The 130,246-nt window shown below is 35.1% G+C and overlaps 2 protein-coding genes across 6 annotated transcripts; both read left to right on the top strand.

The window, feature by feature from the left end:
- The first annotated feature begins 12,901 nt into the window (after positions 1-12,901).
- Positions 12,902-48,364, top strand: LOC142343160 (sodium-dependent lysophosphatidylcholine symporter 1-like). The gene is made up of 10 exons (XM_075394855.1): positions 12,902-13,068; positions 13,543-13,603; positions 13,678-13,943; positions 14,020-14,146; positions 14,221-14,299; positions 14,364-14,627; positions 31,376-31,623; positions 42,101-42,245; positions 42,579-42,990; positions 46,199-48,364. Exons 2-10 carry the CDS (start codon positions 13,586-13,588, stop codon positions 46,422-46,424), a joined length of 1,785 nt encoding a protein of 594 aa, XP_075250970.1. The 5' UTR covers positions 12,902-13,068; positions 13,543-13,585; the 3' UTR covers positions 46,425-48,364.
- Positions 48,365-48,558: 194 nt separating this feature from the next.
- On the top strand, positions 48,559-118,421 carry LOC142342368 (uncharacterized). Of its 5 annotated transcripts, none has more exons than XM_075393669.1 (8): positions 48,559-48,663; positions 88,770-88,913; positions 89,124-89,169; positions 93,134-93,240; positions 96,046-96,144; positions 111,207-111,469; positions 111,809-112,075; positions 118,133-118,421. In XM_075393669.1, exons 1-8 carry the CDS (start codon positions 48,607-48,609, stop codon positions 118,155-118,157), a joined length of 1,008 nt encoding a protein of 335 aa, XP_075249784.1. In that variant the 5' UTR covers positions 48,559-48,606; the 3' UTR covers positions 118,158-118,421. The 5 variants fall into 5 exon arrangements, with proteins under 5 accessions (XP_075249784.1, XP_075249785.1, XP_075249787.1 ...); XM_075393670.1 differs by lacking the exon at positions 48,559-48,663 and adding an exon at positions 73,913-74,046; XM_075393672.1 differs by lacking the exon at positions 48,559-48,663 and adding an exon at positions 74,793-74,897.
- Positions 118,422-130,246: the final 11,825 nt, after the last annotated feature.

Raw genomic sequence — 130,246 nt, 5'->3', positions numbered from 1 at the left:
AAAAGCTAAATGGTTCTCAATTGTGGAATGCATCATTTGAAGATTACTGAAGATGGTTCTCATGCGTCATCTTCAGTAATCTTCAGTAAAACACTCAGCAAAGTTTTTCGATTAATAATTTAGTGCGGACATTGAAGACCATTAACCAACCTAACAAGCAAGATAATCAAAAGCTTTCATCGCAAGTTGCGAGGCCAAAAGTGTTTTTGCGCGCAAGTTAGCAAAGTTCAATAGAAACCAGAGATAGAAATAGAAACTATAATAGTTATAACAGAAGCAGCGCTGATAATAGATCAACCAATTGAGACAAAAGAGCAGGATCTCCAACACCAGGAGGCGAGAAGAGAAACCTAGATCAATCGCACGAGAGTCGCACTGAGCACTCAAGGAGAGCGGTGAGTTTTGAGAGAGAAAAACGTCGCCGTTGAGGTCAGCGAAACCATGCATCTAAGGAAAACAAAAATTGTTTTGAATGTAGGAGGTCAAATAATTTCAAACAAAATTGCCCGTTTTTAAACGACAACTAGCTGAAAATGGTAGATCTTCATTTTCAGCTAGCTACGTAAAAACTTTGCTTGGCAAAAACAGCCGATTCGAGGTTATGTTTGTCAAAATAATGACACAAGACAAAATGATAATGGCCTTAATTAATAGTGGGAGTAGTGTTCATCTTTTAATAACACACTCTGCCAGCAACTGAGAGAACCGAGCCAGATCAGAGTGTGCAAAAAACTATAATAGCTGCCAACAATCGAAAAACCCCTGTAAAGGGGTCAACAGATATTAAAGTCCAAATTTAAAAATTTTACCTGAGATAACATTTGAGTTTCTAGAGACAAAAATTGAGATAACGCTTTGTTTATTGGGCATGGAATTCCTATATAATTTTTCCCGGGAAAAACGATTTCTCTTGCGAGAAAATCGGGAAAACACTACAATTTTCTCCATCACAACGAAGTAATAAGAATCGGATTTTAATTATTGCAGAGGATCACAGTTTACTTTACCGCTGCGAAGGTTTCATTAAACGCAAAATTGATGATGAGAAGGTAAAAATACATGACAAACAGAAATTATAGTTGATCCCATGAAAGAGTTTGAAGACAAATCACATTTATTGCGCTCAAACTCTGAACCCTTCATTAGAACGAAAGAAAGTTTACAAAAATAGGAGTATATCATGTGCGGAAAACATTGAAAAAAATTCAAGAATACAACAAATTAACTCTGACAATATTACAAAATATAGAGATGAGTTTGATTTTGAGAAGCATGTAAACGCAAATTCAGTGAGTTTGCCTTGTGAGGAAATGACAAAAATGAGGCGACTTTTTACAAAATATGATGTACTATTTTTGTGAAACTCAAATTATGTGGGATTTTCGACCGAGTTTATTATAAAATAAAGTATAACAAGTATGCTGTGCTCTTCAGATGTACATCTGGCAGCATCAGTCATGAGAAAAGGAAAGCCATGAAAAAAGTTGTTGAAGATTTAGAACCAGACGACTTAGTCAAATAAACACATTCCAATTGGGCAGCACCATCCTTACTGTACTAAAAAAAAAATAAGAACCTATCGCTTGGTTGTAGACTATTGTGGTCTGAACAAACAAATAGAGAAAACATGCTGGTCTTTACCACGAACTATTGAGGTTATTGATTCACTGAAGGACGACATGTGCTTCATCTCGAACATAGACCTCTTGTCGGGATACTTTCAGATGGCATTCGAGGAAGATAGTCAGAATTTGACAGCTTTTATATTGCTATGGGCCTGTATAGGTGGGAAAGATTTCACATGAGACTACTGGGAGCTTTCAAAACCATAGTGAGTTAATTCTTGCGAGTTTTGAGAGAGAATATTGTCGCCGATATGGTCAGCGAATTCATGCATCTAAGGAATGCAAAAATGTAGGAGTCCATATAATTTCAAACAAAATTGCCCATTTTTAAACAAGAATTAGCTGAAAATTGCAGAGCTTCATATTCAGCTAGCTACGTAAAAACTTTACGTGACGAAAACAGCCCAGTGGAGACCATGTTTGCCAAAATAATTAAACAAGACAAACTGATAATGGCCCTAACTGATAGTAGGAGTAGTGTTAATCATTTAAGCGACACGCTCTACCAGCAACTGGGAGAAACAAGCCAGATCAGAGTGTGCAAAAAAATATAACAGCTGCCAACAATGGAAAAATGCCTGTAAAGGGGGTCAATTGATATCCATGTCCAAATTCATAATTTTTCATCTGAGATAACAGTTGAGTTTCTAGTGACTAATATTGAGATAAAGCTTTGATTTTTGGGCATAGAATTCTGTATAAATTTGACTGCAATTTAAAACCCAGAAAAAGCCAACTATTTTGCGAGAAAATTAACAAAACATTATTATTGTCTCCACCGCAACAAATTCATAAGAGCCTGTTTTTAATTGCTGCAGAGGATCACACTTTACCTCGTCGTTGCTTTTTAGGTTTCATTAAATGCGAAATTGTTGATGAAGAAGGTAATAAAGCACAACAAACAGAAATTATATTCGAGCCCATGAAAAAATTTGAAGACAAATCACATTTTATAAAAGCGAGACCGCTGAGTGGCATGGTTGACTTTGTTGTATGGTACATTAGAAGGAAAGAAAGTTTACAAAAATGCGAGAATCGCATATGCGGAATATATAGAAAAAAATTTCAAGAATACAACAAAATAACCCTGGCATTAATACAAAATATAGAGATGAATTTGATTAGGAGAATCATGTGAACGCAAGTTCAGTGAATTTGCCTTATGGGGAAATGACAAAAGTGAGGCCGCTTTTCAAAAAAAATGCTGTACTTTTTTTTGGGAAATTCAATTGATATAGGAATTTGCGACCGAATTTATCATTAAAAAACATTTGAAAAGTATGAGTTGCCATTCAGACATACATTCGGCAGCATGAGCTTTGAGAAATTAAAAGCCATGAAAAAACTTTTTTGAAGACTTGGAACGAGACAACTTAGTCAAATAAACACGTTCCAATTGGGTTGCACCATCATTACTTGTACTAAAAAAGATGAAACCTATCGCTTGGTTGTAGACTATCGTGGTGTGAACGAACAAATAGAGAAAACATGCTGGTCTTTACCACGAACTATTGAGGTTATTGACTCACTGAAGGAAAACATGTACTTCTCGAACATAGATCTCTTTTCGGTATACTTTCAGATGGCGTTCGAGGAAGAGAGTCAGAAGTTAACAACTTTTATAACGCCTTTGGGCCTGTATAAGTGAGAGAGACATTCTATGGGACTAGCGTCTGCACTGGGAGCTTTACAAAACCAAATGAAGTTAATTTTTGCTGACCATTCTTACGAAAAGTCTCTATTGTGTCTAGAACACGTTATCGTTTTCGGAAGAAATTTCGAAGAACATCTGAAACGATCAGAACTGGTTTTCCAACTCTTAGCAGAGAATGGATTAAAGATTGGGGGATCAGAATGCAACTTTTACCAAAAAAAATAGCAGCTTCTTGGGGCACATTATATCCGAGAGTGGAGTCAAGATCAAGCCAGAGAAAGTAAGAGCGGTAGAATGAATGAAAGAACCACCTTCCCTGAGAGACATCAGGGTCTTTCTACGCCTTGTGGGCTATTATCGTAAGTTTCTTCCTGGTTCTGGAAAAACAGCAGAACCTTTTTACAATTCAATGAATGAGCCAAATAAGTTTTAATGGAGAACAGAGCGCAAAAGTGCAGTGACCAAGTTAAAGAAGAAGCTTTTGGAAGCCCCAGTTTTAGGATATCCAAACAATAGTGATACGTATACATTCAGTAAGGATGCTTCGTTGACAGGAATTGGAGCATTTTTTACCCAAAAACAAGGAACGGAGGATAGAAATAGTGCATATGCTAGCAAACTCTGAGTAAAAGTCAGCGAAATTATTCAGCAACTACGCGGGAATAATTTGCAATCGTTCATTTTACGCAAAATTCTAAAAGCTATTTTTTTCAGCACTTTTCAATTATAACGGAACACCTGGCTCTTGTCTGGATCTATAGTTTTAAGGAATCAGACGGTATGGTTGCATGATGGATAGAGAAACTGGGGCAACCTAATTTTGACATAAGGCATCGAGCAGAAAAAAATCCCATGGGCCGACTGTCTGTCGCGCATGCACACACAGAAGATGATGAACAAACAACTGTTGTTAACGCTATTGCGATGGACACAGAGCAAGACAATACCAATTACGGTAGTCGAGGTTTGCAGTTAGACAAACTGCAGAAAGTAAAACTGCGAGTTTCGAAGCAAAATGAAAAGCCACTCAAAGAAGTATACGACTGGGTAAAAGACCGGAACCACGATAAAGAAAAATGGAGCATCGAAGGAGTTATGGAAATACTGGGTTCAGTAAACAAATCTTTGTCTCATGGAAGAGAATTTGTATTGTAAACACCAAACAGAACCTAACTCTGACACTGTTTACCAAATGCTCGTACCATAGGAGAGAGTGTCTAACGTGCTTCAGCTCTTGAATGGTTCTCATAGCGCAGGTCACATTGGGATTGAGAAAACATACCAAAGGGCTTGTGAAAAAGTTTTTTTGGCCGTGCATGAGAAGGGACGTAAGAAACTAGGTATAAAGCTGTGATGCGTGCCTTAAAAGGAAAAGCACTAAGCAGAAACATCGTCATTCACTCACAAAACGGAAACCTAGTCACCTATTTTAGCAAGTGTCTCTTGATATCATGGGTCCACTTCCCAAGTGTCAGGGAGAAAAGTACATTTTGCCTATCATTTTGTTATCTATTCAGTAAGTGGTACGAAGCCGTAGCTTTAACCAATCAGGAGGCAAAAACCGTGTCAAGAGTGTTTGTTGAACACTGGATACTATGATTCGGCTGTCCAGTCAACCTACGCAAAGACCAAGGGTCGAACTTTTTGTCAAAATTAATTCGTAATTTTTTGCAGTGAACTGGGAATTCAGAGGACATCAACAACGTCTTACCACCCACAAGGGAACTCGTTGATTGAAAGAACAAATGGGACAAAAAGAGAAAGTCTCTCAAAAAACATAGGTCAATATCAACATGAGTGGACCAAATTTCTACCCTTAGCGATGACGGCCTATCGAGCATCAATCCACAGTTGAACAAAATACAGCCCAGTGCATGTGTTATTGGGTTTTCCACTGTCGCTACTTATAGACTGCATCTATAGCACACCACAGACCGCAATACGCAAAATATGCAACACCAACTGACTATGTGTTCCTAATGAAACAAAAACTACAGGAAACGCATCAGTTGATGCGAAAATATACCGTTGTCGAACAGGAACGCCAGAAGACCTATTATGATCGCAGTATGTATGGAACAAGCTATAAAATTAGCGAAGAAGTGTAAGGTTTCAAAACAACGGTAGAAAAAAAGGAAACAAAAAAAATTGATTCTATAGAGGACCTACACAATAGTTGAAATTATTAACGATTTGAATTTCACCGTAGAAGATAAAAGTCGAGGAAAGCTATTAAGGTCCATTATGACCGATTGAAAAATATAAAACACGAGAAAAACCATTCACGCCTGAGCCTCAAGCGAAACAAAAAAACAGATAAGGAGCCGAAGAATATCAATTGGAACAGCTCAGATGATAATGATTTAATTGGAATAGACTCATCCACAGACAGCAAACGTAATCTAAACACAGAAAATCAATCTGAAACGGAGGATGCTAACGATTCCATAAACGTTTCAATTGACACGTCTGAGAATGAAGCTAAAAAACCAGAACAAGGAAGCCCTAAAAGCAGGAGAAGGCAAGCAAAGCTCACAGAAAATTCAAGACTAATTATACCAAAATACCCCTTAGGTCAGGGAAATTTTAAGAACATTTGGCAGAAAAATTTTTGCCATACCAGGTTTTGGAGATAAGTCACCCACCAGTTACCGACCTTTAAAGTCAACAGGTTGGTAACTGGAGAATTTTTACGACAGAACAGTGAAACCACTAATGTCGAAGAGCATAGTCAAGCTTCATGGCAAAAAATGGGCGCCAAAGCGCTATGTGTGTGGAGTCTGTAGAGTGAGTTTACCCTACAGGAGAAAAACTTATCCGAAATCAGGTAATAATGCAAAAATTTAAATCGGATTAATATGGCGAAAGCTGCTACAAAAAAACCTATTAGATCTTACGGATCACCAAGGTTTCTCGAAAACTGTTTTCATCAAAACCACACATTTTGAAGACGACTAAGTGAACTATTTTTTTTGTTGAAAACCAAGGTGAGCAGACATGTCAAACGATCAAACACTTTCAAAAAGAGGACATTGAAAAAGTTTTTGGTAACAACAAGACCACTTTTATCATCGGAAAAATTTTACACGAAAACAAAAATATGAAGATTTTGCATTCGAATTCATAGAGGAGGAAGCAATCAGTTTGTGTGGACAGCAGGTGAACGTAACTGGAGTCCCAGTTGTTTTTTACTCCGAGGAAAGTTCAGTACTGAAAACAGGTGATCTTGAAATAACCATGGAAACAGTTCTTTCAAGCGTTATTGACATTTTTAATTTCGAACTTCTCAAAGAGAGGAAAATATTTTTCTGTCATATGATTTTTCTAGCAAACAAAATAACAATTCTTTGAATTTCAAAACCGAAATATTATCAATTTGGTTAAAAGCGAAGGACGTTGCTGTGTCAGTCTGAACATTCTACTTCATTTTTCAAATTGTAAAAAATTTTCTTAAATTGTTCATCCATTTAGGATTAGTTATTAATGGAGCGTCTCGGCAACAACTATTGCGGAATTTTGACACCTAAATGGGAACACGTAATGTATAATCCTTTACTCAAATTAATAAATGAACGCCGAGAAAAAAGAAAAAGATTGAAGAAAAAGAGTCCTTGAAATAGTCCGTTTTTAAAAAAAAACGTAGTCTTCAGTTCAAGACCAGAAAAAGAAAGAAAAAAGAAAGAAAGAGAAATAAATTTGTCTTGAGTACATGACCAAAAAAGAAGGCATGTTTCAATTTCGTGACCAAAAAAATTGTCTTGTGTTCTAGAACAAAAAAAAAGAAGAAAGGAAACGTCTCGAGTTCGAGAACACAAACAAAAAGGAAACAAAAAAATTTTTGTCTGGAGTTCAAGGCCCGAACAAACGGGACGTCTCAACTCAAGTTCCAGACCAAAGAAAAGGAAACAAAGGGAAAATCTTCTGTTCAAGTTTGAAAATATCGAGAAACATTGGAAGCAAAAAGAGTTTTTATTCAATGTAGCTCTCAACGAGAATCCACAGATTGGTAAATATGTGTACTACATGCCAGAATTGTGGAAAATTATTTCCAAGATTTCCCCTGGAGGGTACCGAGTGGAATCATGTCTGTCGCACACTCGGGAAGTATCTACACTAGAAGTTCTGTCATCCGCCAGTATTGGGTCGCGTGCTCAGTGATGACTGATGTGTAACTGCAAAACCAGTCCTCGCAGTTACAGAAGTTGAAGAGTATGAAATCTTAAATTGAAAAACACCTCGTTGAGCTTCGGCAAGAGCTGTATAACCATTGCAACAAGGCTAAGGAGGCAAACAAAAAGAAGTTTTGGGAAATGGAGCGCCGAGTGGGAGGGGTTACGAGATAATTTAAAGGCAACAGCAGCCAGATATACTGAACAGGAGCAATACATCAAGGTACTGAAACAAGAATTAGCCGATTTGAAAGTCAATGATGCTAAAAAGATGCAAGCTATCAAAAAATGCAGAAAGTGAATGACCAATTGCTGTCAAAGCGCGAGCAGCTGGACCACTACACACAGTATTTTGCAAACAAAAGCCAAAAAAATTCTGTTACTGATCGACAAGAGATTTCTCTGAGAAACGAAAAGGCAAAAACAAAGGCCACGGAGAAGTGCTGATTCGAAACATTATGAACTGGGCTGCTACGCTATATGAAATTTTGATGGTAAAAAAATCTGCTTCAAAAAATCGGATCACGAAACATTAACACAAATTGAGCCTGTTGACTCACCCTGACGCTGGTGGAGACAAAAAGATCCTCAAGACCTTCGACCGGGCATTTCAAATTTTGACAACTGATGCGGCTTGAGAAGCGTATAACATTTTTGGACTTAGTGAAGCAGAAAAAGTTATGAACAACAAAAACTGAGAAATAAGCTTTCCATATGAGACTACAAACTTTTCGTATAGTAAGACGTTCGTATAACAAGATCTGAGAATGAAAATTTCGTTTGTCTTTAAGTGATTGGTGCACTCTATTCGTGTTAAGAGGGCGCAGTGTGAGTGTCACAAGTATATAAAAAAGATGTACTAAAAACATTGTGCTTCAATGTTAAAGTTTTAGTTTTAAACTTGATTTATTGACTGATTTATGGCTGACACAAGGTGGATAGGTAGCCATAAAGAAAATAGAGCTTAGGAGAAGAAGCTATAGAGAAGGCTTCTGGAATACATTCACGGGTGTTGCACGCCCTTCTTCGTCAGTCAGATGAGCTTCGCGTCGATACTACAGTTCGTACATAAGCAGCAAAATCTCCAGTTACAGGGGTCGTTCTCCATAAATTGTTTCCTAAGGAATTGTGTGTAGTTATTGGTTATCCTTTCTTTTCTCTTTGATTTGCTTCTTAGATCTGTCAATCTACAAAAACTTATACAGGATTGCTGTTCTTATCCAAAAATTTTTATTGCTTTTACATGTTCTTGTTTTTGCAACAATAACTTCATATGTGCCTTGTCCTGTTCTTTGATTTCTTGTACTTAGTAAACTGATTCATATTTATGTTGTATTTGCCGTCGGCAATATTACAGTAAAGTAAGAGACTGTGGAGTTCCAAGTACATCGCAAGAGGTGGAATATTCAGGGTTAGAAGCCTGTTTTTGATATCGATGGAGTCTCCAAAGATCCATTTTGTTGCATTTTTCTGTAATTTCTCTAACAAGACTAAATCTCCTTTGTTAGAGTGCCATACCTTGACCCATATAATATAATGGGGACAACATAGCCTTTATACGCGTTTAGATTGTTAATGACTGACATTTTGTTTGATACGTTTCTTTTTAGGTACCAGAGTGCTCGCATTGCTTTGGAAAAACGTCTTTTTAAGTTCGCTGTCCAGGTGAGGTTTTCTGTGACTACATCACCTAAATCTATTTGACTGTTCACGGATTTAACGATTTGGTCACACATTTTCACTTGTCCTTTTTTCTTGATAAAATTATGCTACATTTGTCTTCGTGGAGGAACATTTCGTTTTCTCGTTTTCTAAGCACAATAAATGTAGTTTGACCAAACTTTTTTCGAGCGAATTATAGTTGTTACTGATCAGTTTGAAGTCGTCGGCATACCCATATGTAAGACTGTTATCTATCGATTCTAGGAGGTTATTTATATAGGCAAGAAGCAGTAGTGGCCCAAGCAGGGATCCTTGAGGGACTCCGCTCGTAACCATTAAAAAACTAGAAAACTTTGTTTGATTCGCACTTGTTGTTTTCTGTCAGTAAGATAGTCTGCAATGATGTCAAATGCTTTGTCGCCTAATCCCAGGGTAAAGAGTTTTTTCAAATGCTTATCGTGGGATTCTTTGTCGAACGCTTCTTGGAAATCTTGGTGGAAAACCGAGTCAAGTTTCAGTTAAGTTAAGTCCTCAGTCAACTTTTGATCATTGAAAGTGTAGATTTTATGAAAGAAACAAAGAAGTTGAACAGTAGCTAAACGTTTCGACAGGAAACCGTATTGTGAGTCGTGAATCTGATCGTTAATGCAATTGAAAAGGTCGTCAAAAATTAATTTTTCAAAGACTTTTTATGGTCATGAGAGACAGTTTATTGGTTTGTAGTTATGCATGGCAGTCTTGTTCTGGTCTTTATGAATTGGTGTAATAACAATTTTCTTCCATTGTGAGAAATATTTTCCTTTATTGAGGCGGGTTTTAAAAATAGATTGTAATGAGACACTCAGACTAGTTGAAAGTTGTTTCTTTGGATCAGGTTTCCTATTCCGTCCAGACGTTTGCTTTTACTGATGTCTATTTTATGTAAATTAAAGCTAATCTGATCGCTTGTGCACGGTATTATGTTATGAAATTTTTTAGGGAGTTGTTGGTGGGAATTTTTGGTTTTTGAGCTACACAAGTTATGGAAAAACTGGTTGAGAAGTTTGGGTTTGTTCAAGTCGTCTGTTGCTCTGTTTTGACAGTGAAACATTTTGCTTGGATACGGCGGTGCTTTTTTAACTGATCTTAAAAATCATTTTTTGCTGAATCTTTTGGAGTTGAACACTTCTGTTTCAAAATCCAGTTGATCTTTTGTCGTTCTTTTAGACATTTCATCATTCAATATTATGATTTTGGATAGTGTTGCTTGGTTGTTGTTTATTCTGTTTTTTCGTTGCATTGTGTCTAATTTATTGATTAGATTTGACGTTTCTTTAGAGATCCAGGGAGGCAGGTTTGCTCTGTGAGTTGTCACTTTAGGGAGGTTTTCGTTCAATAGTTTGTTGAACCAGCGGAACCACTGAATCAGGAGCTCGTCAAAACTACTATAGCTGTACGGTTGGAAGGGCCTCTCTAAGAATATATCATTTAGTTTTTGCCAATCAACTTTGTTTAGAGCAAATTTCGCCAATCTTTTTTTTCTGATTTGTCGACAGAGAAAAAGAATTTCGTTTGGAATGGGTAATGGTCTTAGCGTTGCCTATTTTGTATGGGTTGTCTAGATTTTTATCAATGTTAGACTCTATCCAGAGCTGGGGCTTGTTTACCAAAAACGTATCTAGTTGCTTAACATTACCCGTTAAGTTTCTGAAATCAAATACCTGTTCAAAGTTAAATTCAGTTAAAAGATTTAGACAGTCATTCTTGTACTCATCGCCTGAAAGCATTGTTTTCAGGTCAATGCTTACAAAATTAATATCACTTGCAACAATTATTGAATTACCTTATACAGATTTTTGTTTGTCACAAGATTAAAAAAAGTGCTGGAATGTGTCGAGATTCTATGTGAAGGGGCTTGATTTTGGATGATTAAAAATACATGCAATTATAAAGGAAGAGTTACTTGAAGATATGTTAATAACAATTGTGTCTACGAATTTGGGACTAGGTGAGATGTCTTTTGCATTCAAGGGTTCCTTGACAGCAACAAGGACGCCTCCGCGTTTTGTTTTCCCGTCATCAGATAATCGATCTTGCCAAAAAATTTAACCTTTTAAAAATAGAGCTTCTTTTGGGACTGCGCTAGTGATACAGGTTTCCGTGAGGTGTATAACGTCATAGTTTTTACATAGTAAAGAGTTCGCGAGACAACATTTTCGCGTGAGCTCCAGAACGCTTCGGACATTGAAAGTAACAATTGTAAACTAAGCTTTGTCCAGGTGATTTGGTCAATGCTCCCCATCTTCAACCCAGTCATTGTTGACTTTCCTAAAGAGCTTAAGATAATGGATCTTTATTCCATTTCTGTTGATACTGCCCGTTCGGAGCAGTTCGAGTATTCTCTTCAGTAGTTTGTTTTCAATTTGTACTCCTTGTGGTGTGAGTTCTTTGCTTATGTACGCTTTTTTATTATAGTTCTGCAGTTTTGATTAAGACAATAGTAAGGTCCGTTTCTCCCAGCGTTAGCGAGTTTGATAAGGATTGGTCTACATCTGTTTTCTTTGTATGTACTGAGTCGAAGGCAGTCATTGATTTGTTAGTTTATGTTTAAGAAGGTCATTATTGCATTTACTTCTGATCTGTTTGACACTGTCTTTTTTCTCGGGTCCTCATTTTTGCCTTCTTCAATTCCTCGGATCTTTATACCATTGTCTTCAACTAACCGCTCGTTTGGGCTCTTTTTTTTCGGTTGGAGGCTCCTGTGGTCCTCCCGTTGGTACCGACCGACAATATTTTAAGCTTTTCATTTATCTTTCCCTCAATTCTTTCATTGACCACACTTGTGAGAACTTTTTAATTGTCAGCGCTTTTTTTGTTGCTTTGGCGATTTTTCAATGCCTCAATAACGATATCTCCTTTCTTCCGAGTGACGCATTGGTTGCAGAGAAGGAAGATATTAACATTTACTTCTTGTAGAGCAGCTATGACTTAATCACTTATTTTTATACATTTCGATGTCATATGCATGGTCTTCTGACAAGATATGCACCTAAAGACGGCTTGATTTTTATTTATTTTGTATGCGCTTGTTTCGCATTTGATTGTGAGTGTTTCTGATCGTTCTTTCTGTATTTTTCCAGTAAGTGGGCCTATCGTTTGTATTTATGCTTTTCCCCAAATTTAATTTTAAAAATACAAACAAATTCCTGTAGAACCCAAATGCGCACTCTCGGACTTTTTTTTACCTAGATTGAGACTGGGGGTAGCGTTTTTAGCCAATTCACCGCTGGAACCTTAAAAGACAACCTTGGATCACTGTCTGAAACTGCCGCACTTGCACGTATCTGCACACTTTATTTGCTCGGGTGGCCTCTGCTGTCAGTTGCGATTGAATAGTTTTCGTGTAGTATTTTAATTTTTATGATTTTCTTTACTCCGATAAGGCCGAAATCGTTCAGGTGCACCCCGTTGTCGTCAATATGATGTACGTTGCTGTATATTTCGTGCGATGTTCCGCGGTATCGCCACTTGGCGCTGCGACTCGGAATGAATCAAATTGTTTGTAGCGACTTTGTAGACTCGCCTCGTTGTGTTATTCCAATAACAAATATTCTGCTACTAGCACTAATTCGTTTGCAAGCTTTCCAAGTTCTTCGGCAACGTCGATTTGCCCCTTGACAGTAAATCGGCGGCCGTAGACTAAATCGTTTCGACCGATGAATAAAAAGATTGTATTGTAAACGCTTTTTTGATGAATATAATGGGATGCGTGTCGTATTTGTGCTCCGGGGAGTAAAAAATCGTTGAAATTTGGAAAGAATAGGTTTCTTGCTTGTGAGTCTGCGATTAATAAATTCCTCTGGGGCGATGTTTTGAATGTGTGGAATCTCATCGGATTTCACCCGTCCAAACTAGGAACGGACGGGACTTGGAAAATATCGGAATGTCCGGTAGAACGCAATCGGGCACTCTTGGACAGGTTCGTGTTCCTAGCTACAGTTAAAATAATTACTCGATTTGAAAAGGGGAAATGACTATTTATTAAGTTTATCACAAGACGCTTCGATTAGACAAAGCTCGGGCTTCGAGCCAAATGAACAAAACTAACATCTTTTGACTTGGTTAATTTACCACAATGATAGAACTGATATTGGGTACCGACCAAAGCGAGGATTTAATTCATTCATTGAACACCAAACCTACCATCAGAGCTCACCACTCTAATAAATCTTAATTTATTCAAACCAACGTTTCTTCGCATTGATCTACTTAAAAATTTAACTTCTAACTTTGCATTTTTAACAAGTACCACGCTCAATTAGCCAAAGACATTGAGTATTGCGCACGGGCGGCTACTATACAATTATATTATCGTTCTCACTTTCCATTTCTTTAAATTGCGGACAATTAAGTACATCCAGGAGTGATCAATATGAGCTACACGCTATTTTAGAGTTCATGAGTAGAGTACATTGATAGAAATTCCAAGTTCAACAATGACTGAACGAGAGCAGGTAAACTTTTCCCAAGTTTTTAAAATTTGTTAAAGATGTGCACAAACATAAAATTTATTTGTTATTGTGTGTAGGAGGACAACGTAGAAGTTCAGAATGGCGAAAAACGAATGACAATACGTAACAAGATTTCTTTTTCATTTTGTGGACCTCCGTACCAGTTAACCAGTACAGCAATTGGGTTTTTCTATTTGGTCTTTCTTCTTGAAGTTGCGCGATTATCACCTGTACTAGTGTCGATCATAGTTCTGACTGGAAGATTCTGGGATGCAATAACTGATCCGATTGTTGGTCATTTAGTCAATGTCACCCAGAATAGAGCTCCCTCCTTGAAAAAATGGTAATTGAATTAAGGTGATCTCGAAAGTTATAAAGTATGTCATTACATACTCGAGTTCCACCCAACTGCTTTCTAGGTGCATGTGCAATACTCCAGTGCTTGGAATCTCATATATGTTGTTATGGATTGTGCCACCTGTACCCCTCATGATGAAATTTGGATACTATCTTGTCATTTACATGGTTTTCCAGACCTCATTAACAGTACGTAATTTTGACGTTGATACCAATTTTTTTTTCGCTAACAGAAGCATTAGTTGATAATTGTTTTTCTTCAGTGTCTGAACGTGCCCTCGAACGTTATGATAATGTACATAACGAAGAATCCACAGGATAGAAACAGTGCTACTGCTCTGAGTAAGCCGCCTTTTTTAAGTTGCAGTTAAAAACGATTTTAAATCCAAAACCCATTTGTTTTTAGAAATGACAGTCGAATTGTTTTCAATTGTCGTATCAGTACTTGTTCAAAACCTGACGATCTTATTCTTAAGTAAAAGTGAAGGAGATGACTGTGGAAAGGCAATCGAAATGGCCTTGAATATAAGTTCTACGGGACCGCCGGAGTATATTAGCAGCGAGGTGCTCAATTCTTGGAAGACAAGCTATTTGGTTGCAGCATCAATCATTACAGCGTTGATTATTGTGGGACTCACCATTTTCGTTCTTGGAAACGATGAAACTATAAGTGAGTTAACATCTTTTCAATTTTTAATCGCTCTCAAACAAAATTTGCAGCAATTATATTAGTCTTGTGGTATCTTTTAATGCGTTTTCTTCGCTTGAGCCATTTTTCGTTTGACTCTTTTGACTTTTCGTCTACGAAAACGAGATAAACAAATAACTCCTGGGGGCATTGTTCTCCTAAAGCCTTTCGGCGTACGAGACTAAGGATGCGATTCAGCTAAACTGTTTTGAAGACATAAATTCATTATGTGAAGGGCGGCTGCCATCCTTTATGTATCCCATAGATTTAACGAAAATTGCAACTTAAATGGCGATGGTTTTGAGCTTTGAAGTTGAAACTGTTCACCTTGTTACTGGCTTTTCTACGAGTTTTGAAACAATTAAATATTTTCGGGGTTAGCCTATATTTTCGGCTGTATAAGATAGTGTATTTATGCTCCTGCATTTAATATAAGCGTGACCGGTTTCAATCCCAGAGGAGAAACTTAAGCTGCTGGAATCTAGTACTCATTTTAATAATTTTTTTAATAACCGCCAAGCTGTTCATGAGGCTGATATTGATATTGTTCTGGCTTTTTGCAATTCAAAGAATATAGATTGTTTTAGTTCTGTATTTACAACTCGATTAGTACGGGGAGGCTATTTTCACGATCCGGAGAGGTGTTATTAATTGCTCTCAAACGAAGTGTTACGCACTGATTTTTAATATGATTCTCATGGTGTTATTGAGATCTATATTTGAGATAAACGGAATGAATTATTGTCATTTTTCCAAGGACTTATTTTGGTGTTTCACAGTGCGGTTTTTAGCGGATATATTTTGAATGAATTTAGCTAGTGATAGCCTTTTATTGAGTGGTTCGGATGTGCGGTATATTCACTAGTTGCCTTGGCTTCTGGAGGTTTTCTTAGCCAGAACTTAACTCTAAAGAAGTCTATTCTAACTTAAAGTTTTAGAAAGAATTTCCAGTTCAATCTTTAATTATAACATAAATTATAACATAACAAAGTTTTCAGAGATAGAATAAGAAGTTTCGAGATTATTGTTGAGTTCGAATAGCAACTGATAGTCAGGCTGTTTCTCCGGTGTTCTGGTGATTGTGGGTTCCGCAGGGCTGTGCCTTGAGTTGTATTGGTCCTTCGTTAATATTTACTGATCTACAAGTTGGGCAATTTCCGGCTTTTGTACGTCTCTTGATGTTTGTTAAGTACATATACAAGTTCTGTATTAGCACCTACTTTATCAGAATAATTTATTCACCAAGTACATAATCTCTCATGAAGTTATTTACTAATTATGCGAATTTATCTTCAAGAAACTCAAAAAAGTAAATATTGAGGCTTTTAGGCACTTGATATTTTTATCAATAAACTGTCAATCTGCGGTTGTTTTTCATAAACATAAACAAATTAAAAAGGGTAGAAGTGTAATGGATGAATGAATGGTTTGAAGCACTGGTTAATTTGTGGGATTGAAGCACTGGTTTGTTTATTTAAAGCACTTAGAAGGAAAACTTAATGGATGAAGGGATACTTGATCAGTTAAAGGATTAATGCTCGTCGAACTATATAAGACTTTCATGGACTCAAAGCATACTTTGCTCTCGGGGTGAAGCTGGGTTATCTAGTTCGTCTTCTGTGTTGAATCGGTCCATGGTGTTGAGTGACATGGTAGAAGTTGCATGTATGGAGTTTCGTCTGTGATGTTGTTTGAGAGTTCCCATGTCTTCTGGCGATATGACTGTTGGTGGTGTCTTGAGTTGTATCGCAAGGTTTGAGACTACATCTGCTTTCAGATGTTTCGGTACGGAAACTACTGGATTAAGCGGTACATTTGTTCTATTAAGCTTCATGAAGTTTGGCACCATTCGTCGTACAAAGGCTACTTTATGGTATAAATACATGAAGAGGATATGTAAGGCTAAGTTTCCAATAAAGACAAGGATTGTCAAAGAGAGAGAATGCTTGATTGGGACATAGGATTTGAGTTTGTCAATTAGTGCTGGCTTGAATGATTTCATTTCAGTGGTAATGGGCTTTGCTATGTCGTCTAATGATTCGGTGGATAACTTTCTATTTGAATAAATAAATTCTGTTTTAACTTTCTTGTGTAAATTGAGGTTTGCTTCAGTACTTGATTCGTATTTCGGTAGCTCGTTGATTTTGGGTACTGAGTCAATTAAATATGCTAGAGGGTCAGGCATTTTTACATTAATTCTCTTTGCTGGAAGGTACTGACAACTTTGTAAATCAGCTCTGATTTTAATGTGATCACTGAACATTGTGTGTCCACATTTTAATGTGATTAAACAGATGTTACAACCTTTATGAGGAATGTTGGTCTGTCGGCCGGTCTCGTCCGTGCCAATCTCACTAAGTGTAAAATCACTTGAAGCTGATGTGAGTAACCAAATTCCGTATTCAAGATTCTGTGCTCGTTCCCGGTTAGGTAACACAACCTTCTCTGTGTCACATACTTTCAATGCTGTAATGGCATGATGAAACTTGAGGGTTGCTAGGACGGAGGAGAATCCAAGGTGGGTTTCCATTGTCTCGTGACAGATTCGGTATCGTGGCGATCCAAGGCAGTTGTCGTACTGGGATCTCGTCAGTACTGTTGTCTCCATCTGTACTTCTGAGATTGCTAAGTATTCTCCCTCAATCACCCATTGTAAGGCATCGACTGAGTCCTTCTGGGGCATAGGGATTACGTTTGCACGATAAACTTCAAACACTTTCTGGCTAGAGGCTAGGGGAATGGCTAGTGTCAGTAAAAGTCCATCTTCTACTGTTGAAATCTCTTGTACAAGTTTCGCGTCGTAATAAGAAAGTATGTCAGTCATGGGTATTGCCAAAGTTAGACGATCTGGGGCGTTCTTTTGGCTATCATGGACTGCATCAAGGATCTTTATCAAAGATTTACGAGGTACTAAAGAGATTGGAAGGCGTTTATCAAGCAAAGTAGGAATAGCGTTTATAACATTAATTCGAAAAGAATATAAGGCTGCTCGATAACTTTTTATGTCTGCATAAAGTGTAAGAAGTAAGGATGCTGCTGTGTCAACGTTGAAGTTAAGTTGTTGTTGCGTTGCTTGAATTTCCATACAGATTGCTATTGCATTGAGATTGTGATCTACAATTGCGAATTGTTCCTCGACTAGTTTCCAGTTTCTGTTCTGGTTGTCTTGCATTTCGTTTTGAACTTTATAAACCTTTGCAAGTTCGTCAGCAACTTGAAAGGATTTCTCATCTGTTTTTGCGCCGACTTCCATGACATAGTCGTTAAGGCTATTAAAACTGTTAGCTAGTCTATCGATGTTTTCAGCATTTTGAGACGTTCGTTGGCAAGAGCCGAAATTGCCTGTGATTCCACCGCATCCTCCGCTGCTCATTGCTATTCCTGGACCGAAGAGTCCAATTCCAGCGACTGCGGCTGCTATAGCAAGCGGGGCGGCTCTCTGTCGATCTCGGGGGTCCTCTTCGACTCGGGCGGGTAAGGAGTTTTCAGTCTCATTCCGCAGTTTGAAGACTTCAATTGTTTCATCGAGTATTTTTGCGTAAAGCCAATCAACATTGAAAACATCTGTCTGATTTCTGTACGTAGTACTGTACGTAGTTTTACAAAACTCTGACTGAGTAGTCCATTTCATTAAGAGTTCGTGAAGTAGGGTCTCTACTTGGCTTCGTACTGTAAAATTGTAGCGGGGAAACGGGACTAAAAACTCCGCATTTATGAACTTCTGTGATTAGGATCTTTCCTTCCCTGTGAAAAATTATTTCTTGAGCCAACGCTTCTTCTGTGTTGATTGGAGTCTCAAAAGTGGGGCCGAAAAGTACGAGATTTATCACAATTGTAAGTAACATTTTCGTGTTTCAATAATAACAACTGTTTCAGGACAATCTTTTGCTGATGTGGCTCTTCTGGATGTTCAACTGAGTTCTATTTGGCTTTCCGGTGTTTATTTGCTCATTTGTTTAATGTACTCAGGCTTCTGGTTCTAATTTTCTCAATATGGCACTTATTTATATGGTATTTATTTGTGTCAGGTGTACTCTACTTTTGTATCATGTGTGTTTATTGATATTACTACTAAGTATGGTGTTTAAATATGTTGAAGTGTAGTTATTTGGTTGAATGATGGGTGTGTGGTTATGGGGATAGTGGTTGGGGGTTCGAATTATGCAGTCTTTACATGTTTTTTCGAGTTTTTCAGATTATTTGTTGTCAAATATGTGTTTTAATATCACTGTCGGTCCAAGTAATATCACTCTGGGATGCTGCAGCAACAGGACCAGGTATGTGTCGAGGTACTGGGTTCACTGATCCCGTCTCGTGCATCCAGAGTGTAATATTCGTACAACATCAAGTACAGTAATGGCTAATAGTATAGAAGATGGAGGAGATGGTTGGGACTGGGACGTTATATTATTATTAGTATTCATATTATTATTATTCATGTTATTCGGGATTATTGGGATGTGGAGAAGAAGAAGGAGGGGAAGATGTATGGGAAGAAGGGAGGAAAGGGAAGAGATGGATGATGAGGAAGGAGTTGTAATGATGGAGACAGCAGTGTAACTAGTTATTTATATTTATTTATTTAACTTATTGACTGACTTTAGTTGTATATACTTAGTTATAGTTTAGGGTAGTTTGTTGTAATATACCGACTAATAAACTTGGTGCTATTAATATTTAATAAGGTGATACTAGTATCATAGTAGTTAGTATCTATCAAACTTGTTTTGTGGGGGGGATTGAGGACATATTGCTTGACTTTTTGTTACTCAATTTTTCAAACCTTCAGATATTTGTTGTTAATCATGGATGTTGCTCAGAATGAAGATTTTTTGTCTTTCTTGCGAAGTACATCGTTTCCTCAGGCTGAATGGGCGTATCCAGCGTTTGTGAAGACATTTGAGGACCGAAAAGCTTATCGAGCAAGGGCAGAACACTTTAGACTGAGGACAAAGAGTTTGGGGACATCTGAATTGACTGCTAATCGGGAGGTGTTGATGTATAGAGTGGAAGTGAAGGTGGACGGTGTTATGCAGATTCAGGAGAAGGAAATTCCAACTCAGCAGATGGTGACTCAGGAATTGGCTCCTCTTCATGTCGGGTTCAGTGCTTCAGCAGAGCACACGACTCGTGTGAGGACTCAAGTCGATCGCCTGAAAGCTGCTGGGTTCTTCTTTCCGCGTTCCCAGGGTGGACTGCAGGCCGTTGTTGAGAGGTAAATGCTTATGTGTATAATATTTATGTGTTTGTGTATTTTCTGGAGCTTTTGTTTTTTTATTAGATGTCGAGGTGTTTTTATTTGTTATATAGATCCATTCCTGAGTGTGTGCCATGTTTCGTGAAGAAGATGGGCGGCAAAGAATTGCATTGTACCTTTTTCCGTGCGATTCTTCGCGCAAATGTGTGTACGGAGTTGGGGTACGAGTTTTGTAATGACATTTACGCTGAGTTTATGGACGTGGTGTCATTTAAACTCCAAAACGGCTTAGTGTGGCTGGTGTAAAGGCCGAAGTTGGTGGTCTTTGTTCTCTCAGTGCTCTGTTCTACTCTTTAACTGGTAGGAAGTCAGCTAAAAGTTTTGTTTTATCGCAATTTTTCATTACATTTGGGCGCTAATTCACATTTATTCGTTTCATTGCAGATAAGAAGGTACCCAAGCATAATGTGCGTGCTTTGGGCTTGGCTATTGTGGCCAAGATGCGTTCGCCTGTGTTCTCTGAGCTTGTGAAAAACCAGTTAGGGTACTTTGTGTCTGAGTATGAGATAGCTGAGAGTGAAGATAATGGGTCGTTGGCCGAGTTTTGGGTAAGTTGGACTTTTAATACGGTGTGATTTCGGTATATTCATGTGTAGCTAGATTTCCTCTGAGGTTTTGTTGCTTACTTTGTTTGTATGGCGTATTTTGTCGGATGAAATGTCAACATCTATTGGCAGTACAATGAGGAAATGGGGGGGGGCGGCTGGGTATGCAACAAGCGTTCTGTAAATGCTAAGGCCACCGCTCCTGCTGTACTGATTCAGTGCATTGGGAAATTCATCGATAATGAGTATCGGTACCATTGTGAGCCGATTGTGGACTTTCCAAAGTAAGTATTTAACTGTTTTTGTGCAAAATTAATCGAGTTTTAGTGCGATTTTGAGGCAATTTATTCATTTCTATGGCATTTAATCAGGTTGGATGAAGCTGAGGGTTACGTGGCTCGTTCTAGTAGGACAAGGAGTTGTGCCGCTCAGAGTACTAGTGTTGGTGGTACTCTGGCTGAGGATAGCGCCGATGAGAAATGACTAGTGTCGGTGCAATTGTATTCATCATGTAGCTTAGTTTTATTCATAGGTGAGTTTTTACCTTTTATTTGTCAGTTGGAACATTGATAATTGGTTTTTACTGGTAGGTTTAGTAACTGATGCATGTGAGCATGTGGTAATGTTTTTTTGGAAGTTTGTAGCTATATAATGACATATTTGTGATAGTGCAAAAATGGTGATATAATGACTTTTTTCGTTTTTGAGCATTAACTTTATTTTACTTGTGAAATACTGGCTAAAAACTGGTTCTAATGGTTCTAGACACTTGCCCTGTTTGTTAGCAAAAGCTGTGTGATATGAACTGGTTTGGAAGAGTATTTGGTACTAATTTTTACATGTAATTTTTTCGTAATTTAGGTCATTTTTCCGCATCAGGACTAGTGGTACATATGTGAATTTTTCAATTTTTATTGAGCTTTGGGCAAATTTTTTGGCTTGGCCCACTCGGTAGACATCGGCGGAGAACAACTATGCTATAAAAGAGGGTAGCAATTGTTCAAAATTTGTTACTGCATTTCCAATATCATCCATAAACTGGGTACATTTTCCTGAGGCTAAGCATGGGTCCAAGTAATGTCTAATAAATGAGCTAAATCCAGTTTCTGATTTATTCAATCCTTGTGCAAGACATTTATAAACATGAGTTCTCGAAGCAAATTTAAAGGCTAGCAGTTGCACTGATACATCATCTGCCATTTGCACACAGTGGTATGCTTGAGAACAGTCAAGTTTCGTAAACAACTTTTTCCCGGCGAAATAATTTATTGCGTTGCTAATGTTCGAGATTGGAAGATTCGTGTTCACATAGTCGTTTTTCAGCAAATGGTTTACTTTTCTCAAGTCAATTAACAGTCTAAGTCTTCCTGAATTCTTTCGTACAAACAGAGGGCTTTTATATCGTGATTGAGACAAAATTGTTATCAGTCCGTAGTAATGCATTAATGCGAGTTCTACTTGCAGCTCATTTCTCAGATGGATAGGCGTTGGAGGGCCTTGTTCATAAATTGGTATGCTTCTTTCTGGAGTTAATTTTATTTTTAAGTCTGTGTTATATCCGACGTCAAATCTGTGTTTCGCAAAGATATCACTAAATTCAACTAGTAATTCACCTACAGCTTTTTGCTCATCATTGAGGGCCGATTTCTCCCACAGAAATTTGCTCAAGAAAGTGATTTTGTGTTGATGATTTCCCTTTGGGTCTAGTTTTTCCATTTCTTGCAGTTTCAAGCAATTGCTCTCTGCAAGGGCGACAAATTTGTCGGATCAGGGCACGTTTCAGGCGTTGGGAACCACAATTTTTCATATTCTGGAGCTGGCTTTGCTGGTTGGGCTTTTCTTTTTGGAGTATCTGTGACTTGAATTAGTTGATTTATTTCTGTTAAGTATTTTTCACTCATTTTTGCGACATTTATTAACTGTGGGTCTACTTCTAACAACTTTTCAGCTTGATCTGATGTTAAGAACGAGAAGTTGGCTATTTCTTCGCCTTTATTTATAGTGACTGGGTGTTCAGTAATGTTCAGAACGTAGATGTAAAGAATGTTATTTTCAGCAACTTTACTTAAATTACTTCACTATCTTTTTCAAAGATTTCATTTGGAATTATTACCCCACAAAGGTCAGTGAAAGATTCTAATTTGTCGCGAAGCTTGCATTCTAGTACTGCGTGTTGATCTGGTTGTAATACTTGTCTTTTCTGCGTATAAACACCAAGTTTTTTACGTTTTACTACTCTCCTGGGTTGCTTTTCTGGAATTTTTTCGTTTTTTTGCAGAGTTTGGTCAGGGAATTTAATTTAGCTTTGTCCTGGGCAGATGCTAACTTTATGTTTAACAAAGAATGGGTTGCCCAATATTACAGGAGTTGTGACAATTAAAACAAGGAAATCTTCAGTGAACGTTTGTGTGCCCAATTTAAATGTAACTTTAATTGCTTTGTCAATTTTAACTATTTTTCCCTTGCCATTTTTTTATCTAGATCAGGCTTTTCTGTTTCTGTTATTGAATTGATATTTGTGTTAATAAGTTCCTTGTAAAACTCGCGGCTTATCACGTTTGCAAATGCTCCTGTATCAATTAGTGCGCGTCTTTCTAATTGTCCATTAAATTTAACTTTAACATAGGATAATGTTCTGCCTAAAAGTGGGACAATGCTAAATAATTGTTGAACATGTGCTACTGGGTTTGGTATGGGCTGAGGTACTTGTGTTGGGAGTTGCACAGATTTATTCACTTTATTTTTATTACTATTTCTTTTTCGTTTTCTACGCTTTTTGTTACTTTCATTATAAACTGGTTCTATTACTTCATCTAAACTAGGACTGGACGTGCTTTCGTTATAATAATTAACTGAGTTTTTATTATTTTTTATTTTGTTTTTTAAAGTTGTGTGGCTTTATTAGTTGTTTTGTTGATTGAATGGATAATTCATACCTCTCATATTTCTATTTTGAGGAATACTTGCACGATTAAACTGATTTCCTTGTTGACTACCATATCGGTTTTATGCTGGCGCTGGGCTATCATAAACTATTCCCTGTCGAAGAAGATTTGCAGGGGTATTTTTTGTTGGGAACCGATGAACTGGTCTGTTAACATAAGCTGGGTGAACAAATGGGGGGCTATTTGAAGGTTCAGTCCAATAATTCCGAGTTTTTGGCTGTTCATTATTATAAAATGGTCTAGGGGCATTAAATTGTGATCTATACTCTCGGTAATTATTAGCAAGGGGGCATACTGCTGCTGGGGCCGATAGTTTTGCTTAAATTGACGATAATTGGGCTTATATTGAGGGTAATTTGGTTGATAATTTTGGTATTGCCGACGGAAATTTTGTCTATAACTTTGTTTGTAGACTTGTTTCAGGTAATGTGGTGTGAAATTGTTTACTGGGCCTTGTTCCAATGGCTCATTTTTAGGTGCTACTTTCTGTTCAAGTTTCTGTTCAAGTTCTTTCTGATTATTTGAAATGACTGTTTTTGCTTTCAACATTTTATCAGTGTTTGTTTCTGTTATTTCATTAAACCAGTCGTCAAAGTACTCTTCTCTGTTACACATCTCCCTTATTGCAATCTGTTGGCTAGCTAAGGTGCATAATTGATCTATGTTATCTGTATCTGGCCTTTCTAACAGCTTAGGCTTAAGCCAGTTTGGCATGGACTTAATGAAGAAGCGCTTTATTTGTTCGTTTTTTCGATTTTCTGACATCTGAAGGGCAGAATCTTGTGCTGCTGTCTCTTTCGACTCTACGAGCTTCAGGATCGCCTGCTCCTGCTGGCTGTAATACTATTTCGGGTGTTGGATGTGCTTTATTTGCTTCAGTTCTTAACTTTACTAAGAAATTTTTCACTGTCTGTTTTTGGATTAAACTTTTGGTTCAACTTTATTATTCTGATCTCTCTAGTCGTCTTGTGTGAATCTGTTTCTTAGAGCTGTTATACTATCCGCAAAAACTTGTCTGGTAGCCTCTGGTAGGGTTGAGAAGTATCTTAAAGCATCTCCTTTTAAATTTAATTGCAGAAAATTCGCTTGTTGCGCGGCTGCGATTGCTGCAACTCAGATTGCACCTGTTATTGACTGTTCAATTTCGTTGAAATTGTCCGTTTCTGATCCCGAGAAGGGTGTGATGTTGATTTGCGCGTATGCCATTTTGCTTTTTACCCGTTTAAATTATATACTTATCGTTCAATCAGTCTTATTTTCGTTCTAAAGTATTAAATAGCACACTTAACTTAATGGGAGCGATTAATTGGTTAAAAGAGATGAAGTTAAATGAGTAGCACAAGATATCAGAAAAAGAAACTACTGAAACCATTCGGTCAGAAAATAATAAAGATGGGCTGCTTATGAACCTATACCTAAAGCTCCGGTCGAATCGTCAGACTTATATCGTTGAAGCCGTATGGGCCGCCGAAGTCTCACCATTAAAGAGTGCCCCTTAGTCTAGGAAAATTCGTGGGGACCACGACCGCACAGGCCTTGTGGAAGCTGCACTCAGATAGGCTACAGCATAATGACCGAAGTCACTGTTTGATTCATTAACCTTCGGAGCTGGGTGGGGAAATTAAATATAATTGATTTATTATTCTGTTTAAATTTAGGTTTTGCCCTCTTTTAGTTAATATTTAAGTGATGGTTTCAGTAATTTAGCTTATTCTGATGTTATCTGGTAATCAGTGATGATGTTGTTAGGGTTAATATCTCTATCTGATTGAAGTTTGTTACGAATAAAGCCAAATCAGCGAACATTTTGATTTAAACTTTTTGCTGTCCAATAAATTGCAACACGTTTACTGAAGAGGAGAAAGCGGTTACTATCTGAGGTTGTTTTTTTGCTGTTTTGAGTGTAATTAATGTTATGTCCTTCAATATGTTAACAAAATTGGGGGAAGCGCGACAATTATTAATAGCGGGGAGAATTTGTTCTTTATAAATTGACTTAAATAAAGCACCAGAAAGTAATTTTACAAATTCATTTACTCACAATATGCTCGTTTGCAAATACCCTGTGATGTTTTTGTCCGTAGTGGCGGCTGTGGTTGAGTTTGTTCCAGTTGTTGTTCACTCAAGCACTTTTGAATTATTGTTGCATTTAGTCCACAAAGACACACACACAGTTTCCACCCATTCTTTCTTTGGTTACTGCTTTCTGCATTATCGGCTCGCTCGGAAGGGAAGTGCTGGATGCTGGCTGTAGATTCTTGAGGTAATGAAGTGAAAGAAAATAACGAATTTGTCAAAAGAAAAGAAAATGTCAAATTAATCGAAGAATTATTCGGAATTTCGGTCTGTTAAATTGGGAAACTCCTGTCACCATGTTACTGATTTTTAATATGATTCTCATGGTGTTATTGAGATCTATATTTGAGATAAACGGAATGAATTATTGTCATTTTTTCAAGGACTTATTTTGGTGTTTCACAGTGCGGTTTTTAGCGGATATATTTTGAATAAATTTAGCTAGTGATAGCCTTTTATTGAGCTGTTCGGATGTGCGGTATATCCACTGGTTGCCTTGGCTTCTGCAGGTTTTCTTAGCCAGAACTTAACTATCAAGAAATTTATTCTAACTTAGAGTTTTAGAAAGAATTTCCAGTTCAATCTTTAATTATTTTAACATAAATTAAAACAAAGTTTTCAGAGATAGAATAAGAAGTTTCGAGATTATTGTTGAGTTCGAATAGCAACTGATAGTCAGGCTGTTTCTCCGGTGTTCTGGTGATTGTGGGTTCCGCAGGGCTGTGCCTTGAGTTGTATTGGTCCTTCGTTAATATTTACTGATCTACAAGTTGGGCAATTTCCGGCTTTTGTACGTCTCTTGATGTTTGTTAAGTACATATACAAGTTCCGTATTAGCACCTACTTTATCAGAATAATTTATTCACCAAGTACATAATCTTTCATAAAGTTATTTACTAATTATGCGAATTTATCTTCAAGAAACTCAAAAAAGTAAATATTGAGGCTTTTAGGCACTTGATATATTTATCAATAAACTGTCAATCTGCGGTTGTTTTTCATAAACATAAACAAATTAAGGGTTACAGGCCTAGATGGAAATACTAGCTATATATGGCCTTGAAATCTATCTTAATATGAACTAAATTATAGCACTTATTTATGGATGTTTAAAGGAAAATCATCACGTAACTATGAGGAACGAAATAGGGGCGTGACACGAAGTTTAGCTATTATATTAGTCCTGTGGTTTTTCATGCTATTTTTCGCTTGCCGAACTTTTTGTTCTCAAAAACGAGATAACAGATAGCGCTCGGAGGGCATTAAGTGGCCGAGCAGCCCTCTTAGAGCCTAAAGACTTAGTTTCCAGGTATGCGATTCACCGATACTGTTTCGAGGAGACATTTTCAAGGTCTGAAGTGGTTCGTAGTCTTATCAATTTGACGCCCCTCTGTCACCCTCAACCCCCCCCCACACCCCGCACCCATTCTCCCACAACCCTAACCCCATGACCTGACCCCACTCCCTCCGCTCACATCCACCTGATGCATCCCTAAACCCCAGCTGGCTACTACCGATCTCCACCGCTCTCCAGTCGTTTGAGAGCAATTCGCCCGACGTTAGTCGGTTATGTTTTTAATCGATCGAGTGGTTTTTAAGCAGCATGTCTAAGTCACTACTGCACGTGAAATAAGTTAATCTTTTACTCAAGTTTAAAGAGCGAGAGAAAAGTTCAAACCGCTTTTTCAATTTGAGCGAAAAAAGCAGCCGTGATAAATTTTTTTTTGTTATCATCTGTTATCATCCAGCATTTTCAAATCAGTTATTTTAAGTCGTATTCAACCTGTTTTAGACAAATTTGTCCAAAAAGTTTTATTGAGTTTGAATTTTTTTAAAATATTGTTGCACCTTATTAATAGCTTTTTTTGCTCTCTGGCGGTTTAACTTGATTTTAGTCGATATTTGTATAGTTTCCCAGTTTTGTGAATTTGTATGCAGTGTCTGTAAATTTTTTGGTTGCAGTTGTTTATTAATTTCTGTCAAGCGAAGTTTGTAGCATTTATTTTAGTTCTGTTGGTCTTTTTATTTTTGTGATTTTCTGTTCTACCGACTCTTCATCTGATTGTTTCTGGTCTATCCATTTGACTTCGAGAGCAAAAACGGAATCAACCCGTTAAGTCCGGGTGAGATCTAGTCACGTAGCTATTCTAGAGCTTTACTAGTCTTAAGTGAAAAAGTCACCGGAGCTACTGATGAGAAGACGTAATTGGTGTAAAAGGCAGTTCGCTGGTGGTTGGAACCCCCTTACTTCCGCCCCCTCTAATTCCACTAGTCTTCAAAAATTATTTGCAGTTTTTTTCTAATTTCAAATTTTTCAAATCTCTATTAGTGTTCTTAATGACATCTCTTTGCTTTTCTGATGAGTTTTAGACAATTCAAAGTTCTGAATTCATGTATTATGGTTTTAGCGCCTGACTCTATTTACACAAAAAGTACCATTTTTTAGTCTTTGCCTGCTTGTTGTACTGGTTTGCCGTGTTATCTAGTCTCTTATTCTTAATAAAAGTTGTTAGACTTTTTGATTGAACAAAATTAAGCTATTTAATAGTTGCAGTAGCTGTTTTTTTAATCATTTGCTTTCAAAAAATTGTTTTAGAACATTTGCTTTCAAAAAATTTTTTGAACTAGATGTAATCTATTTGGTTTACATTCTCTAAGTCCCAGTTTGGACAGGTCTCATTGGCTTTCTATTAAGACTAAGTTGCGACTATTTAGTGTTTCCAGCTTGTAGCTAATCGGTTTTGACTTGAAACCATTCCTTTCGAATTGAGTGAATTTGTTGCCTCGTTTTTTCGTTTTGCATTGCAATCGCTTTGTGGTATCTACACAAGTGTGTAATATACTGCCTAATGAGTGATTATTTTGTTGTGTGAACATTTTGACTTGTTAGTTACGTTATTAAATAACTGATGGCAGTTCTCTTCGTGAAATCGAATTTGGCTAAATTTCTGTTGTCTTTTTTATCTTGTTTCTAATTTCTGATGAGGTGGTTTTTACTGCCCAAGATCCATAGAAAACGATAGATCCCTTCATATACTGTTTTTAAATTACTTTGATAACACTATTTTTCCAAGAAGTGGGTAGTGAGATTTAATTTTTTCATGTTTGTTTTAGTACACGCTCTGTTGGCTATTAAAGGCTGTTCTTTGTTGTACTTGTTTTGTCGACTTTAGAAGTATATTTTTCTAATAAGATTGATGCTCAGTTCTTGAGTTTTTCTTTCGATTTTAATTCATGGCTTGCAATGTTATTTTTATAATCCTCGTCTTTCCAATGTTACGATCATTTTTGATCACGCGCCGAGAAGTCAAGTTGCAAGTTTTTTGGGTGACTTCTAACACTATTTAACTAATTTTATCTGCGTGACGCCGTTTGTCAATGCTATTTGTATAGAGTTTTATGTCAACGGTGTGATAAATTTTTAATCATACACGAATTGCATCGCTCAATAAAATTACTTCTGAAGTCACCGATTAATTCTAAATGAAGAGTATATTTCTGAACTGAATAGAGGTGACCCAAGCTCTATAGTTATAAAGTTATTCTAATTGAGAAACATTACTTGAAAAACGCCTAAAATTTAAGTTGAAAATAAGAATAATTTGACGTCAATTTTATTTTTCAACCCCAGGTTTTCTCTTTCGTCGTGCTGTCTCTTTCTCTGCTGTCTATTTTGCGGCTATTCTCAGGTAATCTGTCGGCTATGTTTTATTTTTCTCTGATCTTTGTGGTCTCTAGTTTCGGTAGTCAATCGCTCAACAGATGCGCTATCAAAAAGTATCTGGGGTGGGATAAACATGTAGCTCTCTGATGGCATTGTTCTCTTGGAGCCTTACGGCTTACTAGTTTATGTTTGATGCACTGAACCTGTTTAGGAGACATAAATTTACTGTACCCCCCCCCCCGCTCAACCCCGTCAACTCAACCCTCCACCTCACACCACCCCTTATACAACACGCTCGACCCCCTTCCCCCACGCTGCCCTGCGCCCCGTTGCTCTTTTTTCTTGGGGCCACTTTTATTTGAGCTATCGGAATTACTCTATTAATGTGTGCTGCTTTATTTGTTTTTGCCACGATTAGTTTGTTTCGTACATTAAGAGTTCAATAAATTTTTTAATCTTGAAGATGGTTTAATTAATAGATTTTAACAACTGGATAATTTTTATGGACATCAACGCCAAGATGTTTTTGCTAACTTTTGAATCCTTTGCTCTCCAATTTTTTGATATTTTAAGGTGCACTTTAGAGATGAACGCGAATTTTTGGTATTTCTTGTAATTTTTAATTGCTCTTGAACGGAGTTCCTAGCAATTATTGTAAACGTGTTGGTCTTTTATGCAAATTTTGCTTTACCATTTTGCACTTTTCTTCTAGAACATTTTTGACTTTTCAAGTGACTTTTTCTCTCTCCGAAGTAAAGCTTGTTTCTAATATAAACTCGGTTTCAGTATAGCAATAACAACGGCCTGATAGCCCAGTGGTCAGTACAGCTGTTTATGGATCGGTATGTCAGTAGTTCGAATCCCGGCGGGGTCAAATCTTTTTCCACCCGCCTGTCGTTCAAGAGCAATTCCTCCGACATTAGTCGGTTTATGTTTGGTTTTATTTTTGACTTTGGAGTATTATTGGGATTTAATTATTAAAATTTCCGTTTTTGTTAATTGCTTTAGGTTCTAGTTTTGTTCATTTCTTGCGTTTTCTAATTTTATTCTTCATTTTTCTTTAGTTGAGGGGCTACTGATTCCTATTACCACAAAAAGGTCGAGTTTTGGGATCCTGAAAATAGGTGTTTTTTGTCTTTGTTCGTCTGCTTCCTATTTTTTTTGGAGATTGGACTTTGCGTTTGGTTAAATCATGATATTTCAGATGTTCAATTCTTTAGATTTTCTAATGACCTCTCCTCGTATTTTTACAATCTTTTAAGACCTGTCCTGGTTGAATTAAATTTTTTCAAACTACTCTCAAAGTGCTGTGCGAAATTGTTGTTTGTACAAATTCTTGGATTTTGAGAAAGAACGTTTTTGAGTGTGACGATTTTGTTGGCATGGTTTGTTCTTGATTTTTTATAATTTAATATATTTGTCATAATTCTTCAAAATTACCACTATGGTATGAGACTTTCAATGGGCATCTCATGGTTTTAGTTTACATTATTTGTTTTTTAGCAAAATAGTAATTTTTTCTGGTCTCACAAATGGCAGGTCTGATCGGCATTCTAATGACGCATTATTGAATCTCGCTCGCTGGGTACTTCAGATAGATAATTGCTAATATTACTTTGACGCTAGGTTAGTTTTGAAATATGCTTTTCACGTAACTCATTTGAGAAGTGACTACCGAAATCACTCAATTAATTTCCGATGAAGGTCACAGAGGTTTATCGCGACTATTTTTGGGCAATTTGCTGGCCGTGTTCTTTCGTCTGCAAAAACGTTTGTTTGTTTTAGTTTGCAAATGCATCAACTACTGCCCTGTGCAGACTTTTGGTGTTTTTGCTGTTTCGACAGTCGATACAATTCTGTATCGAACCAAGTGGGTTTCCACTAACACAGCCTTGTTCAATCTTATTTCTGAATTAGAAAAGCCCGTTAAATGTTCCGCCTTCAATTGATAATTTTGATGTGATAACTCACTCGCAAATCGTTCCAAAGTAATGCCTAATCCAATTCTTTGACTGAAATTGAGGTGATTGGGAATTTACTCAATTTGTATATTGATGTTGAAAGAGTATGTCAGTGCTTACTTTAGCCGTCCATAGTGCTTATTTTAGTTGTCCATTTGCTATGTGGGTCACTGGAATGAGATCTTTTTAAGGCGTATTAACTAACGAATCGACGAGTGTTGCCTGTACGACGATGAAAAATAGATGATTCAAATTGTCTCAAATCAACTGGATTCTGTTTAGATTACCAAAGCTCCGAAACACGGAGACGACGTGCACCTAGTCTCTCGGGGTCAGCTCCAGACGAAATCAAAGAGTCATTCCGAAGTGCGTTCTGGCTCATCATCAACTACAAACCTTTCCAAATGCTCACTGCTGCTTACCTCTTCCTGGCCCTCTCTCTTCAAATGATACAAACAAATTTCGTGCTCTATTTGAAGATCGTGTTTGGTCTCAAAGACGTATATTACTATCCACTGATAGCGTTATTGGTAAGCTGAAAGATAATACCTTTGCTAATAGCGATGATCTTTTTGTTAAAATTTTTGGTGGCTCAAAGGCATAATTAATTGCTCTTAAACGAAGTTTGTAGCAATTATATTAGTCTTGTCGGTTTTTTATGCGATTTTTCGCTTGACCGATGTCCTCAAAAACGGGATAAACAGGTAGCGCTCAGCGGGCATTAAGTGCTTTTAGAGCCTTTCAGCTCTGTTTCAGCTCAAACTGTTTTGGAGACTTGTACATATGGTGTGAAGGGCGGTTCTTAGAGGTTGAAGACACCCCACTGTTGGCCCCCACTATTGCCCTCACCCCCCCCCCCCCCCGTGGCTACTGACGAACACGAACAACCGATCGCTAAAAAAAGCAATTTTGTACTAATTTTCACAGTTTTTTCAAGCTTTTTGAAAATTTCTGTCATTTTTTAAGTTCTGTCGGCCGTAGGTGTCAAGAAACCTCCTCTAGGGTTTTTTAATCGGTTACTGTATATTTTCTAGTGGTAGTAGAATGGTTTCAACATTTTTTAACGTCACGAATTTTAGCTTTTTTTGACAAAACGTGCAAATTTTTTCAATTTTTTTGAAATTTATTTTGCATTGTTCACGTCTTTCCAGACGCAGGGGCCAGAAAACGTTTTTAAGGATTTGATAATAAGTTACTTAAAAAATTTATTTGCCATGGAATTGCTTTCAATTTTTTAATTTGACAAATTTTAGCAATTTTTTGGTAAAACTTGCATTTTTTTCAAGTTTCTTGAAACTTTTTTGTCAGTTTTTAGTTTCTTCAGCCACAAGAGCCACATAACCTCGAGGGTTTGATTTAAGGTTACTGCATAGCTTCTAGTTGGAATGGAATGTTTTTTCAAGATTTTTATATCAGCAATTTTTAAAAAATATCTGCAATTTTCAAGTTTTTTGAAGCTTGTTGAATTATCATTTTTCCGGCTTCAGGGTCCTAGAGACCTCCTCCAAGGTTTGATGATAAGCTAATGCATAGTTTCTAGAGTTAATGGTCTGGTTGTCAATATTTTAATGGCTCCATCTTTAGAAAATTTTTGATAAAATTATTATCATGATCCAAGTTTTTGGATCTTTATGAGCCAGTGAAACCATTTACAGCTTAAAATTTTGGATATTGGATAGTCTCTTGAGACAATGGACTGGTTTTGAAGATTTTAATATCTTGAATTTTTGCAAGATTTTGTTAAAGTGTGCGATTGTTTTCAAAATTATTGAATATTTGTGTCCTTTTCTGGGTGTAATGATCATTACTGGCCAACGAAGCTTTTCAAGTCTTGCAGATGGGTTACTTGACATAACTCCAGAGACAAAAATTAGTTTTGAACATTTCACTGCGACATCTGGAAGCTTTTCTTAAATTTTGCAATATTTTGCAAATTTTTAAGATATCATTTTTTGTATTAATAGCCGCCCTCATCTTCTCAGCCGGCTATTATAGCGCTCCTATTTTTTAACAATTCAAAGAATTTGAATTGTATTGGTGCGCTGTGTTTTTTTTTAAGATGTGTTCACACATTTTTCAATGACTTTGTTTGTTCAAAACGGTATAAACAGCGGGCATTAAGTTTCATTAGAGGCCCAAAGTGGGCTTTAGTTGTCCTTCAAGTGCTAATAGTGATGCAGCTGCTGGGATTGCCTTAATTCAAGGTTAAAATGTCATTTTTAGGAGTTTTTGGGCTCAAAATGGTGCAATTTTTCATGTTTTTGTGATTTTTTTGTTCGAGTTTTTTTATTAGTCTTAGGTTGAAGTTTTTAAAAGTTGATTAAGGTCGTTCGGGACACAAAATTGCTTGTTATGACCATTTCATGAGCTATAAGTTTTGGTACTACAAACACAAACTCACAAAAAGATACTAATTTTTGCAATTTTTTCAGGTTTTTTGAAAATTTTTGTCATTTTTCGAATTTCTTTTAGCCCTAGGTGCCACGAAACCTCCTCTACAGTTTGATAAAGGGTTTGATGATAGATTACTGCATAGTTTCTAGTAGTAATGGAATGGTTTTCAACTTTTTGCCATCATGATTTTTAGCATTTTTTGACAAAGCTTGCAATTTTTTTTGTATATTTTTTTGACATTTGTTGTCATTATTCAAGTTGTCTGATTCCTAGGGGCCAGAAAACCTTATTAGCGGTTGGTGATAAGCTACTGAAAAATTTTTAGTTGCCAAGGAATGGGTTTCAACTTTTGAATATCACACATTTTGCAATTTTTCTGACAAATTTCGCATTTTTTTCAGGTTCTTGAAAATTTTCATTTTTTTCAATTTTTCCAGCATCAAGGACCATGCAATCTGCTTTAAAATAATAAAGTGTTAATATGGCACTTCATAGTTTCTGGTAACAATGTAATGGTTTTAATCATTTTATTGTCTCGAATTGGAGCATTTTTTGGATAAAATCTGCTATTTTTTGAAGGTTTCCTAAAGTTTATGTCAGTTCGAGAAAACCTAAAGTGCGAGAAAACCTATTCCACGTTCGGATAAAAAGTTACTGCTTGGTTTTTAGTTTCAATAGATTTGTTTTCAACAATTTAACCTTTCGACTTTTGGAAGTTTTTTGATATTTCAAAACATTTGTATTTTATTTTTTCTTGTCTCAGTAGACAAGTAACCTCATCCAGTGTTTGATAGCATGTTATTGAATAATTAATAAATGCTAGGGGGCAGTTGAATGGCTTTCAACATTTTAATAAACGAATTTCTATTTTTTGAAGTTTGAAATTTTTTCTAAACCTAATTGCCTATCGATCTATGTATGAGCCAATGAGTTTTTTAAAGCTCGGAATTGGGTTACTGGATAGCCTCTAGAGACATAGAAATGATTCTGAAGATATTTATATCACGATTTTCAGCAACATTTTCTGATAATTTGCAATTGATTTCTTCGTTTATTTTTAGGTCATTTTCGAGTTAATCATCGATCTTCAAGGGCCAATGAATATTTTTCAGGTCTTGCAGTTATAATACTGGACCGATCTCAGAAACAAGAATTGGTTTTGAACATATTTTTGAAATAGGTATTTTTAAATGGAAAAAATTTTGCCTTAGGTTCGAAAGCTTCGAGTTTTAGCAATGAGTATATTTTGTTTAGTTTTGATTCTTTTAATTTCTCAATTTTTTGATGATTTTGTTTGTGTTCTGGCTGGAATTGTTCAATTGATCTGCTGGTCAGGTAGAGCACGTCTGAGTTTTTCATTCAATTCTTTGAATTGTATTTCATGACTTGTCCTGCTATGTTTTCTTTTTTCGTCGAATAAAAAATTGTTTCGCTTTACCTCATTTTGCCGCTTTTTCAACATTTTGCGTGATATCTTTTTGACTTCTCTAGGCTAGTTTCTCTCTTCTCTCATTCTGCTAAAAGTGATTTTGAACATCAGTTGCTCAGCAAAGCAATTCAAAATGAACAGAGTCAGTATAAAAAATTGAAGTCAGAAGTAGAAACGGGATAAACCCATAAAGCCCAATTTTAGATGCCCGCTATTTGAACGTCGTTTGTATAAGTCTTAGTTACCATCTCTAATGCTTATTGGTATTGATAGTAGCCCCTGTAGCCTCTCTCTCTCTCTCTCTCTAAGAAACAGAAGTATGTTATGTTCAACTACGAAATGCCATCAAAATAAATCGGACTTAAAAAATGTTTTTGTACAAAAATCTTTTTTTTTTCAATATCTTCAATTCTTTCAATTCCAATCTTGCTTATTGGAATCAACGGCGGCTATTTTCCGGCAATCTGCCGGGTATGTTTTACTAACAAGGCTAGAAAACTAAAAGTTGCACAGTTGAATCAAGCTAAAGCTCTTATCACTAAACCGTGGCTAGCTAGTGACGAAGTCAACCGGTCGCGGGTTGTTTGAGAGCAATTCGCCCGACGTTAGTCGGTTATGTTTTGTTTTCAAAATATTCGTAAGCAACACAATCGGCTGTGCTTCTTATCTGCCGAGAGAGTACGGGTATTGTTATTCAAAGTGAAAGTCTTGGCTTTTCGTTTTAGTAGTCAATTTTTCTATTTATGAGTTCCCACTACACTGTTAACAAAACCCACTAATACCAACTCAGTCGAATCTCACTTTCGTCCTCAGAAACGTGGTCAACTGCTAAAGCCATAGGGCATTAATTCGATATGCGGCTGTAGAACTTTACTGGTCTCAATTATCCTGTGCATCGATTTTCAGGAGGATGAAAATTTCTTTGTAATGGTACGGTAAATTTTGGCGGGGTTGCCCATTTTTAATGTCCCCCAATTTAAGTTCAGCTACCTAAACTGGTCAAAAGCAGAGACGCAAATCGTCAAACGTGTCGTGGAAATTATTTTCTAAATAGTAGAGTAATTTTAATAGCCGCCGTCAGCCTCTCAACGAATCATTTGGGAGCTCTTTTTTTACAACCCAAAGTACTGGATTGTACTGGTGCGCTGTCTCTTTTACTACTCGAAGAGGAGTATTGGTAGAGCGTATTTTTATAGCTGAGCGGAGCTATATTGCGATGCTCTTGGTTTATACAGTTCAAAGAATTTAAATTGTATTGGGGCGCTGTCTTTTTTCAAGATCTGTTCACGCATTTTCATGATTAATTGCTGTTTAACGAAGTTCATAGCAATTATTGTAAACGTGTGTCTTTTTTATGCAAAATGTTTGCTTGACAATTTTGACGTTTCGAGTGACTTTTTGCGTTTCGCTTGATCTAAAATTCTCTCAATCACAATTTCAATCGGCTGAACTCAAGTGGCGGCAATTTAATACTTAAAGTCAAATGAAAAGTGCGCCGAAACTGGTGTCATTTTTTACTTTAAATCTTAATAGAGGTATATGTTAACCTCTAATGTGGTTATTTGAACTCCACTATTGAACTTCTTAGTCCCTTTTAGGCCCCCCTCCCCTGCCCCCGACTGAAGCAGGCTGCAATTGATTAGAGCTCCCACTAGTCGTTCGAGAGCAATTCTTCCGACGATTAGTCGGTTATGTTTTTTGAAGTCAAATTGGAGCAGTGATTTTGGTCACGCCGAAACAGGAAGTGGAGCGAAAAAGCGAGTGGTTTTGCGGCGTGAATTTTTTTCGCTCTAATTTTAAGGTAGAGTGAGAAAACGGTGTTTGAACAAAAATTCGCTCGCTCGCTAGTGGTTTTTTGTTCACATGCTGCAATTTCACTGATTTTTACTGATTTCTCGTTTTTTTGGATCGGATTTTTTTTCTAAATGGTTTTCCCTATGCATTCATAGTTCATTCTAGGTCTAGTTTTTTTGTTTGAACCAAATTTTCATTTCTCGCTAGTAGTTTTTGTTCACATGCGGCATTTTGTCATTGATTTCGTTTTGTTAATCTGATTTTCTTCAGAAATGGTTTTTCCAATTCACTCATAGTTTGTTCTGGGTCTAGTTTTACGTTTAGTCAATAACGTTTTTTGAATTGTAAGTAGGACTTGTCCTACTATGTTTTTTATGTTTTTTTGTTTCGTCGTCTGACGCTCTTTTTCGTTTTACATTTGTTCACACAGCAAAGCTGAAAAAGTCAAATTTTCTGAATTACTTCTTCCTCCAACTAACGGAATTTGCGCGCGTGACGTTATTTATCACTCTTTTCAGCCAAAGTTTTCATTTGCGTGATTAGATTTTGATCATAGGTGACTTACCTCACTCAATAAAAAGGACTTTTGCTCTTTAAAACTTAAGTTTAATTTGAATAGGTTTAAGGTCAAAGAAACTCATAGGTGTAATAAAGGTTCTTAAAGAAAAGGTTTCTGCGCATTGAATTTTAACAAGCTTTTTTAATGTATCGCTGAATTTTTTTACATAATTTTTTGAACGGCGTTGATAACTTTTTCATTTAACATTTGTATCTGTTTTTATTTCTATTATACGGCACGCAAGTCTATTTTTTCGCCTTTATTCCGGCAATCTGCCCGCTATGTTCTATAATTTTCTGGAGCGAATTTAAAACAGGATGTAAAAGTCAATGCCGCTGTGAAAGTGTTTAGGTCAAACGGCTGCACGAATTGAAAAGCACAGAGACGAGTAGTTCTTTTCTCTTCATGTTTTTTTGAGAGAGAGCGAGTGAATAAATGAACGAGAAAAGTAAGTGTGAAAAGTGGTTTTTATTTAAACTAGATTTCCGAGTCAAAGTTTCTCAACCATCTTAACTTTGGCCTTCTTGGCAATTTTAGCTATTTTTTTTTACCATTTTGCTGTTTTGAGCTTTGAGTGTTTAATAGCCATTCTCAGCGGGCTATTATGGCTCTCCTATTACAATCCAAAGAATTTGAGTTGTATTGGTGCTGTCTTTTTACTATCCAAAGAATTTGGATTGTATTGGTGATGTCTTTTTTCTGTTTTCACACCTTTTTCCATGACTGAGCTTTTGAAACGGGCTAAACAGGTAAAGCTCGGCAGGCATTGAGTTGCAATAGAGGAAGTCGGCTTGTTCTAGTTAGTCCTTCAAGTTCTTAGTGTGCGGCAGCTGTTGGGAAGAACTTAATTGAATGTTTGTGAAATTTTTGGGCCTAAAATGGAGCAATTTTTGACGTTTTTTCAGTTTTCAAGTTTTTTTATAATTGATTAGTCTTCTTAAATTGACGTTTGTCGAAGTTGATAAATTTGTTCTGCAAGATAATTACTTTTTATGACAATTTTATGAGCTATACGTTTCATTTTTTTCTTTTTTTTTGCCTCAGGGGCCGGGGAACCTCCTCTAGGGTTTGATAATAAGTTACTGCATACTTTCTAGTTGCAGTGGAATTGTTTTAAACTTTTTATTATAATGAATTTCTGCAATTATTTGTTGAAATTTGAAAATTTTTAATTTTGGAAAATCTCTAGCATGTTCCACGTCTAGCAATGATTGTGTGAGTGCAACTTTTTGGGCTTTAGAGTTTCTGGAGACACTCAAAAGGTTCTGAAGATTTTAATATCAAGAATTTGGCAATTTTTCAATAAAATTTGCAATTGTTTTCAAATTTTTTGCATTTTTTTCATTCTGAGTTTATCGGTCTCCGAGGGCTGAAATTTTTTCTGACCTTGAAGAGGGATAACTGTACAGCAAAAAATTGTTTTTCAAATTATTTTCCGAAATTTAGAAACTTTTAATAAATTTTGCAATTTTTAATATTGGCCTTCTCGGTAAAAGCTTCAAGAGTTCTGCGGTTGTTTATATTGATTAGGTGGTTTGATTCTTTTCAGTTTTTAGACTTTTTTGGCTGGCATCGTTCAACTGATATGCTGATCAGATCCACTAGTTTTTAGTTTTTCTTTCAATGATTTGGGTTATATTCTAGGACTTGTCATGCTATGTTTTTTTTGCTTTGTCAAATAAAATTCTTTGCTTTACATCATTTTTCACCTTTTTCGACTTTTGCGTGAAATCTTTTCTAGGATAGTTTTAATCTTCGTTCATTCTGCTCGAAGCGCTTTGAAATAGCAGTTGCTCTGAAATGCAATCTTATGTGCTTTTTGGTTTTCATAATATTCCCCTGTATCATCTGGTTACGGAACAGTATTATGTCTAACTACAAAATAAAATCAAAAGAGTACCCACTTTAAATTTTTTTTAGATCAGCCATTTTTTTGTTTCTGTTCTGTCGAGCATAATCGGGGTTATGGGAATCAATGGTGGCTATTTTCCGGCATTCGGACGTGTATGTTTGTATTTTTCGTCAATTTTTGAACCCTTTGGGGGAGTTATGGTGCTATGAAGTGACACTTGTAGGCAAGACAGCAATTTTCATTGAAAAAATATACACATTTCCATTTAATCTTCTTGTTTTTTTTTGCATTTTCAAATGTTTAATGTTTGTCTGCCGCCTTTTAAGCAGGAAACTGATGTAGTAAAAGATTATATAACACTTTTAAAGCGAAAAGGTTGGTGAGTTTCATTGTAGCATTTTGTAGAGTTTGTTGGAGAATGTTAGAGAATATCATTTTTCGATTGTTCCTGTGTTATTTCCTTTCCCTCTCCTTGGTCTTCTTCATGGACCCATTATTTCTCGTTCGCTATGGATCCATTTTATTAAAATGTTTGTCAACTGCAATTTAATATGGTGCAAACTACCTGTTTCAACAGCTTTTGTTAATAGTTTTTGAGTCAGAACTTGAAGTAATTTTTTTCAATTGTTATGTCATTTTTTTGAGTTACTTTTTGACAGTCACATATTGTTTCAAAGTGTTTATTTCCATTTTTAGGATGTTCTTTAGGTCAGTGAGGATGGTTAATGTTCCATTTCGAGTCAGATCAGGAATTCCTCCGGCTATGTTTAAGGCGTATGTGAAAAGGCACATTCTTTGAGGTAGGTTTTTTTCGACCTAGCTTGGAAGTGGAGAGAGAAATCGGTGTTTGAACATCGGTTTTTGAAAGGGGATATTTTTTCACCAATATCAGTTTGACGCCTGTTTTCAGTGTTTCTTCTTTGATTGCTTTTAAAATGATACATCTTTGTTCTAACTGCGCCTATTTGCAATTGCTTGAATTCATCAACTGACAGCCAACGCTTTTTACGACGTAGACACACCTGTTGTCATAATACTTAAGTGAATATTTGATTTTTGCCCTTTTGTGGTTTTATCAATTATTATCATTAATGATCGATCTCATTTGTTTCTAATAAATATAAATGAACCTAATTATTGTTTGGATTTCAAAGCTAGTGGTTTTCAAAATGTTTTTGAGCTTTGTGAGTGTTTGTTGTACCTTTCGCTCTTTTCCTTTGATCTCATTGGTTACAGGTCTCATAGGTTGTTGATTTTGGTAAAGTTTTATAATTTAATTGTTTTAATTCAAAGCAAAGGCTTTCTCTGGCCTTGACACTTAGTTGTTTTCATGAAATATCGAGTTTTTTACCTCTGCGAGTTTTTATTGCGAGCGTTAGTGCTCACGGTTTTGTGTTATCTCTTAGTCCTATTAATGTACTATTTCACCAGTTGCTAGGGATTCTTAAGTTATTTGAATTATCTTTTCAGATCGTAACTATCGCTTTCTATGGTTTACACACTTTTCTTTTTCATTGTCAGTGATTTGTTTGCTGTGCTAATATTTGTACATATTGGTGTCTTATCACTTAATCTCATTAACTAGAGTTCTCCTCGGTTGCTAATGAGAAGTGTGTTAATCGGTATGATTTTATCCCTCGGAAGTTTCCTTTGTGACTTTTATACTATTTGCTTTAAAAAAATTATGAAGTTTTTGCTAAACTTTCATGTTTTTTGTTTTGTCATTCAGTTTCATTAATGACAAGCTGGCTCGGGTGCTAATGAGGAATAAGTGAATATTATTTGTTGCTTGAGCGCATATTAACCGTTTTTCATAATTTTGACACTTTCATAAAAAAAACTGATTTTATTAGTGTTGCATGTTTTTGTTTTTGTGGTCTCTTGCTGAGTCTCAAAAATAACAGTTATCACTGGCGATCTAGTGCGGCGTAATTTTGTCAATTTGTTAGCTCTCATTTTTGGCTAATGATTTTGTTGACTGAGATACCGCTTCTTTTCAAATTGTTTTGGTGAATTTTTGAAATTGCCTTCCTTTGTTGTTCTAATTTCAGCCTGTTTGACAAATTTATTATGAGACTCAAGTTTTAGACATGCTGTGGTTAAGGATTCTGCATGCAGTTGCATTTTTTACTTTGACGCCGCTGACTTTCATATGTACTCTAATTTCTGCCAGTTTCTTCAGTTCATGTCTGCTTTGTGTGTCATTGATTCTCAGAAGGTCTTTCTATTTTGTACCTTTTCTAAGGATGCATGAATCAAAATTTTCTTTAAGTTATTCTTAATACACCAGGTGTGGAAAACACTTCTCCAATTGTTTTTAGTTTTGATTTGCGAATATAGTGTCATGGGCTTTGAATATCCTAGTTTGATGTTGCTGCAACTGTGTAAATTGTCATGTGATTAGTTAATTCAGTTCTTGGGATTGTAATTATGTCTTGTGCTGCAATGTTTTTAAATTCGCTTTACTTTTCGTTTACATTTATCGTTATACATAAGTCACGACTTTCACGTTTGACTCCTGACTTACCTCGCTCATTGTTTCAACTAAATTGATTTTAATTTCTTGCACTAATTGAATTACGCAATGTTGTGAATGCTGTCAAGGCCAAATTGCAATATCAAAAGAGAAGGGAGAGACGTAGAAAGTGCTGCAGGTTGTCATATTGCAGTAGGTTGTCAAAGAGGATTAAAGCGATTGCTAGCTGGCTTTAGTATTAAGCTTAATAACCCTCATTTTAGAAGGTGAATTATGCATAGTTTTAAAACTTATCTGAAATTTGGCACCAAGTTGCACTGTTGAGACTTAGAAATCAAGTGTCTATTTTTCTTTTTCTGTTTCAATCCCGGTGTGGGTCAACGGCGGCTATTTTCCGGCTATGTTTTACTTATGTTGTAATGTTGACTTAATTTCTTCTTCCCAAAGTTTTCTTGTTTTCCCATATTACGTCACTGTTGAGGCGTATGGTGTGTACGTTTCAGATGTCAGCGTTTTTGACAGTGCCAGGATGGCAGTTCTCCCTCTGCTATCTGTCAAAGAGAAGAGCATTCGCAGTGGGCAATGCATTCCTCATGGTACCAATTGTGGCCATGTTCTTCCTAGCATCCAACACTCCTCTCTGGCAAGGTTATTAAACTCATCTCATTCTGTTCCAGTCATTTGCTTTAATAAGTTTGTAGCTAGTCACCCATACAGATTCAATGTCTGTCTTGGGTTCTATTGATAGTTGCATGCAGCTACCGAAGTTACATAGTTGTCAAATTTCGTTTTGCAGCTGATTTGTAATCTATTGTATTGTTCAGTTTATTGTCACGAAGCGTAATTTCATTTAAAAACTACGCTTCGCTTATTAATTACATTGAGATGGTTTTAAAAATCAGCTTGAGAAAAACTGCTCTAGAATTGGTTTGAGTTTCTTAATTGTCGACACTAATTCAAATCAAGTACTAAAATTTTCAGCCTGTCTGTGGTGCATGTTTGCGGGAATTGGAGTGGCTAACGCTTACCTCCTGCCCTGGTCAATGCTGCCAGACGTAATTGCCGACTATCATCACACGAGAGGTGCCAGGCACGACGGACTCTTCTACGGAGTCTTCGTATTCTTCACTAAATTTGCCGTAGGAGTAGCCCAGGGAATCAGCCAACTGGGATTGTACGTGGCAGGGTATGACAATGGTGCGTGTGAACAGAATGAGGATGTTTCTCTGACACTCAGATGGCTCATAGCACCTGTGCCCTGTTGTTTCACAATAGTGTCACTCTTTCTCTTGTTCTTCTACAGACTGGAGGCTTGGAATGAGAAGAACAGCGAGTCTGAAGATGTGCAGAACTTGCAGGAGACCATGGCTGATCAAAACCAGATCTATCAAGCGTGAGTATTGCGTTAGATTTCTTGATAAGTAGAATAGCAATGTTTCATTTCTAAAGTGCTGAGCCATCGCACTACTTCTTATCAGCGGACAGTAAATGTACAAATTGTTTGAATTTGATTTCAAATCAGTCGAAAATTTGGGTTTTTCCGTCAATTTGCTGAGTTAGTGTTTGCTTGACCATACAACAAAAAATGCATGCTACGCATCCCAACTGACTGCGCAGCACAATAGTCCAGAATCACAACTGACTAATAATGCTAATTGAAGTCTTTTCGAAATTCAGCGTATTCATGTACACTAATGAGTACATCCAATTAGACCACATTTTTGATTGCTTCAAAACTAAATTTTCGACTGTTATTTATTAAGTCTTGATGTGTTTTTCATGTAATTTTTTTGTCTGATAAAAGAATAAACTGGTAGAGCCAAAAGGCAATGGCTTTGTGGAGCTTTGTTAGTGTTTTAACAGTCTGTACATGATATGTTGCTGAAGAGGCGTAATTTAATTGTGTACACGATAATTGCGTATGTTTGGACCATTTTCTGCCCCTCACTTATTGAGGCTAGCCTACCTAAGATTAATTTGGCTACTACCAATGCAGCCTGGCGCACGCCAGAACGCCATGCTTGCTCGTTTCGTCATTACTTCACTTTGTATTAGCTGAGTGCACAATAAAGTTTCTGATCGACGCAATCTATACGATAATAGCTGCTCACTCTTCGTTTTTGCGCCACGCGGAAAAATTCTTTGGGTTTAATCAGATAGCTCAATAAACATACTAAATCAATTGGTGGCAAAAAGATAAATAGGGAAGGGAATAAAAGAAAATTGGAGATTTGACGAACTATCTTATCTTTATGAGACAGAAGTTTGTAGCAATTTAAGTGATTTTAATCTGTCTTTTAAGCGATTTTTTGCTTTACAGATTTTTTGCCAGAGGCTTTTAACTTTCGTCTTCAAAACGGATAAATAGGTAAAGTCCGGAGGGAATTAAGTGACTGAAGAGCTCTCATAGTGCAATACGCCTTGCTAGTCTCTAAGTATGCGATTCTTCGAAACTGTTTTGAGGAGACAACTCATGTTGTTAAGGATGGTTCTTAATTTGAACCCCCCGCTACTCATACACCCTGAACTCAACCCCCGCCACCCTCCCAACCTAACCAACCCCCCCCCCCCCCCCCACACACACACACACACATCGCTTTTGGCCCACTACGCTCACCCCCATCCTTAAGCCCCAGCCGGCTACAACCACTGGCCCGTTCTTTGAGATCAATTCACCCGACGGTAGTCGTTAATGTTTCTTCTAGATTAACAAACCAGCCACAACGCGAACGATTTGACTAACCATAATGACGTAACATCAAACTAAAAAAGTGGAACTGTTTTTTGTTGAAATAGAAATAGTTGATTATTTAATGTTACTGTGTAGCACAATAGATTGTGATAAGGCTGACGCAGTATCCCTGGACGAGATGAGAAATCTAATCTCTAATTTAAAGAAAGACGAAAATGGTGTAGTTAGCGCTACGGCTTTGAAGCGATATCGTTTCGATTAACGACTAGCGACTTTTCCGATGGTATGTATTAATCTTCGCTATTGCTGAGATCCCGTTATTGTGTCTATATTATGCGGGTGTGATGAAAATTTGATACGGTGGGACATTCCCTCCTTTATACAAGGGGTTGTTAGGCACAACTGAGTAACTACAAAATTAGTAACTACAAAATTTTTTCGCAAATATGGCTCATTGTTTCAAGATCAAGCCAATTTTTCAGCCGTTGCATTAATATCAAGTCAAATATCACTGAAGGTGATGCGAAACTAGACACTGGATTTTCAGAATCAAGATTTAGTAAAAAGCTACTTCAATGTGGAAATTTTTAACCCACTGCGAAAACGTTGTCTTGAAATCGCTTGGCCTAAAATTATCACAAAACTATTAAAAAGAATGAATACGAAGAGTATTTGAAATCAATACAGCCGATCTTTGTTTACTAGTCTTTGTATAATCAGGTAGAGCTAAAATTTAAAAAATGGGAATTAGTTATGCTGACGATCTTACTGCGAAGAAAAGGCAGATTTGCCCTTCCAAGGAGCTATCCTTTGCATCCGAGGCTATAGGATGCTATGGTGGCGGAAATAGTTTAGGCTTCAGTAGGAGCTGTTGTCGAAAAAGGGATGTTGTTTGTTTAATTCGTCACCTTGTGCCTTTGTAGTATACTTGCTGTTTAATTGCTCTCAACGAAGTTTGTAGCAATTATATTAGTCCTGTTCTTTTTAATGCAATTTTTTGTTTGACCGATTTTTCGTCCTCGAAAATCGGGATAAACAGGTAGCGCTCGGAGGGCATGAAATGCTTTTAGAGATCTAAGCCCTATTGTAGTCTAAGAATGCGATTCAACAAAACTTGTAGGAGACAATTATGGTGTGAAGGCGGTTCTTAATCTTAAAAGTTTGACACCCCTCAGTCACCCCACTCCCCCTCAGTCAACACCCCTATTGTCCTCCCTCCTCGACCTGTGGATTTGAACTCCCCTCTCATCTAGCCTTTGCAACCCTACCCCCATCGCTTGACTCCCCCCCCCCCCACACACACACACACACACACACACCGGTCACCCCCTAATGCTAGTATCCCTAAGCCCCAGCTGGCTGCTACCGACGCCAACCGCTCGCTGGTCTTTGGAGAGCAGTTCGCCCGACGTTAGTCGGTTATTTTTATCCTTTGCCTCTATAATGTATATTTTTATTCTATTGATAGTTCAAAAATGCTAAATGCTTTTCAAGTCTTAGAGGCGGGAAGAGCACTGTCCAGTCACTGTATTCTTGGTTTTTGGTTTCGTTGTGTGGATCTTTTGTTTTACATTTGTTCACGAGATCAGCTGAGAAAAATTTCCCGTTAACGGCGTTTGTGCTCGAGATAAGATTTTTTATTTATTCATGACTTACATTTCTCAACAAGATGACTTCTGCACTATAAAGACATAAGTTAAAGTGAAATTATTTAGAATATCAAGCAGTCAGTCGCTGCGATGCTACTGATGAAACCAATTATAATTATTTTGGTAATCGAAAACCAGTTGCACAAAAGGTGTTACGTTTTTCACAGTTATGAAGAATCAAATTAGTAGACATTTCACTGCTCTCGAAAAGGGCCGTGTTTCATTTTGAGAGCCATGTAGTGTTGTTTTGTTTTGAACAGGAAGGAAGCGAACGAGGAGAAATTCCAGGAGTCGAGCAGTGAAGACAGCTTGCCAAAGTCGAACAACAGCTCTCTCAAAGGAGAAGTCACTCTTGTCGCTTACAAGCCTAAAAAGGAATCTCCTCCTCGTACCCGTCGAGAGGATTCTTCAGTCATTGGAACTGTTGAGTCTTATGGTGACACGAAGCATGTAAAGCAGGACGCAGTTGAACTGTCTCACGCCTAATCAGGGTCTGTTTCCTCCCTCCACGTTACGTGTACATTCGACGTTTTTAGCTGCCTATAATGAAGCCGAAACTGGGTCGTAGAATCGTGTCAATTCATAAAAATGGGTGTCAAGTAGTATTCAAATGTTGCATAATTAAGATACTTAATGGCACTCCGATTTCCGATTCTTTTTTCTGCAATATAAAGGAAATCCGCATTATGGGCAATATTAATGAACTGTTGACTTAATGGACAGATATGATTGAACAGCTAAAGTTGTAGATACAATGATAAGCAACACTTAAATTAAGCTATAGCAACCGCTTTCTACGGATCAAGTTTGGAGTTCTCTTATTGGCAGACTAAAAAACTGGAGTAGCAGTTACAGATAGAGAAGGAAACAGATTCACCAATCAGTTTGAAAAGAGCTATAATTCTCACTATACAGGGAACTAATGAATCTTGTCAAGTTCTTGAAGCCATGCACGAACTCTGTTGGAGTTTATACGAAATGAGTTACAAAATTATCCTGCATATTTTCATTAGAATGAAAAATTGCTTGTTTAATCAATTTTGGTACATCATCCTATTGTTCTAGTTCGTTTGATTGATGAATTAGTGTGAGCAATAACAATCATCATGAATCGTTGCACTACATTTTAGTATAATAGCCTCTTGTAAGTATGGTCTCTTCACTGCGACATAGATTGTTGTACTTCTGTAGTTTTGTGAAGCTTTGTTTTAGCTGCTTATGATCTGATTTGCAATACTAAGTTTCATCATTTTTCAAGCTTGTTAATAGCATAAATATTAGACACACATTTAGTAGAATGTAGTTTGTTATATCTTGCTGTATGGTCACATTTGTTTTACATTTATGCTGAAGATTCTTTCTATCATGGTGTATTTACAATTTACTTCTGCAGACAATAATTAGAGCCGTCTCTCAGTCATCTAACATTTTGTGCTTTTCATGTTTTCCCATTTCCTGTGAGACAACTTTTCTAACTAGTTATGAACCTTGACCTGTTTGTGAACAAAGTAACCTAAATTGCGAATGTTCTAAACAGTTACGAAGCTAATTTAAGAGTTGTCGGGGGTTAATCTAAGCCAACTAGCTCTGTCCAATTCGACATTGGTTACAGTGGACAAACTATTGCAGTTTCTTTAAAGCACTTTCAAATTAAAATGGGTGTTGCTAAAGTTTTCATTTTCTCATTTTGGTCATGTCTTTAACTTGATAAATTGATAGTGCAGATGACATGTAATTAAAAAGTTCTGCATAATAATTAAATTGAATTATTACCATAGCTCATAACCAACAAATCAAATGATCAGATATGTTCTAAAATTATCGAACAAAAAGATTAACTGCTGTTACATGTGAATCTGAAGTGAGAGGTTGTGACTTTGAAACTATTTGAATGACTTTCAGTGACCCAAATGAAAGCAAATAAACAATTTATACCATGTGCTAGTCTGTGTAAATATGCATTGCGAGTTTTCATGGTCTGAAAATAAACCAATTGCCATGATATTAACTGGTGGTAACTAAGTGCTTAGTTTGCTACCATTTTCAAATCCATGTAATGTTTTGAACGACTTCCTTTGAGAAAAGTTGCCCTTATTGATTTAATTTTGTGCATAATTTAAGCTGTATAGTGAGCATAAGTTTTGTTTGTGTATGAAATATGATGTCCTATTTTTCATGTTCGCCCGTTTTGCTCGATTAATTAATTGGCAGTGCCAAGCCTTGTTCCGATGCGATTTAAGATTCCTGTATTTATATGGCTATGTCTATGAATTCTGTATTTTTATAGGGAGCTATGATAGGTTTAGTATTTGGGAAAGTTGATAATTATTATGATGAATTGTTTCTTTAAATGCAAACTAAAATTTCCGTGAAAATATGAATTATTTTCTGAATGATGAACGATATATTGAATTTTTCTCATATTATTATTAGTTTTTACTAAAACGATTGCAGTAGTGGATAAGGAGACAGGCCGACTATACATACTGTTGCGGACCACGACTAAAAGGTGTTTAATCCGTTTCTTGTGGAATTGTAATATTTGACAGCGTTGACTAAATGCGGTAAACAAATATTAAAAAGATCTCTAAATTTGTCTAATTTGAAAAGAACGCAAATAGTGAGGAAAAGGCCGCCAAATATAGCTGGTCACTGAACGGCGCCGCAAATGTTGTTTCTGAAAGGCGTTCTGCTCCTGTTTCTCTCCAAATTATTCTGTGTAGAGGTAAGATTTATTGTTTATTCAGTTGATTACACGTTGTTTAGGAATTAAGGCTAGCCCAGTTGTTCGAAATGCTGAGTTCTCGTCACTGATTCGTGTTTCGAACCACTGCTTTTCATCAATGATTATAGTTCGATATTACTCTCTTTAAGAATAAAGCAATCATTCTTAAATTTATAAGGTATTAAATGAAGATGAGTCGTGGATTGATTACGATATAGATAGTTAAATGATAAATTTTAATTGGTCTCGGTTGAAGTTCTTAAGAAATTTTTGGAATCTAGTTTTTTTTCTTACCAGCTTAGCTTTGGAACTTCATGATTTAATGTTCAGATGCGTGATTTTTCCCGGTCCAAACATCTAAGTAATGCTCAAGCTTGCCTGAACGGAGTAGAAAGTAATGTGAAGAAAATGTTCTGAAAAATAGCGACAAAAACGGGTGAAGATTGTATTTTATTGAGCTTTGATAAAACACGCGATAAAACAAGTTAAAACACGTGATAAAACAAGTGAAAACAAAAAGATTGACCAGCATATTTGTCCCAATGCCCATATTTCTATGGTGGCTTGGCACTTATTGTACCCTGGCTTTTTAATTGCTCTCAAACGAAGTTTGGAGCTGCTCCATTAGTCCTGATGGTTTTTTGTAATTTTTGCACTACCATTTTTCCTTCTGATCGTTTTGTCTGACCAGGAAGCAAAGAAAACAAGCGCAATTCAGTCGGTTTTGACCTTCACATTTATGTTCTAAAAGCACGCGTTTTTTTAGCAGAAGCCTACAAAAAGAACATCGATTTGAACAATATCCTTAACTAGATTACATCATCATTGCATTTTACAGAATTTAATTGTTTTTTTTCTTCTTACTTATTTGTGGTGCAGATGGACGCAACATCTTCAAACTGCGATGAGGGTCTCGTGAGTAGCAATTCCGAAAAGTTGAGCGAATTAACCAAGGAGGTTCGTTTTTTGCGCTCAAAAACCGAACAACAAGAGCAAGAAATTGCTAAACTGCGGGAAAATAAAAAAAACATGAACGATCGCCTGCGGTGTCAGGAACGGTATTCCAGAAAAGATTGTGCTGATTTCCAATCCCCCATTTGAAGCAAGGAATAGTGCAGACGTCACCCGAGACACTTTGAAATTTTTTCAAAATTTTCTTGGTATGAAAATAGACTATAATCGGATAAAAGCTTGCCACCTATTACCCGGTAACAATGCCAAAACAACTTCCACTGTTATCTGTAAGTTCATATTCTACCAGGACAAAATTGATGTGTACAAAAACGCAGGAGCCTACGAAACAAAAAAAAACTTGATGAACAAGCTAAATATATACATGTACGAATCGCTGCCTGAATGTGAACAGGAAATACGAAACGAGGCACACAAGCGAGACATGATTACGAGCACCAACAATTGTGTTGTCTCAGTTTTGGTTCATGATGGAAACGAAAAAACTAAGTTGGTCAAAGTACAAGAAGTTGAAGAGTTGGACAACTTAGATGCCGTCAAAAAAAGACAAGCAATTGAACGCAACAGCGTCGAAAAACTGTCGCCACATAACAAACGCCACTGCTTCGGTAGAGAGTAAAGGAACTAAGACAAACTTAATGCTTAGCTCAACCTTTTGGTTTTGATTGACTTCAAAGAACTTTCGATTATTTTTCTGTTCAAAAATAAATTGATTTCTCACGGGAAGATAAATACATTTGGTAGGAACAAAGCACAAATAGCTAAATCTAGCTGTATATTGACAAAAAAAACTTTTTTTAGGTTTCTAGGAACCTACCAGTGATCTCCGCTGGTGCCTTTCAACCTAGTTGCGATCTCCGCAACCTGCACAGGTTGGAAGAAGGGGAGTTGAAGCCTACAGAAAAATAAAAACTCTGCGATCTCCGCGGAACTATTAAAGCAACTAGGAACACTCTAAAAACTATCCAAAATTTGTAGTTTTGTTCAAAACTTTTGTTTCACATTTTTTATCTTGCAGTTTTCCAAATTTCCTTTTTTGATTTTTTTTGTTTTGTTATGTTTTTTTGTTTTCTTTTTTTAACAGTCATGCGCTGTTAGGATGAGATGCTGATAAAAACCAGTAAGGCATAATGTCAAAAACGCAGACAAAAGAACATATGGAGGTTTCAGAAAACAAGGACACTTCAGTTAAAACGGCAAAGGAGTGGATACTTCTTCAAAACATTCGTTCCATAAAAAAATTTTTGATGAATTCAAAGTTTTTATTAGTCAGACAGAGGTTGAGCCATTGGCAATCTGCCTAACTGAAACTTGGTTAAAAAATAGCTTTGAAAGCGATTGTTTTTCTCTGCAGAACTACCTCAAGATAGAAATATCCAACAGAAAAAAAGAGGTGGTGTTGGCATTTTTGTACACAAAAAAGCGACAAAGAAAAGAATTGCATCAGTTGATACAAGCAGTCTGCAAGCTATTAGTTTGGAGATTAACTTTTCCGATAAAACACACTTAGTGACTTTTATATACATTCCGCCCAATGCTACAAAAGCAGAAACCTTTGAAAAAGTTTTTTCCTATATTGATCAAATAAGTATGACACCCGACACTCTACATATCGTGTGTGGCGATCTAAATGTTAATTTTTTGAAGAAATCGGCAAAATCGACCCTAATAATAAACCAAATGGAAATGGATGCTTTGGCTCTTGTAGACCCTCAAACAGCAACCAACAAAAAATGTAATGATGTTTTTTCACAAAATTCAAATCAAAAAGTTTTGTTGAAAAAACCAAAATCAGCTATCATTACACGGTGGGACTAGAGCTTGTAAAAAGAGAGAAAAGTTTTGAAAGTGTTCAAGTACTGAGAAGAAACTGGAATAAACTAGACAATGATCATCTCCTCCTTGAGCTCAATTCTTTTCTCCAGAAAAAATTTGAATCAGTGAGCGGCCAATTACTAACAAGTGATACCAACCGGTGCGCAGAAATCGTACATGAGAAACTGGTTGAGGCACTCATTACTTTTTTACCTCTAAAGCCATCAAAACAAGGCGCCAAGAAAGATTGGATTGACAGAGAAGTAAAAAAAATGCTCAGCTAAAAAAAGCCAACTCTGGAAGCGTTACTTAACAACAAAATCCCAAAGTGATATAGAAGTGTTCGAAAAACATTCCAAATTGTTGAGGAAAAAAATAAGAGGAAAATGTCAGAGTTTTATGAAAAGCAAATAATGAAGCTGGAAACAGAAACAGGAAATTTTTTCAGTTTGTTAACGAAGTAGTCAATATCAATGGAGATGAAAAAACAGTAGAAAAGAACGCTGTTGATGATCTTGATAAATTCAATAATTTTTTTGCTACAATAGGAGCTAACTTAGCAAAAAAATTTTCTTCACCAAAACTGACACAGAGAGCAAAACAAATAAATTCTATGTTTTTCAGGACGATTGATGAAAAAGAAGTTACTGCCGCTATCCCTAAGACTAAGAAAAAGTACAGCACAGATTGCTATAATTTGAATTACGTCTATATCAAAGCTGTATCGGCAAGTGTTTCGCCGGTTCTGACGATGCTCTTCAACAAATGTTTTGAGGAGGGAAATTTTCCGAAGCCTTTTAAAATAGCAGCCATAACACCACTCCATAAAGAAGGAGACAAGAGCAAACCAGAGAATTACAGACCGATCTCATTGTTACCTATCATTGGCAAAATATTTGAGTTCTAATTTTTGATAGAATTAAAAACTATATAGAAAAATTCAAGATACTAAAAGCTAATCAATTTGGGTTTTGATCAAACCACAACACTACCGACGCAATTGTTTCATTGTTAGAAGATATCAGAATGAATAAACAAAATAACGCAAATGAAATCAAGGTTACTTTTCTGGACTTGAAAAAAGCATTTGATACTGTCGACCATCACATTCTCCTAGAGAAATGTTCAGATTATGGATTGAGGGGTAAAACTTTAAGCATAATAGCTTCCTTTCTGCACGACAGAACACAGGTAGTAAAACTGAAAGGAAAATCTTCAAAATCTAGACAAGTGTCGTTTGGAGTACCGCAGGGTTCCATCCTTGGACCACTGCTGTTTATTCTTTATATAAACGACATTTCATGTGACAATGAAAACAGTACAGATTATCTTTTTGCTGACGATACCACTATAAAAACCATTGGAACTCCAAAAACAATCGATAGCAAGCATCAATTGGCTCTAAACAATTTTACACACTGGCTAGAGCAAAATAAGCTCACACTAAATATCAAAAAAAAACAAAGACAATGTCTTTCAGGCAAAAGAAAGCCAGTGAAGACGGCTTTTCACTTTACGCGGAAAAAATAGAAAATGTAAACAGCTTCAAGTATTTAGGCATCATTCTAGATCACCGTTCAAGTTTTTCCGAAAATAGCAATATTATCCAGAAGAAGCTGAACCAGTTCACTGCTATGTTTTATCGTCTGAGAAAGTTCCTAAAAGTATCGCATATGATAAGAGTCTATAAGACTTATGTACAGCCAATCATACAATACGGAGTCATGGCTTATGGGTCGACGACAAAAAGCATTCTACAGCCTATTGATATCAAAGTAAACAGATTGCTTAGAATAATCTTTTTTGAGAAAAAATTTGAGTCAACTACAAAAATACGAGAAGAAAACAACATCTACAGCACACAGAGAACTCCATATTTACGAACTGCTAAAGTTGCTGATGAAATGATACGAAAAGAATGCAATGTTGAACAACTGAAAAAAGCAATCGCAGAAAAAGAGCTGATTGAAATTGATGGGATGAGAAAAACAAAAAAAACAACTTAAAGTGAGTTACCCTAAACTAAGTAATTGCTCAATCACAGTAAGGTTAAGAAAACTATGCAACTGCTTGCTTGGTTTAGATCCTACTTTTTTCAAAAGCCTGAGAAAAATGAAAGAAAAACAGGTTAAAATTTTCGCTACAAGTTTCCTTAAAAACTATGTTATTGGTTCTTTAGACATAAAAAACTATATTTTTGGCTGATTGGAACGATCGATATTTGTAAGTTGTATACTGCCGTTTAAATCCAAGAACTGTGTTTTGGTTTTATTCAAAACTTTTTTTCTAGACACATAGTAGTCCTTTTCCCTGCATAAACCCAACAAACTCTTGTTTATCTTCCTCACAAAGGCGCCTGGAAACGATCCATAGGGGTCAATGGTGTCCTTTCGGAGCGCATGCAACATTTGAAAAAAAATAAATTATGTAAATGCCCGTTTGTATCATGCGTAATCCGTAAACAGTTTATTATTATTATTATTTGACTTTTTGTCCCCTAAAACAGGATCAGGTACATCGCAGAGTTCATTAATTTCTTTAAGAGCCTTACGGCTCACTAGTCTCATACGCGGTTCACCGAGTTATGGTATAATCATTTTTAGTTCGGACGCTTTCTCACTAAATTAAAACAGCGGACATCGAACACTACCCTACAAGGAATATTAATTAATAATAAAATGATTGCTTGATTTATAAAGACTTCCAGAACCCATTTTTCAAAAAAAATTTTAATTTTTTGAAAATTTTTTACTTATGTCACATGTCCACCAAATCAGTTATCACCGCAAATGTGCTCGAGGGGTCAGTTGGCAGTTACCCACCGAAAACTTTTTATGGACAGCTATAAAACTGCTTATTATTAAAAATTTCAAAATAAGTTGCAGCATGTTAAAGTCCTCCAAACCTTCAATATTAATTAGCGAAATCTTATAAAAATCATAAGCTAGGCTGTCCAAAGAAGTAGCAAATTTTGAAACATGATTAATTTATAAAGTTCTTTCTGTGGTTTTAGGTTCTCAGGGGACAAACTTTTAAAATTTTGTTAACCATCAATCATAATTGGGAAACTAATATTCCCAAAAAACTATTGTCTCACGTTTTGTGCACGCTTCTAAATAATGTGATCAATCCACTAGAAATGATATAACAAGTTTACTTAAATTCTTGCTAAAAAGTAAACAATAGAAGCTCTGAATCAAAGTTTTAAATGAAAATTGCAAAACAAATCCGTAACTTTGCTAAATATTTTAATCTTTGATGAGGACGTACATGAACAGGATTTGCCTTTTATTTAGCTTAGAATTATGGAAAAAAGCTAAAATAGAAAGGATTAAAATAAAAATTAAGAACTTGATTGACAGCTTTTTGTCTAGTGGTCCAAATTGGACTGCGTATTCAGCATAATTGATGATCTTATTGAAAATACTGACCAGGTATTCAATTATGACTCAATTTATCTCTTTTAGTAATTTGTTTTTAAAACTCAAGGGGTACTCACTGCTTTTTACCAATGAGACGGCTTTAATTTCAAAACTAGTCTGCTTTGTTTTACTCTTAGTAAAATTGAGTTGGTAACGGAATGCACATATTTTCCACCACCCAATCGATTGATATTGATTGTTAGTGACAGCCCAAAATGGAAAAAAATCATAGAGTATTTCCGAACAACTGTTTTTGTTCATCTTTTAAACTGCAGAAAAATTTTTGCTACTAATATACGAAAATCTGAAAAAAATATGTCTTCAAGGGTCATTTTACCTAGAAAAATTTTTATAATCTTTATTCGCGTTCAGTCATTACTTTTCGGCATCTCTTATTGGTTGTATTGTTGTTGTTTTGTTAATTTTGCGTCTACTTTTGTTTGCCAAAATTGATTGTTTTTTCTTTAGTGATCCAAAATCTTTGAGGTTTTTCTCATCATGTTTTATTTAGAAATAGCATCATCAAAATCTCGTCTTTTAAAGTAGCCTTATTAACTTATCTGCTGTATGTCACAAGATTTGAATATCCATGATAAAGATATGTTGATATCTAGTAGTTTATCTCAAGTAGCCAATTATAACTTGTCAAGGCATTCCTTTTTGGCTGTTGTACTAGTCTTCAATCCTAATTTACTATTTCAAATCCCAGACAACGTTTCATTTTTAGAATTTAAACTTAGAGCTCAGTCACTACAAACACATGAATTTTTGTATCGCTACTGAAGTTTGAAAATATAAAGTATAATTTTGTCCTCAGGTCTGTGTAACCCTTTTCTTTTTTGATTGAAGGTCTTTCTGATTGTTTGCTCTTTGGGGAAAAAGTCATCAGCTTCGCTAGGTTTCTTGGAAAAAATGAAGCCTCTACATAAAACAAGTTTGCGTTTATGTTATACAAAAAAAGATGTTGTAGGTGGAATTTCTCAATTGTGAATTTGTCTATTTTAGGTGACTTTTAAACGACTGCAAGAATAACTATCTTGATCTGTTCGATTAAATTTTGTTGTTAGGATTTATTATCGTGGTTTCGCCTTATCCTGAATATTGAAGATTTGTAATCAGTTTTTGGTGGCAAAGCCATAACACCAGCTCATTACCGGACGATTGAAAATTATCAAAATGTTCAAGAATTCACTGGTGAAATCTGTTTTCGAAACTGCTATCGTTACGGACTTGAGAATAATGTGTACAACATTTAATTGTTCTGATAACTTCTCCAACTGTTGTTTCCAATTCCTGAATTCTAAATTGCTGGTATGGTGGTACATAATTTCTTTTTGTTCTTTAAATTTTTTTATGCGCTTTGAAAACTTAAATGCATTACGCATAAGAAAATCTTAAGCTTAAAACGGAAAAAAACGTTCATCAAAAGTTAGATGAGGTTATCTTTTCGTATTTCAAATGACGTGTTATATTAGGTCTGCATTTGTGGAAGAAGTCACCATGCACACAAGTTGTAAATTTGCCGATAATTGAAGATCAAAGTGTTAATTACAAGAATGTTTCTCTGTCTCTCTGAACAAGCTTAAATGGATATATATATATGTTGTGAAGCTATTTTGACAACTTTTACTCGGGTAACTGTTTTCGCGTTTTATCTATAAAACGGACAAGTCTGCTTACTGGGCGTATGTGCAGTCCTTATATAGACAACTACTATGATTTTGTCATTTCAATTGAGTATTTGTGTCTTTTTTGCAAGTTCATATAGCAATGAAGGCGTGTTGTCTTACTTTGTGATAACAATGTCGATGACGGTGTACTCTTATTTCTTATCCTGCAGTTTTCGTTGTTGCCAAAATTTTCAATAGTCCACAGACCACTTTTTTTAAAAGTTGTCTGACAATGCTGTTGATACTTTTTGACTTGCTTAGTGCTCTCTTTTCTTCTCAAGTTGGCTCAATTAATGCTGTTATTGAATGTCTAATGAGAAAATGAGCTGCTGTTATAGCTTGCGTATCATTGACATCACTAGAAGTGGCTGCTAATATGCAAGAAATGAGAGTACTCAAGAGAAAATTTCGTTTTTCACACATTCCTTTGAAAGTGCCTCTCCATGAACTTACCAGCCACTTCCCAATTACTATAAAACGAGGGGTCCGTGGAAGAATTTCTAAACAAGACAGTTAATATGCTGTCCAGCAGTGAAAGCAGTGACAATTTCTTTGAACTCTCTGTCCACCAACAACTTCCGAAATATGAGTTATGAGTTATAATCAAAAAGATTCCGTGAGTTGATGCTGCAAAACATTTCGGCCAAGCTTCTTAGAGCTGAAAAACATTTTACGGTATCCAGAAAACCCTTTTACCCTTTTTAGTTAAGATTGGTAGTGATTACATATGGCCTTTGTGCTGAAATGTACCAAAAAGGTGACGTATGTCTTCTGCAATTTTCCGCTGCTGTCGTACGTGCTCAAAGGTCCACAGCTGTCCAAAAGGGTGTGCGTGAAATGTATCTGTTGGTAGAAGTCCTATTTGTAGCCGAGAACTTGGGCGTTGTATCTAGTGCAATGTTTGCAGTTGTGATTAACTTTCTCACAGGTGGTAGTCTTCAGTGTATGCAATCTGTGATTTATGTCAATCGTGGCGCTACTTGTAGGTTGCTGTCATGAGCTATTATCCGAGGTACTGTGATGGCGGAAGTCCTATTTTTTAATATAAAAAATTTATTGTCTACAATGTATCGCGAGTTCACCTGTCGTCTGCCCAATCAAGCAATTTTTTAGTCTAGATCAGAGAGAGGAAGAAAGTTGAAAATCTGCCCTGTTTCGAAAATAGTTTTATTCAGCGTGATGTGGAATTGCTGATTATGCTACGCTTTTTCTATACATGCACCAATACTTATTCAAATGATTGAAACCTATTGGCTTGTCCAGGCTAGGTGATCAAACTTGCTGATGTTACCTATCTGAAATTTTCCATTCCTACATTACTGAACCTTTCAGCCTTAGCTACCTCAACCTACCGACATTATCCAGCAGAACCCTAAAAAAGTTATCTTCCACGTCTTGAATCTTACCAAAATTACCTAACTTGTCTTTATCTGTTTTTATGTTACCTGATTTCTTCGTGTACATTTGCTTAGTTGCAACTAGTCTAAGGCAATCAAAATTTTGTGAGTTGCTATTGCCTTTTCCTTCTTCCACTGACGGGGACAATTAACTCGGCAAAAAAAGTTGTTGAATGAAACTGTATGAGGCGATACATCCCAGATATAGATCTGAGGAGGTGAATTGATGAGATAACAAATAGGTGCTGTTGTAGCTTCATTCATCTTCTGCTGACCTCCTCTGGAGAGGGTTTCATTTTCTGTGAACCGCATTGGGCGTCGGATTGTTTAGGCTGAGTTCTGATGGCAGTATTTTTTTGTTCCTGTTGTTTAGCCTTCTCAAAGATTTTTTGATTTACGAAAATTGATACCAATTTTCCAAGAAAGAATGTCCGATTAATGCGCTCAACTATTGAATTGCACACCGGAGCCACAGTGATTGTCATTTGCTGTGTCTTTTTGCACTTCGTCTTCCAATGCTGGCTGATGTTCCTCAATTATCTCAGCCTATCACGTCCATATCACCAAAACCTTTGTTGGGCTAAATTTGTGGCTGAGAATTCTCTCGATGTAAAAATAGCAGGATTGTCCTCCGTTCGCCTAAAGTTCCAGTTAATCATGTGAATGATGTCCTGAATTTTTGCAGCACTGTTGGCAACAAACGCTTACTTTTTTGAAATTTCTTGTGTTACCGTTGAATCTGTCTAAGTGTAATCTTTTGCTATTGGGAAACGCTTATCACTCAAAGCTGATGATACCGCTTCTATCAAACTTGCTCCTAGAAATAGTTCGCACGCATAGTTTCAATTGGGATGCGCACAAACTCCTGAGAAGGGCAAACTTGTTCATTGCTGTCAACATATTTTTGTCAACGGAACTGTCGAGACCTTTTTGCCTGTACAAAACTCTGTGTAGGTTGTTATTAATAAATTAGAGAAGACGTGAAGGTTGAGTCTAAATATCTTATTGAAACAAACTTTTTTTTAGGAAATAAGATACTTTCTAGAACGTTCTGTTAAACTCTGACTCGGTGTTACTGCTGTTGAAAAACTTTTGATAAGACCATGCAAGTCAATCTATCCAAAGCAGTCGCACAAAAGACATCAAATGTATTTTTTCTGGCAAAAAGCATTCCAATGGATCAAAAATCTGGACAACTTCCCGTATAGCAATCTAAAAATTAGCCAATAAAGTTTCCTGCTTGTTTGATGTTGTATTGTTGTCCGCAATCACTATAGAGCAAAGATGATCTGGGTTTGGTTTCCACTTGATTCCTAAATCTTTCTTAGTGTATTTTCCACTTTCTGTTGTCATCTAATCAGCTGTTTTTTGATTCTTTGCTTTAGTCGTTCCACGAATTCTGGTATGCTATAATTTCTGTTTCGAATATCAGATTTTGCCTGTGAAAAATCTGCTATATTTCAGTCCTACAGTTTCATGTCATTTTCCAGCTCCTGTCAACAAGGGGTTGTCGTACATATCTGTCATGATTCTCAAGTGTAAAAGTTTGTTAGCATTTGCCTCTGCTAAAGTCTGCAATATGCGAACTGAGGGAACGGCTGATGATGCTATTACTTACGTTGCAATTTGCCCTTGATTCTTTTTTTAAATATGTTGAGTTTGGGCTCTTAAAAGTAATCGTTGCTATCCTTTATCTTTGGTGTCCAATTAAAATAGTTAGTGATTTTTTGCAATGTCCAGGAAGGGGCCACAAGATGGAGAAGAAAACGGTAAAGAATGCTGAATAGATGTTTTTAAAGCCCGGGTCCCACAATCAGGCGGTTGATAAAAGATTTCCGCTCCAGCTCTTTGCTGAACCATCAAGGTCTACACGCAATGTGGCTATTGTAATTGAAAATTTGAAAACAAAAAGATTGTTGTGATATGAGTTTTCCTCTGTTCGTTGTATCAATTCATTAGCGGGTACTTCTTCCTTCTGATTGCGGCCTGTGAGTTCATTGATATATCCGTTTTATCGCGTGCACAGGTCCGCTGATTGTTGAAGTCGGTGTAAAAGACTTCTAGGTCTTCATCGTGCCAGCTTTTCTAAATCCCCTAACTATATATTTTCTTGAATTTTAGTTTTAGTATGAAGTTTTCTTTCGGGGTTTCTTCGTGTTCCACGTGAGGTGATATTTGAACTTCTTTTCTTCACCAGCCGATGTTTAGCTACAATTACTTCGTCTATTTCCCAAAAACACTGCAAACTCATCTCAGAAAAAAAAAGTTTTTCAAACCTGAAGAACTGGAAGTCAGCATTTTTTATGTTCAATTGCTCCTACTGAGAATCGATTAGTAATGGAGATATTTGGTTCTTTGATTCGGCTGTTGCCAAGCATTAGTGTCAAGCTCTGATGACGAGATTTGCGTGAGCAGCTTTATAAAACTTAAAAACGCCCAATAGTATTTTCCAACTGTCTCCAATTTATCTCTGCTGTCTGTGTTCACTTTTGACAAAATTGACTTTTCACTAACGCTGGCTGTTTTGGTTTTTGATGGAAGCTAATTTAATGATTGATTGCTGCTGTTATCTTTCAGCCTTCCGCATTTAATATATTCTGTTCCTTTGCCTGAGACTGCAACTGCTTCTATTCCCGCCGCTAGCTGGAAAGCTGCCCTGACTCTTGTTTCCTCGATGGAACAATCCGTTATTTTTATTGCATCTTAGTGGCATGAATGATCTTTGCAAGTTTCTGCTCGTTGTCTGATTGCGTAATCATTTAAAAGAGTCCTTTTATTTTAATCAGCTACGTTCTCTCTTAGACACGAAATTTTGAATACACCACATTTGAAAAAAATTGATCTTCGTCTTCACAACATTTGCATTGCTAATCCGCGGTGGTCAAATAGTGATGAAGTTGTCACCGTGGTTGGTTCTTTTTGCGAGTGCTTTTTATGGTGTTGGCACTGTTGCTCCGCACAGTTGCTTGGTGCTGCTGACACCAGGGCTGGAATAAGCTGCTGCAAAAGTTTGAGTTTCTTCATATGTTTGCGAATTTTTGCATTTCGATAAAAGTACTCAAAATTCCCGGATTTCCGAGGGCAGTTTTTTGCAATCAGGCAGACAAAAAAGGCAGAATCGTGGTGCTCAACGGGTTGTCCCTTTTCCAAAGAGAAAGTCTGCTTACTTCCATTGTGTCGGCGAGTTTTCATAGATGAATTGCATTTTTCGAATTGTCATCGATGATGGTGATTAAAGTTATCGTTTTTGAAGAACTTCGTTCCACGATTGAATTCAGTTACTGTAATCTTAAGGTGTTTGTCAAGTGGTTTTTTTCTGTTACGGCTATCGGGAAAAGAGTGTAGATCGAGATCAAGTCTATGTAGTTTCCGGAAAAACTGGGCTGTTCGATTGATGATTGGGCAGTTTTGAAAATGGGCAGTTTTGAATGTATGCATATTACTAAAGGTTGAGGTGCTTCAAATTTGGAATGCGTTTTCTCGTGACGAACATCTTGTCGTTTTTTCTCTGAACAAATCGATGAACCAAATTGATGTTTTGGCATGTATTGTCATCATACTCTTTTGTCGCCATTATTTCATTATCCAAGTTAGTGGAGTCCAACGAGACTGAATATTTTAGTTTTGCTGAGATAGGAATGCTTGTTTCGTTTTCTGCTATTCATATTATTGTTTTCTTGAATGATAATTTTAATTTAAAATTCCTTCCAGGGTTTCGTCGTGTTTTACAGGAAATGAAATTTGGTCTTTTTTTCTTCATCAGTATGAAGTTTAGCTACAGTCACATCCTTAATTTCCTGACAACGCTTCGGAATGGTTTTAGAAAAATAAACAAAGCTTTTTAAATCCTGGATAACTGGAAATCTGCACTTTTTCATGGCCAATGGCTTTCACTGAGAGTTGATAAGTAACATAGATATTTGATTCTTTCGTCGGCAGTTACAGTTATCGCAAGAATTTTTAGAACCTGAAACAATCTGAAAAGTTTCCGAAAAATTTGGGCTGTTCGATTGTTCGTTACTCGATTTTGTGCATACTACTCGAAGTTCTGGTGCTTCCAATTACCAATGAGTTTCTTTTGACGATTATCATGTCGTTTTTCTCTGAACAAATCGATGTTTTGGCATGTATTGTCATCATAGTCTTTTGTCGCCTTTATTTCATTATCCAAGTTGATGGAGTCCAACGAGACTGAATGTTTTAGTTTTGCTGAGATAGGAACGCTTGTTTCGTTTTCTGCAATTCATATTATTGTTTTCTTGAATGATAATTTTAATTTGAAATTCCTTCCAGGGTTTCGTCGTGTTTTACAGGGAATGATATTTGGTCATTTTTTTCTTCATCAGTATGAAGTTTAGCTACAGTCACATCCTTAATTTCCTGACAACGCTTCAAAATGGTTTTAGAAAAATAAACAACGAAGCTTGTTAAAACCTGAATAACTGGAAATCGACACTTTTCATGGCCAATAGCTTTCACTGAGAGTCGATAAGTAACATAGATATTTGATTCTTTCGTCGGCTGTTACAGTTATCGGAAGCATTTTTAGAAACTGAAACAATCTGAAAAGTTTCCGAAAAATTTGGGCTGTTCGATTGTTCGTTCTTCGATTTTGTGCATACTACTCGAAGTTCTGGTGCTTCCAATTACCAATGAGTTTCTTGTGGCGATTATCATGTCGTTTTTCTCTGAAAAAATCGATGAACCAAATCGATGTTTTGGCATGTATTGTCATCTTTCTCTTTTGTTGTCATTATTTCATTATCCAATTTGGCGGCCTCCTCGCAAAGAGACTGAATATTTTAGTTGTGCTCAGATAGGAATGCTTGTTTTGTTTTCAGCAATTCAAATTAATATTTTCTTTTAATGTTAGATCTAATTTTGACTTTTCCCTCGGGGTTTCCTCTTGTTTCACGTGAAGTGGTATTTGGACTTCTTTTCTTCATCAATACGATGTTTTGCTAGAGTCACTTCCTCTATTTCCAGAAAACGCTTCCAACTGATTTCAGAAAAAGAAACGAATAAGCTTTTAAAACCTGAATAACTGGAGGTTGGCAGTTTTTCATGTTCAATTGCCTTTACTGAGAGTCTGTTAATAACGGACATTTTTGGTTCCTTCAGTCGGCTGTTATGGCTAGCTGGAAGCAACTTTAGAACTTGATACAATCTATTTAGTTTCTGAAAAAACGGCTTTTCGATTGTTCGTATTTTTAATTTGTGGATAAAACACTAAGTTGTGAGGCTGCCAATTGCCAATGAATTTTCTTGTGACGAATATCTTGTCATAATTCTCCGAACAAATCGATGAACCAAATCGACGTTTTGGCATATCTTGTCATCCTCTTCCTTTTTCTACTTTATTTCGTTCTCCAAATTGGCTAATGTCATGCTATTCTTGCTGTGGTCTTGCTGATGTTTTTTCAGCTGTTTTGTGGCCATTATCTGTAGGTGTTGCCTTGTGTAAAGCGACAGATGACAAATAGAGGATTGTGTTTGTCCCCGTTGCAAAAATGCCACCAAATGTAACGAATTAAAACTTAATTTCAGCAGTGTTTCAGGGAGCTTAATAAGCTTAAAACACAAGTTCTCGGTGAGAACTAGATAGGATTGATTTCCCACGAGGTTTTTGGATGGTTTTTGGAAGCTTGAAAATACACATCTTGTGCTAGATAACTCTCCGGGTTCCCTTGGTTAAGTTAATCTATTTAGTTATAAAAATTGATCAATTGAAAAAAATGTGGACGGATGATATCTAGTGGAGTTTTTGTTTATTGTTTGCTCTTTTCACCTTTTAAGTTGTCAAAGGTTTTGAAAAATTAAATGGTTTGAGTGCTTAATGCTTTGACTATATTCGCCCTAACCTATTTATCAGCAGACCATTAAATGTTGTGGTGCAACACTTATTTTCGTTGATTAGACATGCTATAAACGCTTTAAGGACTTAAATGCTTATGGTTACGAAGAACTCAAGCTTTAAATGAAAAATGTTTTAATTTAAAAGCAGATGAAAACATGATTTCTTATTTCAAATGCGTGGTAATTTATTAATTATTTTTATCTCTAGTTGAAGTTGTAGAGCTCCCCAGACTTGAAGGTGAAATGGTTAATCACAGCAACAGCTGGATTAGGTTAAAATTTGTCCAGGTTTTTGTTGAGTTTTTGGCTATCTTTCAAGAGGAGTTTCTTTTGAATTTAATTTAGAAATTAAGCTACTGTTGATAGGTAAAACTATTTTGGAACGTTATCGTTACAGGCCCATGAGATGTTTTTTTTTGTTTTCTTTTTAAATTGAATCTATCTCAAAAACAAAAAATTTGCCCATAAAATAGTGCGATCAATGTTAGTTTTTGCTCAGTTCTCACTTAACTATCATTTTAATTTAGGGATCGACTGTGTCAAGATAGAAATTACAAAAATTTTCATTTAAATTGCTGGTTATGAACAACTTTTAAATTAAACAATCAAGCAAGTGACTGGAGTATACAATAGAGACTCAAGCGAAAATTGACAAATTCTGCCTGAAACATATAGCCAGGTGTTAGCGCTGTAAGGAAGTAATTATTCAAGGTGGAACTAAAAATAAGATGTGGAGTGAAATTGAACATCATTTTTCAATTCTAGTTTCCAATGTTCTGCCAATGTGATCAGTGAAAACCAACTCTTTTTCTAAACTGATTACAAAGTAGGAGCTTTATAAAATGGTTGGTTTTCGTATCTCAGCGAAATTAATTTTCCCTAACAACGATCTGCGTTTACTTTATCTTGTTTAGGATTAGCTTCGAATCACACAAAGCATTCAAAGTTATCCATTGACAAAACTTAATTTAAGTGGAAATAAAAAACTTAAATTATTTTATGTTATTTAATTACTTAAGTTATTTAATTTTAAACAATCTCGAACTCTATCTTTTCATTTCAAAGGTGTTCAGTTATTTGGATGGATTAAATCCACTGGGCTTCATTTTTTGTTGATACAGTTAATTGTTGATTTGATTTCTAGGGCAATAAATGAAATTATTAAACAAGCTCAACTAAAGATTTGAAAAAATTCTTATCAAAAGTTCTTTCTCGAATTCCCGATAACTGCTGGTCAGTTGCATTGGCGTTTATTTTTTGCTCCGACGTTTCTTCGAACCAGCTTTTCTGAATCTGGGCTTTGTGGAGCAAAAAAATATGGATCAAATTTTCAGAGAAAAATGAAGCTAACAAAAAATTTTTGTTCCCGAAAAACTATGGTTGTTGATAACAAAATGCCTTGGGAAAATGGACACAAACTGTCAAACATCTTTTTAGGTTGCTATTCTGATCGAATGTTTCCAGGTTACGTTCATGTTTAGTCGCTATGTGGTTGCAAAATAACTTTAAAGTAATCAATATTTGACATCATATTGGTCAGTAAAATAATTCTGAGAGTACTCGCCATTCTTGCTAGTTTCGTTATTTCAGTCTTGTAGTGAATGTTTCAAATACATCAAATATGCATTCGACGCCCTGGACCTTTTAAAGCAAAATTCAACGGCAAAGTCGTCTTGATTAAAACATATGTTCTTTCAATGTTTTACTATGGTTCAAATCTTTGCTTTCCTAGCAAATTGAAACTCCACCTCCTAGCGAAAATCCAAAGACGATGAGTTAAATCAATCCATGCCAAAAAGGAACCTCTGAGCACCAAAACACAAATATGACCTAACTGAGAAAAGACTTAACTTTCACAAGAGAGACAATCAAAAGCGCTTATCTTCTTGTCCCAGAGTACAACAATGCACTTTCTTTCTGATGCAGTTTTGAAATCTGGTCAGCCCCTGCGACAATTTAAAAGATAGCTTACAGAGTTTTTCGTAACAAAATAGTTTCAGAATTTTAGATGTTAATGCTGTTTTTTTTAAAGTTAAGATGCCTAAGGTAAAATGAACAAGGATGAGGCCCGGTAATGTGCGTACGGATATAATGTTCCGACCCCGCTCTTGACTAAATTGGCGACCGAAAGATGAACAGATAGACAATTTTCAAAAACATCCATTTCGTTCAGTAAACCACTAATGGCATAACATAAGGCTACGCTAGAGGACCGATAAAACTTGTTGTTAATAGGACTATTGGAAAAGACAATAACAAAAATGAAATAACAAACATTATTTACGACCAAAACTCGATGTCTATGTTTTGAAAAATCATAACAAAATCAAACTCGCATCAGATAAAACCTGAACAAACTAAAATTAACCTATACCTCAATAGAAAAGATATGGGTCCTGTCCTCAATGCGACTCGATAACAGGTTGACAGAAAGAGCAAAAAGGTGTGAAGTTCAGAGATAAGTTTCTATTTTTAAAAAAACAATTGAGTTCAAAGTGATTTATATCATTAGATATTAATTGAAGTCAATAAAATCTTCATTTATATCTCCATTGGAAGCAATTGAGAACTCTAATTAACCAGAATACGTCATATGACTACAAAAAAAAGACAAATATCGGCAAAACTTGCGCAAAAATGACAGTGAAGCCGTTAAAACCAAAAACTTGTCACTACCAGAAATAAAAAAAGTTCAATTGCGCAATATTTCGAAACCAATGGTACCCAAATTTAACGTTACATTTTAGAAAGAGAACATAAGGCCTTTAATATGTACAAGTTAATTAAAAAAAACTCAAACCTTTTCTGACATTTTGTATTAACACTAGTAATAAAGCCGTGAAACAATAGGTTCAAACTAAAACCGTTATTAAATAAATTATAGTTTATTAGAAACGGGTTGTGACCTAACACTTTACAGAGACTACGCTACAAAAAAAAAACCAAAAAACAATTTTAAAAAAGCAAAGATTAAAAATCCAAATATGCTTTTGGAAACAATTTGTTTCAAAAGTCATAACTGACATAAGAATTCAACAAAACGAAACCAATTAAGTTGCAACACCTCAAACTTATTCGGCCTGTCATTAATGAGAATAAGTCAAAATACTACATAATAACAAAAACAGGCAGAAGCCGAAACTTTTACAAACAATTTTATGACACCACAGTATCCAAGGCCGTATGTTTATAAGATGTTATCTACAAAAACTGTCAATCATCACTTGCTCTTCAACTGAACATCAACGGGTTTTCTTTATAAAAAGCACTACGTAGAATAACAACAAAAAACACAAAATTTGAAAAGTAAAGAAATCTTCAGAAAATTTTTTATGAAACGAAATGGGCCAAGCTAACAGTCAAAACAAATAACAAACCGAGAAAACAATATTTGAAACAACAAATGTAATTGACACTTCTTAATAGTGAGAATGTGATATGAATAGCTACATGAAAGTCATTATAACAAATAGCTATTTACTGAAAGGTCTGAATAGGATGTTATTCGTCCGGGGCAAGCAATGGAGATATACCATTATCGGGTATATGTCGTACAATAACCAAAAAAAAGTCAAACATAGGCCAAAAATCACGAAAATTTTGCGAGAGAACTGTGTCTCAGGTCAAGCGCACAAACTATTCTTTAAAAACAACTAACATATTCACATACAATTTTTTTCAACGCTGTTCACTTTCCCAACAATGTGTTCTTTCAAGTGGACTTGTCAATAATGTGATAATTAGAAAACGAAACAAAATGAACTCGAACTCATAAATTCTGCAACTATGCGAAAAAAATTGAAAACCCGTAGTTTCAAAATCAAGAATCCTTTAGCTAAATGTAAAACCGTTATAGACATTAATTTATTATATCGTTTTTGCTGAGAATACGCCTGAAGCTGAGAGAATTAAGGAAAAAAAGTGGCAAGGTCTCAAAAATCACCGACATTTTCATAAAACAATTAAATTCAACGTTAAAAGAGATATTAGATAACAACTGAAAGCCTTGTCTGCGTCATTTGTAGCACCTAAGAAGCCGTTTGGAGCATTGATTGGGGTGAATAAGTCATTGGACAACAAAATTTATAAAAAATAAATACTAAATATAAGAAGTCCACAAAATTTTACGAAAACAATTGGTCTGAGCCATTAAAACCACGAGTTTTGCTATAAGATCGTTAAATATTATTGTTGAGTGTCCATTCTTTTAAATAGAATCTGTCATTAATGGAGTTAATTGCAACCAATTTAGTTGCAACACGTCAGAATTCCGATTGGGCCTGTCATCAACGAGACTGAGTAAAGAGGCTACATAATAAAAAAAGAAGCACAAGCCGAAACTTCACAAACATTATTATGACACCACAGTATTCAAGGCTCTATAATTATAAGATGTTTTCTACATAAACTGTAAATCATCACTTGCTCTTCATCCGAACATCAACGGGTCTTCCTTATAAAAAGAACTACATAGAAATTAAAACAAAAGAAAACACAAAAACTGAACAGTATAGAAATCTCCAATTTTTTTAATGAAACGAAATGGTCCAAGCTAACAGTCAAAACATATAACAAAACGGGAAAATAAAATTTGAAACAACACAAGCAATTGATACTTCTTAATACTGAGAATGTGAAAAGAATAGCTATATGAAAGTCATTAAAAGAAGTAGCTATATGCTGAAAAGTCTGAATAGGATGTTCTTCGTCATGGGGAAGCAATGCAGATCTATCATTATCGGGTCTATGACGTACAATAACCAAAAGAAAGACAAACATACTCCAAAAGAAAAAAAATCACGAAATTTTTGCTCGAGAACTGTGTCACAGGTCAAAATCAAACTTTACATTAAAAACATTTTCACATACGCTTTTTTCAACTCTGTTCGTTTTTGTAATTATATTTCCTTTCAAGTGGACTTGTCAGTAATGTGATAATTAGAAAATGAATCAAAATGAACTCATAAAGTCTGCAACTATACTTAAAAAATTTGAAATCTCATAGTAACCATTAAACACATTAATTTATTGGCTCACTGGAAGTGGTTTTTGATCGTTTTTACTGAGACTACACATGAAACAGAGAGGAGTAAGAGAAAATAATGCCAAAGTTTAAAAAATCACCGATATTTTCTTGAAACATTTAAAATCAATGTCATAAGAGACATTGGATAACAACTGAAAGCCTTGTCTGGTTCACTTGTAGCACCTAAGATTTCGTTTGGAGCTTTGTTTGGGTTAACTAAGTCATTTGACTACAAAAGAATAAAAAATGAACACTAGACATAAGAAATCCACAAATTTTACGAAAGCAATTGGTCAGAGCCATAAAAACCACGAACTTTACTATGAGACCGTTAAATAACGTCGTTGAGCTTCCTTTTTTAAATAGAACCTGTCGAAATTTTAACCATGATTTGAAATTCTTGTCAGTAATTTGCATTAAAAAACTATAAATGCTGAATTATTTTTTATAAAAAGGTCGCGCTCCAAAAATCTAATGTTTTTATAACGTAAGGTCCATGGAGAGATCAAGATATTGCTGAGTGCTTACGAAAACCTTTAATTGTTTAAATGGACCTGAAATAGATCAATTTTTAATCAAAATTTTGCAGTATGTCTAAAATAAGTAATGCATTTCCTTTAATTATCGAGATTAAATTTGCAAAATTCTGGAAACTTATATTTTCAGAAGACTCTTAAAGCCAGCGCGAGTTCAACTAGCTCACTTTTTGAGCTTACGATGATTTTTTCTGCAGTTTTAGGGTATCTACCTCCAGCAAATTCAGAGAAAGAGGGCTAAATAAGCATATTCGACGACGGAAAAAGTCTGAATTTTGAAAAGTTTCAGAAATTTGTGCCAAAAAACTCATATCAAACAATTCAAGAACCCTCTCCATCTTCAAAAATAGGATCATAAACACCTTACCATTAACAATTTCAACATATTTTAGCAAAATGAACAAAAATTTGGTCCAATTTCTGTTATTTTTTATGCACATTTAAGTATTTAAATACTTAAATGTGCATAAAAAATAACAGAATATCGTCGACTATTCACAAAACTTTAACAGCTCGATAGTTCGCTATGAAAATTGAAAAGAAAAAAAAACTTTTTGATTCCATATTCTACGCTAGACGGGCTTTCTAATGATACCACTCACAGCTCTCTACGATGATTACATCGATCGGCCAAAATTCAATGAACAAAAAAACTCATTTGAGTATATAGTTCCTCCCCCTACCACTAAAAGTGGGTTCGGAACAATTATACGTTCCCTTATAGGGTTCAAATCAAGGTGATGCAAACCATATTTATTTTAATTAACGGTTCACTCATTTCTTTGGAAAGCTGTTTTCTAGAAAATTAATCAAATTGTTTAGTTGGTGATCATATTATGCAAGTTGGTGATTTGAAACAGAGGTCAGAAAGATTTTAAAACCAAATTTTACAGCACCAACTTGTCGTATTTTTAGAAAATCATTGCAACATGATTCTTTAATGCGTGAGGAAGCAGAAACTGTTTTTGATCGGCAATAATCAAAGCAACCACAAAAGCTGTACATCTTATAAACTCAATTAACAATTAAAGAGTTAAAGAAAAACCAGATGCCAAAAAACTAAGACGGGTTGATTAACGTGTGTTGGGAATTACTTTGCTGAAGCAATGCGTTTATCTTGTAAAATTTATCATATAATTTGTTGCTCATATACAATTATTTCTAAGTTTTTTTACAAACAGTAAAAGAAACGCTAGATAATTTACTTTTAATCCATATTTGTTTCTAATTGTGTATTCTTTTAATTCCATGTTTATGTCCCATTTATCTTTTTATTCTGCAATTTTAAATAAAAGCAACATCTGTCACCATTGCTAAGATATTTTAGTAGAATGAGTTACAGAAGTTTGACTTCCTGTGTTTGATTTGAAACTCTATTTCTGTTTTTAAATTTGGTAACAAAAAATTGATTGAAAACAATTTTAGTCCAGGACAGTGAATGTAAGTTCTCCTCTGTTAATTGAACAAAAGTTTGTTTTCGGAGCCACTTTTTTCAAAAGAGATTTAGGTAAAAATAGGTTATTAATAGGTGTCTTTCCCATATAAGAGTCGTTTCCGGTATTCTACCGGCTATGTACTTTTAGCTGACGCAAGATTGTTCATGACCCAGGTTGAGGTCCAGACCCAAATTTGTTTATTATCAGACCCAGTCGAGCGCACACCCGTGTGTTCCCAGACAGAAATTACAGGGTCTGGACAGAAGTTCGAGCACACTACAGTCTGGACGATGGTCTGGAGATGGTCTGATCAGAGGTAATTTTGGTCTGAAAAGTCTTATCGTAGGCGGATTCGAGCGCACTTGGGTCTGATCAGAGGCAACTTCGAGCGCACTTGGGTCTGATCAGAAATGTTTTCGGACGCAATTGAGTATGATCAGGCACAATTTCGAGCGCCTTATTCTTTCATTTTTGTTGTTTTTTTACTGAGAGACGTTTGCTCTGCCAAGAGGCAACAAAAAGCAGCGCTCTGATCAGAAACTCATCTGAAGTCCGATAGCTCTGATCAGAAAAAAGGAGTCCAGCTGATAGCAAATGCCGGTCACCTTCAGAGGAAATTTTGGTCAACTGGAGACCACAATGTTTCTTATGGAAAGCTCTCTAAGCTCATACATTGAGTCAGAAATGTACACTAAAAGGTACACTAAATAAAATTTGTTCTCAACAATTGGGTTTCGTTTTCTTTAGCAATACTTTTATAATTGATTTTTCCTTAGATGATTTAAATACTTATGAAATGAATACATTATAACAAAATTAAAAGATTTAATTATAAGTAAAATCTATCTGCGATCAGAATTTTTCGAGCGCACTTGAGTCTAATCATAGCCTCTTCGAGCGCACTTGAGTCTGATGATAGTCTGATTGAGGTCTGAGCAATGGTCTGAATTTGAGTCTGCACCATGGTCTGAAGATGGTCTGATCAGAACGACCTTCGGTCTGAAAAGTCTGATCAAAGAACCTGTGTCTGGAAAGTCTGATCAGGGTTTATTTCCGTCTGGAAAGTCTGATCAGAGATAATTTTGGTCTGGAAAGTCTGATCAGACGAAAATTTGGGTCTGGACCTCAACCTAGGGACTTGAACTTTTGACTTTTTTCGCATTGAGTTCTGTTTTAGAACGTTGACTTCTTTTTGCGAACATTGGATTTTAATAGTGGCGTAGGTACTCATAAATTAGGAAATGCTGGTATACTTAAGTTGAAAAGATCATTCTGAGAAGTTTTTGTCCCATAACAGTCTCTATTCAGACTGCAGACACCACGCACCTACCCCCATCAAACACCACCCCTCGTATCCATCTAACCAGCTTGATGACAAAATTCTTTGAAGGAGTAATTTTAAAAATTAGAAATTAGCTCTGTTCATTAAAGGAGACAAACTTAAATCAAAGAGGTGCTCGGACAAATTCTTTGGGGATTCCTTTTTGGACAAGTAGACCAGATCAAAGAAATTATCAGAGTTTAAATTCACCTTCAAATGCACTTTTTGGCCTGTTTTAGGGCAAGCTCCTGACGAATTCCTTAACTGTTTTCGCAAAATGTCAAAACTTTTCATTTCGCAGCAGTTACAATCACAATTTAACACAAGACAAACTCTTCTTCTCATCCGAGAACATTATCACTTTAAAATTGACCAAATGTAACTAAGGATAGACGATGAAACTGTTATGGTTCATTTAGATATAAAACCTTCCAAAAAGTCCCAAGATTTGCAATAAAGACGGCTTACAAAAAATCTATGATTTTAGTTTTTTGAATAATTGTTCCTGTTAAAATGAAATAAAATATGATCAAAATCATTTTTTCAATCTACATTGAGAATTTTTAGGCTTACAAAAAGATTAACTAACTGTTCTTGAGCTAACAATTTTATAATTCGATTCAGAAGTTTCATCAGCTATCTTAGCTAGATTCATCGAGTTCTTCCAAAATTTTAAATCTAGGCTTCCAGAGCTTGCGTTTTTTTCTAATTTGCTGGAGATTGCGTTTGCTCTATCACATCGGATACGGCACTTAATACGTGTTGGTGTATTATTGCCTAATTTTTTGTGTAAAAAGTTTAAACGATAGATGACTGCGACATTAAACATGAAATTTGAGGTGAATTCTATCACACCGAAGGTTGTGAGTCATTTTTTAATCATACGGAAAAAATAGTAACAATCGTGGAAATATACAGAAATAATCGAGTGAATTAGTCGTCTATTCATAAATTATATGCCTTTTTTAGCAAATAGTTTGTCTGAAATTGAGCTGAAATTAAATGAAAAAATGATAGGATTTATTTTTAATTTATCCCAGAGTTATTGGAACCAGAGTTTTTGTACTAAAATGTTATACTTTACTGAAAAGTATTATTTACACTAAAATACTAAACATTATGATAAAAACAGAAAACATCCAATTTTCGTAGTTCAAGCTCTCGGAGCTCTAATGTCTTTTTTTTTTCATTCGACTGAAGATTTTTAGCGAGACAGCTTAGCTGCATGAAGTTCAAAAAAGATTTAAGTACATATAATTAGTAGAGAACAAAGTTAGGGTTTAGCATTTGGTCGATAGCTTCCTGGGCGCTACCTTTTGCCTTAAAAGTGTGGCCTGCTCTCAAGAATCCGGAACAAAAACTGATCAATCCAGTCATTTTTACAAGTTGAAGTGGGGGAACTGCTTTGGAATAACAAAAACTTTGTCGAAGTTCACAGTTTTTCCTAGAGTTTTGCATTGGGAAGACAGCTCGTAAAACAGCAGTTTTATGCCCAAAATTTATGAACAAATTTGGAACGCTGCGTGATACAACTCGTCGCCTATTGGGCATTGTTTCCAAATAAAACCCACTCGCTCAAACTAAATTAGCCCGCTCACAAGCCTCGCATGCTTTAGAAGAACATAATTCATGACAAAGCAGAAGGCTGTAATAAATTTAATTCAAGTTCGTTTTTAAGCTATGCAACCCTATTTGTCGAGCTATTTGGAGAGTTTTAATTGGCTGAATTTAAATTATACCTACCCCTTTATAGTATTCTATCTGCAGGCTATTCGCTTTAGCAGTTATATTGCTTCACTTGACCCCATTTCTTACAATTAATTTAATTCACTTCATTTTTTACTACTGCCATCTTCAACAATTAAATCCTTTGAGCTCATGAATCTTTTGCTTATTCGAATTTTGCTGTTTGTCATGTTTATAACAGTCTCGGTAAGAACTCTACAATTTATCAAACATTCAGACATGCTGTTTATTAATCATAAGTTTTATGACAAAAATTTTTAAGGCCAGCGTTTTAGTGATAATATTAGAAAATCAATGGTTGCTTTTCACTTTTTAGTAGTTTTTTGGAACATAATGACTGCAATCAATTTTTTTCAAAGCATGAATGGCGAATTTAGCTTTTTATGAGCAAACTGTCGGAATGAATGATTATCTTGCAAGATCTCTCAAGATCACCATTTTTGTAGGAAACTTCCAATATAACCACCCGGTTTTGCTTTGGGCGTTATGAGCAAAAACTTTTTATTGATTTTGAATATTTAGCAGAAAAATGCTGGGTTGTAACCATAGAACTTTCCTATGGTTACATTTTCTTTTTATGTAACCCTACCAATTTCGCACAACTTTTTTGGTCTATGACATTAAGGATCCATAAGAGGAAAGTTCTAGGATAACAACTTTTGGTTTACCCAGGTTGTCACCTGTGGTCTTCTTTTGTGATATGTGAGGTGCTGTTTATAGGACTGTTAATAATACATAAAATGAGGAAATAAATGGGATTTTTGCCAAAGTCAATCTGAATATTTTTGTTGGTGACTTATAGGAGAGCGAAAGTGATAATCATTTTCCATTATTGAAGCCCCGTCGCCAAAGTTAGAGGGTGTATGTTATTTGCAAACTTCTAAGCGCACGTGCAATTTGTTTACTGATATTTACTGTATTTTGATTTAATGCTGGGATGCCAAAATATTATTGGTCAACGGACATTAACTTAGTCCTTAACGCATAGACCTTGTTAGCGTAAAAGTTTCATCTCTAAGAACCTTCAAAAGAGACACGTGGGTTACTTTATCAACGTCAACAACTATTACCCTCTCTCCCCGACTGTATCGATTAGAAATTAATCTTTAAGGTTTCCTTCGATTCCTTCAGAAAAAATTAATCTTTAAGGTTTCCTTCGATTCCTTCAGTCTTTATTAGATAAAAACAAAATGAAGAAGGGGAATGGCTTGCTAGAGAGGGCTCAAAGTGTGTGCTCAATCTCAAACAACCGACATATTTTTTGGATTAAATACTTTCATATTTCTCATTTGTTTCCAATTTTTTTTTACCCGAGTTCCGCTTCGAGAAAAAGTTTATTCGTATCTACTTTTTGCTCTAATAATTGTTAAGTTTTGACACAAAAGGATAATAAATCCAATTTGTTTCTATCGGCAAATGATAAGTGGATGTTCAATGTGTATCAAGCCAAACACAATTTATCTATTAATCTGGATTGAACGTCAAGTTTTAATCAGCAGTACTTGGATCATTGATATATCAGAGCTCTGAGCTTGGCACTTTTTAACCTTGGCACGTCTTGAAATCGACCTTAAGACTTGATAAGTTTTGAATCAAGTCTTGGCCAAGACTTGGCATGTCTTGAAAAAACGCCAAAACAGCCGAGAAATTGATAGAATTTGGTTCAAGACACGTTGAAATGCGCAATCAACTTTCAGGTACTTGTAGAGAAAATTCTCTTGGGCAAGTCTTGACTAAGACTCTGCAAGTCTGGGGCACGTTTTGGCACATTTTATGACTTGAAGAAAGAGGCAATTGGTACTGCTTAGCCAACCCTAGACGTGTATTTTACTGGAGAAGCCTTAATTAAGATTAAAAATTGTTCCGGAAAGCTATAACATAGGATAATTTTAATGTCTGCAATACAAATTAAATTTTTACACTGTGTCCACTATTCTAGTTTAAAGGAATCAAGTTTTATCCTTGATATTGCAGAAGATTGCGCGTTTTCTTATTTTTTAAAATCAATTGCTACTTTCTTATATATCATGAATTTTTTCCCGCTCTTAAAAAACCAATTAATTAAATTTGCTTGGTTGTCTAGAATTTTTGATAGTTATCTAAAATCTAAACTGAACAACATAGTGTTTAAATAGGGAACCCAACTGCAAATTTTGACATTTTGCAACAAATTTCATGTAAGAACGATGTAAGAAACACTGTTCTTACTCAATTTCTTAAACAAAAATCTGTTAAGCATATAAAACGAGTGATGGCTGGTTTAAACATCAAAAATTTCGTTTTGCATCCTTGGCTGCAAATTACCCGACTTTATTTTTGTCGCTTCTCAGCCCCGAAAATCAACGATTAATCAGCATAGACCTTTAACTTATTTTCTTGGACTGTTTCCCACCTTTTGCATCGCTATTAGCAGTGAGCCAGTCTCATTTATTTCTTTGCGTTCAGATTTTGTTATTTGTAAATTTTTGGATTTTTCTACTTTTTTTTTGACTTTCTGGTTTTAGATGTTGAATCTTTTGGCCATACTATGGAATCAACGTGAACAGACAAAACATTCCCGGACAAAATAGTCCCGAATAGTAAAATATACACAAACAAAACAGTCTTAAGCAAAATAGTCCCAGGAAAGCAGACAAAACAGTCTCAGACGAAATAGTCCCAACAAAATATAGATGAATATATGCACACCGATTAACAAAGAAACTCCTTAATTTAGTCATTTGATTGTAAGCCACTGAACAAAAATTAAGCGGATTACAACATAGTATTTGCCAAAAAATATGTATTTTGAAACAAGTTTTTGGTTCAATCTTAATTCATATCAATTCAAAACAACTCATAGATTATGCTTGTTGATTGTTTGTAGATTATAATTACAATTTTGTCTGGGACTTTTTTGTCGTGGAATATTATGCAATTCGGGACTGTTTTGTCCGGGCACGTGGAATCAAGAATGCCGGATCTCAAAAATTGAAGCGTGTTTTCATCGTTGTTTTTGTTATTTATTGGAAAATGAACTTCATGTGAAATTCAAAGATCTATTGCAAAATTGGAATAATGTTAATGAGCCGGGTGACGAAAGGTTAGTCTTTCATTATGTCAGGAATTTTAAAGTGGTATCTCATTTCAACTTTACTTGACAACTGGATGGCTTTAATGAAGTTTTCTATCAGTCTATTTCATGAAGCAAATTACAAAGCCGATTTTTGCTGCTTGGTTCAAAAGTAGGCGTCAATAATTCGGGGCAAACTATCAAAACATTTAGAGCAAAGAATGATTCTCAGAAGATGTTCAGTTGTTTTTCAGTTGACACTTAGATTGAAATAAATCTGGGAAGTAAATATTTTTTGGGTTTTTTCTTTCCTTTTTCCTCGGTATTGATGCGACCGTGAAAGTTGCTCTTATGAAGGTTTTTTTTTTATTTCAACATATCAATTAAATTGCTTTGTTTTTTATTGAAATTGAGTTTCTGTGACTTGTAATTTTGGAGTTGATTACGTGTTTATTTCTCGATATAAAAAAATCATTTGATTATATTGATTTTGAAATAAATGAACACTTCAACTTAATTTAGGAGTGACTTTGATTTGATCCTTTAGAAACCAAGGTTGTTTACAACCTAAAAGGCTGTACAAAAACTTGAATTTCTCGAATTTATAAAAAACGCACGAAGAAAGTCCATCCAAAAAAAGCAGATATTTATTATCAATAGCAGAATAGCATAAAAATTTCAAAATACAATTTTTAAAAGATTGAGCAGCGGCCAAAAATACAGCTGAGTTGAATATTTATTTGAGAATTAAGTTTTAAAAAATTGCTGAAGAAACAATCTGCAATAATCAATTCCAACAAGAAAAAGCAGGTTTTTAACTATGCTTATTCCTCTCTGTATTTTTCTAACCGTTTTTCATCATATTTTCCACGTAAATGAAACTTTCCACAACTTTTTAAGCTACAAAATGTGATTAGAAAGTTTGCCCTGGTCATTTTACTTTCCTGCTGTTTTTGTTTAATATGTTTTTGTTCCGACTCATTTTAGTGGGGGAGGAACTATAGAATCAAATCATTTTTTTAGTCAAGTTTACTCGATCGTCGCATTCCTCGTAGAGGGTTGTGAGTGGTATTGTTTGAAAAACCGTTAGAAAGTCTTTTTATTTTCGTTTTTTTCACGGAGTTATTAAGGCTTGACGTTTTGCCAATTTTTACTCTTTTTTGGCCAACTTTTAGCTCAAGTCAGCTAGGACAGCTTGCTTTTTCTTTCTAGTGCTTTAAAATAGAACAATTATTGTGACTATACGGATTAAGTAATGGTTTTTCGGCTTTCATACTACGAGTCTCCACAAAAGCTTTCGTTTTTGTGACATTTTGCGGTTCTTTTTCTGGTCTCGTTGCAATATTGTCAGGTAAAATATCACAATATTGGCGTTCAGAAAAAGCACGATTGGGCACATTAATTTAGAGTATGCTTTCAACTGCTTCGACACCGTCTTCTAGCAGAGTTAAATGGAATTTATTGTTGTTTCTATTCTTCTTTCTTTCGTAGTCCTATTACATTTTATTGACAACTGAAGGCCATAGCAACTTTTTTGGATGAACAATAGAATTTGTCAATTGATTTCAGTTCATAGTCTTTGAAATCAATCGTTCTAAAAAAAATTTGACGTTTTTCATACATGTGCACTTTGCTGTTCTTTTTTGTCTGCTTGTTACCAAGTCTCATTAATTTCAGGCTGCATATCACATTGTTGCTGTTGAAAACAGACGCAGTTGAAATTATACATTGTAATTAGTACATTGCTTCTTATCTTAACGGCTTGACACCGGTTTTTCTTAATAAAATTAATTTAAAAAAAGCAGAAAACATAAATTTTTCAAAATACAATTTTTAAAAGATCGAGCAGTGGCAAAAAATACAGCTGAGTTAACTATTTATATGAGAATTAAGTTTTAAAAAATTACTGAAGAAACAATCTGCAATAATCAATTCCAACAAGATAAAGCAGGTTTTTAACTATGCTTATTCCTCTCTGTATTTTTCTAACCGTTTTTCATCATATTTTCTACCTAGATGAAACTTTCCACAGCTTTTTTAAGCTACAAAATGTGATCAGAATATTTTTTCTTGTAATTTTACTTTCCTGCTGTTTTTGTTTAATATGGTTTTATTCCGACTCATTTTAGTGGGAGAGGAACTATAGAGTCAACTCATTTTTTAGTCAAGTTTACTCGATCGTCGCACTCCTCGTAGAGGGTTGTGAGTGGTATCATTTGAAAACCCGTTAAGAAGGCTTTTTATTTTTATTTTTTTTTCACGGAGTTATCAAGGCTTGAATTTTTGTGAAAATTTCACTGTTTTTTGTTGTTTTTGTTCAGTAATTATTTCACTATTTATTTTTACGCAATTTTGCCAATTTTGCTGAAAAATTTCCTAAAATTGTTAACAATAGTGTGATTGAATTTGTCTCTACATAAAAGAGGGGGTTGCTGATCCAATTTTTTTCGCAAACAGTTCTGCTAAAATTTTTCAAATTGAGCCTTTTTTCAACAAAAATGGGACGAAATAAGCTTTTTTTGTCTAAATTTCTTTGATTGAAGTTGCTGAAATAACATATCATAAAACTAACAACACAATTTTCTTCAACTTTAAACAGGCTAGTTTTAGTACCGCTCCCTTTCATAGTTCTTGAATTAAAATTTCGCCGGTTTCTTGCTAATTTTACCAGATAATTTTTCAAAATGCATCAGTTATTATTGAAATATTAATTTTATGTCGCCCTATCTATAGTTTTATCACAGCATTAATTTTGGGAAAAATTTTTTTGTTCTCATTGGACGAAAAGCAATGGCAAGACTAGTTACGGTCTAACCGTAGGTTTTTTACAATCCAATATTATTTCCAATAATCCTTTTTAAATTCATTTTCGCATAAATGGCTTTGTTTTACGTTAAATACCGAAAAGAATAATTTAAATCAAGGCCTACTAATGACACGTACAATTATCTTTGTATTGAATTTCAAATTATCTTTGTAAGGAAACAGGTCGTTGTGATTTTTTCAAATACCTCTTTTAAAAAAATTACATTGAGCTTTGCCAATTTTTTATCCTTTTTTGGCCGACTTTTAGCTTAAAGTGAGCTAGGATATCTTGTTTTTTCTCTCTAGTGGTCTAAATAGAACAAATAGAACAATTATTGCGGTTATACGGATCAAGTAATGGTTTTTCGGCTTTGATACTATGAGTCTCCACAAAAGCATTCGTTTTTGTGACATTTTCCGGTTCTTTTTCCGGTCTCGTCGCAATATTGTCAGTTAAAATATCACAATATTGGCGTTCAGAAAAAGCACGATTGGGCACATTAATTTAGATTATGCTTTAAACTGCTACGACACCGTCTTCTAGCAGCGTTAAATGGAGTTAAATGGTTTTTGTTTCTATTTTTCTTTCTTTCGTAGTCCTATATCATTTTGTGGATAACTGCAGGCCATGGCAAATTTTTTGGATGAACAAAAAAAATTTATCAACTCATTCCAGTTGATAGCTAAAGTTTCTATGGCTTTGAAATTAATCGATTTAAAACAAGTATGATGTTTTTTTACACATGTGCACCTTTATGTTCTTTTTTGTCTGCTTATTACCAATTCTCTTTATTTTTAGGCTGCATATCACATTGTTGCTGTTGAAAATAGACGCAGTTGAATATGTACATTGTATTTAGTGCATTGCTTTATATATTAGCGGCTTCGACACCGGTTTTTCTAAAACAAATTAATTAATTTATTTTTTGTTTTTTGTCTGCATTTGTCGTTCTTTTTGTAGACGTATGACGTTTTCTGAATAATGGCTGTTCTCAATGCCAATCGTTAGAAAAGCAGATGCACCTAATTGAGTATAAAGTTTGATAGCTTTTTTATGTGACTTTGAATTATTTGTTTTCGAAAAACACGATTTTTTTAACTGAGCTTTTTTTGTCTGTTAGTTACCAACTCTAGTTATTCAGAAAACTTAACTTCCATTATTGGTATATAAAAAGCGCAATTAATAAAATCTTATATCTTACGGTGTAGATTATTTTTTCAACGGCTTTGACGCCATTTTCTCGCAAAATTCAATTGAGTTTTGTTTTTTTTTCTGTAATTTCTGTTTGCTTTTGTAGACGTACGACTTATTCTGAATAAAACAGATATCAATATTTTGGTTTTGAGGCTTGAATGACCATAAACTTTTTGAAAGATTTCTATTGATATGTAATGGTGTTCATTATTTGAAGTTATTTGTTTTCAAAACTATGGACATGTTTTTAACGTTACCGTATTTGTTCTTTTTGGTCTGCGTTTTACCGAGTCTCAATAAGGACTGGTGCCATGTTTCTCATAGTGAGATTCATTTTAATTTGTTTAGGTAGGGTTAAAATTGAAGCTATTTTTAATTTGATTTGGAAGCGATTTTTTTTTTCATACGCCAATTATTTTTGATTAATTGAATTTTTTTTTGAAAATTTTCTATCTCTTTCTCATTTGATAGACAATATATTTAAAAATGTGAATGAGCATGGTTGCAACGTTATGTTGGAACATTTTGAGCAAACGTCATCATACTAGACTGATTAGAAAAAAGTTGACTGACCGCGATATGCATTCCGTCTTATGCAGGGTAGTCTAGTCTGGTAAAAGACAAATCGAAGCCAAGAATATGTGCCTAAGACCTGTCGAGCGCTATAAGTTTCAATTTAAAGTTGGGGGGCTGAAACTGTTAATTTCCAAAAGATTAATATAAAAGTTACGGTCTTACTAATTGCCAAACTGTTCGGAGTGAGCTGAACTTGATTGGATAGGTCCGCAGTTGTGCTAGTCAAGCGATAGCTGTTGGATGTTGAAATCGAAATGTGCCGGATAATATACTTCTGAAGAAAATTATAATAATTTCTGAACTTAGAAATTGTTTGTTTTTGCTTTTGTTATCTTTGTTATTTTGTTAGAATTTTTTGCAATCAAGAAGAAATTTTATCAAGGAGAAAGGAAAGCCGTTGTCTGCGGCTTTAGCTGGTTCAATAAAAAATCTCATCCTGCTTCTTTTCTTCAATATTTTTACTGAAGCATCGGGCCTAGAGGGAGCGGAAAACCACGTTCACGTCCATAGTGAAACGGTTTCCTAGTTTTTCTATTGGCCGAGAAATTGAGAGAATAAACTCTGCTCATCTCATGAAATTATTATTGCTTTTTCCTTTAAGAAATACTAAAAAGCGGGAGTCTTTGAACCTGTTTCATCCTTGCGTAGTCGCCCGATGTCTTCCCTTCTGCTTATTACAAACTAGATTAAGGGGAGGTTTTTGTGGGGGGAACTATTGCTTTTCCCCTGATCCACCTGCATCGCTCTTAGCGATTTCCCTGAGTTGCAAATTTCACTCAAAAAGCAGGGAAATTGAGCAGTATTATCGGCTTCTACTTAAACTTAGTTCAAGTTCCAGTTTGAATTTGGTCCTGGATAATCCAGGTCTAAAGTTGAGGCTCGTTTAGAAATTAGAAGTTAAAGGCTCAAATGTTATTATCTTGTTAGCCTAAGCGCGCGTTAATTTGTTTGGCGGGTGCTAAAAGTAGTGGTAATTAACGCGTTAAAATATGCTGTGGATATGCCGGATTAATTATCCGCTCTTAATTTAGCGGCTCTAATACTACAACGTACAATATCGAGCCTATGTTCGGTGATCAGTGGCGAATTACATAAATCTTGGTACCGAAATCACAATCTTGCACTCATCATTTGCAAAAGGATTTGATTTAAATTTATTGAAGAGTATTCAAATTTTCATCCACTGAACATTACATTCTTTCTCTGTTTCCGCATTTCAGACTTCAATTGTATTTACATTGTCATCTTGAATCCTAATTTGACTTTTTGCTAATAATTGGTTGTCTGGTAACGTTTTCTGTTCAGAGTTAAAGCAGAGTTAAATGGAGTTAAATGGTTTTTGTTTCTATTTTTCTTTCTTTCGTAGTCCTATATCATTTTGTGGATAACTGCAGGCCATGGCAAATTTTTTGGATGAATAAAAAAAATTTATCAACTCATTCCAGTTGATAGCTAAAGTTTCTATGGCTTTGAAATTATACATGTGCACCTTTATGATCTTTTTTGTCTGCTTATTACCAAGTCTCATTATTTTTAGGCTGCATGTCTCATTGTTGCTGTTGAAAATAGACGCAGTTGAATATGTACATTGTATTTAGTGCATTGCTTTATATATTAGCGGCTTCGACACCGGTTTTTCTAAAACAAATTAATTTAATTTTTGTTTTTTTTGTCTGCATTTGTCGTTCTTTTTTTAGACGTACGACGTTTTCTGAATAATGGCTGTTCTCAATGCCAATCGTTAGAAAAGCAGATGCATCTAATTGAGTATAAAGTTTGATAGCTACTTTTTGTGACTTTGAAATTATTTGTTTTCGAAAAACACGATTTTTTTAACTGAGCTTTTTATTGTCTACTAGTTACCAACTCTAGTTATTCAGAAAACTTAACTCCCATTATTGGTATATAAAAGGCGCAATTAATAAAATCTTATATCTTACGGTGTAGATTATTGTTTCAACGGCTTTGACGCCATTTTCTCGCCAAATTCAATTGAGTTTTGTTTTTTTTTTCTGTAATTGCTGTTTGCTTTTGTAGACGTACGACTTATTCTGAATAAAGCAGATATCAATATTTTGGTTTTGAGGCTTGAATGACCATAAACTTTTTTAAAGATTTCTATTGATATGTAATGGTGTTCATTATTTGAAGTTATTTGTTTTCAAAATTATGGACATGTTTTTAACGTTACCGTACTTGTTCTTTTTGGTCTGCTTTTTAACGAGTCTCAAAATGGACTGGTGCCATGTTTCTCATAGTGAGATTCATTTTAATTTGTTTAGTTAGGGTTAAATTTGAAGCTATTTTTTATTTGAGTTGGAAGCGATTTTTTTTTTCATACGCCAATTATATTTGATTAATTGAAAAATTTTTTGAAAATTTTCTATCTCTTTCTCATTTGATAGACAATTTATTCATAAATGTGAATGAGCATGGTTGCAACGTTATTTCGGAACATTTTGAGCAAACGTTATCATACTAGACTGATTAGGAAAAAGTTGACTGACCGCGATATGCAGTCCGTCTTATGCAGGGTAGTCTAGTCTGATAAAAGACAAATCGAAGCCAAGCATATGTGCTTAAGACCTGTCGAGCGCTATAAGTCTCAATTTAAAGTTGGGGGCTGAAACTGTTAATTTGCAAAAGATTAATATAAAAGTTGCAGTCTTACTAATTGCCAAACTGTTCGGAGTGAGCTGAATTAGATTGGATAGGTCCGCTGTTGTGCTATTCAAGCGATAGCTGTTGGATGTTGAAGTCGAAATGTCCCAGATAATATACTTCTGAAGCAAATTATAATAATTTCTGAACTTAGAAATTGTTTGTTTTTGCTTTTGTTATCTTTGTTATTTTGTTAGAATTTTTTGCAATCAAGAAGAAATTTTATCAAGGAGAAAGGAAAGCCGTTGTCTGCGGCTTTAGCTGGTTCAATAAAAAGCTCATCCCGCTTCTTTTTTGTACAATATTTTCGGTGAAGCATCGGGCCTATAGGGGGCGGAAAACCACGTTCACGTCCATAGTGAAACGGTTTCCTAATTTTCCTATTGGCCGAGAAATTGAGAGAATTAACTCTGCTCATCTCATGAAATTATTATTGCTTTTTCCTTTAAGAAATACTAAAAAGCGGGAGCCTTTGAACCTGTTTCATCCTTGCGTAGTCGCCTGATGTCTTCCCTTCTGCTTATTACAAACTAGATTAAGGGGAGGTTTTTGTGGGGGGGGGGACTATTGCTTTTCCCCTGATCCACCTGCATCGCTCTTAGCGATTTCCCTGAGTTGCAAATTTCACTCAAAAAGCAGGGAAATTGAGCAGTATTATCGGCTTCTACTTAAATTTAGTTCAAGTTCCAGTTTGAGTTTGGTCCTGGATAATCCAGGCCTAAAGTTGAGGCTCGTTTAGTAATTAGAAATTCGAGGCTCAAATGTTATTATCTTGTTAGCCTAAGCGCGCGTTAATTTGTTTGGCGGGTGCTAAAAGTAGTGGTAATTAACGCGTTAAAATATGCTGTGGATATGCCGGATTAATTATCCGCTCTTAATTTAGCGGCTCTAATACTACAACGTACATTATCGAGCCTATGTTTGGTGATCAGTGGCGAATTACATAAATCTTGGTACACAAATCACACAATCTTGCACTCATCATCTGCAAAGTGATTTGATTTAAATTGATTGAAGAGTATTCAAATCTTCATCCACTGAACATTACATTCTTTCTCTCGTTCCGCATTTCAGACTTCAATTGTATTTACTTTGTCATCTTGAATCCTATTTTGACTTTTGGCTAATAATTGGTTGTCTGGTAACGTTTTCTGTAACTACACTTGCTTAGATTTTTAAGTGCCTGATTCGTAATGTGATTGGCACCTTGAACCATGTAACGTAAAATGACTCATCGAATGGCCTGACTTTTCTTGAAAATCAGTAGTGAGAAATATGGGCTAAATTCGGTCACAAAAGTTCTGTTGGCAAATTATAACTTGTGAAGTCGCTTATATCAGCTTTTGTGGTTATCAAAAGGAAATTTGTGCCGACTAATAATGGTGTGAATGAAGATTTATGTTAGTCTTAAGTTTGTAATCACTAATTATCGTCTCAAATTCCTCCTGCGGAAATGGCCGTTAGAAGTCAGGATTGGTGACTGAAGCTAATTCTTCTCATGTCGACTTGTTTCAACTTCACTCGATTTATCAGATTTACCCGATTTATCAATTGCTATGATCGCCCTCAGTCTATCATTACCCCCAAAACTGAATTTGACTTCTCATTATTTCAAAAAAATTCCGGCCTTGAATAATAACCGGCATTGTAATTTACCAATAACTTCCAGTTCTTAATGGTCCAAAAAAGGGGAAATTCAAAATTACCCCTGAGCAAATGACTGTTTTGCAACATTGTTCTAAATCTCAAGATTGCATCCAGCCCATATTAGCACATACTCGACTAAATCTGATTGTCCCGCGGTTAGCGGTTTGCAAACTACCTTCTTAATTTCCACCAAGTTGGGCTGCTATTATTTGTTTAATAACTTGGGCGATAAAACTGAAGGTTGGGGGTGTCGATTCGATCTAGTCTTGTTACTGCCTTGTAGAGCAAATTGCCCAACTTGTTATCTGATTGACAAGAGACAATGTTTTAGCCCTGAAGGCCAAAATATCGGTTTTGTTTATAATTTTCAAGCCTCCTTTCCTAAAATGATCTGGAATAGTTAGGGTTTGTTAAGTAAATTTGAGCGCGTAAATAAACAGATTACGCGGATATCGTTCTCTACCGTTGACACAGAGTAGCCGCAAGTTTAAAAACTAATGGTGGATAACTGGGTCTTGTTTTCAAAATAATCTCTGGGGGAACTTGAAAATATTTGGCGACAATTTTGGTAAACAACACTTTTGTCCAACTGAAGGGGACAAAATTGCCCAACTTGGTGTAGCCACTGGATTGGCTGATCAGCACTTTGTCGTCCGCCCTTTTTTAAAATGTACTGTGTCATGGCCATTGGGTTTGAGGTTGAACAGATTTCACCTTGAGTCAAACTAGAGTTGCCAAAAGCAGTCATTCTGGTTAACAAACCACAGGTTTGCAAGTGGGAAGTAAGGAGCGTCGGACTTGGTGGTCAACTACGACATCAGATTTTAAATGATAGATTTTTGTAAAAATAAATCATAGATGCATCTTTTAATGACTTTGAAATCTCGCTTGCACATATAACTGTGAAGTATTTTTTGAAGTTATTACAGCAAGAACGCATGTGATAATTTTGTTCCTAAGTTTTTTCCCAAGAGAGTTATTTCAATCAGAAACTTTAGATCCAATTGATTGAAGCATTTTTGTTAGAATTTCGATTCAAACTAAAGCCTTAAACTTAGTTAGAAATATCAGAAAGTTTAACTTACCATTATAATCCGACAAGAGCAAATTGATTCAAGTCACAAGTGTTATATGAATCTTCAAGAAATGGTGCTTAGAATCAAAATTCGTTTCAAATTGATGAATCTAGATAGCTATTATTAGAGTGAGATTGTTTGATGTAAAGTCTTCCCAGCATGTTTTGAATGATTATGATATCACCGGAAATGTTAACGAATTCTTAGAAAAGTGCAAATGCATACTATCTACGGTGTCCCATGCAAATGATTTTTGGAAAATTTGTGGGAGAAAACTATATTTGGTAACCCTTACAGCTTTTTTAGTCTTTTTTCATCCCAAAATTCAAATCAACATCTTGATCTAATATATACATCTCTCCTGTAAATCTCTAAATTCTGTTGTAAAAATTTATTTTGTTATTTTATCATGTTTGAGAAATTAATTATTTTTACTTTGTTAAGACATCACTCCGCCTAAGCTACGTAACCAAAGTTTTTGAAACAATATCATCCATCGGACTTATTTTTCTGTAAAATCTCATTTTCAGCTGTTTCATTATCAAGTAGCAAAGCATATACGGCTTGAAAAAAAATACGAGTCAATGTATTTTTCTGTGATCACCAGGTGCGCAATTAAGACCTAGTATCTCTGCTCCCTCGTTGATTTCATCTGTGGTTGCTGACAAAATCTGAAGATTTTTGGAGAAATTTAATTTAAAAACTTCTCTTCCTCCTCAAATAAAAACCCTTTATATATCTTCTGGGAATTCGCTTCCATTGTTTGCTGAATTCAAGAAATTGGCTAGATAACAATTTTTTTATTAATGATACAAAAATTTCATTCTGTTGGTTGTAATATTTGTTTTTAAAATTTTTTCAAGGGAAGATTCATAGATCACAGTTATAATCAGTAATTGTTTCAACTCTGCCTCGTCAGATTAGCATCTCCACGATGATTGGTTGAGAAATGTTGAGAATAGGTGATTGAACGTTTATTTTTCTGCATACTTTATTCGACGCCTACTTCAAGTGTTTTAAAAATTTGCAATTTTGGTCTCAAAAATTTCGATGTTATATAGTTGTCGTTACTGACGTTAAAATTTTAGATTGAGATTTTATCCCATTGCTATGAAAATTCGCTGATGACTGAGAATCGACTGATGGTATCTTCCTTGGATTGAGTACGCTAATTTTTCTAAAGTTCAATTTATAACCTGCGAGTAACTATCTTGGTCTAATGTAGAAAGCTAACTTGGTACCCGTACCTAACTCTGAGACAAATTCAGTGCTGAATCAGAATGAAATTCAGAACGTTATCAGTACTGATTTAGAGTGTGATTCAGGTCTCACATTTCGCCCTGAATTTGCTATGATTCATAGAGGTTTCAATACCAATACAGAAACTATTCTGAAATCGTTTTTAGTCAGTAGTGAAAATCAAGACGCCTCTCTAATTGTTCTGAATCAGTACTGATGTTTTCTGAGCGTTAGGTACGTGTAAGAACTTTCCTTGATTTAGAATTATTTAGTGACAGCTGCAAGGAAGAAATTGCTAGCTTGTTCTCAAACACTACAGAACCTTATCACCCAGTTAAAAACTCAGACTCAAGGGAAAGAAGAGAAAATTATGTAAGAAAGGCGCTGACAACTCGACACGGGTTGGTTCGTTTTTTGTTATTAATGAGGTTTTTTTTAGATTTGATCAGTTTTTTTTTCTAAAATGTAAAACCTGATTTTGACAAAATGCTTGGTTGGGGAACTCACGATTGACATCAGTGAAAGTCAAGTTGATTCTCAAAGTTTTATTACGATCAGGCTTGTACGCACAAATGACCATGGTACCCATGCAATTGAGTCTTTGTTTGCCTTTTGTTTCTTCCCAAAAACTCAAAATGAGTTTGATGTTTTTGTTTAGCTTGGAGCAGCACTGCATAAGGATGCAATTACATGTGAAGTTTACAAGGAGAAGATGAGTTGTGATAAGACAATATCTAACAGTCATGTCTTCTGTGGGGTTGATGTATCTCGAATTGACAGAAAAGATGTCTCCATTTCTCGTGTATGACCCATTTTTAGTCTTAATGTTATTAACAGTCAGAAGAGACTATCCATATTTCTGGACCAACGTTTTGTGTATCCTAGTCTGTTTAGGATGTTAATCTTGTAAGAATCAGATTAACAGTATTTTGCAAGAATCTTGCGAGATCTTTCAAGATTAACATCCTGTCTCGACTAGAGTACTTATTCCAACTTGTGAAGTTTTATTTAGAGCTGTGTAGAGAGTCTGGATCTGAAGAGGCCTCTGGATGACAACTGTTAGTACTCAACATTTAGATTCTTGCACTCTTCCCCTCCCCCAACCCCCCCCCCCCCCAACCCCTCTCCCTGCAACAATTTCTTAGCGTACAGTGAACATTTTAGTTATTAAAGGGAGTAGAATTAAATAGCAGTGTTTGAGAGCCAAAACAGATATCAGATTCCAAGTATTAAATAATTAAACTCAATCAACGTTGTTAACACCCCCCCCCCCCCCCCGCCTTCTCTTTTATCCTGAGCTCCGGGTATCCATGGACTTGGATCAAAATTCAAGATAATAACTTGACTATTGATATCATTGTCTAATGTCTTTATTCTTCATTGTGCTCTATTTGGAATATTTAAAGCTCTTTATAAACAGTACAGTCAAATTAATACCACTGTATAAGTAAATTTCTTTCACTTCACACCTGGCAATCGATTTGTAAAATATCCTTCTAAATATGTGAAACGATAATAATCTGAATGCTAATTTACAAAGCACGTGTTATACTTATTAATAGTTAGTTGTGTTTACTCGAAATTTAGTTTTCTATTTACTCAGCGGCGCATCACCCACATGTTTGAAAGCATTGACAACAATTTGAGCTATTTCTCGACCAGAAATGATAATGAGCAGTGGTCGTTCTATAATAGGTTTATGTGGTTAATTAGTGGCTAGTAAATTGCTGTTTAGCTCTGTCAGCAACTCAATAATTGATAATTATCAGTCCTTGAAAAACCCGCGCATTTTTCACCTCAACAAAACACGATTATTTGCAAACAATCGTATCTCACCAATTATTCTTATGTCATATGACGTAATACTTATCATACTCATGCTAATCGTCAAGTGTCTTGTGAATTGAAATTTTTCACATCACAAATTCTTAAAGGCGACTAGACACATTGTGACAACAGCTATTAGATGTACAAGTTGATAACAATGAATTCTGTAAAAGGTTTTTGAAGATGCATAAGAAAAGGATGGATAATAACATAAATTTACTTGGTTTCCGAAAAAAATCACCGAATTTTAATTCCTTGAGGTATTTTTCCTTTTCTACAATCGGACTGGGAGTCGTTTTCCGTGAGATTTTTTCTTAGACCTAAAATTTACGTTAATAATGGGCATAAACTGCTGCCATCGAGCTCTATAACACCCTTGTCTCTCAGTGATAATTTACGAGCTATTATATTACTTCAGAATAGATCCTAGATCCTCTGTATTGCTACTCGAAAAATGTAATTTGGTAATTTATTTCCCCAACTTTTTTCAAAATGGACGAAAATATATGCGAGGCCGGCTTTTTTTCTACAGCCAACAATTCACTTTTTGTTTACTTTTTGTTTTCCCTTAGAGTTACTTATGATTTTTATCATGAACTACAAATTTTATCGGGGTTTGAAAAAGGGGAGCATTGTAAAAATTTGAAAGGAAAACAGCAAAAAAAATTAAAAAATTCGGTGGCTGCATGGGGGTAATGAATTTTTTTAGTTAATTAGTTGTGATTAAATTTTTGAAACATTGTATGTTATTTTCAAAAAAATTTGCATTGCATTCTACAGTTTTACTTAATAACAAAACAAAGTGAAAATTGTATTATGCAGATATACAAAAACAGGTCACAAGTATTCAAAAGACAAAAAACAGCAAAAGATAATATATATTTTTTACTATTTGTTACTTTAAACATTTCCTTTTTTTCGCTGCTGTGAGTAGTAACTATTTGGTACTTCAGTATTTTTCAATGTAACCAAAACAGAAATTATTTTAAACTGTGGAAATCGAACAAAACAGAAGAGGCTAAAAATTTATAGAAGGAAAAAGAAACAAAGAGAATCATTTTCGTTCTATTTGCTTTAAAATCATAAATTAAAATTTTAAAAATTGGTAGTTATTTTCTGTATTTTGCCTAGTTTTCTGTATTTGCCTTGTTTTCTGTAATTTGTAGTTGTTTTCTGTATTTTCTTGCCTCTAGAGAGGGAGGAAAAGTCTGAACAAAATTGGAACATTGAGAGTTTGCAGGTTTCTCTGGCCTCCTGATAAAAATTATCTTTTGTTAAAATTAGGACCTCTATTTTGCAGAATGTTCATTTCGACAGAGACAAGATTTGAACATCACCATTTTATATTTGTTTCTGAAGACAAAGATCATACAGAAAGAAAAAAAATAATCGATTTGGACGGCCACCTACGCTGAGCCTATTTCCCCTTAGTTTGTTTGAAAATTGACATAAAGGAAGTTTCAATGAGCAATACAAATACTTAATACTTGAGCCCAAAACAACAGAAAATCTAAATTTCTTGAGTAAAGTGTTTTTATAGTCTCTTTTCTGGTCATTATCCCTGATGCTTCAAAGTAGTGTGTGTTTGTCCGTTTGACTCCACGACGCAAGGACGCATCGGCCGTCCAACCTGGAGTGAGAAATTCATCGCTCGCTCGTGTGGGAATTCTGAGCGAGAGTGAGTGTGAAGCACGAACGGTGAGATGTGAAACAGCGAGCGAGCGATGAATTTCTCACTCCAGGTTGGACGGCCGATGCGTCCTTGCGTCGTGGAGTCAAACGGAGAAACACACACTACTCTTCAAATTAATTTGTAATTTCAACCGGCTTACACATGACTGTTTATATCAGTTTACTAAAAATGTGAAGCAGCCCCGAGCAGTAGCATTTTGTTTCGAAAGGTAGAAAACCTCCAACAATTTCTTGTCTATGTCTGTTCATTAAAATTACTGAGCTTCATTCAAAATCATAACAAAAGAAAAATAACCACCAAAATGGAAAAAACTTTGTTTTTCTGCTTCGACGTCTTTGACTTTGGAAATTTAATTTTTGTCAATGCTTGTTTTCGCCAGCTGCTCTCATATAGATTTAAAGACCAGTTGATCTCGGACCCCTTTTAATGTTATTAATTCAATTAAAATATAAATTTGTTAAGAAAGTAGAGAATTGTCTTCTCTTTTTTTGCTGCAATTTAGTGTCTAGAGCAATTTCCTCCAGGCTTCCAATTGACCTTTCGTTGAACTCATCACATATGAACCCTTTGTATCAACAGAAAAAAAAACAATTTGAGATAGGACGTAGAAAAAAGTTTTTTTAACAGTGCTCCGGTCGTCTAATCTCATGCTTGGTTGACTTTCTACTATTGCTATAAACTTGATTGGAACGTGAAATCACCATACACCAGCGTCAGCTAATCGGTATACCAAAACATCAATTTTCAGTAATGAAACTACATTTCAAATATGAAACTACAATTTCTTCGATTCGTAACGTAGTCCATGAAAAAGTTTTTTTTTGCTGGTTTCTTTCATATTTCAGTTAACTCAAAATTTTGCCACTGCAGGACACACTTATTAAAAAATTATAAATATTTTAAAAATAAAATGTACTCAAGGTTGCTACGGAGAAAAGCTTCAATTTAAGCTTTGAGAAGTTGACAGTAAAAAAGAATTTATTAAAGTTGTGACGTATTTCGGAACATTCTGTTCTACGCATAGGCCCGAGCGATCCCTCTTTATTGTATAATAGTTATTTGACTGTCTATGTTTTAGTAGATAAGAAGCAGCAAATGGTAAGAAATAAAAATGCACAAAAAAAATTGAGGAAAATATTTTTGCTCACCCGAGGCGAGACCAAATGGTTATCTTGCAATATTCCGCCTGAATCTCGTAAAAAATTATCTTGAATGATCTTGAAAGACGAGTGTTTATCTTGCAAGATTCTTGCAAAAATACACTGAAAAATAAGATGAATTTAACTGAGTGAAGAAAAGAAATCAATCAAAACCTCGAATGTGAACACGTAAATAACCCAAATCAAAATATTATGTAACTTTTTGCTATTCCTTTATAACATAACATGTGGCAAAAAGAAACAATGAAAAACTTTGAAATATGTGTTAAAACATCTTTCAAGATAACTATTTGTTTCGGACAAAGGTATTTACTGGTTATGAGGTATTTATGACGTGATTAGGTCCCTACGCATTCGAGCAGAACAAGTACTGGAGACGGTGCTACAAACTGTGTTTCAAAGACTGCCCTGCTGTGTACCACTTGCGAAATCTCAGCAAAACTTCCAAAGTAAGTATACTCTTTGGAGACTCACTGATCAGGTTTAAATTTATTGTCCTGTCCTTTGTCAGAATAACTTAGAATGTTGAGCGAAATACATATGTCTAATCATAACAGACCGTTTGTACAAGCTTTCAATTGAAAATACCGCTCCTCTTGTTATATAACTCGAAAAAGTGACGAATTGAAAAAAATGACAAAAAATTACCATTTTTACGTAAATGTATTTTGAAACAGCGGATGTCTTGCTTTAGAATATTAAGTGTAAACAGAAAGAGAATATGTCTGGTTAAAAAGTTAAATTTTAACATAACTTGCTTTTGTTATCACTCAAACCATTCCAATCCAGATTAGGCTGCTCCTCTTCAAGAAGTATGTGATTTTACCCTGTTTAAGAACAAAGACTTTTTTTGCATCGGGAAAGAACTATTAAAGAAGTTGGTTAACTATTTACTATACGAAGACAAAGACACTTTTGAATTCTAGTAACTTAGAAATACAAAAAACTTTAAAATCCATTACATTTTTATCATTAAATGTTGATTTAATAAACAGCAAGAAAAATCCAAAAACCAGCCCTGATAATCAAAAAGATTTTAAAAAGCTAAAAAACTTATGTACATTACTATGTTTTCGTAGAATAAGTTGGTACTCAAGATAGCTCTCTTATTTTCAGTACGTAGCTAACCTAAATCATAGCGTGAGTTACAGTCTGTTTTTGTATTTTTATGATTTTAGAGTAGAGATGGAGCAATTAAAGAGCGAGAAAATTATGCATGGCTCACTGAAAAAACACAGCAAAGTTTAAACTGACCTAAAATTAGGCCAAAACACTAAAGAGTTGTATTAATGTGAAACTGGTGTTGTAAACTGTGTAGAGCCGAGTGCGCAGAATATAACTGTAGATTTAATTCAGCGTGCAAAAAATCTAGGACTCTAAATTTTTGTCAATTTTGTGATAGGAAAAACTGGAAACGAGCAGTGAAATTTTCATGGCATAGATACTAATGTAGCTTGATTTTTCAGCAGAATTCAAAGTTTTCAGGTCTACTATATCAGCTTATGTCTGTTCTATAAAACAGCTTTTTCTAACGTACAGAGTGCAGGTGCAGCCAATTAGGAGATGCGGTGTTTTTATCTATAGGACATGCAATAAACTGACCCTTAGAATCAAAAACGAAACCGACTTCAAGAATTATCTTTAACAGACCTAAGTCAAAGTCCACTTGGCGAAAAAGAGAATCTCTTCAAATCTACTTAGTTATAGCAATGCACATTTCTTAAATTTCGAAAAAAACTAACTTAAATCTTCAGATATAAATACCAAATCAATTGCTTAAAAATTAGTAACAAAAGAAACAGAAATTTTTCAATCAAAACGATTTATGTCAAAGAAAGGGAGAACTTTTAATAGAATAAATGACAAAGTCCAAAAAAAATTGGATTAAGGATTTGTTCAGAAGATTAGGAAGTTGCAAATTTCGTTGAATATATTTTTCAGGAGGTGCAAAAAGTTCCGGCAAAAACAAAAAATAATTGAAATTTTTCTAATGTCAGCTATATTTTTAATAACGAGCAAGTGATCTATCTCTCATCTACTAAAAATTGAGAATAAACCTCTTATCGTTCTCTTTATTGATGTTACTCCGGGACTCACTCTTCCTTCTAATGTTACTCCTTATCACCTGACTGAGTCCACAAGGACCTTTAGATAATAATAATAAATTGTTCGTGGTTGGTACAGAAACAAAGGCACTTTTATGATGCATTCCAAATATAAAATAGTACGCTTTTTACACAAATAAACGTACAAATTAGAACCGCACCAACCAAGAGTACACCGTTAAGTCTGACTGACCTGTTTTCCAGTGTCTCTAGCGGAGAAATTATTTTTATGTGACTTATATGGATACAATAAAATTGGAAGGAAAGAAAAAACTAAGCAAGCTTCTCGAGTATGTTAGGTGAAAACAATTCTCATTAACTGATCATTTTTTATATGTAATTGTCTAAGTTATGCGACAGTTTACGTGTCTTGTACTCGTTGAGACTTTTATACCTTGTCTACAAACTTGTTTTCGATATTCAGAATTACGAGTGAATCAAGTTTTCGGTTGTGGAAGATAATTTTAATTGAGCGTTTTGCTAGTTTATCATTATTTTTATACGTTTTTAGAAGTTGCCCCATAGATAAACCCAATGTCGTAAAATCGGCCTAAAACAACTTTTAAAATTTTGGATTAACTGACTGGATGTTAGAATTTTTCTTAGCCTGTAAAAACTAGCCTTTCAAGTTGGTTGTTTTTTCTCAGTGACAGAGTTTTTTTTGAGAATACTGATAGCCTATTCGAGCAAATAATATTGTTTTTTCGTTTGAATTTCAAAAGAGTATGTTTTGATTTTCTCATTGTATTCGTAATTACGAGTTGTATGCATTTTGACCTCACAAAACGAAAACCAAGTAGTCCTTCATCAAATTGTATACTCTCAATTTGAGGGATCTGCATAAGGAATCAATTATTCTTATTTTACTTGCACTCTCCTGAAGGAGTAGGCATTGGATACACGCAATATGTTCTAATTATATGTTCCCCTAATTTGACTCAAGGAGGGTGTTAGTTTAACTTCCGTATAATTAGCCATGGTAATCGTACATTGATTGTTTTTGCATCAGATAAATTGATGTTTATAACCCTGGAGTCAAATTTTACCTATCAAAACAATTATTTTTTAAAAAAATTAGTGGATATTGAAAATGAAAACTTAAAGCTTCCGTGAGTTATCATAAGTAAAAAGTTATCTTTGAAATTTAAGGTCGCAACCAACCTGTCAACAGTTGATTCGATCTCGCCCAAGCCGAGCTCAACTCCATGGACTCAAAAGATAGCTGAGTCGGCCACCATGTCAGATCTCGTTAGTCAACCTTCAACTGCGTTTTCTCACTCTCATTTAATATTTTTAAGTGATAAATTCATCAACAAGAGCAAAAATTGTTCATGCTTTGACATCACCCTAGTTTACAAATATTTCGTTTAATAAGAGAAGTGGAACTTTGATGGACTATGAAAATCGGGGATCTTTTCCGTTTGTGCCCCCCCCCCCCCCAGTTACAGAGCTCGTGTCATTACATAGTAAATCATTATGTAAGAATATAGCACATGCGTCTGTGGGGTGCAAATAATATGCACCCACTAAGCGGGGGGGGGGGGTGGCACAAACGGAAAAGATTCGAGTTCGGTATTTATGACGTACTTGTTTTTCAAATGATTAGCAGTGAAGATCTGAAGACATCGACATAACTATAGTCACTACTGTTGACTAGTCAAATGAAGTCATACAATTAATTTTTAACGCTCTGAAAACAACCTATACTTTTGATACAATTCAATTAACCGCCAAACTGCCAGTTGACAAATTTTTCAAGAACCTCTAACGAAATTGTGGCAATCATTTTGCGCAAGCTCATATTCTAAATGCTGGTTTTTATCCAGCCGATTCAATTCCAAAATAATTTGAATTGCGTTTAACTCAGCCGTGCTATTTTAGGAAGGGAACGTTGAACAGAAATTACTGCGAAGGATTAATCAATAAATTTTTTCTTATTATTTCACATTACGGATAAAATTTGATTATCTATCGAATTTTAAATACCATATTCAAATCGTTTCTTGGTTTTGTGTTCCGACCCCTCTTATGGGGGGAGAAACTATATACTCAACTGGTTTTTTTTTGTTCAGACAATTTTGTCCGATCGATATATTCATCGTAGAGAAATGTGAGTGGTATCATTAAAAAGCTCATCCAGCGTAGAATTCGAAATGAAAAAAAGTTTTTTGAATTTCGTTTTTTTTTCGAGATATCGAGGGTTGAAGTTTTGTGTGAACACGGGATATTTGGCATGATTTTGTTCACTTTTAGTGTAATTTGTCTTCAAATTAAGATAATTTTAATGAAAATATTAATTCAAAATTACATTTAACGCAACAAAATGACCAATTTTATAGTTTCTAATAGAAGAAACGCGATAAAAAAAACACTATTTCTGCTCTCATAAGGAAGTTTAATTTTTAAAAAAAATCGAGTTCTATTTGAGAGCTTCTTTAGAAAACTTTTCATAATTTTTTGTTTTTTTTGTTACTCACATAGAAACTAGTAACTTTTCATATCGAGGTTCTGTTAATGAAAAACATCATTTACAGTCATTTGAAGCCCAATGAACAAAAAAATTCATTTTCTAAGAATCGCTCAGTTTTATGGCATAGACTTAGTGACTAAAAATGCAATAGGTTTCGTGGAGAGCATTTAAAGAACAATTCTAGGGCTTTAAGTGACATTAACCGATCAGAAAAATTGTTCGTGAACTGTAAGTCAGTCTCAGTAATGGCAGCTTTACTATTGGTTCCTCCTGAAATCTTATCTTATTATCCTGATATCGATAACTCCCATTGGCTTAGAGATGACGTTCAATGGATTATAGATAACGCTTACAGAGAAAATCTTATGATTTAAATGGCTTCGACACTTTCTTCTCGCACTTCTCCACTGATTTTTTGGATTTTGCCGGTTTTTGTTACTGTTTTCATACTCAATAACTCAATGTAATGTCTTTTTGATGACTTATGAATGAAAAAAAATCGTCCCATAGATGCAAACTTTGCGTTTTTAATAGCTTCCGTTGAAAGGTATTGAAGTTAATGGCGTTGATATTACGGGTTATCTCAAAATATCGTGTTTTTAATGTATTTTTTCATGTTTGTTGATTTTTTGAACTTCAATTGTTATAAAGAATCTCATTGCTGTTAAAAATTATTTGAAAATAGAAAAATTTTTTACTGAAACGTTTTTTTGAATGGCTTCGACACTTTTCGCTCATTTTTTTGAATTTGCAATTTTTGCCCGTCTTTTTTATTTTTTTTTAGGTTGCCGTTAAATGCTGACCTGTGTCATAAGCTTTTAGTTGAGGGTTGAATGAATGATGTTACCCAAAGCGGTTAGTTTACAGCGAATCGTCTTAAAGTTTATGATATCATAAAAATTCATTGATTTTGTTTTTTAGTTTTTGTTCTTTTGGTCAACTTTTAATTGATTCTGATTATTGAGAGGTCCCATCCAATTCCTTTTCTTTCAAAAAATAAAACGTGTACTGATATTATGTCGTAAGTGATGTTTTTTTTTATCGTTGACAGTGTGCGTTTTTCATAAAAAAGTTTTGTGAGTGGTGCATTTGTTTGTTTTCTTCTCTTCTTGTAGCACATTTGAGTTATAACAGATCACAATGATTTTCAAATGTGGCCCAAATGAAATTATTTATTCTTTCAGTTTAATTTTAGTGGAATTATAATGAAAAATTGAAATTAAAATACATACTATTCAGATAATAGCTAATGATTCTAATGGCTTCAGTAGTTCGAGTTTTCGCAATGTTTGTAATTTTTTGTTTGTAGTTTTTTTAGTTTGTCTGCATCTCTATTCCGTTCCCATGGCCTAATCTATCCAAAGACAGGTTCTTTTGGTTTCCAAACGACTCTTTAGTAAATTTATTAAGATTTTTTTGTTAAAAGCTTTTGATTTTAAGACTTTTGAAATTATTTGGTTTAAAAATGTTGATTGATTTTTAAATTTGAATCATTATTTCCCTTTCTCTACCTTTTGCCTGGTCTCATTAGGAAAAATTTCCATCTGCTGTATAGTTAGGAAAGTAAATTTGTGTAGCTATAGTTTGATCTGATTGAATTTTGACGTAGTTAATAGGTGCTTTTAAATTTAGATAATGAGTTTTTGCCGTGAAATTTTTGTTTTTTCTTATTTTGTTGTTTGTTTTCTCGTAGTCTTTTTAATGGCAGATCTCGTGGGCGCTGTAATGAGGCATGGTATTAAGTAATTCAGTTAGAAGTTAGATTGTGTAACGATTTTTTTAAACTCAAACTTCTATTTTTGGTTGACAATTTAGTTAAAAATGTAGATGAGCTCTGGTTGGAACATCATGTGCGAACGCACATTAACGAGCATCCTTGTTAGTTTAAAGGCTGCAATTGACTCTATTTATGATAATTTGAAGTTCCTCCTTTCCTTATGTAAGATTTATCTTTGATTGAGAATGATTAACAATTAAAGACATGCGTGTTACCGTCTGCGGAAAATTTCCTAACAACAGTAATAAACGCATTTTTTTTCTTTTCTTTGACATTGCTCTTAATTTACATTCCATAAGCAATTTTTTATACTAGAATATCATGATTTTATCACATCCAAGAGATTAAAAATTCTGAATTAGGTATAATTTGATTTTGCATAAAGTTTCTGAAATGTTTTGTCATATTCATCTCGTTAGCATTATTTGTTTTTTATTATGATACATTTAATTCGAAATTTTTTTTTTCAAAAACAAAATTGAAACCCCAAAACTTAAGAGAACAAACTTCTACCACTCTGCCCAATTTAATAGCACTGAAAATACAGCCAAGCCCTTAAGTCATTTGAAAGCAAGTTGTTCGAAGCTCTTTTGTTGAAAATAATTTTGCTGCATTTTCCGTTTTCTATGATCTTCAAAGAAGGAGAAAAATCACTACAACTTGCGATTGGTTCAGGTTTTGACCACATCCGAGTGCACGCACAACCCATTATTTTTTAAAGATTTATTTTTGGACTTGCATTTCAATTGATTATTGGTGATTTCTCGAGAGAATTGTTCACGAAGAGCAGTCGGTTGACCTTGAGTGAAACGTTGTGAGAAAACTTTAAAACTCTAAATGTTCGCTTGAAAAGAACAATTTTTCTTTGCTGTTGCAGTCTTATCGCACAAGATTCCAATTTGAGTGTTATCTTTGATTTAATTTGCTTTTTACTTTATTAATTTTTTTTCTATTATTATCACTCGGCAATGGAGATGGAGGCCACATCATCATCAGCGTCTAAACCCATAGCTTCAGAGGTTGTTGTGAGTAGTATTCAAGACACAGAAGTAAGTGTATTGAAAAAAGAAATCGAACTCTTGAAAGCAAAAAATAACTTACAGGACGAAGAAATTAGGGAACTAAAAGCAAGGCAAAAAATATTAATGATCGCCTAAGAGCGCAAGAGAGATACACGCGCAAGGACTCGTTACTAATCGTTAATCCGCCCTTCGATGCTCGACAAGTTTGTAATGTAACGCACAAAACTTTTGGAGAAATTCTTGGGGGTCGAAATTACTGAGGACAGTATCAAAGCGTGTCACATTATTCCCAATTCCGGAAACGAGTTTCAACTGCCAAAAGTAATTTGCAAATTGGTTTATTTTGCCGACAAACAAAGTGTATATGAAAAAAGAAAACAGGATAAACAACAAAATTATCTATCTAAACGAGCCCCTACCAGAATATGAAGCTCAGATCAAAAACAAAGCAAACAAACGAAACATGATTACTGCAACACACAATTGTGCAGTTTCGGTTTTAGTTGAAAATGGTAGAGAAAAGGCAAAATTCGTTAAAACTAACGAGATAGAAGATTTGGACTCAATCAATGCTATAAAACGAAAAAAAAACATTTCGAAATATCTTCTACTGACGATGTTATCAACTCACCTGCATACAAACGACTTAATATTCAAAAGGAATAGAACAAACGACATCTCACAAAGTCAGTAACTGTAATAAAAAGCTAAAACATAACTCAATTATTTTTGTTTGGTTTCTTTAATGTGTATAATATGAGCACAAATCAAGATTTAGGGTAGAAACTTATTGCCAGCTTTAGGTGCGTAACATTTTGATCGTGTTTTTTAAACCTTTTTTGCTCATTTCTTAATTTTTTTTAATTTCATAAAGTCAGCTTATATATGTATAAGATATCCTCAAATTCAACTAAAAATCTTTAAAAATTGTTTCAGCCCTCTGCCTGTGATTTCCGCAGGCGGTGGCCTGTCGGTTGTGATTTACGCAACCATGCAGACAGGGCGCAGGAGAGCAATGAAATAGAATGTTTTGATTTGTTGCTGGTGATTTCCGCAAGCAACAAATAAAAAAAACAATTAAGCACTGTTATATCAAAATAGTTGGTAGTTTTATACAAGAAAAAAATCAGACTGCAATGGCAGGGAATTGATAACGAAAAGTGTCTCTACGTCAACAATGACAATTAAAAGAACCTGTAATCCTGTAGAGTTACAATTTGTTCTTCAAAACATTCGATCCGTGTCTAAGAACCTAGACGAATTTGAAGTTTACATTAATAGCATGTCTCAGAAACCTGAAGTAGTTTGCCTTACTGAGACTTGGTTAAATCCTAGCTACAACAATAACTGTTTTTTTTTTGAATGGTTATCAAACAATTATAGCCAGCAATCGTAAAAAAAGAGGTGGAGGTGTTGCATTCTTCTTGAAAAATAACATAAATTGTCAGATAGTTAAAAAATTAGAAACGAATTCCGTTCAACTACTAACAGTCGCCATCAAAACCATAAAAGAAGAAATCTGGTTCTCATGTATTTACATGCCACCAAATTGCACTAATGAAGCCAACTTCTTGACGGTTGAAAGATATCTCGACAGCCTAATGGTTGACCCAGAAACAAAACACGTACTTTGTGGGGATTTTAATGTTAATTTTTTAATAAACAGCAAAAAAGCCGAAAGCTTAAAAAGCCTTTTAGCCGGAAACGGTCTCAGTTTATCAAGCAATAACGAACAAACGAGGGTTTCAAATGGCAGAGGTACGCTCATTGACGCAACATTTTCTAACTTTTTTATAGAAACAAAAGTTAAATCAACCAGTATAACAGATCATCACACGGTAGAAGGGTGTTTGACCTCGATGGCAGTCCAGAAAAGTATATTAAAGCTCTAAAAAGCCACAATTGGCATGACCTGGATAATCCAATTACAAGAGAAAGACTCGAAAAGGATCTCAGGTATCAATTTGAGGTCCACAGAAGTAGTTTAGAACTCTTACCAATTGACAAAGCCTTCAAAAAATTTCACGAATTGCTCATTGAAGCATTAAACAGTCACCTTCCTGAAAAATATCGTACACAAAAAAGAACAAAAATTGGATTGATAATGAGGTTAAAAACTTATCGACAAAAAACGTAGTCTTAAGAAACTGTTAGATACAACTATCAAAATTATCAAAATCTACATAAAACCGATTCGGTAAAAAACAAAAAATCTTTTTTTGAGCTTTACAGACCTTTAGCCGGCAATTCAGAGTCCTCTAAAGTTTTTTGCTCGCAAAATAAAGTAGAAGAGTTTAACGAGTTCTTCTCAAACATTGGAAAAAAATTGAATGCGGAATTTTTAGCAAGAAGTGCCGTTACGATTGAAAACCAGAGTCAAAGTATGTTTCTAAAATCGATATCTGAAAACGACGTAATGTACGCTATCAACAACTGTAAAAACAAATTTCGCCTTGACTGCTATAACTTGAACTATTTTTTCATTAAAAAGTTTCTGACTGTTTAGCAGCTCCTTTACAACTCTTGTTTAACAGATGCATAGAACTTGGACAAAACCCAGAGAGTTTGAAAATAGCAAAAGTTATACCGTTCTTCAAAAATGGAAATGAAGATGACCCATCAAATTTCAGGCCCATCTCGTTGCTGCCAATTATAGGGAAAGTCTTTGAGCGGATTATATTTGATCGAATTCAAAACTACCTAAACGTTTTCGAAATTCTCTCAGATTCACAATTTGGCTTCAGGCACGGGAAGAGCACAGTTGATGCCATTGCAACCTTAATAGAGGAAATAAGATCAAATCTCCACAACAACAGTGAAAAAACCAAATGCACCATTCTAGACTTAAAGAAAGCTTTTGATACTGTCGATCACAACATTCTACTTCAAAAGTTTTATAGATATGGTCTGCGTGGCCCAATATACAACATTTTAAAATCATATTTGTCCAAACGAATGCAATATACTTTAATTGGAGATAAAAAGTCCAAACTGAATCTTATAGAACTAGGCGTGCCTCAAGGATCAATTCTTGGCCCTCTTTTGTTTATTATCTACATGAATGACTTAAGTTTGTCCCAGAAAAACTCAAATGTTATTTTATGCGCCGATGACACTGTTGTGAAGAGCAGAAGTTCTGCATCGAAAATTGACAATGATCACGGCAGAGCACTAGATAAGGTCAATGATTGGCTCATAAAAAATAAACTAACACTGAACAAGGAAAAAACAAAAAGCATGCTTTTTGTAAAGAAAAATCAAAAAATGTTGTGTCAAGAACATTCATAAAAAACACTAAAATTGAAGGAAAACAAAGTTCAAATACCTGGGCATCACGATAGATAATGATCTACGTTTCTCAAAGCACTCAAAGCATGTGGTCACAAAACTTTTGTCGAATTGTTCTATCTTTTATAAACTAAGAAAAGTTTTGAGAGAATCACAGATGATAAAAGAGTTTAGAACATACATACAGCCAATAGTACAATACGGAGTCCTGATATACGGGTCAAAGACAATCACAACAATTAGGGAAATAGACAAAGTTGTCAAACGTATCGTGCGGCTAATTTTTCATCGAAAAAAGTTTGAAAGCACTTACGAAGAAAGAGTAAAACGTAGGATCTATTTAGCCTCAGAGTTACATGCCTATGAGGTACTTAAGCAAACACTAAAAAACATAATGGGACAATGTAATATTTCACCAATTTCTAAGGGTTTATCAATGCAAAATTGCCTTAAAAAAAGCAAGCGGTTGATTAAAAACAAAATAAATCAAGGTAAAAATCTATTTCACAGTTTTTCAATAATAGTAAGGATAAGGCGGGTCTTAAGAATGCTTCTAGGTTACGATGATGAAATAATAGAAAAGATTGAAAGCATGTCTACTGCCGAAACAAAAAATTTCTGTCATCATTTTCTAGATAATTATATTTTGGGTAATGAGGACATAGTCAGACTGTTGTATGAGTTTTAATATCACAACTCAAAGGCGTTCCATAACCAGAATAATGTTTTTCACTAGGTTTAATGGTACCTTGAAAAATAGTGCTTCCTCTTTTTTTTCTTTCTTTATTTTGAATCACTTTCATCCAGATAAACTGAACGAGACACTTGAGAACGGGCCATCGGTCCAATAGTGCTCTCCCACAGTCAAATATGTGATTGTATTTGTACAGGTAATTGTGAAAAGCTACTTATTGACTGATGGAAACAATTTATTATTATTATTATTATTATTATTTCTTTAAAGACATCAAATTATACTGCGGTTGCCTCTCCAAATAAAGTCATTCAATGTCCGTTTTTTAAAAAGAAAGTTTTTGTTAAACTATTCGAGAAAATAGATAAACCGGGAAATTAATTTCTGTTGAGCTTATTTAATACTACACAAAGAGTGATTTTTGTCAAGAAATTTTGGCGAAGGAATAAGTAATGGCTTCTGAATAAATAAATAAAGGAATAAATAACAGCAGCTATGGATCTCAGGTATCAATTTGAGGTCCACAGAAGTAGTTTAGAACTCTTACCAATTGACAAAGCCTTCAAAAAATTTCACGAATTTCTCATTGAAGCATTAAACAGTCACCTTCCTGAAAAATATCGTACACAAAAAAGAACAAAAATTGGATTGATAATGAGGTTAAAAACTTAGCGACAAAAAACGTAGTCTTAAGAAACTGTTAGATACAACTATCAAAATTATCAAAATCTACATAAAACCGATTCGGTAAAAAACAAAAAATCTTTTTTTGAGCTTTACAGACCTTTAGCCGGCAATTCAGAGTCCTCTAAAGTTTTCTGCTCGCAAAATAAAGTAGAAGAGTTTAACGAGTTCTTCTCAAACATTGGAAAAAAATTGAATGCGGAATTTTTAACAAGAAGTGCCGTTACGATTGAAAACCAGAGTCAAAGTATGTTTCTAAAATCGATATCTGAAAACGACGTAATGTACGCTATCAACAACTGTAAAAACAAATTTCGCCTTGACTGCTATAACTTGAACTATTTTTTCATTAAAAAAGTTTCTGACTGTTTAGCAGCTCCTTTACAACTCTTGTTTAACAGATGCATAGAACTTGGACAAAACCCAGAGAGTTTGAAAATAGCAAAAGTAATACCGTTCTTCAAAAATGGAAATGAAGATGACCCATCAATTTTCAGGCCCATCTCGTTGCTACCAATTTTAGGGAAAGTCTTTGAGCGGATTATATTTGATCGAATTCAAAACTACCTAAACGTTTTCGAAATTCTCTCAGATTCACAATTTGGCTTCAGGCACGGGAAGAGCACAGTTGATGCCATTGCTACCTTAATAGAGGAAATAAGATCAAATCTCCACAACAACAGTGAAAAAACCAAATGCACCATTTTAGACTTAAAGAAAGCTTTTGATACTGTCGATCACAACATTCTACTTCAAAAGTTTTATAGATATGGTCTGCGTGGCCCAATATACAACATTTTAAAATCATATTCGTCCAAACGAATGCAATATACTTTAATTGGAGATAAAAAGTCCAAACTGAATCTTATAGAACTAGGCGTGCCTCAAGGATCAATTCTTGGCCCTCTTTTGTTTATTATCTACATGAATGACTTAAGTTTGTCCCAGAAAAACTCAAATGTTATTTTATGCGCCGATGACACTGTTGTGAAGAGCAGAAGTTCTGCATCGAAAATTGGCGATGATCACGGCAGAGCACTAGATAAGGTCAATGATTGGCTCATAAAAAATAAACTAACACTGAACAAGGAAAAAACAAAAAGCATGCTTTTTGTAAAGAAAAATCAAAAAAATGTTGTGTCAAGAACATTCATAAAAAACACTAAAATTGAAGGAAAACAAAGTTTCAAATACCTGGGCATCACGATAGATAATGATCTACGTTTCTCAAAGCACTCAAAGCATGTGGTCACAAAACTTTTGTCGAATTGTTCTATCTTTTATAAACTAAGAAAAGTTTTGAGAGAATCACAGATGATAAAAGCGTTTAGAACATACATACAGCCAATAGTACAATACGGAGTCCTGATATACGGGTCAAAAACAATCACAACTATTAGGGAAATAGACAAAGTTGTCAAACGTATCGTGCGGCTAATTTTTCATCGAAAAAAGTTTGAAAGCACTTACGAAGAAAGAGTAAAACGTAGGATCTATTTAGCCTCAGAGTTACATGCCTATGAGGTACTTAAGCAAACACTAAAAAACATAATGGGACAATGTAATATTTCACCAATTTCTAAGGGTTTATCAATGCAAAATTGCCTTAAAAAAAGCAAGCGGTTGATTAAAAACAAAATAAATCAAGGTAAAAATCTATTTCACAGTTTTTCAATAATAGTAAGGATAAGGCGGGTCTTAAGAATGCTTCTAGGTTACGATGATGAAATAATAGAAAAGATTGAAAGGATGTCTACTGCCGAAACAAAAAATTTCTGTCATCATTTTCTAGATAATTATATTTTGGGTAATGAGGACATAGTCAGACTGTTGTATGAGTTTTAATATCACAACTCAAAGGCGTTCCATAACCAGAATAATGTTTTTCACTAGGTTTAATGGTACCTTGAAAAATAGTGCTTCCTCTTTTTTTTTCTTTCTTTATTTTGAATCACTTTCATCCAGATAAACTGAACGAGACACTTGAGAACGGGCCATCGGTCCAATAGTGCTCTCCCACAGTCAAATATGTGATTGTATTTGTACAGGTAATTGTGAAAAGCTACTTATTGACTGATGGAAACAATTTATTATTATTATTATTATTATTATTATTATTTCTTTAAAGACATCAAATTATACTGCGGTTGCCTCTCCAAATAAAGTCATACAATGTCCGTTTTTTAAAAAGGAAGTTTTTGTTAAACTATTCGAGAAAATAGATAAACCGGGAAATTAATTTCTGTTGAGCTTATTTAATACTACACAAAGAGTGATTTTTGTCAAGAAATTTTGGCGAAGGAATAAGTAATGGCTTCTGAATAAATAAATAAAGGAATAAATAACAGCAGCTATGGATCATACTTTGAAATTTTAAACCCTTTCTGGTTTTCTATGCCATAAGTTAGATTGGTTTTTGGTTGATATCGATTTGCAATTAACGCACCATATGTGTTGTTGACTCCATCAACTTTTTCAAATGAGTAAAACATTCTTTGAACTTCCTGAGATTGCTCTCTTTTTCCATTTCCACGTTTTGAACAATCAGATTAATTTGATTTTGCCTATTGTTTCTAAAAATTCCTTTAACTCATACTTCAGTGTCAATTTTCTTATTCCACTTGGTCATGATTTATAATCCATCGAAACAACTACAAATTTTGAAATAGTAGGACTAATTGGTCTTCGTCAAAAGTTTCTGCAAATTTTTGTCATATTCATATCTTTGGCATTAAGTTTTTAATAGGATACCATTAGTTCCTGTAATTCGAACGCTCATACCTTCCCAACTAACCATTAAGCAGCAAAACTGATGAAAACTAAATTTTACTTCACTGCCCAATTAAATAGCTTGAGAGCACCCGATCTTAGTTGAACAAAAAACTAAATTCTTCCCTAATTACTAGGATCCAGAAAACAGCCAAGCACGTAAATCATTTGAGAGTAACCTGTCTGATGCTATTGTTTTGCAGGAAGTTATTTTTTCTTCCGTGACTTTGGCGAAAACCGGAAGTCTTTACAATTGAAAATTAGTTCATTCTTTCACCTCTCCCGCTTGCACGAACAATTTTTTTTTATAAAAAAAAAATTTTGTGCACTTGTTTCAAATGATTAGTATGGATCGCTATAAGTATTAGGCTAGCTCAATGAAGACCTACAGTTTGCTTAGGAACATTCTCTGAAAACCCAATTGACATTTGGAATAATTTTGGCATTGAGGTTTCTTGAACCAAACTTATGCCAATTAAAATTTTCTTGTTGATCCTTAATTACTGCACGTTTTTTTTCGGTAACCATTCCCAAAATTGCACAGACCAGGGCAATATGATAGGTTTTGTTTATCTCATCGTTACTAGTTTAGAAACGACATGGTGCAGGGAAGTTGCCACAAAGGATTATTGAGGGCTGTTTTGAATCAAACTGTGGTGGGGTCTTAAATTTTCTTTTTTGTCCCGTCCTTATGTACGATTTGCCTTTGCTTGAGAATGACTTTCCAGTGACAAAAGATCCATTTTCCAGTTCCAGTAAATTTTTCAAAAGTAGTCAGAACAATTAATCTTCCTTTTGTTTCCTTGACTTTGCACTGATTTAAATTTCTGAGTCAAATTTCTGATTTTGCTTGGTCATGATCTATAATCCATCGAAGAAACAAAAAATTTTGAAATAGTAGAACTAATTCGTCTTCGTCAAAAGTTTCTTCAATTTTTTATCAATTTCATCTTTTTGGCATTAGGTTTTCAATAGGATGCTATTAGTTCCTTCAATTCGAACTTTCATTGGTTTTCCAACTAGCAATTCAAGCCCCATAACTGATGAAAACTAAATTCTACTTCTATGGCAATTTAATAGCTTTTAAAATAAAAAGCCATCCTGCAATATATTTGAGTAATTCACCCGATCTTAGTTGGTTAAAGAATAAATTCTTCCAGAATTAATAGCATCTAAAAAACAGCCAAGCCTGTGAATCATTTGAGAGTAACTTGTCTGAAGCTATTGTTTGGCGGGAAGTTTTTGTTCTTCCGTGACATTCAGTGAAAAGCAGTCTTTGCAATTGGAAATTAGTTCAATTTTTGATCTCACCTGCATGAACGAACAATTTCTATTTTTCTTTTTTGAAAGAAATGGTATTTATTGTTGATTTGCGTTTCAAATGATTAGTATTGATCAGTAGAATTATTAGGCTAGCCCAAAAAAAAATTACAGTTTGTGTAGGAACCTTCTCTAAAAACTATCTATATTTTTGATTTGGTCTCCCAACCACCCAATTGAAAACTTGGATACTGTTGGCATTGAGTTTTCTCCAACAGAACATGTTCCGATAAATTTGCTCATGTTGAACCTTATTCACCGCAAATGTTTGACAACAGAGAAGTTGCCCTGAAGTAATAATTAATAGATTGATGGCTGTTTCGGATCATACAATTGAGCGGTTTTAGCATTTACTTTTTTGTATTTTTGTCGTTATGTAAGATATGCCTTTGCTTCAGAGTGATTTTCCAGTGACAAGTGTTCCGTGTTGCAAGCTCCAGCTAAATTTTTAAAAATAGTCGTTTATTTTCCTTCTGTCTTCTGTGATTTTGCTCTGCATTTACATTTCGGTATCAATTTTCTTTTTCCACTTGGTCAGGATTTGTAATCCATCGAAAAAACTGCAAATTTTGAAATAGTAGGACTAATTGGTCTTCGTCAAAAGTTTCTGCAAATTTTTGTCATTTTCATCATTTTGGCATTAGGTTTTCAATAGGATGCCATTAGTTCTTTCAATTCGAACTTTCATTGGTTTTCCAACTAGCAATTCAAGCCCCATAATTGATGAAAACTAAATTTTACTTCACTGCTCAATTAAATAGCTTGAGAGTAATTCACCCGATCTTAGTTGAACAAAAAACTAAATTCTTCCCTAATTACTAGCATCCAGAATACAGCCACGCACGTAAATCATTTGAGAGTAACTTTTCTGATGCTATTGTTTTGCAGGAAGCTTTTCTTCCTCTGTGACTTTCAGTGAAAAGCAATCTTTACAATTTAAATTGAGCTCATTTTTTTTTATCTCACCTGCGTGCACGACCGTTTTTTTTTGAAAAAATGGTATTTTTTTGTAGATTTGCGTCTCAAATGATTATTTTTGATCGCGTGAAATGTTAGGCTACTCCAAAGAAATCGTACAATTGTTTTATGAACGTTGTTTAAAAGCTATCATTATTTTTGATTTCTCCCAACCAAATAATTGACATCTTGAACACTGCTGGCATCTAAGTTTTTGCGACAAAATTTGTGCCGATTAATTTGCTCATGTTGGTCACTGTTTACTGCAAATGTTTGACCGCAGAGATTTTGGCGCGAAGTAAAAATTAATAGATTGAGGGATGTTTCCGATCATACTGTTGAGCGGTCTTACCATATACTTTTTGTTCTTTTTCTTGTCCTTTTGTAAGATATGCATTTGTTTGAGAATGGTTTTCCAGTGACAAGCGTTCCGTGTTGCCAGCTTGAGCAAATTTTTCAAAAATGGTCGCAAAAATAATTGTTACTTCTGTTTTCTGTGATTTTGGTCTGCATTTACATTTCGGTGTCAATTTTCTTATTCCGCTTGGTCATGATTTGTAATCCATCGAAAAAACTACAAGTTTTGAAATAGTAGGACTAATTGGTCTTCGTCAAAAGTTTCTGCAATTTTTTGTCATTTTCATCATTTTGGCATTAGGTTTTCAATAGGATGCCATTAGTTCTTTCAATTCGAACTTTCATTGGTTTTCCAACTAGCAATTCAAGCCCCATAATTGATGAAAACTAAATTTTACTTTGCCCAATTTAATAGCATTGAAAGTAAAGAGCCATCCTGCAATTTATTTGAGAGTAATTCGCCCGGTCTTAGTTGGTTAAAAACTAAATTCTTCCCTAATTAATAGCATCCAAAAAACAGCCAAGCCTGTAAATCATTTGAGAGTAACTTGTCTGAAGCTATTGTTTGGCAGGAAGTTTTTGTTCTTCCGTGACATTCAGTGAAAAGCCGTCTTTACAATTGAAAATTAGGTCATTTTTTGACCTCACCTGCGTGCATGACCGTTTTCTTTTTTCTTGAAAAAATGGTATTTATTGTCGATTTGCGTTTGAAATGAATAGTATTGATCAGTAGAATCGTTAGGCAAGCCCAAAGAAATATTACAGTTTGTTTAGGAATGTTCTCTAAAAACTATCTATATTTTCGATTTGGTCTCCCAACCACCCAATTGACAACTTGGATACTGTTGGCATTGAGCTTTCTCCGACAATCATGACTTTCATCCTGCAATCTGTTTGGGAGTAATTCGCCCGATCTCAGTTGGTGAAAAACTATTTGTTCTCTGTAATCTTTTCTTTTTCCATGATACTCAGGTAAGACCAGAAGATATTACAACTCCGCTTCGCATCTCCCCATCCAGCAATCCCGGAGTAAACCAGATAAGAAATAGCAGTACAGCCAGCGGAAGCAGATTGACTAAGGTTTCAACTGCTTCTAAAAACACGAGTACACTTTTATCCAGACAGAACACACCCCCTGTTGAAGTATCTAGTCCAGTGTACAAGGGAGGGCCACGTGCCAGCAGCAGTAATGTCAGCATCGAAATTTCCATCGCCGAAAAACTCATATTCACCAAGTGAGTCATTTCATTTTTTCACGAGAAGAAGTTTTTTGAATTAATGCTATATTGCTTTTCGCTATGCTTCTTTAAAACTAATAAGTTTATTTCGGCATAATCGCAGCGGAAGAGCATTGGGCTTTCTGCAAATGAATAATAAAAACATGTTCTTATTATTTTTTAATTAGGGGTTTAATTAGAGTACTTGGCTTTATTGAATTGAACTTTTTTCACTTAATTCTTCAAATCTCTTGAGATTCTTTCAAAGTGGACAATATTTGATTATAGAAATAAAGATTCTTGACTTGTAGATCCTGTGTTTAGGTGTTTAATGCGTGGAATATTTTGTTGTTTCAGCTATCTCATTATCACAGTGATACTGACTGCTCTATTCTTCACCACTCTGGCAATAGTCACTGTCTTCTGCATCACAAGACTACTTCACAGGCCTAAAGACCAAACACAACATCCTCAACTACACCAATTAAATCACACCCCTCCCTCCCACCAATCTCAGCTGCAAACTTGCTTGACTTTGGAGCTCAATGGCACTGGCTCCCCTTCTCCGCTCACGCCGGATCAATCTGGCATTTCCGAAGTCGATTCCTGCAATCCTGCCGAAAGGTACGGTAAAATTGTCGTGCTAACTTCAAGATACCCTCCAATAATCAAGAGTGAATGTAAAATCTGTCAGAGCAATAAAGATTTGCAAAGAGCAACATCCTGAATCGCAGGGGCGTACAATTACAACACTAGTTCTAGACCACATTACCATAAAACTCACGCTATACCCATTTTTATGCGAAAATGAACCACTACATCCTCGAAATGGGTGATCAGAGGTCATTATGGAAAACCTCGAATTGGTCTCCACGTCACCGTAGCACATAAAAAGGAATTTTTAAAAATATTTTATATATTTAATATTACCACGCTCCAATTTTTTGCAACACAATATTATAACAGTGTTGCATGTTCAAGATTCTATCATTAATGATGATCTATAATTTTATAGAATCCATGTTGCATAAGTGAAAGCTATCAATATTCGTGGAGGTCATCGTCATTAGAAGGAACTATGAACAATATTGTGAAAGCTATCAACATCATCAAACAAAATTAAAAACAAAGTGATTGACGATTCAATTTGATAAACACTTTTCTTCTATAGATAACTCGCATTCTCTGTAAAAACATTTGCCTTTGAAAAAAAATGGGTTAAATCATCAAAGAAGTGTGGTCATTGTTTTTTCACAACTTGCATTAATATTCCAATCTGGCATTGGGGCGTGATCAACCAAAGAGCTTTTAAAGATTTACAAAATCACACTCCGAAGCCTTGACTTTGCCACCGATCTCATCTCTCTTTCACTTGAATTTTTCTGAATCAAATTTCTTCGTAAAATCACGTTTTTTTTCTCTTAATAGTTCAAGCCAAAAAAGATTCCTAAAAACCAAAACCTGCCAAGCTCAACCAACAAAGTTAAGAAAGCTATTTAATTTTTTCTCCAGGAATATTCAATTTTGACTTTTAATCACTCATAGCAGAGAAAAAAGTAATTTTTGCTTCCGAGCAAACAGAGAAAACAAAAGGCAAAAAAATCTATTGAAGATTTTCAAGACATAACTCAGATACAATTTGAAAAAACCAAGAAAATGTGAAAAGGTCGGGGTTCAGTGCAAGACCAAACAGGGACGCTTTCGCGCTTTCGTAGCTTGATTGCTCAGAAGCCACCAACAAATCAATTGAATGATTATTCTCGATCCTTTTAAACTTTCTATTCACATAACTGGTATCAATAAGCAAAATTTTCAGAAAGAAATTATGAAGTTTGCTACCTGCGTTAAAAAACAGTTCGTTATTATACAGCTCTAACGTCCTATAATTTCTGTGGTAACAAACGAATAACCACATCAAAACAATAAACACCCTTAACAAGTGAATCATTGTATCATTTCCTGTCGTCCCTGTATAGCAACGGCTGTAGTGATTGTTAATAAATCGTTTATGAAAAACGATCAATTAAGAATTCTGTTTATATTAGCGGAAACTATGGCTGAGAAAATGGAAGGGCTCAGGAAAATAGTTTGAATAAAAACTATGCATTCTAAAACAAATTATAGCCACCCAGGTTGAGGTCCAGACCGAAATCTTCTCTGATCAAACAGACCCAGACCGGAGTGACCTCTGACCAGACTAGTGTGAGCTCGATGGTCATTGTGCGCTCGAGGTGCGCTCGAAGTCACCTCTGATCACAAATTTCTAGACCGAAATGACCTCTGATCAGACAAGTTCCACACCATTGTCCAGACCAAAGTGTGATCGAACTGTGACCACTATAAGGATGTATGCACTCTGATTAGTCCATAAAGCCAGCATTGAGTCAAATCATTTTTAGAACATCGTTCAGGCCAACGACTCCTCAAAAATACCTAGCATCGCACTGTTTTTGGGAGAGAGTTTTGTTTTGATAAATAAAATATCAGTTCAAGCTAAAGTTCGGCCGAAGATATCTATCATCATTGTGCAACAAAATTTTCAGAAAATTAGATGATGCAAAATCTATAATCCAAGATCCACAAAAGCGCACCTGCACAGAAGGTAAAACGTTGTCCTATTGAGTAAAATTATTGTGCGCAACATTGAAACACGTAGCAAAATAACAGTTGTTGCGCAAAAACACATTTCCTTTGAAGCTCACAAAACACTATTAATTCTCCATATATAAAAAGGGCGAAAGGGTGATACTGAATTTTTGTTCCGACCCCTCTTGAGGGGGGAGGAACTATATACTCAAATGGGTTTTTTTTGTTCAGTCAATTTTGGCCGATCGATATATTCATTGTACAGAGTTTAGACTGGTATCATTAGACAGCTCGTCCAGCGTAGAATATGGAATTAAAATGTTTTTTTTTTTAATTTTCGTTTTTACCGGGAATTATCGGGGTTAAAATTTTTGAGAAAATAGAGTGAATTCCATTGATTTTATTCATTTTTTTCCGGAATTTTTGACTAAAATATCGTCAATTTTGCTAAAATTTGTTAGAAAGTGTTGTTTATTTTGTTTTTAAATAAATAAAATTTTAAGTTTTAAAATTTCTCTAAGTTTCTTTAGTCCACTTTGATTAAATTTGCAGGAATTGCACACCCATAAACATCTAACACAATCTTTGTAGACTCAAAAGGGGACTATTTTTACTCCAACTTCGTTAATAGTGCTCTGTAATTAGAACTTAAATGTTTTTTTGCTAACTTTACTCGTTGATTATCAAAAACGCATTGTTTTTGATTTTTTAACTAACAAAGTTTCTATATCTATAAAATTTGAATAAATGAGTGTTCCTAATGGACGGACAACATTAGCAGTGCTAGTTTTGGACCAATCGTGGACTTACAATCCAAAAATAATTCGGATTGTAATCAGTCGTCCTTTTTTTAAACTAAATTATTCGATCTTTTTTATATTAATTAAAGAACAGAGCATTTCAAATCATAGCTCAGTAGTGATATGTCTAATTGCCTTCGTAAGTAGCTCCATATTAATGCATCCAGTTCTTTACATAAAAACATATGGTCGTTTTTAAATTTACAAATGTTTGACTTTTAAATAAATAATGGTTTATTAAATTTTGCCTATTTTTTTCTTAATTTAGTCAACTTGTAGCTTAGTTTCAGCAAAGAAAAAGACTTCTTCTTTCTACTGATTTAAGATTTAACCTCTTTTGCGGTTTTACGCCTTAAGTCATGGTTTTCTGGCTTCAATACTTCTAGATTTCCATTTTTTTTGTTTTTAGGTAATTGCCCATTTTTCACGTTTTCTAGTTTTGTCACATTATCACGTTATTGACAGTTCATATATCACATTATTGTTATTTCATATTAACGCAAAACTGATAATATTAAAATCTCCAAAGATAAAGATTAAGGTTTTAACTGCTTCGACACTACTTTCTCGATGAATTTAATTGAATTTTATAACTGTCATTTGAACTGCCGTTTTCACTTTGACTTTTTAGTCTTTTGAGATTTCCTATACAATGACCCAGATCTATTGGTTTTTGATGGAAAATTAGATGAGCCAATGTTCTGATGATAGTAGATAGCTGATGCCTTTCATGACTTTGAAAACAATTGATTTCCAAAATAAAAAGAAACACTTCAGTTTCGCAATTTTGATCTTTATTGTCTGCTTGTTACCTAGTCTCGTTAATTACAAGCCAAATATGACATTATTGGTGTCACAGGAAGGCGTTAACAGGGATTGATATCATAAAACCTAATGTTTTCAAATGATTTGTTATGACATTACTGGCTTCGTCACGGGTTTTTCACAACAAAAAAGTAAATTAATTTTTGATTTTTGTCATATTTGACGTTCTTTTTGAAGACATAAGACATATTCTGGATAAATGCAAGTCTCAAGGGCTTGTGTAAAAAACAATCATATTTAAATATTTTCTTTTGTAATTAACGGCTTTCATTACTTTGGAAATAATTTTTTTTTTCGAAAAAAACAAGTATTTCTTAATTTTGACTTTTTTCTGTTTGTCGACTTTTTACCTAATTTTAACAACGAGAGTTCTCATATTACATTATCTCATAATATATTATCGGTGTTCAGTGAAGGTGCAATCGAACATATTTTGGGGGCCAAAATATGGCTTTACGGCTCCAAAAACGTTTTCTGGAAAGTTTTAATTAACTTTTTGTTGGTTGTCTCTGTGTTGTTCTTTTTGCAATCTCATAAAAAATTGATTACCGACAGTTTTTAATTCCCTTCCATAGAAGCCTTGTTAATCGTAAAGCTATGGAATATCGTAGTTGATTTCAATTGGTTCTCATTACTTTGAAAGTAATTGTTTTTTAAAAGCAAATTTTTTAACTTTACTGTTTTGGTTCTGGTACCGGCAAACTGCTCCCAAATGACAGGTGGGCAAATATAATTCAAGGGCTGTAGCCTAGATAAATTTTGTTTATGGGTGCAAAAACATGTGAAGGTGGGATTCGAACCCCGTCCAATGGAGTACTCCCGAGAAGCATTCACCACTCGGTTACTTCACCCAGGTTCTCGCTGTTGCTACAGTTTCTTGTACTTTAGCATCAAACTTCACTTCGGAATGAGAGCAATCGAGATCATACAAAAATGAAGAAAAAAATTCACGAGAAGTCAAAGAGTGTTCTAAAACAAGCGCAAAAATGGTCACGCAATAATTTTGCATAAAAAAACGTTTACAATGCTCTTTCAATTGATGAAACCATGAACCCTTAACTGCCAATAGGTAAAAATTGCTGCGGCAGTTAGCTTGCGGAGTCCAGGAAAGACATTCTTTTGAAAAATCTTTTCCAGTTCAAGCCTGAGTCAAACAAAAAAATCCGTTTTGGCTCTTCGTCGTCGTAGTGATGTTGGCCTGAATGGTATCAAGTGCTCCCTTGTTATTTTTGCGTCTAAGGAATAAGTACGCAATTGGGCAGTAAAATTTGTCTCAACGCGAAAAAGTTCGACGCATCTCATGTAAAAGTTTTGGACAAAATTCACAGAAGCCACCGACCTTAAGCTAAACTGCTGTCAAACAGTGCCCAAGATCATGAAAAGTTAGCGCTGCTAACTCTACGTTACAAAGATGGTAGTCACACAAGGTTTTGGCATCCTGACATCAAGCGCATGTCCCATTATCTTGGAATATGTTTTTCAAGGCTGCAGAATCTATTATTAAAGGAAAAAATTCTGAACAGTCACGCAAAAGTCAATAACAACATTTTGGAGAGGTTTCAGACTAGTAACCTATCTTTCAGAACCCTATCATGGAGGGTTGTTAAGTTTACATGAAAAGAAACTTGCCAATCAAGGTTGACAGATCTTCCATTTTCAAATGAATAACTTCGTTAAATTATGGGCCATTAAATTTTTTTTGAAAATGTAAACAAATGTATACTAGTTTTCAATAATTTGTTTCTACTTTTTCAAGGAAACAGCATTAGGTTAGACTGGACAGTTTTCAGCTCTACTTTTTATTCTGATCCCCACATATGAAGCTGTTCTTTTCCTAAGAAGCATTGCTTTTTAGTTTGACTTATCATTTAATGCAGCCAATATTGTTCGGGCTAAGTGTGGTCAACCAGAAGATAAGCTTGAATTGGAGCTAATCGCTCCGTGGTTTTTTACATTTAAAATTATAAACTCATTTGCGTGGTTCATATTACTCGTGGTTCGATTTGAATTAATTAATCCATATTCGTTTTTTCGAAATTGCAAATTATGTTCAATTAGTTCGATCACGTGTCGATTCCAATAATCTTAAATCGTATCGTCATTTTCATCATTTTCTTAACTACATTATCATTGGGTGAGTTAATGCAATTCAATATTGAAGAGCTGTCCCCTATTTTTGGCTGACAGATATTAAAGACTGTGAATATTTTTACGGTAAAATCTAGTCTGATAATAATTTCTGATCCCCACATTTAAAGGTTGAGTCAAAAGCAGATTCAATCAATCATTTGCTTCCCATCTCGTTGGGTGACAAACGGTTATATGCCTCAATGGAGTTTGGATCTTCAACTCAGCGCTGTAATTAATTTGACTTTTCGCGGCTTCCTTTCCATGCTTTTTCAAAAAGAAATGTCCCATCTTCGAATGTTTTAAATTAAAATCTCCTAAAAATAATTTCTATTTGTTGCAGAGACTTGGAGCACAATTTGGACTGAAACTACGGCAATACTAGACCAATTACCAATACGACTACTTCACGTTGCTGCAGATTATCCAGCCAGTACTTAAGTGCATTCATAGTAGATAGGCAGTCCTACAACATACACATCTTCAGTACATACATGATTCACATTCTCATGCTCGTTGCATTTTCGTAGAATCCAAACTCAAACATCATGTATATCATAACTCATAACTTTGTCCATTCTTTCTTTTATTGCCACATTGGAACTGTTTCTTTTTCGCCCGGGCGAATTTGACCATACATAATTACTATAACAACACCTTTATAATTATGTACAATAATTTTAATCGATAATCTCACCTCTTATTAAGGCTGTGCAATTTGTTTCTGTCGGGCCAATTACCCAATGCCAAAATAACTAATAAGAAAAAATTTCGGAAAATTTACCAAATTGTGTTAAGTATCCGAAAGACTATTATCAGAGAAGAGCAAAGGGAATTATGGTGTTGGGTATATTGGCACTTTCGGTATTTTGGGATTAGGTAAATTATCACGTGGCAATCCATTATCATTGAAGAATTTATTTGTTCCTACATGGCAGTGAAAACAAAATATTTGATCACAGGCGCAAAAGAAAACAGTTCCTCCACGTTTCCTTTTAAACTGTCGCGAAGATGTGTCCTTTCTGATAATTGTTCGATTACAACCTCCTGTTTACACCTCGAGTTCTGAATCATTCATTTGTTGATTTAATTTTGCCCACGCCGAGATAGTGACTCAGACAACTTTACATTCTTACGATGTGTTCTGTAGTAAATTTATGATTTGTTCCAAACTTTCTATAATTCAAACTTTGATGATGTTGAAATGTTTGTACGATGAATTTTATTTTGATTACTGTTCAAATGAATTTTTCATATTCCAAAAGATTGATGAATAGTTCCAATTACAGAATTTAATTTTTGGTCTTTTTATTTGATCAAAATAAGCTTTCTGTTCTACGACATTACTGTATAAGTAAATATACTTATACAGTAATGTCGGAGAAACAAATCAAACAAACATAACCAACTAACGTCGGGCGAATTGCTCTCAAACGACCGGCGAGCGGTTGGCTTCGTCTAACAAATTAGTCTACAATAACAGTCCGATGTTAACTTAATTATGTTATGACAATAGACAAATGTTACGAACACTGGAAAAGAAATCAAACAGGTTACAATTTAAGGCTGAAGTTGAACTATCTTTTAGAAGTTTTGAACACTTGTACGATTTATTTCAAATCCTCCAGCCTTAAATTTTCTCGAAATTTAAATTGAGCATAATAGATCTAAATTAATTAACTATTGTAACCGATGTAATAACAGGACATCAACAATGAGGAAGATACTTCAGGTATTGTTGAGAAAATTGAATTAGCAGTCTTCGTCGGAATATGGACAACCACACGGTCTTGAAATCGCTTCGAATTGAGTTCTTTTTAAAGTTAAGTCAGAAGTGTACTTTCTATGGAAGTCAATCACTTATCTTCCACCTAATTTGAATATCATAACCCCGATCAGTTGCCACGGTATAAAAACAGCATCGAAAACCCGTAAAATGCTCGTGTACTTGCCCGATTATACGTTAACATTTTAAACTCAAATGTATAGATTCTCCACAATCAATGTTAAATACATTTGGTATGTTTGAGTGAACATAATTCTCAATTATTCAAGGAATCAGTGCTAGTATGTGATCAAAAACCCAAAATTGCTTTTCAGTCTGCAGCTGCAATTAGTAAAAAGTTAGAGCTTCAAACAGATAAAGACAAGAATCACTTTCAAGTGATATTAGTAATTGCTTAAGCTACAAGAGGATGAATTAACTTTCTAGGCAAAAATCTTTTCGGCAGTGCTTTTTTAGTGAGTGCGATCAAAAATTTATTCTCAAAGTTGAATAGAAAACTCTCCAATTAACAAAAGTAATTCTTCAAGAACAGCTGGAAGAAAGAATAGTGTATGTTTGTACATAAAAAACGGTTAACCTTTTTGGGGTAACAAATTAAAAATGTTGATCAAGTGACAGAACAAAATTATTTACCGTCAATTTCTGCATGTGATTTCCGCATGCTTCGTGAAACGTTTTAGGGTCTGTTTTCTTAGCCAATAATCAGTTTTCTTTATTTTTTGGATGTTTTATTTGGATGAAAAAGACTTCGAAAAACTTCGTTGGCCAGTAATGATCTCTTAACTCAGAAAAGGACAAAATATTCAAAAAATTTGAAAACAATCGCAAATTTTAACAAAATCTTGCTAAAAATCAAGATATTAAAATATTCAAAAACATTTCATTGTCTCAAGAGACTATCCAGCATCCCTATTTTAAGCTTTAAATAAATTCAGTGGGTCATCGAGATCCATAAACTTGGAACACGATACAAATTTTCCGAAAATTTGAAAAAAATTAAATTTAATCAAAAAGTTGCTAAAGCTGGAGTCATTGAAATATTAATAACCCTTCTATTAACTCTAGAAACTATGCAATAGATTATCATCAAGCCTTGGATGAGGTCCCTAGGACCACGGTGCCGGAAAAAATGATTAAAAAATCAAACCAATTTAACAAAAAATTGAAAAATATTTTTTAAAAATTGCTGATATTAAAATCCTGAAAAAAATTCCATTACATCTAGAAGCTATGCAACAATCTATAATCAAACCCTAGAGGAGTTTATAAAAAATCGCTAAAATCTGTCATATTAAAAAAATGAAAGCTATCCCACGAAAAAATATATTTTCAGTAACTTAATATCAGAACTTGAAGCATGTTTTCTGGCCCCTGCGTCTGCAAAGACGTGAATAATGAAAATTAAATTAAATGTCAAAAATTGAAAAAATTTGCACGTTTTGTAAAAAAATGCTAAAAAATCGTGATTTTAAAATGTTGAAACCATGCCACTACCACTAGAAACTATGCAGTAACCTATTATAAAACCCTGACAAGGTTCCTTGACACCTAGGGCTGAAAAACTGACAAAAATTTTCAAAAAGCTTTAAAAAATTGTGAAAATTAATATAAAATTGCGCGTTTTTAGCGATCCGTTGTTCCAACGTAGCCACGGGGGGGGTGCACCGCCGCTGGGGGGGTATAAGTCTCCAAAACAGTCTGAGCTGAAACAGAGCTGAAAGGCTCTAAGAGCACTTAATGCCCGCTGGGCGCTACCTGTTTATCACGTTATTGAGGACGAAAAGTCAAAAGCGTCAGATGAAAAATCGGTCAAGCGAAAAATCGTTAACATACCCGGCAGATTGCCGGAAAATAGCCGCCGTTGATTCCAATAAGCATGATTGGGATTGAAATAACAGAAGATATTGAAAAAAAAAGATTTTTGTACAAAAAAATTTTTTTAAGTCCGATTTATTTTGATGGCATTTCGTAGTTGAACATACTTCTGTTTCTTAGAGAGAGGCTACTATCAATAACAATAAGCATTAGAGCTGGTAAATAAAACTTATAGGAACGACGTTCAAATAGCGGGCATCTAAAATTGGGCTTTATGGGTTTATCCCGTTTCTATTTCTGACATCCATTTTTGTACAAACTCTGTTCATTTTGAATTGCTTTGCTGAGCATCTGATGTTCAAAATCACTTTTAGCAGAATGAGAGAAGAGAGAAACTAGCCTAGAGAAGTCAAAAAGATTTCACGCAAAATGTTGAAAAGGCGGCAAAATGAGGTAAAGCGAAACATTTTTTTATTCGACGAAGTAAAAAAACATAGCAGGACAAGTCCTGACGTACAATTCAAAGAATTTTCATTCACTAAACAGAAAACTAGACCTAGAAAGGACTATGAACGGATTGGAAAAACCATTTAGAAAAAAATCCGATCTAAAAAATCGAAAAAACAGAAAAAATCAAAGCGAAATTGCCGCATGTGAACAAAAAACCACTAGCGAGAAAGCGAATTTTTGTTCAAACACCGTTTTCTCACTCTACTTTAAATTCAGAGCGAAAAAATTTCACGCCGCAAAACCACTCGCTTTTTCGCTCCACTTCCTGTTTCGGCGTGACCAAAATCACTACTCCAATTTGAATTCAAAAATCATGAAAATGTGTGAACAGATCTTAAAAAAAAGACAGCGCCCCAATACAATTCAAATTCTTTGAATTGTAAAAAATAGGAGCGCTATAATAGCCGGCTGAGAAGATGAGGGCGGCTATTAATAAAAAAAGACCGATAGGACTAATATAATTGCTACAAACTTCGTTTGAGAGCAATTACAAAATTAGTGATGAAAGTTATTCATATTCCTTCTATTAAATTGAATCTGCACCTTCACCCGAGAACATGAAAAAACGCTAAGTGTTGAAATCTTTTCGAATGAGTTCACTCAAACAGTGGCAGTTTCAAACAGAAATCAAGACTGACTTTTAATTGCTATTAACAATTGCCTAAGTGACAAGCAGGTGAATCGACTGTCTAGGACAAAATAGTTTAAGCCGTGCCTATTCAGTGAATGTAAGCTATGTAATAAAAATTCTCACAGTTGAATAGAAAACTCTCCAATCAACAAAACCGTTTTTAAAGAACAGTTAGAAAAACTCAGTGTATGTTCTTGTGCAAAGAAAACGAATTAACTTTTTGGCAGTTTCAAATTAAAATTAATAAAGTGACTGATTGAAAATTTTACCAAAATTTTCATGTTTTCCTTATATTTTCGTGAAAAATTTATTTGGGAAGCGTTTTCTCAGTAAATACTTAGTTCATTGAACTTTTGAAGAAATATCAACTCAAGCTGATACGCGAGTTTCATGTCACTATAATTCCAAAGCACAACTCCATTACTCAACATGATTGCCTTAATTTTATCATCTCTTATTCCGTAGAGCCTTACATTAAATTTTACCTGAATTTACTCTACCTGAAATGTCATTTTAGGCATATTTTTTAACTTAATTGTTGATGTGATTTCGCTATAACTGTAACTATCAATCTAAAGTTATAAATTACACGACTAAAACCACATGGTACTGAGTATATATACTGTTACTCACTGATTTTTAAAGGTTGACTTTATGATGTTATTGAGGTAAATATTCGAAGCAAATAATTAGAATAACTGACATTTTACAAGGACTTATTTGGTGTTTCACAGTGCGATTTTTAGCAGATATATTTTGAATAAAATTAGCTAGTAATAGCCTTTTATTGAGCGGTTCAGATGCGTAATATATCCACTAGTTTGCCTTGTATTTTAGAGTTTTGTTAATACCGGTTTCGGCTCTAATGAAGTTGACTCAAACCTAGAGTTTTTAGAGAAAATTCCAGTTCAATCTTTAATTATTTTAGCAATAATTATTTATTAACTTTAGCAAGAAGTTTCTCAAGTTTTATCAAGTATTATAAGATGTTAGGCAACTGATTGTCAGGCTGGTTCTCCAGTGTTCTCGTGATCGTAAGTTCCGCAGGGTTGTGCCTCGAGTTGTATTGGTCCTTCGCAAATATTTACTGATTTTCAAGTTGGGCAATTTCCGGCTTTTCTACGTCTCTTGATGTTTGTTCAGTACATATACAAGTTCCGTATTAGCACCTACTTTATCAGAATAATTACTTCACCAATTACATAATCTCTCACAAAGTTATTTACTGATTATGTGAATTTATCTTCAAGAAACTCAAAAAAGTAAATATTGAGGCTTTTAGGCACTTGATTTGTTCGCTATTAAACTGTCACTCTGCGGTTGATTTTCGTAAACACAAACAAATTTGGGGTCACAGGCCTAGATGGAAATAATGGCTATATATGGCCTTGAAAATGAATATTAATTAATATAAAGCACTTAATTAGGGATATTTTAAGGAATATCATCACGTAACTATGAGGGACGAAATAGGGGCGTGACACTACCGGACTTTATGAAAATTTTCCATGAAAATTTTGGGAAAGAACTGGGTTTTTACAATTTTTCTATAAAACATATAATCTGCACGAGTATGAGGATATAAACATATTTTTGTTGGAGCCACCCAATTTATGTTTTCTTAGAAACGAGTTTTGGAACGAAAGCATTTAAGTTAAAGACAATTAAAGAAGTTAAGAGAAATAAAGCTTAAGTTAAGACAATTGGAGATGAAGGTTAAAGTGAGGAAAGTTAAGACAAGATTAAGAGCTTTGGAGGAACATTAAAGATGTGAAAGTGCGCTAATTTCAGAGTAAAGAGTGGGAACATAAGTTAAAGTTAAGGTTAAGAGAATAACGGGAATTAGCACTGAAAATAATCATGGTTATTTCTTTGAATAATGGCTCTAAACTTTTAGAAGGAGGATAAGAGGGATACTGGTTAAATGAAGGGTTTAAAGCTTTGGTTAATTTCTGGAAGTGAACAGTTATTTCGAGTATATAAAGCACTGATTAGTTTTACTTAGTGAATGAATGGGTACTCAATCTGTGAAAAGAATAATACTTATCGAACTTATATAAGACTTTCAAGAACTTAAAGCATACTCTCCTCTCGGGGTTGAGCTTGGTTGTCCAGTTCGTCTTCTGTGTTGAATCGATCAAGTGTAGTAAGGGAGAAGGTAGAGGTTGCTGGCATTGAATTTCGTCGTTGTCGTTTGAGGGTTCCAAGTTCTTCTGGAGAGATGACTGTTGGCGGTTGCTTTAGTTGTCTGGCTAGAGTTGTGACTACGTCTGCTTTCAGATGTTTGGGTAAGGAAACTACTGGGTTTAGCGGTACATTGGTTCCGTTAAGCTTCATGAAATTTGGTTCCATTCGTCGTACAAAGGCTACTTTATGGTTTAAGAACATGAAGAGAATATGTAGGGCTAGATTTCCGATAAAGACAATGATTGTTAGCGAGAGAGAAAGTTTGATTGGAACGTAAGATTCAAGTTTGACAATTAGTGCTGGTTTAAATGACTTCATTTCAGTGGTAATGGGCTTTGCTATAGCATCTAGAGATTCTGTTGATAACTTTCGATTCGAGTAAATAAATTCTGTTTTAATTTTCTTCAATAAATCTAGATTTGCTTCTGTGCTGGAATCATATTTCGGAAGTTCGTTGATGTTGGGTACTGAGTCAATTAAATGTCCAAGTGGATCTGGTAATTTTACATTAATTCTCGTTGCTGGAAGGTACTGACAGCTTTGTAAATCAGCTCGAATTTTAATGTGGTCACTGAACATTGTATGTCCACATTTTAATGTGATTAAACAGATGTTACAACCTTTATGAGGAACATTGGTGTGTCGGCCATTTTCATCCGTACCAATCTCACTAAGGGTATAATAACTTGAAGCTGATGTTAGGAGCCAAATTCCGTATCCAAGGTTCTGTGCTCGTTCAGGGTTGGGTAACACAACCTTCTCTGTGTCACATGCTTTCAATGCTGAGATTGAGTGGTAAAACTTGAGGGTTGCTAGACACGAGGAAAATCCAAGGTGGGTTTCCATTGTCTCATGACAGATTCGGTATCGTGGCGATCCAAGACAGTTGTCATACTGAGCTTTCGTCAGTACTGTAGTTTCCATCTGTCCTTCTGAGATTGCTAAGTACTCTCCCTCTATCACGTATTGTAAGGCATCTACAGAGTCCTTCTGAGGCATAGGGATTACAATTGCACGATAAACTTCAAATACTGTCTGGCTAGAGGCTAGGGGAATGGCTAGTGTCAGTAAAAGTCCGTCTTCAACTGTCGAAATCTCTTGTACTAATTTCGCATCGTAGTTGCTTGGTGCGGCTGGTGTGGGGGCCGAAGTTGGTGTTCTGTGTGCTCTCAGTGCTCTGTACTACACTTTAACTGGTCGGAAGTCAGGTATTTGTTGTATTTTATCGCAATTTTCAGGAAGTTTAGGGCTTTAATTCACTTTTAATCGATTTATTACAGACAAGAAGGTTCCCAAGCATAATGTTCGTGCTCTACGCTTGGCTATTGTGGCCAAGATGCGTTCGCCTGGGTTCTCTGAGCTTGTGAAAGACCAGTTAGGGTACTTTGTGTCGGAGTATGAGATTGCTGAGAGTGAAGATAACGGGTCGTTGGCCGAGTTCTGGGTAAAGTTTCCTGTTATACTTGGTAATTCTGGTACGTGCATGTGTAGGTAGATATTATCTGAGGTTTTGCTGTTTAGTTTGTCGGTATGGCTTATTTCCTCGGATGCAACGTCAACATCTATTGGCAGTATACTGAGGAAATGGGGGGCGGCTGGGTATGTTACCGGCATTCTATCAATGCTTAGACCAGCGCTGCTGCTTTACTGATCCAGTGCATCGGGAAATTCATCGACAATGAGTATCGGTACCATTGTAAGCCAATCGTAGACTTTCCAAAGTGAGCATTCAACTGTTTTTGTGAAGACTTATCGTGTTTTTTATGTAATTTTGAGGCTTTTTGTTCATTATAATGACATTTAAACAGGTAGGACGATGCTGAGCGGTACGTGACTCGTTCTACTAGGACAAGGGGTCAGTCCGGTCAGAGTACTAGTGGTGGTGGTACCGTAGCTGAGGATAGCGCCGATGAGAAATGACTAGTGTCGGTGCAATTGTATTCATCATGTAGTTTAGTTTCATCTATAGGTGAGTTTTTACTTATTATTTGGCAATTGTAGCGTTAATAGTTGGTTTTTACTGTTGGAAATAGGAGCTGTGGTGTGTATGAGCATGTGGTAACATTTTAATTTTGGTGTGTGACTTTATAATGACATATTTGTGAAAGTGAAAATTTGGTGACATAACGGCTTTTTGATGTTTGAGCATTAACTTTAATTTACTTGTAAATTATTGATCATAGACTGTTTCTAATGGTTCTAGATACTTGTCCTGGTTGTCAGCAGCACTTGTGTGTAATTTGAACTTGTTTAGAAGAGTATTTGGTACTAATTTTCACATGCAATTTTTTCGTAATTTTGGCCATTTTTCCGCATCAGGGCTGGTGTTACATATATGTGAATTTTTCGATTTTTATTAAACTTTGGGCAAATTTTTTGGCTTAGCCCACTCAGAAGACATCGGTGGAGAATAACTATGCTATAAATTCAGGTTTTTGGGCACTTTTTTGTCAACTTTTTCACTAATGTATGAAAATCCGAAAAATGCGAAAAATTGAGGGCTCCAGCGTCACTCAATTTTTAAATTGCTCCAATCGGGCTCAAAATTAGTAGGTCGCTTCAGGGGCTCAAAAACGCTGCAGCGCAAAAATTTGGCGCAATTTGAGCATTTTTCGCAATGTTATGACTGTTTTTGTGATCTGAACCTGGCTATTTTTGAATCATGAAATTTCGGTCTGAATAAGTCGTCACTGTTCATACATTATCGGTATTGAATGGTTAAAATGGTACTGTCTATGCTTGGTACTAATGTATATTACTGAATTATAGGGTTTGAAGCTATTTATCGGGTCAGAACACTGATTTTTACGTCCAAAATGCTAATTTTCAGGCGTGATTTTTCCACTAATTGAGCTTCTTCGAGACATGTGTCAGTCTGGTGATTCTCTAGTGGCCTAAATCAGGTGCTAACTGTTAGTACTGATATCTGTGGCTATCAGGGGTAGCATTTTGGTAGCTTTGAAGTTGAATAACTTGTGTTTTGTGCCGGTTTTTCTGTGAAATTTAGTAGATTTTTACTTGTGAAGCATAATGTTTTGTGCATAAGTTGACATAGGTTGGAGATAATTGATTTTTGACAGTAATTGTGGGTCATACTAGTGAGTACTATGTTGGTAGCAGCTGTTGGTGCAGTCTGGTGCATGATTTGGACTTTATTATATGGAGTTTTTCACTTTAAAATTTTTGACTAAAACTGATCAAATATGTGCAATTTTCCATTTTTTCACTTTTTTCAACATTTATGAATTTCTGTGCGATTGTATGGGTTTATTGGGCTTGGACAAGTACTAGGGAGACTGAATATTGGATATGGGCTCATAGATCGGCTGTTTGGTACTATTTTTCTGGACTAAATCTGGCTCTATTTTGGCGAATTTGAGAAGAGTCTGGTAGGCTTCAGTTTTTTGCTATTATTTCAACATTTTACTTAACAGGATTTTCGGGCTTTCGGATTTTATAAACCTGTTCGTAAATTTTCAAAAAGTCTCCAAAATTGAGGGGCCCAGCGTCACTCAATTTTTAAAATGCTTCGATTGAGCTCAAAATTGGTGAATCGCTTTATCGGCTCAAAAAACCCTGCAGCGGAAAAATTTGGGCAGTTTCAACTATTTTTTCACGAGTTATAACATTTTTGCTGCAGTGAACCTGGGTTTTTTGAAAAGGCTGAGATAGGGGATAGGTTATTGGCTATGAGGCTATGAAAAACTTGTTCAGAATGATTGATATTGCTATGGTTGGACTGGTCATGAGTAGGGCTAACTGAATTAACAATAAAATTGGGCATATTCAGGTATTAAGATGCATTTTTGATCATTTTTGTTGGAAATTACACTTAAATTTTTGTGATTTTCGTATTTTGGCAGTCTTTTCTCAGCTTGTATTGGCACTAGGGGGCTGGGAGTGCATATTCTGAGAGCTATAGATTTGGGAGTGCTGATGGTGTGGTTAATTGCTGTCAGAAGTGAATAATATTGACTCTAGCTGGAAATAACTGAATTTTTCCTGACAAAATTGTGGCGATTTCAGAGCTTTTTTGGGTTTAAGTCTTCTTAGTTGATACTAGGATAAGCTGGGACTGGTTTTTATGGTACTACAAGGCTAGTGGGGGGTTGCACTAGGGTTGTAGGGGGTATAGGTGGCTTTAATCGGGTCAGGTGGAGAATAAATTGACAAAATTTTTGAAGCGGAGGATTGAAGCAGAAGCGCAATTTTCGTTTTTTCGCCATTTTTCAACATATACTTGGAAATATTGGGTTTTAATGGTTGTCTGAGGTTTTACCATGTAGGTGGCAGCTGAGAGTAGCTGCTGGAGGCATTTGGGACAGGTTTTGGCATATTTTTGGGATATAATTTACACTACATTTTTATCAATTTTAACGCACTTCGGTAGGGTTCGGTATTTTTGTCATAACTCAACTTTTCTTGATTTTTGACGGGATTTTTGGGTACTGGGATGTCAAGCGTGAGCAGTAGGATGGTCTAAGGCTATAAAATGGGTCAATTGGGGGTTTTTTGTGGGAGTTATCATTGAATTCGAGCGGATTCGAAAAGTGTCAAAAATTGAGGGCTCCAGCGTCACTCAATTTTTAAAGTTCTCCAAATCGCTTCAAAATTTGCATGTCGGTTCCTCGGCTTGAAAAATGCTGCAGCGCAAAAATTTGGGATGATCGGGGCATTTTTCACAATTTTATTACTATTTTTCTGAAGTGAACCTAGGATTTTCAGAAGGGTCAATTTTAGGCTAAGTTTTTGATACTTAGAACGGGTAGAATGGGGTCAATTATAGCTGGAATCGTTTCTACTGGATAAGGGCTTTTCAGAACAATAAGTTAATCCAGGTTCAGACAAGTAGTTCTGGAGATATAACAAAATAACTAGGATTTGAGGTCAAAATTTTTCGAATTTTTGGCGATTTTTGGACTTTAGGGTTAAGTTGCTCAGGCTTGTTGGGCTTTTAGGACAAATGAAGGGTACTGCTAGACTGTACTGGGTCTGTACATGCTAATGGATATAGATGGTTATGGGTAGAGGGTCGAAGACTTGACATATAATCTCAAAAATGATGTTAAAATCCAATTTATCATAGCCACTGGCGAGTTTTGAAAGACTTAAGTGTGAAATTCCTGCATCTATTACTATTTCTCTCAGTTCATAGAGACTTGCTAATACGGATTCGTATGTGGGTTTGTGGTAGTATCTAAATTTGGTAACTAAACTGAAGATATAACGTTCAGAAATGGGGTCGAAGTAAATTAAAACTGAGCCAACATCAGGTGGATATCTAAGTCTAATTGCACTTGGGGCTGCTGGGTACCAGCTTTTGACTTGTCGGGCTAATCCCTTTGCCATTGCAAGGTCTGCTGATATACAGTGTGCAAAAGAGTGTGGAGAGTATAAGATATCTGTTGGTGAACTTAGATATGTTGCATTTATTTCTTGACTAAAATTATTTAAGTTTTGATTTGAAGAGCCTGGTGAAGAGTTTTTTGTTTGAGATCTGGTTACTGGTTTGTTTACTGAATTGCTGG

Source organism: Convolutriloba macropyga, chromosome 7 (assembly GCF_964194025.1).
Source record: "Convolutriloba macropyga chromosome 7, txConMacr16.3, whole genome shotgun sequence".
In the NCBI taxonomy this organism is placed as follows: Eukaryota; Metazoa; Xenacoelomorpha; order Acoela; family Convolutidae; genus Convolutriloba; species Convolutriloba macropyga.
Note: the sequence above shows the minus strand (reverse complement) of the source record. Positions and strands in the feature narration are given on the sequence as shown.

Excerpts from the sequence above, each read along its gene's own strand:
- LOC142343160 (XM_075394855.1), top strand. Across the intron at positions 13,944-14,019 it reads GCTCCCTCCTTGAAAAAATG|GTGCATGTGCAATACTCCAG; the intron begins GTAATTGAATTA and ends ACTGCTTTCTAG. Across the intron at positions 42,991-46,198 it reads CAAAACCAGATCTATCAAGC|GAAGGAAGCGAACGAGGAGA; the intron begins GTGAGTATTGCG and ends TGTTTTGAACAG.
- LOC142342368 (XM_075393669.1), top strand. The coding sequence starts at position 48,607 with ATGTTGTTTCTGAAAGGCGTTCTGCTCCTGTTTCTCTCCAAATTATTC. Across the intron at positions 48,664-88,769 it reads CCAAATTATTCTGTGTAGAG|CTTGGAGCAGCACTGCATAA; the intron begins GTAAGATTTATT and ends GTTTTTGTTTAG. Across the intron at positions 88,914-89,123 it reads AAGATGTCTCCATTTCTCGT|AGCTGTGTAGAGAGTCTGGA; the intron begins GTATGACCCATT and ends AGTTTTATTTAG.